Below are 144,179 nucleotides of genomic sequence, written 5' to 3' on the forward strand. Positions count from 1 at the left end.
AGAACCCACCTAGCCACGCTCTCTCCTGCTTCTTCCCCTAGATTCCCCTCTTCAGAGAGGAGAAGGCAGACAGGGCGATACATCAGGCCCCAGGCCCATCACTATCCCCCGAGGGGATGAGAGGGCTCATATAACAGCATGTCCCCAAACGCCCCCTGCCACCTGCCCCAGATTCTCAGGGGCAGGGGAAGAGCTATGGGGCCTGGTGAGCGTCTCTGTGAGGGAGGGGGTTTCTCCCCCAGAGCCCCTCAGACCCGGGTGCCCCTCACCCACCACGGTCCTCACTTTCCCACCAGCTCCTGCTCCAGCCTCAGCTTCTCAGCAAGGCTCTCTGCCACCTTGAGGGGGAGTGGGGAGAGGCGGTGAGCACGTTCGAGGGCTTCAGCCCTGTCGGAAAGGGGGCAGTGAGGGCTTGGGAGGGACGTGACTAGGGAGTCGAGGAAGGGAAAGCCAGTGGCCACAGTGTGACCAGGAGTGGGCAGGGGAGACTGTGGGTCCCTCGTTGTGCATGCAGGCCTGGCAGCGGCACAGAGGTGGAGGTGAGTTGAGCCCCTGATTCTGGGCACCCTCCAGGGCCAGCTGCTGAGCCTCCAGCTCTGAGGCTTGAGCTTTCAGCACATCCCAGGCTTTCTCGAGCTTAGGCCGCATCTGGGTCAGCTTGGAGCCCACCTCCTGCAGCGAAGTCTGCAGAAACTGGGGGTGAGGGGTCGGTCGTTGGCTCCTATCTCAATCTGGTGCTTCCCCAAGGACATCACCTCACTCCATTCTCACAGGGGGCTGCCTGGGACTACGCCTTGACCCAAAGAAGGGACAGATGCCTATCAGGTGCTGGGAGAAGCTGATGGAACAGCACTAGGGGGAAGGAGCAAGGTGGCCTCTTTCTTCCCCTCCTAATTTTTAGGTGACTAAAAATTTCCCTGAGTCCAAAAATCCTGATGGGTGAAACTCCCTCAGTGCTCCCTGTATGACTAATTTCTTCTAGCCTGAGAGCTTCCTGAGGGCAGGCCCCGGTCTCCAAATCCCCCTCTGTCTCCAGATCCTCCCCTCTCTCCCTGCACTGGGTCCCTGTGCACCAGGCTGGGCCCACAGAGCCTTGACCGTGATGCACTTGCTTTGTGTTGACTGGTGAGCCCACCCTGACAAGGAGTGAGTGCCTGGTCCCCACCCAGGGCCACCCCGAGACCTTGCAAGAGCAGGGCAGCCTGGGGTCCAGCCTGCAGTGGGTCTAGGCTCAGCTCTTGGCCCTCGGAGGAGACATCCTGATCCCGATTCACTGGTTCCAACAAGCTTTTCCCTCCCCGCCTCCGGAGTTCACCCTACCTTCACCTCTCCAGGTGGCCTCGGCCTCAGTTTCCTGGTCACAAGGACCCAGTGTGGTCTTAGAGGGCCCGGTCCACACAGCTGCATCCTCTGCCTGGGAGGCCCTGTCCCCAGCCCTGAGGGAGGGCAGCCAGGACCAACCCAGGCCAGATCTCACCTCCCAGTGGGGCTGCAGTGACCCTTCCCCTGCCTGCTCCCAAGCTTTTCCCTCTGCCACTGGGGAGTGGGGGGGCCCTGGACACTCCTTGGGTTTCTCTGCTGTCCTCGGCTCTGGCAGCACCTGGGGCAGGCCTTGCCCACATCCCATTCTGAATGTCATTAGCCCAACCAAGGACAGTGGGCCACTCCACTGGGACACAGGCCCTAAAGATCTGGAGAGTATGACCCAGGGACAGCAACCTAATGGGTAAACCAAATAGGGTCATAGTATCACTGAGGGTCAAGAACCCCTCCTGAGTCCTACCGACACCAGTCCCAGTGCACAGATGGGGACCTGAGCCCAGAGTCAGCAGAGGGTTTGTCCAAGGCCACCTGGCCACAACCCCATCTCTGTGTTCTTGGAAACCCTGCTGCCTGAGAGGCCCAGGGAGGATTCCACAGCGGCCTCCCCTGCAGACTATGGGACTGGAGGCTGAGGGGAGTGGGCTTGGCTGGTGCCCACTCAGTAAATGCCAGTCTGGTCCCCAGAGAGAAGCCAAGCTGGGCCCAGACCTCCACAGGGGGCTGGGGATGGGGTGGAGCCCACCTTGCATGCACAGACTGACTCATAGCCTGCCTGGGGCCTCTGCCAGGGCCCGCACCTGTGGGAAGAGGGAGGGTGCCTAGGACTCAGGAACACCTGGGCGGCTGGCCTTCCTTCTCAGCCGCTGGACTGTCCAGGTTCTCGTGTCCCTGTCCTGGTGTGTGGGCAAGCCCGGGCCACGCTCACCCGAGGGCACCGACCCTTGCCCCTAGTAGCTCACGCTGCAGGTTCAGGTGCCAGCTGCACCCTGAGTCCTGCTCCTACCCCCAGGCATCCAGCTCAGACTGGAGTGAGAGGCCCTTGTCCATTTGTGGACAGAAGGGCTGCCTTAGCCCAAGAGGCCCCACACCCTGGACCTGAGCCCCCAGGTACTACAGGGGCCAGGACAGGGAGTTTGGGACCCATTATACAGACAGGGAAGCTGAGGCCCCATGAGGGGAAGGGGCTAGTGCCTGTGACAGAGCCTGGGCTGCTTACTTTTTTGCACTAGATCCCTGGTTTCAGGCTTGGGGAAGACTCTAGGGTCATCAGGAAGGGCTTCTGGGGGGCCCTGACCCCAGGTGGGCCCCAACTCCCCCCACCCCAGGCAGCCCCTAGCTCCTCCCACCTTCCACCTCTGGATCCTGGCAGTCATCTGGTTGTTTTTCCTCTCCAGAGCCTGCGTCTTGCTCCTGTCACTGGCCAGGGCCAGGCAGTGAAGCACAGATTGCAGCCCCATCTGTGGGGAGCCCCACCCCCATTCTCTCATGCCCACAGACACCCCCACACAGGCTCTTGAGTCTGGGCAGGGCCCGGCCTGCAGAGAGGAGCCCGATTTCCAGCCTGGACCCCAGTCTGCCTCTCTCACCCGAGGTGCCTGGGGGCTCACTGAGCGACCCCTCCCTTGGACACTCCAGCCCCTCTGCAGCTGTGCCAGGGTCCTGGGATTAAGGGAAGGGAAAAACAAGACAAAGAACAGCTGGGTCCCCAAGATCCCAAGTCACACCCAACCCACCCAACAAGAAGGTAGCGGGAAGCAAATTGGAGGGTTGTGTGGGTTGAACTGTGTCCCCCACAAAAAAAGGTATGTTTGCATTCTAACCTCCAGTACCCCAGAATGGGACTTTATTTGGAGACAGGGTCTTTACAGAAGTAAATTTAAAATGAGCTCATTAGAGTAGGCCCTAATTCAGTGTAACTGGTGTCTTTATAAATAGGGGAAATTTGAACACAGAAACATACACACAGGGAGAGTCCTCTGTGAATATGAAGGCAGAGAATGGGGTGATGCGAATGTCCAAGACTGTCAGCAACCACCAGAAGCTGGGGGAGAGGCAGCCCTCAGAAGGAACCAACCCTGCTGACATTTTGATCTCGGACTCCAGCCTCCAGAACTTAGAGACAGTAAGTTTCTGTTGGTTAAGCCCCCCATTCTGTGGTCCTTGGTTATGGCAGCCCTAGCAAACTAACACAGACGGTGAATGAGATCAAACCGCCATGGCAGCTCTTTGGCCCCAAAGGGAGCCTGATTCGGAAGGGAGACTTTTGCCTCAAAGCGGCCAGGCCTGCAGTAGCATGAAGTGTGTAACAATAGCAGCTAACATTTCATGACTACATGCCACGTGTCCAGCATAGCACTGAGCTTCTTACATGCTTGTCCAGTTTAACCCTCACAGCCAGCTGCTGGGGGAGGAAAGCTGTTACTGTTCTTGGTTTTTACAGATGAGGGCCAGAGAAATGGAGTAATTTGGCCAAGGGCACACAGCTAGTATAATGTGGAGTCAGTGCTCAGGCTCCAGAGCCCACAGTCTTAACCACTATTTTGGGTACAGTGAAGCCCACAGAATCCTGGGATTGAAGAGGAAGACAGACTGAGGTAGAGACCCAGAGAGGGTCAGGGTGGAAGGAGCCTGAGGTGGGGGATGGGACTAGAGGTGCAGAGTGATGAAGGCCCTGGGTGCCCCTCATGTCCCCTGCAGCCAGATGTTGATGCAGCATCAGACCCTATCCGGCTGCTGCCCCTTCTCCCTGCTGTGTTTGGCCCATTGGCTGCTCTACACAGGACCCCTGCCCATGATGCAGGGCCAACTTCTAGGTCACCTTCCCTGGACAAGCACAGGGCCTGGGGCACCCATTCACTCACAGATGAGTCCTAGTCCTGGGAGGAGCTCCCAGGGACTGGAAAGAGGAAGACAGGGCAGGGCAGTCCCTGAGGGGCACGGAGCTGGGAGACCCTAGAGCTGGGGCTCACATCTGCACTGGTTACGGGCCAACTGCATGGTGTTTGCATAGGGCTCCCCTGGCACCACCTCCTGCCTTCCCGGAGCCTGAATCTGACCAGAGGGCCTGGCCCTTGGTCACTGAGCTCCCTACCTTCTCGCTGACATGATCCACTGCACACCCCATAAAGAACAGAGTCCCTTCAGGCCCCAGGGAGACAATCTCCAACCCTTAAGAATCTGGGTTGAGAAACAGACAAAAACCGAGATTTTTTTCTGTACAAATGTGCAGTTGCAGACTGTTACTGCAAATTTGCTTCCTTGAGGAAATAACGGCCCTCTCAGAGCCCAGCTCTGGACCCCAGTTTGAGGTTCACCAGTTTAGACCAACTCCACCTTCTATGAGGCCTGGGCCAGCTAAGCACTGCTGCTGAGACCCCTCTCCCTGTGCTTCCAGCCATAGCAACAGATCACCTCTGGTTGGGGTCCTGCTGCACAGCGTGGATCCCATCCAGGTCCTTACAGCTCTCCACCCCTGTGGCTCTGAGCCATCTCCTCGGTGTCTGTATCTATTTCTCTGTGTCTCTGTGTGGGCACATCTGGGAGCATGCGCACGTGTCTCTGGGTGAGTGTTTGATGTATATCTTGGTGTGTGTGTGTGTGTCCAACTGTCTGTCTGCCCGTGCACGCAGGCATTTGGCCAGGAGACTAAGGGAGGGTGCTGGCCAGCAGGAGGCCTCCTCCAGGAGGAGCTAGAGGTGAAGTTGGGTGGACAGGGCCTGGGACCCCCGAGCCCTTGCTGTGGCCCCCACACTTCACAGCAACTCCTCACCTCCTCCACTTCTCATTTGGGTCAGGGACTATTCACAACACCCCCGCCTCCATGCCTCTCTTCTCTGGGCCTTTGCATGAGCTCTTCCCTCTTGTTGAAATGCCCTTTTTTCTTTTGTTCCTTGAAGATGCCTGTTCATCCCTCAGTGAAAATTTCGAGGCTCAGAAGCCCCCTCTCTGGGGAGGACTTCGCTATCTGCCGCCCCGCCCATAGCTTTTATAGTGCCTCTCCCCTCACTAGGCACATTAAATTATAATCGCCTGCTTGATTCCCCCACCCCACCCCCAATACCAGAAGCATTTGGGGACAGGGAGTGGTCTGCTCCTACTTTGGTTCTACTGTGTACAGAAGAGGGCCAGACATGTAGTTGGTGGTTTGTAAATGCCTGCTGAATGAATGAATGAATGAATGGAGAATGACGGAGCATCATGAGGAAGAGGCAGAAGGGAAAGAAGTGGAGGACAAAGCCGGGACATCCCAAGAAGGGGGAAGATTCACTGGCATGCAGGAGGAAGGACAGGACGGTGGGGAAGAGAACGGGGAGGGAGAGGAAAGGGGTGGACAGAATGCACCGACCTGGGGAGCTCAGGCCTCATTCTGCTTCTGAAGTCTCTGTACTTCCTCTGAATTTCAGAGTAACTGCTACCTGGTGCCAGCATGCCTTCCAGTACTCAGCCACCTTCTCATGAAGCCTGGGATGTGATTCTTTCTCCTCCAGCTCTTTCCCGAGGGGCACTGGTACCTCGTGGATCTTGAATGTGCTACTAGAAATGGGGTGGTCTGGGCACAGCATGAACCTCAGATCACCCACACCTTGTTTTCATACATTTTCAGTGATTCCTTTCCAAGTTGCATGGGTGTCCTCACTATGTCCTGATGGCAGGGATGGGGACTGGGACAGAGAACGCTCCTTCATGGCTCCCTGTACACATAAAACCCTCTGTCCTGAGCACTTCCACTCCCAAGCATCCTGACTTGAGCTCAGCAGCTAAGGTTATCTCACCTCCCCTGAGCCTGACCCTGGGCCAGCAGGAGGGGCTCAGCCACGTGTAGGGGAGACAGGACGTGTTGAAGCTGACATATTTCCCACATGCTCCCATAAATGAGCCAGAATGTGACAACCAGGAGTGTTGATACCTGGGGAAGGGAGTCTGGCCTTGGCCACATGATTTAGGGATTGGGGTTCTGGGCTCCTCTCCTTTACCGGCTGTGACAGAGGCTGGCCCACCTCCTGCCCACAGGCCATCTCCCCCAGTGTGAGAATGCGACCCCCCATCCCAGCCCAGCTTGAGCACTGAGGGGTGGGCCCGAGCAGCCATTTACCAGGCCTCCTGGCCCAGGGCTGCCCTCAGCGCTGCTAGCAGCACCGACTTTTCCCCAGGCAGCCAGACACACTCTGCCTTCAGGGCCTGCACGTGGTGCTCCAACACCGTCTTTTCTCCTTGCAGCTGCTGCAGCTGCTCCAAGCAGGCCCCTAGCTGCTGGTGGCTCTGGCCCAGCTCTTCTGAGTCTCTTGTTCACCTGTGAAGACCCCGCTCCATCCTGAGCCATGGGTCCGCCTCCCCTGGCTGGGATCTGTCTGCTTGAGCTAGCCCGTGGGTCTTTACCCACGCAGCTCCCTCCTCCCGAGTTCCTGACCTCCGCATCCTCTGGGAGTCAACCCTTCCAGGAGCCCTTCTCTGACCACCCCAGCCCACAGAGGCTTCTCAGAACTCCAGGCTTCAACTCTGGACCAAATGATTTGAGGCTGGACAGTCCCTGGCTTCCCACCAGCAGAGGGTGCTGTTTTGGTGGACAAGGATGTGAACTGTGCTCACTGGAGTTGGGCTGTGTGGGGGCCCTGCTCCAAGCTGTCCCTCCTGGTCGTTCTCTTTTCCATGGTGTCCTTAGGGCCACTCAACCTCAGAATCCCCCAAGGACAGGGCCCAGGTTCCCCTGCTTCTCTGCTCCCTGGCACAGGTGGGCGTAGCCTGGCTCATTTGGTATCCTGGGTTCCCTGCAGGGCTGACCATTTCCCTGTCTTGACCCACCTGGGTGAGCATCAGCAGCCGTTCCTGCAGGAAGGTTGTATCCTGAGCCTGTTCAGGGGTCTCAGCTACCCCCATCGAGAATCCATCTGGGTCCTGAAGTGCCTGGGCCCTGTTGCCATCCCAACTCTGCTCCTGGCCTTGCAGGCCTGGCACCAGCATCTCCTGCAGGTACACTCAGTCTAGGGGGCTCCTCCTAATCTTCAGACCACACTGTTATGACCCTGAACAAGCTTTTCCCTACCATCCGGACTGTTTTCCCATCTGAACCGTGAGAGGAGTCAGCTGGATGATCGCAGGGTCTTTCCAAATGTTTGGGAGAGGGGCGTCCCTCTTGGGCGGAACAGAAGCCCCTGCACTGGCCTCCTTCCCCAGCTACTGCTCCAAGAATGAAGACCTGGGAATGAAGTATACGGAGGGCCGAATGCGCGGGAGGGCCAGTGTTCAGGGCCCTGCCATGCACCCACTTGGATGGGGGGCTCTGGTCATCCCTACCTCAGGGGGCCCCAGGCTGAGCTCTGGGCCAAGGGACTCTTGGCCCATCTGGTCCAAACACTGCTGGGCCTTTTCCACTTCTGTCTGCAGTAAGTAGCAGGATCATGGGGGCAGAAGGGACTGTCTGCCTGTCCTGTGCCACTCTGCCCCTCCCCCATCTCTGAGCACCCTCACTTGTCTTCTGCATCCTGGTCTGGCCTCCTCCACTCCGTCTGTCTCTGGGATCCCCACAGCCTCTCCTGCTCCAGGCGGGCCACAGAGCATTCCACCTGCTGGGGGGAGGGCTGAAGGCAGCACAAGCCCCTGGAGAGGGCTGGCCCAGCCCCACAACACACATCCCCCACCCCCGGCAGGGCAGCGTCTGCAGCCCCTGATAAAGCAGGCTCACTCCACAAGGCCCTGCCTGCTCCACCAGCTGTGATAAGCCCAGCTGGGGGCCCAGCATGGACCTGTGCCCTGGCTTGTACACAAGGAACTGTGCCGTGCAGCTCTGAGAGCTGCACAGCTGTTATCACTACTGGCTCCAGATGTGAAACCCTCCACCTCCAGCTAGACACAAGACACATCACCTTCTCCAGCCCAGCTCCTGATGGCTTTGGAGCTCCAGCAAGAGTACAGGGGCTGGGACTTCCCTGGTGATGCAGTGGTTAAGAATCCTCCTGCCAATGCAGGGGACACAGGTTCAAGCCCTGGTCCGGGAAGATCCCACATGCCGTGGAGTAACTAAGCCCGTGTGCCACAACTACTGAAGCCCGTGTGCCTAGAGCCCGTGCTCTGCAGCAAGAGAAGCCACCGCAGTGAGAAGTTGGCGCGCTGCAACGAAGAGTAGCCCCCACTCGCCGCAACTAGAGAAAGCCCGCCGGCAGCAACGAAGACCCAACACAGCCAAAAATAAATAAATAAATATATTTTAAAAAAACAACCAAAAAAAGAGTACAGGGGCTGCTGTTGTGGAATGCTGGAGAGTGGGCAGGCATGTCAACTGGGTTCCCAGGGTCCTCTCTGGCTGGTAGGGAGCAGTGGCTCTAGGAGGGTCAGCTGTGGGCTGAGACCACCAGGTCACATAAAGGCTTAGGTATCTAGGCCATCACGGGATAGCACTGTCCACACTCTCACATGCGACAGGGGTGCTGGGTACCTCCCCTAGAAGCCTCAGTGTGCATGACCCTCTCTCCCTCCCTGGGGACTGAAGCTTCACCAGGGGTGACTGGGCTTCTGAGGAAACTCTTCTGTCCACTGAGCTAAAACCAGCCACCTCGTTCCCTCTTATTCTACCTGGGAGGGGAAGCGCAGAGGTTCCCTGGTCCTTCCTTTGCTTCTATCCACTGCTCCCAGCCACACCAGGCAATGCACTGCACACCTCCAGGGGGTGCCATTCACAGAGATGACACTTTCAACATGGTAGCCCTGCTGGGGACTCAATTTCCCTCTGTCTCCTTTGGATGCCCCAGGCCCTGACAAGCCATCTTCCTGAGAATATGACACCAGATATGGGCATCAGCCCTGAGCTTTCTGGGGTTTTCAGTCTAGTAAGGGGAACTTGCTAGCTCAGGGGACCTCCCTGGGGCTGTGGACAAGCAAGGAAGACCACGGGGAGAGGACCAGAGCCTCACTTTCTGCTTCGGAGCCAGCAGCTCACACTGGGTCCTGCCGAGTCCCAGCCCGCGTTCCCGCTTCTGCAGCACCTGTGCTTGCTCAGACGGGGCCTCCAGTGCTGCCCGCAGGCGGCCAGCCAGCTCAGCCCGCTGCCACCTGCTCTCTGCCAGCCACACCCGCAGGCTCTTCTCTGACCACTCCCAGTCTCCCTCAGAGGCCCTGTCAGAGCACCTGCCAGGAAAAGAGCAGTCAGGCTTCGGCCCAGGCCCCAGGGACTGCCGTGACCAGCTTCCCCACACTCATCTGCATCCTTCAGTGGGGCTCAGTGGGTGAGCACAGTCCAGTAGCTAGGGGTGATGGGAGTGCCGGGAACAGCAGGCAGCACCAGGCGTCAGGCCCGTGGGGCTCTGACTCAGTGGGTCCTGACAGCAGAATAGAGGGGATACCCTGGAGCTGGGGCACGCCTGCCCTCCCAGAGCACCAGCCTCTGAGGCCTCGCCTCAGATGTGGAAACAGGCCCTGGGGCTGAATGGGCACTTAAACCCTTCAACCCCAAACTTTCGCCCAGGATTCTCCCTGGTGATTCAGATTTCAAATAAACACTAGCCTCAACCTCGCTAAATAGTTCTCAGTTCCAACAGATTCCATGATCTGTGGGTGCTATGGCCCAGCTACTTGCTGAACAAACACGGGTTCATTTGATCCTTCCGGGTTTGGGGTGGGGGGACTGAAGCTCAGAGGGGAAATCAGTTGCCCCGAGTCATGCAGGTAGTCAGTGCACTGCAAACTGGGCCCACATTCCTCCATCCTGCTGCTCTCCTTCCCATTGTGGGAGCCTAGAAATGGCCAGGGCCAGGGAACATCTGGGGAGACACTGTATTTTAGCTCTGCCATAGGGGGCCAGAAGCCCTCAAATCAAGTCACTGCTCCAGTACCTCTCCGGCTTTCAGAGCTTCAGCTGTAAGGTGGGGGCCCTGACCCGTAACTGACCTGCCTACTCCTCACATTCCCAGACCCATCCCTGCTCAGGATTGTAGCACCACCCACCAGGTCCTCTCCCTTCTGGACACCTTGACACTCTTCTCCCCTGACTCCAGGCTCAGGTTACTGTAGCTTCCTCCTGAGCTGTCTCCCTCCATTTCACCAACACACAAGGCCTCTCCAAAATGGACCATGAGGACCAGTCCCTGCCCCCCTCCTTCCACACCCTGCATAGCACCCACAACTTCACACTGGCTGGGTGCTCTGTCTTTCCCACTTAGAGGCAGGGGCTCGCTATGGGCAGCCCCCAGCCCTTACTGAGACCCTGAGCTTTCCTGGCTTGATTTGTGGGGGGCGGTCATGGTCTACTGGAGTGGGGAGTGGTACAGGTCAGGCTGTTGAGCTTGTGGAGCCAGCGCAGAGGGAAGCACAGCCACCAAGTGCTGTGGCAACAGAGAGAAGGGAGTCTGACCCTTCCTTGGGGCTCCCAGAAAGGTTTTCCAGGGTGACCCTTGGGCTAAGGCCTGAAGGTGAATTAACTGCCCCGGAAAGGGCAAAGATGGATGTGGCAGATAGAAGAGAGCAAGGGCAGGAGGACAAGGAGGGGATCAGAGGAGGTGGAGCCTGGGGGGAGAGGTGAGCTGAGACAAGAGCACAGGGGGGCAAAAGGGAGATCAAGGGGGCCATAATTGCTGTGGGGCTCAGGTGGCAGGGCACAGGGCAGAGGCATCTCCTTGGTGTCCTCAACCAGCACAGAAAAGACTTGGTGGGCACATGGGTTGAGGCCCAGAGAAAGAGCGTGGACCTGAGGGGCAGAGGATGTGGATCAAACCTTCTCTGAAGGTGGTCCAGGTCCCTGACCTCCCCAGCCACCAGTTGCCAAGGTCTCAGCCATCCAGCACTGGAGGAATGAGGGAGGTGGGGTGGGGTGAACTGGGGGTGGGGGAGTTATCCATACTTCACTTTTCCCAAGTGCCTCTCTTTCTTCAAGGTGTGAGTTCTTTTAGGAACAAAGAGACAAAAGAATGAGGCTCTAAGGTAGAATTTCAGGCAGGACAGCTGCTGGACTGAAGATTTTAGAGGGGGAGCTGGGAGATGGCGCCTATCCTACTTCTAAAAAAGAAAGCTCTGCTTCTTTACTGGGGGGCGGGGACTCCTGTGTTCTCGATGGTGGGCTAGCGGGAAGAGGGCTCGACTTACCCCCTCAGAGCCTGGCGCCCAGGTCAGGGCTAGGGACAGGAGCCTCTCTGAGCTCCTCCACCGTCAGCTGCTGACGCGATCGCGGCTTCCAGGAGCCATGGAAACTGCGGACAACACCAAGCGGTGGGAGGAAAAGATACCAGAGTCCTCCCACCTCGTCTGAGTGGATGAAACCCTTAGATGAAACTCGGCTGGTATGGCTGCGGGCCATAGGCCAAGCTTTGGGGCCCAGGAAAGAATGGCAACTCAGAAGCTCCGACCCCTGAGGCAGGAGCCTAAAGGGGCGGGATCTAGGGGCGCAGACAGCCGGGCTCTTGGTCATCAACTGCACACTAGAAGCGGCTGCTGAATTTCTATACTGGGGGGGAATGGGTGCATTTGGTTGGAGGGGGACCTGGAGCCGGTTTTGAGGCTGCAGTAGTGTAGCAAGTATCCCGTTTTTACTTAACTTCTGTTGTTTACTTCCGGTAGGGGTGGTGGAACTAACGGAGATTTTGGGGGTACCAAGCACCCGCTCAAGCCACGCCGTCAGACCCCAGTTTAAGGGGGAGCCAGAGCCTAGAGACTGGAGAGCCCTCCCTAACTCCCGAGGGGGCGGCTCCGCTCCGACAGCGCCTGGGTGGCTGGGAGGTGACGACTCGCGACAGGGGCGTGCCCATCCTCATTGGGGAGGGGCCGGGGCGGGGCCGGGGAGAGGGATGGCTGGCGGCCAGGCCCCGCGGTGCTGTCCCGGGGAGGGGTGGGGTCTGGAGGGATGCTCTGTCCCTGGCGTGGCGCGGGGGCAGTTAGAGGACGCTCCCACCCGCTTTGCTGAGCGACGCCAACTAGAGCCCGGGGGCGGGGAGTGTGGGGACCTCACAAACAGTGAAGTCTTCCAAAGGACCCAACCTCGGTTTTCGCATCTGGAAACAGGGCCTCGTTATTCCGCTCTGCCCACGCGCGGGGTAAGCAGGTGGGCGGGGCTTTGGTGAGCCCACGCTCGCGGCCCGGGCAAAGGGGTCGCCGAGTGACTCCGGGGAGAAATGGCAGCCGGGTCAGCCCGCGGCGGGGCACAGGTATTTTGTTTGGCGGAGGTTTACAAACTGAGAAACAATGCTGGTCCGCTTAGTGCCGTCCTCCAAGGATGCTCAAGGAAAAGGCGACACCCCTCCCTTTCTTCCAGACCCCATCCCTCCACAGGCCCCGCCTACGTGACTCTCCGATATCTTCTCAGAAACTGCTGTGCACCTACGGCTTGCCGCCACGTCTTAAAAAACCTCCACACAAAGAGAATAAGGTCTCATTTGCTTCTTCCACATAACTGGGAGTCGGGACAGCCTTCCCGAGCCTTCCGTGATCTTTAGCGCCCTCCTAGGCCCCGGAGCCAGGCGGGCGCTCAAGGCCCGCCTGGTTTTCACTGGGGCGACAGCGAAACAATGCCCTCCTCCCGGCACGCAGGAAGGGACAGGCAAGCACAGGCGGGGTTGGGGCTCCACCTTTTGGCTTCCGGCGCCATCGGCCGGGGACGCCCCCGTCGCGTCTTTGGGGCCTACGTGCGACGCGACACGGCGGGAGGCGGGCCGCGGCCGGGGACTTCCTCTCGGCCCTCCCGGAACCAGGCTCCGCAGCTGCCTCACCGACCGGCGCTGAGAAGGCGGGTCCTCCAGAGCCTTCGAGTCGAGGGCTAGAGCGGCCAGGCCGCCGAGCCGGGTCGAGCCCGAGCTGGCGACGGCTGCGTCACGCGAGGGGCGGGGCTGCAACGGGCGGAGGCCGGAGCCGGAAGCGGAAGAGGCGCTGGGAGCGGGGAGTGGGGCCTAGCTGCAGCCGGAGCCTAGGAGACGGTGAGTATGGGGTCCGGGCCCGCGACGGGAGCGGTTGGCGGGCGGTGAGTCGGAGGGGTGGGCGCCCTGGGTGTGGATCCCAGGGCTCCCGGTTCGGTCTTGGGCTACTCTCTTTCGTTTTCTTCTCGGTCTGTCTCAGGCCGCGGACCCGACCTCTCACCCCTGACCCGTCGCTTCTCCCCCAGAGGGCGGTCACCGCAGACCCCGACCTCTCGATCCCTCGTGTCGGAGTCCGAGCCTAAGAGGCCTCTGAGGCCCCTGCAGGGATCCTGTTTGGGCCCTGCACCTGCCCGCGGAATGGGGTCGGGGTCCTACCTGGGATAGCCTGGAGGGGTTTTCAGACCCCTCCCCTACCCCCGGCTCAAGGCTTAGTTCGCACATTTCCTCTTCCCCGCGCGGTTTGGAGTTTGATTCCTGCCCAAGCTGGCCTTCCCCTCCCCTCCCCCCTCGACCTCCCCCAGGTCTCCCCTCGCCTCCACTGGCGGCGGTTACGGGGGACGGGGCTCTGAGATCTCTGGGAACCGAGGCGTCAGGAGGGGACGCGAGCGAGGGCCTCAGACCCCCTGCGTGTTTTGTTGTGATGCTGGATCCGCTCCAGCCCGGAGGAGGGGCCCGGCCAAGCTGACAGTACAAATGCCCGGGCTGCTCCTCGGTCCGGGAATCTCTGTGCTTTGGTTCCGGGTGCGGGTGTCCTGGTGTGGAGCTGGGGTGGGAATCGCCTGAGCCAGGGCTCCGTTGAGGCGGAGTTGGCGGCCTTCCAGCTTCCCTCCTCCATGCCCTTGAAAAGGAGGAGCGTTTCACCCGGTGGTGGCGGCTTGCAAGGTGGCAGGTTTGAGGTTGCAGCGGTGGGGCAGCGTCAGCCAAAAATAACCATGGGGCGCTGGGGTGGCCGGAATCCGGGAGGGCAGCCACTGACCTGGCTGGCTGCTCTTCTTGTCAGCCCAGTTCTCTGGCCAGGACCAGCAAATGAGAAGACGACTAGGCCCGTGCTCAGAGAAAAGCTGGCATCCTCCGCCTGGTTTCCTTCACCTTACCTTTTTCTTCATTGTGCAGAGGCAGAGCCTTCCAGAGCATAGCGTAACAACCTGTTTGCTGAGGTCTCAGAGAATCAGAGATAATTGATGAGAAATGGGCCCTAGAGCCCTAGCTGGGAAGATAATGAGGAGCATCTGGTGTTCCCAATATTTCACTTGCCTAGAATGTGTTAAAGGAGAAGTTATATCCTCTATGATTGCCTTGTGTGTGATGTTTTATATAGCTTTCATACTTGTCATCTCCTTTGCCAAGTTGGCTGGGAGGTCGTGTCATCTCCATTTCCCAGGTACGGTAACCAAGGCCCAGTGTATAAGGTCACGAGGCCAGTAAGGCAGCACTGGGATTTCGTTCAGGGTTTTCTACCCGGATCTGTCTCTCCTCTGGTCCCTTGGAAGGGACTTAAAAATGTCCTTAATGCCCTTAGGGCATTTAACACAGACCCCGAGTTGTTACCTGGAACCTTTTTAATGTTGCTAATGAAAAGCTGCCTTCAGTACCTCTTGTGGGCCCAGACCTGTGCTAGGCCTTTGACCTAAAGGCATGTACTAGGCATGTTACTTAAAGGAGTGATATAATTTAATCTGCACAGAACCCTGTAAGAGATAACTATCCCCTTGTTGCAAGAGAAAGTTGAAGGTTAGACTTGTTTAATAACTTGCCTAAAGGCACAAGCTAGAAGTGGCAGTGCCAGGATTCAGATTGACATCTGAAGCTGTGCTCTTTCCACTAACATGAGCATATATAAGAATCTTCTAGGTCCCAGGAGAGAGTCTTTGGCCTGTTGTAGAATAGACCATGTCTTCCAGGTCTGGTGCTTTGCCCAGTGAGGATGGGCAGAGCCTTTGTCCTGGCCATTGGAGCATCTTCCTTGTCACTTATTGAGATGTGAGACACTGCCTTCATTCCATCACTTGGGCACCTGACCCAGCCATAATTGCAGGGAAACAGTGAAATATTAGTCAAAACAGAACAGCTCTTGAGGAGCTGTTACAGAGTATTTATCTCCAAGGGTTGCTGTGGCCTGGGCTTCCAGGTAGAGGGCAGAAGACAGCTGCCAGCGGGGAGATTGAGGGCAGTGAGTTTCTCAGGATTGCAGAGAAGCTCCCAGGGGTTTTGTCATATATGCCTCACTGACATGCTCGTTTAAGGAGAGCCATTCCATTCTGTTCTCCTCCAGACAGACCCTTCTCATAAGATGAGACAGCCTCAGTGGATTTGTCCAAAATGTGCTTGATCAGGCAAGCCCAGGACTGACCACCATTGGTTGGCTATAGCCAAGTGAAGGGTTGGGAGGAAGGCTGGCTATGGTCTCTGGCCCAGCCCTCCTGTGGAGGCAGTGTCAGGGTTTGGGGTGTGGGTGGAACAGGGAGCTGGCCTTACATAGCCATCTTTCTCAGCTGATGGCTGATCCGACCTGGCAATTTTCTGTGGTGGGTGTAAGTCCCTACTGAACCAGGAATAGTGAGGTGGGGCCCTTTTGGCCTGCCTCCCCTAGCCCAAAGCCTGCCAGACAGCCAGCCTTCTGACTTCTCCTGAGATGGGCACAGAAGAGGATACTGGAGCAGGGAATCTAGAAGAGGGCACAGTAATGGTACTGTTGGAGGTGAGGCGCTGCCTGGCATGGCACCAGTGGCAGGTGGTCTGCGGGTGCTAAATAGGCCTCGGGCAAGTGACTTGGTTGCTCTGAAGACCCTGGCATCTTTACAGATGCTAGGACTGAATGTAGACCAACAAGGGCTGGATAGACCCCCATGTCTGCTTGGCCAGACCCTCAGGTAGGCTAGGGAATGTTTGTGGGACCCTCTTGGTCCAAGGGCTGGTCTTCTTTTTTTTTTTTTTTTTTTTTGCGGTATGTGGGCCTCTCACTGTTGTGGCCTCTTCCGTTGTGGAGCACAGGCTCCGGACGCGCAGGCTCAGCGGCCATGGCTCACGGGCCCAGCCGCTCCGCGGCATGTGGGATCTTCCCAGACCAGGGCACGAACCCGTGTCCCCTGCATCGGCAGGCGGATTCTCAACCACTGCGCCACCAGGGAAGCCCCAGGGCTGGTCTTCTTGATTCTGCTTGTGGCTCCTCACACTGATTCGTGGTCCTTGAGCAGGGTACAGTTCAGGGCCTCAGCCAGGCAACTTGGCTTCTCAAACTCTAGGGCCTTCACCCCTTGCTCCTGTGTATTGGCTCCCTGCCAGCAGCCTTTTGACTCTGGCCCCTGGCTCAACAGAACAGGCACTTAATAGGACCCTACAGACAGGCAGGAGGGAATTGAGCACAGGAGGCTCCCTTTCTACTTGGCCTTGGTCTCCTGTGATGGTGCTCACCAACCCCTCCCCGCATTCTGCCTCGGCACCTGTCCTGGCTCTCCAGGTTCCCTAAGTGCTCAGGCCACCAGGCCAATGATGCTGTGCTGGGGAGGCAGCTGCTTTTTTGTTCTCTGGTGGAGAAGGGTGTTACCCATTGTCTGCTGTTTGACCAGTGTGACCTCAGAGTTCTTCACTTCATAAAGCCCTGGGAGGGGCTGCCCCCAGACAGAACAATGGGCCTCTTCTTCAGGAGCGCCTAGGCTGCCTGGGCAGCCCTGTGGCTGGCTGCGTGTTTAGCAGGGCTTTCTATTTCTCATGGCCTAGATGCATCACTGTAAGCGATACCGCTCCCCTGAGCCAGACCCGTACCTGAGCTACCGATGGAAGAGGAGGAGGTCTTACAGTCGGGAGCATGAAGGGAGACTGCGATACCCCTCTCGAAGGGAGCCTCCGCCCCGGAGATCTCGGTCTAGAAGGTGAGAGGGAACTAGGTCGGAAGAAAGGATTCCTTCCCACTTCCGGGCTAGGGAGACAGCCTGGAGGCTTGTGGCAGCCCTGGGCCTCCTTCAGATGACTGCCGCCTCTGCCCGGCTGCACACTGATCACTGCCCTGTCCTCTTCAGACTCTTCCCCTGATCTCACCTGCATTCCCTGGCCTCAGTTCGCCACCATCCATGCCACCCCTTATTTCTCTATCCTTGAGTCTTCCTTCTCCTGACACATTCCCCCGTTCTCTAGGCCAGCATCTCCCCTGCTAACCTCTGAGCCTTCCTCATTGTGGATTGGGAACATAACTTCAGCCCTTTCCAGATATTGGTCCCTGGTCTTATCTCAGTTCCCAGACCAAAATAACAGTCTCTGCAGGCCACAGAGAGCTCTGGGCTGGGGGACCCTCAGGTCCTCCACCATGCTCACCTTTCCCAGTGCTCCGCCTCCTATGGCGCTGGAGGGGTGCCGTCAGGAACTGGGGTTCTGGAGGTTGGATTTCACACACACGTGCCCCCCCTCCCCCACTTCGCCTAGTCTGGATGCCTCTGCTCCCACAGGCTACCCTTGCGAGCCCTTTGCAGAGACCCCACCACATGAGTCTTGATTAGTAGCAGGAGCCCGGTTGGTGGGAGGAAGCTCTGACCAGTGTCCCTATCCCCGTCTTGGCAGCCATGACCGCCTGCCCTACCAGAGGAGATACCGGGAGCATCGTGACAGCGACACATACCGGTGTGAAGAGCGGAGCCCATCCTTTGGAGAGGACTACTATGGATCTTCACGTTGCCATCATCGTCGGCGGTCACGGGAAAGGGAGCCATACCGGACCCGCAAGCATGCCCACCACTGCCACAAACGCCGCACCAGGTCTTGTAGCAGCGCCTCCTCGGTGAGTGGTGGCCAGAGTGTGCTGGCTGGGGCTTAAAGGCCTCGTCTCTTTCTAGCCTTCTCTCAGGCTGGCTGGTCTGGGTGAGTACTGCCAGCCCTGCGCACGTGCATTTGGTGTGCGTGCGTGTGTGTGTGTATGTGTTGTCTGGTCCAGGTGCAGGGCTGGGCAGGGGCCCGGCTCCTCTATCTTCTGGCCCATGGGCAGTGGCAACTTAGGGGCTCTGGTTCCGGCGCTGGCTGGGCCCCAGCCTATCTGTGTCTCCACACCACTCCAGGACAGGCCACATGCACAAGTAGCCAGAGACACTTCTTGAGAATCCTTAATAGGGTTGCTGGTATGTGGTCTGGGGCTGTATGGCCCGGTCCTCCCCACCCAGAGATTGCCCCCACACACAGCTGAGTGCTCCGACTGGTAGGGACTGCATCCACCTCTGCGGTCTCTTCTCCACACCCCTCACCAAAGGCCCGGAGGCTGGAGTGCCCACGGGTAGGGGAGGGCCCATCAATTAGCTTGGACTGGGACCTTCCCTCTGACCTGCAGTCAGGTCCTCTGCAGCCTAGCCTCTTCACGTGAGGGGCAGTCAAGGCAAGGGGGATGAGCTGCCTGTGTGGTGGGGCATGTGAAGAAATGGCAGAAAGGCCCGCAGCTCCAGGCCTTGTCCAGCTGCAGGCCACATGCCCAGAGCAGGGCCTGGAAACATCCTTAATGTGAAGGGTTGTACAGAAGGGTCTCTGCTGAGACCAGGAAACCACACTGCGCTCAGACCTCTGGGAAGGAAGGCCAGTTGTGTATCTCTGAAGGTATATGCTGTCTTCTCTTCTCTTCCCCAGCTCTGTTCCCTCCCTCACTCGCTCCCGGCCGTGAGGCCCCTGAGGAGTAGTGGTGCAACAGTGGAGGGGGGCCAGGCGTCTTCTCTGCCGAGCTTTCCCGTGGTTCTTTGAGTGGCCACGGGTTGAGGTTGACTGGGCAACCGGCATGGCCCGGTGGCCTCTCTGCACGCTGCCACAGGATGGTAGTGCAGGGCTGTGGCCCTGCTTCTTCTCTTTTTCGTGCCCTCTGTCGTCGTGAGGCTCAAGATGGGCCGGGCCTGGCCTGTGAGTAGCATAGGTGCCAAGGCCAGGGCAGGAGCTGGCTTGGGGCCTGTGTGGGCCATCGTGGTGGTAGGCCTTGGAGAGTCGACTGGCCCAGAGGATCCAGGGCTCCTTCCCTGCTCGATGCTGGTGGCACAAGGGCTGCTGACGGAAGGCCGTTTCTGCTGGTGATGTTAATTAAGTCTGGCCACGGATGCCGTCTAGGGACAGGTGGCAGCTGTCGGGCATGTGCAGGACTGCGTGGGCAAACAGAGGCAGGCAAGGACAGGCTGGGCATTCTGCAGCTGAAGCCAGCCAGAGTGGCCTCTGACCATTTTGGATGATCGGACCCAGGCTGGGCCAGCCATCTTCTTGCACCGTTCTCACTGCGTCTCCACCCTGGCCGAAGCCATCATGGGAGGGCCCGGGAGGGGGAGACTCAGTGGAGGAGGGAGTCAGGCCTGTGACTCTCTACACGGCAGCCCCTCAGCAGCAGAGGCTGGTTGTCTTTCTGAGCATTTGCGGCGCCCTTCTCTTAGATAATGTCCGAGTTTTCTTTACATACCTGTAGCTGTTTTTACTTTTCTGTTTTTGAAGTCAGTTTGTGTCTTGACGTGTCCCTTGCAATATCCCTATCGTTATATATGCTGTGTGCCTTATGAAATGCTGGGATCTGGAAAATCCAATCAACCAACCCACCGGCTCCTCACCGTCTCCACCTCTGCCTTTGACTGACACCTCAATCTGTCAATCGGAACCGCCTACCATGCGATTGGTCGGATGGCGTTTCGGGGGGCGGTGCATGCAGAGAAGCCAACAGAGCAGTAAGCGCAGCAGCCGGAGTGTGGAAGATGACAAGGAGGGCCACCTGGTGTGCCGGATCGGCGATTGGCTCCAAGAGCGATGTACAGCCACCTTTCGTAAAACTTTACCTCTCTACTTTCTATCCCCCTTGTTAGACGAGACCTCTCCTGCCTGGAGGGGCCTCTAGTGCGCGTGGCGCCTTAGTGGGGCCACCAGTAATTGCCTGAATGACACAGACACTAGCAACTTCCGTTTTTAAGAGTGTAGCAGTGAGAGAGAAACCTTTTGTTTTTGAGAATTTGAATGCTGTGAACTTGCAGGAGCTGCCGATCCTCTGTCCTCCGGATCCTCATGCCCTGTTTCTTTTCTCTCCTAGATGAGATCGTGGGGAACCTGGGTGAAGGCACCTTTGGCAAGGTGGTGGAGTGCTTGGACCATGCCAGGTGAGCCATCTTCCTGGGAAAAGTTGGCCTGAGGTTCTTGAAGGTGGTGGCAGAGCTTAACCTCTTTCTTTTTGAAGGGTAGCACCAAAGCAGAGTTCTGACCTGTGCATATTGGGGTTGTGCTGATCCCCTGAATTAGGGAGAAATTCTTGGGATTCCATAGGCATGTGTCATCTCTGCCCAAGAACTGCTGGTCAGTGAATGGCGCTGCCCCAGTTTCCCCACTTCCCCAGGACTGTGGTTGCGGATATCAGAACAGGGCAAGGCCCTGGCTTCTCCGTGGTCTGGATCTGCTTCCTGTGATCTCTTAGGGTCTGGGCCTGGCAGGGGCTTGACAGTACTGCTGAGCCCAACTCAAACATGAGCCCTCACCCTCTGGAGGTCTGCCTGAGAGGCCGTGCAGGCCCCCACTGAGAGAAGACGACCCTGGGCTTTCTCACCAGGCAGGCTGCTGCCTTCTCCAGTGTGGCTAGGGTTGGGCCCCTTTGAGTGTGCTGAGGTAGAGCAGGGGTGCACCCGTGTGTGTAGGGGTGCTTCTGGGGGTACCTTACTCCCTTCTAGACTGAGCAGTGAAAAACATTTCTGTCCCCTTGCCATTCCTCAAGACCAGAAGCCTTGCCTCCTCTACCTTAGGCTGGGAGGCTACCTCCTGGGAGCCCACTGCCTTCCCACCTTAATGGCCCTCTCTTTGGTTTGGCGCTTTGACCAGAAAGTGCTTGTGTCCTTGCTGTCTCATTTGAGCCACGTGCTGCCCGTATGTGACTTGCACTATTTTAGAGATGAAGAAACACGCTTGGGGTCTGACTCTATCCCCCACCTGTTGAATGGAGGAGCCGGGTACCGCTGTGCTCGGTTCAGAGGATTGCTTTGAAAGGACAGTTAGGCCCAGCAGTCCAGCCAGCCATGTGGCCCCAATTTAAGGTAGTGCTTATCACTGAGGAAGCCTCCCTGGGCGCCCAGTTCCCATTTAAACACCCCTCAGACCCCGTGTCGCCCAAGAGGTTAGGGCTGGGACCAGTGGGCATAGGGACATGTAGACTGTACAGTGACGAGAGAGAGATGTGGCAGATCTGAGAGCTGTGCCACATGGGGGCTCTCTGGGCTGTGTCACTCTGAGTAGCTAGATGGAAAGTGAGCCTTTGAAGTCACTAATGGGTAGGCACAGGGCTTAGGGGACCTATAGGGAGTCCAGAGGGAGTCGGCCAGTGGGCTTGTTGTGAGGAGGCAGAATTCAGCTCAGCAAAAGGAGGGGCCGTCCAAGCCTGGTAGTAGTTATGTGGAAGTGACGAGCTCCCTGTGTCGAGGGTCGGAATGCCCTTGAGGGATCCTGTTCTAGGAGGCTGGAGTGGTGGTTTTTCCTCTGAGGTCCTCTCCTGCCCTGAAAATCTGGGAAAATGGGATAAGGAGAGAAAAACAGGGTGTTCTCTAGAAGATGCCTCTGCCCTGGGGCCTGTAAACCTTTCCTCAGGCACCAAGGCCAGCTTCCCAGAGGCTTCAAGGCCACACCGTTGTGGGCCAACGCTTATCACTCTAGTTTCCCACTGGGCATCTGAACTCTGGCTTTTCCTTCCTGACAGCGTTGGGCCTAGCAGGCTAACCTCAGCAGATATTCTCTGCTGAGATTCTGCAAGTGGCCTACAGGGCTGGTGCTGGGGGTAAGGGTGGGAGGTGTGGAGCAGGAATTATTAAAATCCTCATGGACACTGAACAAAGGTTCCTGGCAGTCTGTGGTCTCTGATAAATGCCGTGGCTGGTAGGCAGGCAGGTGGGGCCAGGGTGGTGTGCTAAAGGGATTGGCCCTGGGGTTCCCAGGGAGAGGAGCCTGCTGCTGGGGCCCTTACCCTCTTGCCAGGCCCTCACTCCATCCTGGAATCCCAGGAGGAGAAGTTTGCCCAGACTTGTAGATGTGCTCTGGAAGGTCAGGAGGTGCCGCAGAGGGTTCTGAGTGGGACCGCCTGGCCAGGATCAACGGACTGGCCTACAGGTTGGGTTACTGAGTGAGCTCTAGGGCTGGCGCTGGTCAGCAGGATAGGGCTCTACTTCTCTGCCTACGCCCCCGGGAGCTGGCAGTGGCTGAGATCATAAAAGCCTAAGACTGGCACGGATGCCAACAGCAACTTGTTGTTATAATGGTAGAGGTCTAGTGTTACGAGGGGTAGGCTGGGCATCAAGAATCTGCTGTCTTCAGGGCAGGCCCTGTTCCTGGAGTCCTGAGTAGTGTTTGCCAGGAGTTGCTGGGTTGGGGCGGTGGGTGGGGGAAGGGCTGCACAGCTTCTCATGAGAAATTCTGCTTCCTCCCCTGGTCCAGAGGGAAGTCTCAGGTTGCCCTGAAGATCATCCGCAACGTGGGCAAGTACCGGGAGGCCGCCCGGCTAGAAATCAATGTTCTCAAGAAAATCAAGGAGAAGGACAAAGAGAACAAGTTGTGAGTGTTGGCAAGGAATAGGAGGGAAGCTTCCTAGGGGGCAGTGTCCACTCCAGCCCCAACTGCCTGGACCCACTGGGGCTGAGCAGTGCCCTTTCACCTGGTTGGCACCATGCCTTCTGCCGACAACCAGAGCCAGGGGAGTTTGGCGAGTGAGTCTTGCTGGAAGGAACCTTTGGATTTCAGTCTAGGCTCCACCACAACCAGCTCTGTGTTCTGAGGCGGGCCTCCCCACCCTGAGTTTGTGAATTGGGGGCTTCATTGGGTTGTGGTGGGCATTAGACAAGATACAAACCCCAAGCTGTTTGGGGTTCTCATGTAGTCAGAGATACCCAAAGGAGAGCCACCTTTGGCACACAGACACTGAGCATTTCCCCTCCTCCAAGCACTGTTCTGAGCCCTGCAGGATCTCAGCTGAGGGGGTGGGAAAAAGCAATGCTTGTTCTGTGGAGTGTACGGGTGTTAACTCCACCTCGTTCTCTGAGATGCAGGGATTGTGCCCATAATTTTCTTTCTCTGTGTATCTGCATCCTGCGTGGGACCCAGCGGCCTGGGAGGGAGTGGGGACTGGCATCACTTGAGGGGAGTGGGTGAGGCAGCACAGACCCTGAGCCCCATCCATCCTTCTCCTCCAGCCTATGCGTCTTGATGTCTGACTGGTTCAACTTCCATGGTCACATGTGCATCGCCTTTGAGCTCCTGGGCAAGAACACCTTTGAGTTCCTAAAGGAGAATAACTTCCAGCCTTACCCTCTACCACATGTCCGGCACATGGCCTACCAGCTCTGCCACGCCCTTAGGTGTAAGTTTCCATCCTCAAATGGAGCATGGGTCAGCCACATATCTGCAGCAGAGTCACCTGGTGATCCTGCTCTCCATCATTCGCTCTAGCACATCGTTAACTATTCTGCTGGGCCAGAGACACCAGGGCCCCTTTGGCTGAAAGGCCTTCAGGTAGGAATCTGTGAGGATGGAGAGGTTGCAGTCCTCTCTAGGGGGCTCCTGAGCTGGCCTCTGCCCCCAGGCGCTTGGGAAAAATAAAAGGAAAGAGCTGCTCTAGAATTAGCCCTGTACCACCCCGGTTCCTACCCTCCTGCATAGGATGAAGAGGTCAAAGACTGACCTGGCAGGTCCCACCCACAGGTCCTGTCAACATAGACACCCTCTGTCTCACCATCATTTCCCATCTGTCTGCCAGCCTTTGAGAGCATATTTGGTGGTGCCTGTGCTCAGCACTGCAGGATTTGCAGTGGTTGGAACAGGTTGGGAAGGCTCGTTGGAGAGGTGGATAGACCTAGAGCTAGACTACAGGGTCTGCATAGATGACGGGTCAGCGGAGAGTTTTCCAAGCCAGGTGAGCATTCAGCGACAGCCCAGAGCCTGGCATGTGCTGCAACTCATTCTGGTGAAGAGAGGGCCCATGTTGGGAGAGATGGGCCACACTGTTGTGAGGGTCTTGAGTGCCAGACGGGAAAAGTGATGAGTGGCAGGGTACCACCATCGGTGGGACAGGAGTTGGAAGGGAAAGGCAGACTTCTCCCCACTTGGGGCTGGGGATGAGGAGAGGCAGGACTGGCTTCATTGTTGTGCTTCATAGGGGGCCCTGTGCTTGGTTTAATACTCCACTGCTACCATCTTGAAATTCTTTTTTTTTTTTTTTTTTTTTTTTTGCGGTACGCGGGCCTCTCACTGTTGTGGCCTCTCCCGTTGCGGAGCACAGGCTCCGGACGTACAGGCTCAGCGGCCATGGCTCATGGGCCCAGCCGCTCTGCGGCATGTGGGATCTTCCCGGACCGGGGCACGAACCTGTGTCCCCTGCGTCGGCAGGCGGACTCTCAACCACTGCGCCACCAGGGAAGCCCATCATCTTGAGATTCTTAACTTTTTAATAAGACGACCTGCATTTTCATTTTGCCCTGGGCCTTGCAAATTACGTAGCTGGTGTTGGGGAGAGGGAACCACCCCAAGGCTGATGCTGCAGCTCTGGTGACAGACAGGTTGAGGAGGCCTGGTCCCCTGCAGACAGGTGGAGGGAGGTTTTATAAACGGAAAAAGTCTCCCCTGCCCCCTCAAGAATCAGAACCTTCCAAGGCCTTAAGCACAGAGAACTCTAGAGAGGGAAGCCAGTACAGAGGCAGTTCGGTCTGCTCCCTTGGCCCACTGCTGAGGTTAGGGGCTGTGAGGGGCTCTGGCAGGCTGGCTTTGGAAGAGGGAGCTGGCCTAGCGCTGGCAGGTGCGCCAGAGAGGAAGCCCAGGTTTTCAGTGTCTGCTTCCCTCCTCTCCTGCTTCCCCAGTTCTACATGAGAACCAACTGACCCACACAGACTTGAAGCCAGAGAACATCCTGTTTGTGAATTCTGAGTTTGAAACTCTCTACAATGAGCACAAGGTATTGGTGGGGGAAAAGATTGAGGCCCTGTTCCAGGGGTGCATTACCCACCAGGACAGACTCGACCTGGCTCACCTTCCTTGCCCTTCAGAGCTGTGAGGAGAAGTCGGTGAAGAACACCAGCATCCGAGTGGCTGACTTTGGCAGTGCTACCTTTGACCACGAGCATCACACGACCATTGTGGCCACCCGTCACTATCGCCCGCCTGAGGTGATCCTGGGTGAGTGACTTGTGTAGCTCCCAACCCTGATAAAGCGGGCAGTTGTTGGGAGGGTATAAGCAGGGAGTGAGGTGCCTGTCCACCACCTGAGGCCAGTGTGCTGAGTCACTATGGCTGTTGACTTGGCCTTACCAAGAGACTTCTACTGGGTTTTGGGCAGGAGCCTTGCCAGGCAGTGTGGTAGCTGCACTGTGACCTCTAGGCTGGGAGCACAGGGCTGAATCTCATAGCCTGTCCCTTCTTGGCTTTCAGAGCTGGGCTGGGCACAGCCCTGCGACGTCTGGAGCATTGGCTGCATTCTCTTTGAGTACTACCGGGGCTTCACACTCTTCCAGGTAAGGCCTCTCCCACATCACCCCACTACCCTAAGTGCTGCTACTCTGACAGGCTGCAGAGGCCTAGTGTGGGACCACTGCCCACCAGTCAGCACATTGTGAGATTGTCTCCTGAGGGTTGTAGATGCTCGGGAAGGAAGAGGTCAGGGTAGCTGGAACACTCAGGGACTCTTGTGGTCAGCCATCAAGGATGGAGGATTGGGGTGGGAGGAGTGAGCATTCCAGGCAAGGGGCACCGCATGAGTGAGGGCATGGAGATGGGCTGGGGCAGGGCACCTTCTGGGGAGAGAGTGAGGAACGTAGCCAGAAAGAGGTGTGTAGTTATGCAGTGCACCTGAAGGGTCAAGGAGTCTGCCCATGACCCTGAGAGAACAGGCTGGCCTCATCCCTGGTCCCAGGCTGCCACCAGGTCAGAAAGGCTGGGACTGCTATTCCGTTGGTGGGTTTGCATCTCCTGGGGCAGGAAGGGAACTTGCCCATCTTTTTTATCCTTTATTCCCTGAGGGACCCTGAGGGGGCGGAGGCTGGCACTGACCCCCACTTGCTGTGTCCCTAACCTTCCACAGACCCACGAAAACCGAGAGCATTTGGTGATGATGGAGAAGATCCTAGGGCCCATCCCATCACACATGATCCACCGTACCAGGTAAGGAGTCCTGGTTGCTCCCACAGGGCTGGCCTAGGGGCCTTTCCCATCTTGGAGTGACCTGGCAAACCTGTTGCCGAGACCTTCCTGCTGGGTCAGGCCAGGATCCCCTGCCTTGCTTTGCTGCCATTCCTCAGGCTGCCACTGTCGTTCCCATTTAAGACTTGACCCTTCCTGTCCTTTGTTTTCAGGAAGCAGAAATATTTTTACAAAGGGGGCCTGGTTTGGGATGAGAACAGCTCTGACGGCCGGTATGTGAAGGAGAACTGCAAACCTCTTAAGGTCAGTTTCTGGCTTCCCGCAGCTCAACTTATGCCAAGGAGACCCCAGGCACTGGGCAGACACACAGCAGAGAGACAGGCCAGGCAGCTACAGGCTGCCTCCTGGTTCCGGCCCTATGGGAGGCTGTGCCTAAGGCTGCTGGGTGCTGGCAGTGGGGCTTCTTGCAAACTGCCCCAGAGGGGCCCTTAGCTCCACCCCTTCCCCACAGGGTGGCTGTGCATGTAATTGGGGAACACCAGAAGAGCCAGAGGTCAGAGACCGTGCTACTTCCTGCCCCCTCTTCTCTCAATTTTGGGAAGAACTAGGCAGGGCTGAGGTGAGGGGTAGGGAAGACCTAGACATGGCCAGGAAGCCTCTGTCAACTGCATTTGGTGCTTGGACAAGTGAATTCCACAGAGGTGATTTCTACGCACCTGTCAGAACTTTGCACGTGGGGGCAGAGGCACCAAGCCAGCAAGACACCCAGTAGTAGCCTGACAAGTTCAGAGCAAACATTATTACAGGCACAAAAAGAAAAGAGCTGCTCATTGTCCAGGAGGGGAGAAGTAGTCCTCCAGGGAGGCATCCCTGCCTCCTCAGTCACGCAGCAAGGCTTCCCAGAGGCAAGGGGACCTGCTGTGGCTTCCCACGACCCTGCCATCACACTGAGACACCTTGTGTCCCTGAGCAGAGTTATATGCTCCAAGACTCCCCGGAGCACGTGCAGCTGTTTGACCTGATGAGACGGATGTTAGAATTTGACCCTGCCCAGCGCATCACATTGGCAGAGGCCCTGCTGCATCCCTTCTTTGCTGGTCTGACCCCTGAGGAGCGGTCTTTCCACACCAGCCGCAACCCAAGCAGATGACAGGTGCAGGCCACCGCACTGGGAGATGGAGAGCAGAACTGGGCTGCCCGGCCCCTTTTCTCCAAGCTCTACCACCGGCCCCAGGGCCAGAGCCACCCAATGAACAGTGCAATGTGAAGGAAGGCAGGAGCCTACAGGGGAGGAGACTCGATGCCCAGCTGCCAGAAAGCACAGATTTGACCCAAGCTATTTATATGTTGTAAAGTTATAATAAAGTGTTTCTTACTGTTTGTAACCCCTGGTACCAGTGTGTCCATCTCCAGGCTCCTTGCCTTCTCCCTTCCCTACCTTATTAATAAAGTCTTTCTTAGCGGTTCAGCTTCTGGAGAGCTAAGTGTGAACTGGGCCAGGCACAGAAGGGCTAGCCAGAAGCTCGTGTATCCCTCTGGGCCCAGAAGAGCAGTGGTAGGTCTGCTGAACAGTCCTAAAAGGGGACTGCAGGCCCCTGTACCTCTCAGCCCCAAGGAATATAAGGGAAATGGCCCACTGGTTTTACCTATCCTTCCAGCCCTGTCTTTGGCTGGGACTTTAGGCTCTTATGTGCCCGATAACGTTAATGAAGTGTGAGAAGCAACGCAGGCTCCTAGGGCTGGGGATGCAGTACTTCACTGCAGCATACCGAGCAATTTACCACAGAGCACAGGACTCCGTCATTCAGCTTTATTTTCATGCTGGTTTTTGGTTCCCCAAGAGCTGCATGAGTGATCGTCTTGGCCACCTGACGGGGGCTCCCTGGGACTGGGCATTGTGGGCAGGATGCCTCTGAAAAGAGCTGAAGAGAGAGGAATCATGCTTATCTTTACCACCACTGGGGAAGGCCCAGGCTGAGGCTGAGGGCAGGAAGATGCTCCAGTGCCACCTGGGGAGAGAACAGGGAGAGGCTTGGGCACCAACTCCCAGCAGCCCCTCAACACAAGGCCATCACCCCCAGGGTCACTGTGACTTACTGGAGCAAGCACAGTCTTCTGGGCCAGGGTTCTTCTAGCTCGTTTCTCACTGTACCCAATTAGGAGACCTCACTGCATCAACAGGCAGCCAGAACCTGTTTAATGGTTGCTTACTAAAATGCCTGTAATCCAGCACTGCTCGTCAGATTATGGCCCTGCCTCTGAAGAGAGGGCCCCATTTTGGGAGCTGCTTGGCCCTGAGAGTGAGCAGAGGCTCAGGAAGGATACACAGCACGGGATTCACAGTTGCTGGCCTTCCACTGCTGGAGACAGTTTAACATCTGAGGGAAGATGAGAGGAAAGGAGGGACCAGCCCTCTCTCCCCTGCCTCATCTGCTCCTGCCTATGCTCCTATAAGAAAAGTGATAAGTAGCCTGAAACCCATGGTACCAGGGCCTACCCTGTGTCCATGATCCTTGGCAAGCCCTTCCACTCACCCCCTTAACCAGAGTGGGTGGGCACAGAGCAGAAGGAAGCCTGAAGCCCTGAAAAAGGCTTTAAAGCACAAGCCTTTTGCAAGGGCCCCTCTCAGGAACTTCAGGGCCTGGCTCCTGTTCTACCAGCCTTCAGGGCCTGGGCCTGTGAACATCTGGGGGCTTAGTGCCTTAGGATCTGAGCAGCAGTGTGTTCCTAAGACTGAGCCCCACCAGCTAGCTCATCCAGAACTAGCCTCATTTTGGCATCTTTGAGACAGGGTGCTGGCCCTGAGCCCACTCATCTAAAGAAAACAATCATAAAGGGTTCAAGGCCCACACTGTAAAAGCTGGGGTAGAGCCCACATGGGAGGGATGTGTGCCCTGCTCTGGGATCACAGCTGCCGGGGACCATTTCAGGGGAAGGGCAGAGGGGGCAGAAGAGCGTAGGGGGTGTGTGTGCAGGCAAGGAGGTGGGGGGAGTGGTGGCTTAGGACGGAAGCACCAGGGAGCCTCTTCTGGCTCAGCACCAGGCTCCCCCAGGGGCCTCCCCAATACTGAACATTAACACTGCACCCTGAGGGGTCTGGCCCCAGACCAGGCAAAGGCTCAGCCCCCAGTTATAGAGTATGGGGTTGGGGGGCACTGCTGGCAAGATGGGCACTGTGGTTCTGCAGTAACATAACCTTATACTACCTGTGCTGAAGACAACAGAAAAACAGTAAAAAAAAAAAAAAAAAATCCCAATACAGTAACACATTCTGATGCCATTCCCCTTCCCTGCCTCCCAGAGTGATGGAGTGAAAAAAAAAAAAAAAAACCCAGCATAAAACTTGGATCAGCTCAAGAGAAAGGGTCAAAAGCCCCCAAATCAACCTGTGGCGGGGCTGAGGGGAAGGCCTCAAAGCCCAAAATGGAACAGAGACTGCAAGTCTGCCCTCTAGCGGACAACTGCAGTGCAGCCAGTTCTACCTGATCTGAGGAAGGGCCACTTAGCTGGGGTTGTGAGGGAAGCAAGGGAGACAGAGCCACAAGCTCGGCACCAGAGCCAGCTCAGGCCCCAAACAGGGCTGCCCCACCCCGCGAGGCGCTCGCCCAGGCCCAGAGGCTGTAAACGTGACACACAGTCTGTGAGCTGCCTATGTCTGTAAACAAAGCCCCACCTGATCACGCAGGGGGCCGAGTGTAGCGATGCCTGGAGCCACTGTGCACAGAGCCTGCCACTCGCCCCGCACACCCAGTGAGAAAGCTTTCCCTGGCTAAGGGCAGGTGACAGGTCTGTTTTAAATATGAGCTGTTCTCTCAAAGAAAGAAACCAAAAAGAGAAAAAACAACAAGGTCCATGAAGCTTCACATCCTTAAGGCGTTCGTTGGCAGGAGCAGCAGGGGACCGCAGGGTCCAGCCTGCCCAGAGCCCTTCTAGGCAGAGTGCAGTGGGATGACAAACTTGCAGCCAAAGGGCGAGTGGTAGCTGATGCCCACCTCCTGGAATACCTGCTGGGGAATGCCGATGTCGCACAAATAGACACGGCCTGCATGCTCCCCCAGAGGCAGAGGTAGGCCCAGAGCCAGTGACCACTTGGCATCGATGCCCTGTTCGACTTCATGCACAGGAGGGTCTATGCTGAGTACTGGTGCCCGGTTCTGGTTGGCCCAGGCCACGGCTGCTTTGTACCAGGGCTGATCCCGCAGGAAGGCATTCTCGGGACAATCCAGGCAGTTGATCACCAGGTCCACAGGGCTGGTGGGCAGATCTGTAGGTGGAAAGAGTGCCATCTGAAAACCCCTATGAAGTATCAGCCCAGGCTGGGACTAGAACCATGGTGGCCCCCAAGAGTGTCTTGTTCAGACACCACTCCAGAGGCCAGCCTTCTCAAGGCTGGGTCAGTACTCAGGCCCCGGAAGTTCCAAGGCCTGGTTAGGCTGGGTGCTAGAGACCAAGAGCGTGTCAGCCTGATGGACCACTGAGCTCCCAGGCTGAAGCACTGTCCTGCTGGGTGTGCAGAGCTTCTCAGGACACAAGGCCCTTGCCTCCTCCTCATATCTGACTAACTCCCTGGTAAATTATAAGCTCTGGGAAGGTGGGCTCTACTGCCATGTCAGCCCTCACAGGGAGACTGTGCCTAGGGCTCAGGAGGAATGGGCTGACTGCCATTTGCTGTCTGGCCCAAGTGTGAGCAGGCAAGAGCATGCTCATTCTACACCAGGATGGCCTGCTCCAGACTGCCTGGCCTTGCTGGCCCCTCTCACTATCATGGAAATAATTCCTCCATGCAGCCCAACCTTAAGAATGGGGAAGGAATCTATCACTTCTCAGGTGTTTTAAAAGGCTTCTCTGCTCTAACCAGGCCTCTGGGACAGTATAAGAACAGATGTCTCAACAAGTATATAAGTCTTGACCAGCCCGAGAGGTTAAACTGAGACTAGTGGAAATCAGACCAAACTCAAAGGTGAGCATCCTCAGACCTGCCTCCTGGGGCAGTTGGGATAGAAAGGATTGTGGGCAGCTAGAGGAAGAACCAACTGCCTGGAAAAGGGCATCATGTTATAGATCTCAAGGGGGGAACCCACATACGAGAACCCCTCCCCAGGTCTCAGCCCTAAGTAATGACATATCTCAATTCTCAATTAGAGACTGATGGCTTCCTTACTCAGAACAGGCCACTACAGATGGAGGTGGTGGTGTCCCTGTGGGCCCTGAGGCTCTCAAGAGTGGGAGCGGCATCTTATCTTCCGCATGCCCACAGGAGGAGCCTGGCCTGAGAGTAAGGCAACCTAGAATGGCTTGCTGACATAGCTTAACATACCGTTCTTTCTTTACTTGCCTTTCAGGTACCAGGCCCTCCGGGTTTTCCTTCTCCTTCACTGACCACTCTTTCCCTGTCTCCTTAGCTGGCCTCTCAAGTCCCTGACTTCTATACAAAGAACTCAGTCTAACAACTTCTCTATCTAATCTCTCTTCCTAGGAGACATCTTATCCAGGCTCATTATGGCTTTAAATACCACCCACACACTTGTAATTCCAGACCAGATCCCTTAACTCCAGACTCATCAATCAACATTTCCACCTGCATATCCAACAGGCATCTCTAACTGAGCTTCTGCTCTTCTTCCCCAAACCTCCCCCCCAGCTCTTTCCATCTCAGTGATGGGACCTCCATTCTTCCAGTTACTCAGGCCAAAAACCTTGGAGTCATTCTTAACCCTTCGCTTTCTCTCGTCCCTTACACCCAATCTGTAAACTCTTATCTTCAATATTGCTTCAGAAACTAACCACCTTTCATCACTTCCACTGTGGCTGTCTTAGCCACCAACATTTCTCTCTCCAATTATTACAATAGCCTTAATAACTCTCTTTGTAAGCCTACAGTCTGCTCTCAAACAACAGCCATAATGATCATTTGGAACCCGAGATGGATTATATCTTTCTTCTACTAATTCCTCCAGTGACTCTCCATCTCACCCAGAGTAAAATTTCAAACCCTCACAGTGATCCACAGGCCCTTTATGACTGGACCCTGAAATGTCTAAGTCTGCTACCCTCCACCCAACCCTCCAACATTCTCTGTCTTCCTTCCCTGCTTTATTTGTCTCCATAACACTTACTGCCATGTGACCCGGAAGAGATATTACTTGTCATCTGTCCTAACCAGAATGTAAGCTCCACGGAAGCATGGATTAAGAAAAAAAATCTGGGACTTCCCTGGTGGCACGGTGGTTAAGACTCCACGCTCCTAATGCAGGGGGCCTGGGTTTGATCCCTGGTCTGGGAACTAGATCCCACATGCATGCCACAACTAAGAGTTCGCATGCCACAACTAAGGAGCCAGCGAGCTGCAACTAAGGAACCCCTGAGCTGCAACTAAGGAGCCCGCCTGCCACAACTAAGACCCAATGCAACCAAATAAATAAATAAATATTTTTTTAGAAAAAAAAATCTATTGCCATATCCCCAGTGTCAAAAACAGTGCCCGTTCTGTAAATATCTGTGAAATGAATAAATAGGTCCCCACCTCTCCATCTGAGTAGTGGGAGAAGGAGGAGGGTGAAAGGGATAGGAAGTAGGCAAGTCAACACCAAAGGTATTTATTTCCTTAGACACTAAGACTACTTACGGGCAAAGCATTCTTTACACTTGTGGTGCTTTTCCACCTGTCACCACTGGGCGGCACCGCCAGACCAATGAAAGCACCGAGGACGGAGAGGGCCTCAGCCCAGCTCTGTGCAAGTGCTCACCTTTGAGGCTAGACACTTGTTGGCCCTGGGTCTTGCTGAAGAGAGACAGTTCGTTGGTAATGGATTCCAGCATCTTCACAAAGTTGGGCAGGAAGAGGATGACCTGGACATCATGGTTGGCTAGGTGCCTCCCACAGCTGATACCCTGAGCCCCCTTCACATGGGGCCCACATAGCAGGGCCACCGTAGGCCTCTGGTGAACATTTTTTGGATTCAACCTGGAACAGAAGGCAAAGAAGCATTATCAGCTGCAGACCTGCCAATCCCTTGCATCATATACCAGGCTAGTGCCTCTCGGCACCTATTGCTCTCAGAGTTCTCGCTAGTCCCAGGTTCCAGAGAGGGATGGACAAAATCCACTAAAGGCCAGGTTTACAGGGTGGCACTCCCACTGTCCCACATCCCGGTGTCACGTCATCTGCTGGGTCCTCTCATTAGGTAGTTCACCCAGATCTTGTTCCATATAACACTGTTGCCAGAACATTGCTTTCTGACCAAGAACACTTACTGTTCTCACTGTATGACCTATTAGGTCCAAACTCTTCTTAGCAAAGAGGCTTTTCTAGGGCCTCCCTGGTGGCGCAGTGGTTGAGAGTCCGCCTGCCGATGCAGGGGATACGGGTTCGTGCCCCGGTCTGGGAGGATCCCATATGCCGCGGAGCGGCTGGGCCCGTGAGCCATGGCTGCTGAGCCTGCGCATCCGGAGCCTGTGCTCCGCAACGGGAGAGGCCACAACAGTGAGAGGCCCGCGTACCACAAAAAAAAAAAAAAAAAAAGAGGCTTTTCTACCTCTGCAGCCTTCTTTGCTCTTCTTCCCCAACATGTCTGCTCCACTGCAGGAACACTGGTCTCATCATTCTCTGCTGCACTTGTAAGGTTCTTTCTTGCTTCTGCTCAAACTATTTCCCCTGCCCAGAAACCCCTTCACTTGTGAAACTGACCCACCCCTTTTACGATTACTCTGGCTCAACTCCTAAGACACTCACAGCAAGTACCAAAGACGGTAGTTCTAAATCATCCTCAATCAGTTGCCAGTCCAAGTTCTCCTTACTGAGCTGCCAGTAAGCTAGTAAGAGCAGTGGTGTAGATACTAATAGTACCTATTTCACAGGACACTGGGTGGATGAATGGATGTAAAGCACTTGTAACAGGAACCGACACACAAAATACTCAATTGATGCTGGCACTGTTACACTACTGGTCACAGAGGAGGCAGTAGGCAGGCTAGGGGCTTCCCGGCCTCCTAGGCTGGTAGCTGCCTTGGACACCCACTGCCTGATGAAGTCACTTCCAGCTTCCTGCCGTTCAAAGCTGAGACCTCTCTGGTCTCAGAGAAGCCACAAGTAAGGAGGTTTAGAGGATTAGCCCTAGAGCTGTGCCCGACTCAGTCTGCCCCCAGGGCAGGAAGGGAAGGGGAGATGAACAGAAAGAGGCTTAGGGCCCTGCTTAGGGGCGGAGCAGTGACAGTCATTTACTGTTTTTCCCCAAAGAGAGGAAGACAAATGTTGTCGAGCCAAAGAGGAAACTCCCACTCTCCAAATAAATTTGGGGGAATCTGGTAATGTACTTTACATATACACTGAGTCATTCATTTCCCTCACCACGTTTGCATCTTATGGAAATATGACGAGTACTTCTCCCTTCACACAGATACTGCGGAGTTCTGGCTTCTGACTCACCCGTGTCTGTTCCCTAAATGGACTCTCCCTCTCACAGAGGCATCCCCATCAGAGGACTCAAAACGGACCATGGCACCCACATACCCAACGGCAGGGTCAGAGTATAGGCACTGGAGACCTGGCTCCACCATGAACCAGCAATGTCACATGCGCCAAGTCTTTCTGCTCTCTGAGCCTTAGCTTTGCTCATCTTAAAACCCGGGTTACTATTTACCTTCGAGGTGAAGCTATGAGGATCAAATTAAATGCTGTTGTGAAAGCACAGTGAAAAAATGCATGGTACTTGACATACATGAAACTGATTACTGTGGTATCTTTCTCAAAGGAAAACCAGCAACTGCTGCAAACGACAGGAGATGGCCCTTCTGAGAGTTCAGACACTGAAAGAATAGACAAGCACAAGAACAGCCAACTCCAAGAAGCTGACTAGAGGAATGTGACTTGGGGAGGACATTCAGCTCCTGCCCCCAAACTGCTATTTCTGGGAAGCCACTTAATGGCCTCAAATACTCCCAGGAAGAGGTTATTCCTCAAGTTGCCCCAATGGCTGCTCTGGGAGAAGGTTCAACGGTCATCAGACCCAAGGGCAGGATACTCCTTCAGAGAGCAGCTTGCACTACTTCCTCCTTTGGGGTCTCCACTGGCTCTTTCCTGGCAGAGGAGAGGCCAGGGATCCAGGCTGGGAAGCAGGCCTAAATCGAGGGACAAGGAGGAATGAACATAGTGCTATAGGGTGAGTGGAGTGGAGAAGCCAGGAGGGGAAATCTCACAGCCAGCGTGGATCACTTTAGACACCACTCTCCCACAAGGCTACCAAAGTCCTCCTCTTTATTGACAAATCCAGCAGATACCTGTCAACTCTAATTGTGCTTGCTCTCTCAGCATCGCCATTGCTGACCGTCCCTTTATTCCTCAAACACCATTCCTTTGGTTCTTAAACACTACCCTCTTGGTTCTCTTACCTCTCTGGCTTTAAACTTTCTTAGCTAGTTTGGAAGGCTCCTCATCTCTTAACTCTGCTTTAATGCTAATGTTCCCCAGAATTCCACCCTAGGCCCTTTCCTCCCTTTACACCCTCTCCTTAGAGGAGCTTGCCTATTCTTATACCATGTACCAGATGATGACTTCCAGATCTTTATCTTCTGCTGAGACCTTTTTCTAAACTTCAGATCCAGATTGCCAGTGGTTTATCTGGATGTCGCACAGGCCTCCTAAACCCAACATATCCAAAACAAAATCCACCATCTCCCCCAAACCTGCTCCTCTGCCCACGTGTCTTATCACAGTGAATGCTACCACTATCCAACCAGATGTCCATGCTAGAACGCTTTAAGTTCAGTGATCACCGACACTTCACTTTCCATCACCATCCATATCTATTCAATACCCTGCCCTGCTGATTTTACCTTTAAAAATTCCCTCATCCACCCACTTCTCTGATCCCTACTTCCCTGCTTGGGGCCACCATCACCTGGCCCCTGGCTCAGTTTTCTAACTGGTCTCATGGCCCCAGTCTTGCCTCCATTAATCTACTTGGCCAAAGTCGCCTTTTTAAAACACAAGACTAACCATGTTACAGCACTACTGAGATCCCTTCAGCAGCTCCCTATCTCTCAGCTGTACCAAAGCCCTACTTTCCAGCCACACAAAATGACTTATGGATCCACGGTCTCCTGATCCTTTCTGCCCTCGGCACACGCTTTTTACTTTTCCCCCTTGCTGCTCGCCGCTGTGAACTCCCCCTTGCTCTGTAGGACTCAGTTTGGATGCCACTGCTCTAGGAAGGGTGAGTGTCTTCTCCAGCCTGGAGTAGAAATGTGGCTTCCTGGAGAGGCTTCTGTTTCCTCTACCACAGCACTGGACTTTCTGGAGACCTCACTAGGCTACTGGAGGACAGGAGCAGTATTTTCTTTTTCTTTGTATCCCTAGCCCTAGCACAAGGTCTGGTACATGGTATCAGTAAACATCCACAAAACTAAGCACTGCCCCTGATATAGCAGCCTAAAAGGGCAAGTGGAAAGGTACCAAAGTCTAGCTCTTACACCCAGTTGTCAGGGTTATTCTAGAAGCTCTCAGGTATGGAACTCAGGATTGATTTTTATCCCAGCCCTCTGAGTGAATGGCGAGTTCCAAAGGCTGGGTCTCTGAAGGTTCTTAGAAAGCAAGCCTCTGGTAGTCAGCAGGAGCCTGAGAGTCAGCTGTTACCACGAAGGAAGGATCAAAGGGTGGTTTGCTGGGAGAAGAATGAGGACTTCCAGGACAAGGGTGAGAGAGGCAAACAAAAACCTTGCAGCATCCAGGAAAGTGACTTCACAGAGGTACTCACGTTAGAGAAGCAGCAACGGTCTGATGAACTGTGTGTGTGATGCACTGTGGTGGTGCTGAGGCAGAGCAGCATCACCCCACACTGAGCCCCCGCCGATCTGGAGGCATTTACCTGTTGGGTCCTCCGAGTAGCGTCAGTGCCATCTGACTGGCACACACGCCTGTCATCTCCAGTCTCCGCTCCAGAGTCAAGCCATGCTTCTCAGCCACAGACAACAGCTTTTTATGCAGCTCATAGGAAATACTTGGGACAACCAGGCCAGAGTCTGCAGTTTGAAAGGAGGTGAGGAAAAAGGGAAAGTGATTACAGGAAACCAGCTCCACAAATGGGTGTAGTTGATCTGTGAAAGCCAAGACTTTAAGACTGACCCTCCCCAGTCCACCTGCCTAATCTGGGACTTAGGCATGCTATGCAGCTCTCCACAGAGCTCAAGCAGTGCATGGGGAACTGAGTAACAACCCGTTCAGGTTACCACAGAGCAGGGATGAACTTAAACTCTCTTAGAACTTTAGACCACAAAGGCCAAATCCATGAAGATGTATTTGGTACTATCAAGAAAAGGCTGCAATCTATCAACCACATTAGAAGAAAACATGCTTTTCTCAAAGTGGGGGAAATGCCATTCCTGGCAGTGAGGTTTTCCTCACAAGCAGACCCCTTATCCTTCCCCAGAGTGGAACAGACACTAGCTAACCCTCCTGACCCTCTTGGTCCCTGCTGTTCAATTTCAAGGCAGGATGACTTGTTTATCCCATCTGTTCCCCACATCTTCTTCCTCCTACTGTCCTCTACTTAGCCCTTCCTTTTGGCTGAAGAAATTCAACTAGGAAATTGTTTTCTTAAATAATTTTGTCATTTTCTCCCCATTTGGGTTGACTGTAACCCAATACTCTTACCACAGGGAAAGAGTACACGGAAAGTAACCTATGGCTTGCTTTAAGCTACTCAGAAAAATCGTTTACTCACCATAAACAAACAGAACTCTATAAAGGTTAGGGAGAAACATAGTCATTGAAAGTACACCATGGAAAGTATTGATACCTGGTTTTACAAGGTCAAAGTCTGCAGCAGCTGGGTACACTTGAAGGAGTCCATAGTATTATATGTATCAGTAGCAAGGTGCCGTTTCAGGGCCCAGAAAACCAGGACAGGAAAGAAACAGCAAAGTCAAAAATTGTGATCTTTTGCCTTGACAACGAATGCCATCTTACAAAAGCTAAAGCCACTGGGCTGGCCCCAAGGGAGCAAACCCTCTGCCAAACAGCCCCATGTGGCCTCACTGGCAGACCAAGAAACACAGATTCCAATCAGCAAGTCATCGTGGGATTGCAAGTAATTAGTTTTGTCTGGCTGGATCACATGGCTTTTTAGATCCTGTGTCCTTATCTATACTGGACTGTAAACTCCTCAAAGTAGGGAAATAAGCCTCTTACCTCCTCAGCCCCCACCTCAGTTATACTGTCCCAGCTGTAGTTATTTACCAATAGAGGCAAGTTCTCATCAGGTACTCAAACGTATAAATGATGCAAACCTACTGCTATTTCTAGTGTGGCTTACTTAACTCTAAAGCAGAAGTTTTCAGAAAGTGCATCATCATCCTGTTGGTTCCAGAGCCCTGTATAGAAAAACTTTTCTTCCTCACTGATCCTTTCAGGAGAAATTTCTTGAGGTTCTATCAGATATCCAATCCTGCCTACATGGATTCTTAAAACCACACAGAATTAGGCTGTGGCTGTACATTTTAACAACAGAAATCCAAGCAGAAAGACTGATAAAGCACCCACGTCTGTATCCTCTCAAGGGAAGGCAAAATAATAATAACTTAATGTAATAATAAAATAAAACCCATCTCCATGTCAAAATTCACACTGTCCTGTCGGTTAATTGACCCCTTCCACCTGTATGAGTCCTACTCCTGCCTGGGGCAGACAACAAACAGTGAGCTTCACCTCTCCCCTCACCCTTTGTGAAATGTCAATCATTGATATCCCGGATGCCGGATGCCGATGTTGGAGGCTGTAGCCTGACCTTGCAAGTCAACGGCTGATTAAAAGGGCCATTTCTTATGGCCTGCTCCAGACATGCACATGTTATCAGAACTAATGAGGAACCACTGATAGCAGTGTGAAAAAGCTGAATGAATTCTCAGGAGTCCTAAGCCACTAACAACCCTAAACCTGTCAGACCAGTCATGCACCTGCCTACTTCAAACACCCTCTTCACCTGCAAGTCACGCAAGGGAGAGCTTTCCCTCAAGTCTGTGCATTTCTTCACCTACGTATTCCCCTCCTGGTGAATTTGAAACAGGTCAGGGCAGTGAGTCTTGGGCCTGCCACCCCACTAATCAAACTTTCTTTCTGGGACTAGGTCTTATGCTGTGTGTATAGGCACCCCCTCTCTGGTTCTGAGGGCTCTCTGGGGGCAGGCTGAGTGTTTTCTGCTACCTTTCTCCTCAGTCTTAGGGGTACAAAACTCATGGCACAGGTGGAGAGTTTACTCCACTCTGGCTGGCTGAATGCTGCAGCTAGAAACTGTGTGTCTATTACATCTCACTGATTTGTGCTGCAGGGAAGGGGTCCTGTTGATGAACTGGCATGTTTTGTAGCCTAGGGAAAGATATGGCCAGGAATCCTTTCTGCTTAGTCTGCCGGTCTCAGGGTCTAGGACTTCACTGTATTCTACTCTGTATCTCTGAAAGGAACATGCTAGCACCACAAAATGTTCCTTTTCAAAATTTACACACAGAGTCCAAGCAGTCAGACTGGCTTATCAGAAACAGGCAGAGGGAATAAAATAAACTCCAAAGGAAGGGAACCAAGAACATAGCGTGTAAACTGCAAACAATAACATCACCAAAGCCTGAACATGGGCCAAGCCCAATTATGTTTCGGTGGAAGGTGGATCTTTATTGTTTGGGAACCAAGGCAGTAAAATTAGTTGGTAGGGCTTCTCTTAATATTAATATGTACTTTAGGGCTGTCAGTGAAACAAGAGAGAGATATCATTATAGCCAGTTTGTGACAAGCAGAGCACTTCTTAGGATCTGATTAATCTCAGGATATCAAGGAAAACGGCTTAAGCACACCCAGTACAGGCCAGGAGAGAAGATGCCTCCTCCCCGCACAGCTCATTCCACAGCGTGAAGCAGGGCCACCGAGCCTCGTGGCCCAGCACCATGTGTGCTGCCCCTTCTTCATGTCTTTGTCACTTCCGCACTGCTCCTTCCAGTACATACTATTTGGGGCCTTTCCCTCCCTTACGGTCACATATGCATGTCCTCACACCCTCCATCACACTTCCCCACCCTCAAGACACCTTCTAGCACCACGTCCAAGCCTTCCCCCGCAGCCTCTGCATGTACATTCCCTCCCAATCCATCACACCTCCCAGCCTTTCCGTTGTGTAACAGGGCTCCCACAACAAAGTGTCATCTCAAATCCAAACTCAATCCTCACACTGGCATGGACTTTTAGTTGGAAAGGCTATGTGTATCCTATGTCTTATCAGTGAGGAGCACAGCCCATTACTGGGCATGGGGATTTCTCCAGGACTATGAATTCTGATTCCATTCTGTGGTGGTCACACAACTGGGTGGCGATATCAGACGAGTTCTTTTTTGGCGTATAAAACAACTGGTAAGGGGCTTCCCTGGTGGCGCAGTGGTTGAGAGTCCGCCTGCCGATGCAGGGGACACGGGTTCGTGCCCTGGTCCGGGAGGATCCCACATGCCGCGGAGCGGCTGGGCCCGTGAGCCATGGCCGCTGAGCCTGCGCGTCTGGAGACTGTGCTCCGCAACGGGAGAGGCCGCAACAGTGAGAGACCCGCATACCGCAAAAAAAAAAAACAAAAAAAAAAACTGGTAAACTCATAACTTTAGACCCAATGTACAGACAGCCCCTGTAGACTTATATTAAGGCTGCCACAAAACGCAATTTGGTGTCAAGAGTACCTCTGAAAGAATTTGTTACGAGAAACCTAAATACACCTAGTAGTCTTTACTGGGGTCCACAAGGCATCCCGTCATCTGGCCCCTGTGTACTTCAGCCCCTTTACCTCGGGCCTCAACCTGCACCACGCCCTGGGCATCGGGGCTGCCTTCAGGTTCCTCAGTACTCCAGGTTCCCCCCAGCCTCAGGAACCACGTCCCCTCACATGCTTTCCCTCTTCCGGCACTCTCTTCTCTCTTCCAGTGCTCCCTGACACCTCACATGGCAGGTTCCTCATTCTTCAGGTCTCAGTTTAAATATCCCTCAGTCTCAGCACGCTGCTTACCTGCTTCACTGTACTTAATGCAATTTGTAAATAACTCTTTTTTCCTTTTGGACTATCTACTTCACTAAACTGTAAGTTCCCTGAGGGCAGTAACTGTGTCTGTCTTGTTCACTGCTGTATCCCCTTCCTCTCCACTGTGCCTTCAGCGCACAATGCCTAGTGGAGGGGCTACATAAATATGTGCTGAATTAAAGGATGAATGCGAAGGAAACCTGTATAACAGCCTCAGAGCATTCCTCTCTGCAGCTGGGTAACAGTCCAGCTGTAACCAAAGGCAAGTGTGGGTAAGATGTTTCTGACTCTTTCCCCACTTCTTCCTTCCCCCATTAACAACTAGAACAACCTCCTATCCACACTGGACCTCACTCCCTCAGGTTAAAGCTCTACTGGAACAAGCTTTGGACTCAAGAGGTAAAGGACTTCCTGACAAGATAATCACTAATTACAAAGGGGAAAAGTATCTTTACAAGGAAGAAATCTGTTGGACAACACCTTACCAAGTGATCAAACTAGCCTCAGTGATGGGACAAACTGACGTTGTGTACTGTATGATGTAATGCTCCAAGAGGGACAGAGTCCCAACAAAATCCTGGAAAAAATGTTTAACATGAATCACATCAAAAGGAAACAATCAATAAATCAAAACCAATGGTTATTCTGCAAATCAACTGGCCTAGACTCTTCACAAATGTCAATATCACAAAAGACACCAAAAGTTGTGGAACTGTCCTGGTTAAAGGAAATGAAAGAGATCTGACAACTATATGTAATATGCAATGGTTGATTAAAAATACAACTACAGGGACTTCCCTAGTGGCACAGTGGTTAAGAATCCACCTGCCAATGCAGGGGACATGGGTTCAAGCCCTAGTCCGGGAAGATCCCACATGCTGCAGAGCAACTAAGCCCGTGCCTGTGCACCACAACTACCGAGCCTGCACTCCAGAGCCCATGAGCCACAACTACTGAGCCCACGTGCCACAACTACTGAAGCCCGTGCACCTAGAGCCCGTGCTCTGCAACAAGAGAAGCCACTGCAATGAGAAGCCTGCGCACCGCAACAAAGAGTAGAGAAAGCCTGCGCACAGCAAAGAAGACCCAACACAGCAAAAAAATAAATGAGTTAAAAAAAAAATACAACTATAAAGGCCATGATTGGGACAACTGGAAAGCTCTGCATATGGAATTAGATAATACTTTTGTATTAATTTTAAATTTCCTGAGAGCAATCTTGTAGTGTGCCTGTAGAGAGCAACATCCTACTGAATACATATGGAAGTATTCAGGGGTGAAACGTAATGAGTGCAACTAAATCTCAAATTGTTCAAGGGTGTGTGTGTGTGCATTTATATAAAGTAAATGTGGCAAAATGTTAACTGGTGAATCTAAATGAAGGACATATGGTTGTTCATTATACTATTCTAGCACCTTTTCTGTAAGTTTGAAATTTTTTTCAACATAAAAAGTTGGAGAGAAAAAAGAGTAAAGTGCCTCCAAATATGATCAACAAATGTTTGCAGAGTAATAATACATCAAGCCAGTGGTGGTGGCGGGGGGAATGGCAGGAAACAGAATAAATAAAAAGAATACGGGTGCTTCCCTGATGGCGCAGTGGTTGAGAGTCCGCCTGCTGATGCAGGGGACGCGGGCTCGTGCCCTGGTCCGGGAAGATCCCACATGCCGTGGAGCGGCTGGGCCCGTAAGCCATGGCCGCTGAGCCTGCGCGTCCGGAGCCTGTGCTCCGCAACGGGAGAGGCCACGACAGTGAGAGGCCCACGTACCGCAAAAAAAAAAAAAAGAATATGAAAACAAACCACATTCCCAGTCTTACAATCTAGTTGGAAACAAAAAATATATATGTGCAAATATCAGAGAAAAACAACTGCGTTATCCTGAGCACAAGTGTAAAATAGGAATTTCAAACCAGGAGCTGCAGATAGTGTCAAATCCTCAATCTGAACCATGCCTCGCATGACAAGACAATTATAGTCACAATGATAGAAAAGGGAGCGCACTTGAGGTGGCGGAGGAACCATGAACAAAGTTACAGAGGCTGGAAAGGGTGTGACATGAGCAGATGAAAACTACCCTGCTTGGAGCCCAGAGACTGACGTGAAGGAGAGTTTAGAGTAGTGGGCAGGGCCAGACTTCGGAAGGCATTAAAAGCCAAGTTGTTTTATACAGGATGAAGTTGACAGGGCTAGAAAATGAGGGCAGAAGGCCATGTAGAATTGATTTCAAGGGACAAAGGGAACCTGTGGGGTAGCATAAAAAAGTAAAAGGTCGGGCTTCCCTGGTGGTGCAGTGGTTAAGAATCCTCCTGCCAATGCAGGGGACATGGGTTTGAGTCCTGGTCCGGGAGGATCCCGTGTGCCACAGAGCAACTAAGCCCGTGTGCCACAACTACTGAGCCTGCACTCTAGAGCCCACAAGCCACAACTATTGAAGCCTGTGTGCCTAGAGCCTGTGCTCCGCAACAGGGGAGGCCACTACAGTGGGAGGCCCGTGCACCACAACGAGGAGTGGCCCCGGCTTGCCACAGCTAGAGGGAGACTGCGCACAGCAACAAAGACCCAACGCAGCCAAAAATAAAATTAATTAATTAATTTTAAAAAAACAGTAAAAGGTCATGACAATTCCAAGGACCACTGAGGAAGAGGAGAATCTACAGTCAGAATGAATACTGAGGATAAAGGAAAACTCCTTGTCAAAAGGAATCACTGTGTTATTAAATTAGAAAAAGTGGCCTCCAGGGTTCTTTCTAGTCATCAATATTTTTCTTTTGGCTGCGTTGGGTCTCCATTGCTGCACGTGGACTTTCTCTAGTTGTGGCAAGCGGGGGCTACTCTTTGTTGCGGCGTGCGGGCTTCTCATTACAGTGGCTTCTCTTGTTGTGGAGCACGGGCTCTAGGTATGCGGGCTTCAGTAGTTGTGGCACATGGGCTCAGTAGTTGTGGCTTGCGGGCTCTAGAGCACAGGCTCAGTAGTTGTGGCGCACGGGCTTAGTTGCTCCGCAGCACGTGGGATCTTCCTGGACCAGAGCTCAAACCCGTGTCCCCCACATTGGCAGGCGGATTCTTAACCACTGAGCCACCAGGGAAGCCCTCTAGTCATGAATTTTTATGAGAAGTAAGAGGCAAAGATGGCCACAAAGTTTCATGCTGGACACTTTAAAAATGGTGATTCCACTGAAAGAAATGGGAATGCTAAGGAGTCAAAGATATGGGAGGGGGTGAATGACTGACTTAGCTTTGATATGCTGAATTTAAGGAGGATGATGGATACATTGAAATCAAACCCCTTCTTTGTTCTGGCCAGACACCTGTGGCTGTGAAATGGCAAAGGGCACATAATAGCAAAAAAGTCACATTTGCAAAGACCAACTCAAGTTTCTAAAATGACCAGTTGGTACCTTCATCAAAACTCAGGTGTCAGGCCATAATGTGCTGGCTCCAGATGCCCCAGCCCTTAGTTTGAGCTTAAATTCTTAAATTAAAAAACTCTGGCAGCAAGTTGCCATGAGACCTTTTCCAGTAGGACTGTAGGAAGCACAAGTGTTCGTTACTGGGGGAAGAGTCTAAGCCAAGAAACCTGTCTTAACAGTAGTGCTCTAAAACCTCATGAGTGCCAAGGACTACAACCAAGCCCTTCAGGCTGATGACAAGTGTCCACCTGATTATCCAAGCCCAGAAACTCTGAAGGATTCCACATTAAAAGAACTAACTACTCCCTCCACTCCTGGCACTGGAGGATCTGCTAGAACCTGAGGTTCCCCAAAATCAACAAAGTCACTGTCAAGGAAGTCTGCCTGCAGAGACACAATTTCAGAAACTAGGCTCATCAGCTCTGCTCAATGAAAACCTGTGGCGGCACTTGGTGCAGGAGCACAGGTATTGTTAATGCAGGTTTTCTGGTCCAGAACACCTCCTAGAATTTACCTCCTCATGTCTCCCCTGTGGCTCTCTTAGGATAAGAAATGTAAAAGAGGTGCCTCCCTGGGAATGGCATCCCTGTAGCACATGGTCTAATCTGTAAACCCAGGAAGGGGAATGAGGGTTGAAGGGAGATCAAGGAAGAACCCATGTGGGTTGGGTCAATGGTTTGAAAAAGCAATGAGATCATGACCAGTTCCACTGCAGCAGACACTCGAGTCTCCGTGTGAGAAGGATCCTCCTCATGAGCACAATAGCCACTGAAGGCAGTCTTCACTATTCTCAGGGTAAAATTCTTCAATGGCCACTTCTAAGCTCAAAGATTTCTTTCTTTCTGAATTCCTTTTGAACACATAAACAAACCCAAAACAGATTTCCTGATTACCTGTTCTTCAGGAGGTAAAAAACACTGCTCGTCTTGAAAGCATTAGGACACATCTTGAGGGACTCTGGGGACAAGAAGCAGAGGAAGGCAGACAGGGCTCAGAGGCAGAAATGGAATGCCAGCTGTGGAAAACAACTGACAGCCTGGAATGGTGAAAGCAGAGCTTGTCCTGAGAGCAAGATACATCGCTACTGAAGCTCAAAGAGAAGAATAAAGAGGCAAGCCAGAAGCAGCAGAAAGAAACCAACTGTGGCTTCACCAGCTACTTCCCTTCAGAATAGAACTAGAACTGCTTTTACTGAGAAAAATGAGTATGGGTAAGTGGTGCTGAACTAAGGGAGCTCAAACCAGAGTGCCTCACTCAAACTCTGACTTGATCCTTTTGCAAGACAGTGAGCAGTAACTCTACTTCAGGTCATCTTCATACACTCGCTACTCCCCAAACTTCAGCAGACACATGGTGTGGAGGCTGAGGAACATCCTTCAGGCAAAGCCGATGGGACAACTGTGGAGATTCAGTGCCTGTACCAATAGCACCCTGTTGCCTCCCATCCGGCTTCTATATACTTGAAGACAAAAGAAGGCTACACAGTGGAAAACAAATGGCAGAAATTAAATCAGAATTCTACTAAAATGAAGGGGTCTTGAATAAATGAACCTGAGAAGAATTTTTGAGAACCCAGGGAATGAAGAATTCTAGACACTTTAAAGTCATTCCTGGTGAAAGATTTAATGGAACACTTAACTCCAACAAAATGAGGATAATAACAAAAAGGGGATAACAATGCAACCTCATAGAGATGCCATGAAAATTAACTGTGATAAGCATGTGAAGTGCTTAGAATGGTGCCCAGGACATAGTAAATACCCAATGAACATCCACTATTATGACGGTGATCATAATGCTGTTTCTCCTGAACCAGGCACTTACCCTTCCTTTTCTGCCACCTCTAAATCTTGTACACACTTCCACTATTTGTTTGTTTACACATCTGGTTACCCTATGTAAGGCCCCTGAGGTGATGGACAATGACTTACCCAGAGCATCTGGAACGGTGCCTGGCACACAGTAAAAATTTTACAAATGTTGATGCTTTGAAGTAACTTTACTGAGACAGCCTTTGCACTTCACATTAAAGTCAAATATTGACTGAATAATAATTATAAGCCAGGCATTGCACTGCTTTCCACACTATCTCATTTAATTGCCAAATATTATCCCACTTTACAGACAAGGAAACAGGCTCAGTAGTCCCCACGTGGCTACATCACTCAATTCTCTGACCCTACAGAAGCCCCCTCATTTGAAGCCTTTAACACTGAATAATTAGTAAGTCCCTCAGTGTGGCAACTCTACTAATTGCTTTCTCTGGGCTCAGCCACAAAGCAATGCAAGAAGAAAATCACAAGAACTTGGCCCATAAACCTCATGCAATCTAACTACAACTGGACTCGCTGCCGTTCTTCACACTCCACAGATTCAATGCCTTTGAATTCTGTTGTTCAACCTGTCTTCAACCTGTCTTCCTCTTCAACCTGTTCAACCTCTTCAACCTGTCTTCAATCATCAAATCCTATCAAATTCCCCTTTGTCACTTCTCTCACATCTCTGTCTTCCTTTCCATTCAGAGGTCCAAACCCCTGGCATATTAGTTATGTCATCAGTCTAATTTATCTTCCTGCTCTGGTCTCTCTCCTCAAATTCTACCCTGAATTCTATCATGAGACCAGTCTTCCTAAAGACTAACAAATCTTCCTAAGAGATTTTGGATCATGTCTTTTTCAGAATCCTTCAGTTGCTCCTGATGGCCACAGAACAAGGGACAGCATTAGCACATAGGCTCTCTGTGCTCTGGTCTAAAGCTATTTTTAATTCCTGCTATTCCCCCACACAAAAATCTCTGCCCTGGCCAAACCAGCCAATAGCCAATCTCCCACACAGCGCTTTATCACACTACACAGCACCTGCCCAGCCTACCCATAAGTATCTTCCTCTTCCTCTCTGGTGAAATCCTGCCCATGCTTCAAGGCTTCTGTCCTGCGCCCTTTGTGAAGCCTTCCCTGATCAGCCCAGCCTGATCAGCCCAGCCTTCAGGACCTCTCATGCCCCTCAACACCCAATGCATTTAATGTCCACACTCTCACTGGACTCCAGGCATATATGGTATCTTTCCATTTCCTAGTACGTCTTAATTACTTGGATGCAAGGACTGTCTTAGAGTGACTTACATGCAGTAAGCACAGTGTTCCGACTGGCCCACACTGTCTTAAAAATTACTTTTAGAATATTATGAATGTTGGGCAAAGATTCTTCTCTGAAGCCTTACCACTCTCCTAACCGGTGTTCTTTGGGGACCTCTCACCTCTGAACACAGAGTGCTCACATGCATCTAGCATTTTATAGGCAAACTTAACCAACATGTATGCAACCACAGGATACAATTATTTAGCAGCATAGGTCCAAGCTGGAGGAATGTCTGACAATCTTTTGGAGATAGCAGCACTGTTAAAGGACCCAAAGGGGCCTTCCAGAGAGAAAAAATTTGGGTTAAACAAAGAGCTAAATTTAGCTGCTTCCTGAATGTGTTTTCCCAATCAATAGACCTTTTATAACACTGCCCCCCCTCCACACACACAGTTGGCAAAGAGTATTGCCAAGAGGAATATGAGCAATTAGAGAATAACAGCTTAGAAACTGTTGACACCACTCAGCATGCAGTCAATGTGTAGGATACCAGCAGCAAGCTGCCAGAATCCTGAAACCCAAGCCATTACCAAATGAGTGGTAAACGTGCTGTTCTTTTGCTACTCTGGGAATTAGCAGAAAATAAGTATTTGGGGTTCTAGGACATAAATGTCACAAGGCTAGATTGGGGAGCTAGCCAAACCACTCTCTACAACTGCAGATCTAAGTTGGTCTATTCCTGAGGGAATACTAAAGAGAAAAGACTATATAGTCTAATTGCCATTAAACTGCCCTTCTCTTCTTATATCCTTCTCTTTAACATATCTGTATTCAGAAAAGGAAAGGAAATGTGATAGGTAAGGTTTATAGAGAGCCTTTACCTCTCTGGACCTCAATGTCCTCAATCTGTTAAATGAGAAAATTATACTAGGTGATCAAGTAACCTAACACTAACATTTTTTTTTGTCCTAGCTTGTTTCCCCACATATTGCAGATAGCTTGCCTCATTCCGATACTAACATTTGGATAGTAAATCCAACTGGAAACGTGTCCCCAGCCAGGCGCTACGTGAATAACATTGAATAAAAACCTGCTTTAAGACTTGTGCCTTGGAGTTGGAGCAGAGACAAAATCACCTGTAGAAGCTGCTCAGCAAGATAACTGCTTGATTGCTCTATTTCCAGCATAGATCCTGCTTGGCAAAAGGACTTCATTTCCACTCTTTATCACTGCTGAGAACAAAGAGAAAAACCAGATGCCATGAGGCTATAGGGCCTCTTGTACCCTCACTGTCATGCTCCAGTGAAATGCAACTGGTTGCTACACACCACAAGCCGCCATACCCGAGTTCTTGGCCAATGCCTAGCACATGTGGTTTGTAGTATGTCTGTTAATGGCAATTCTGGAAAAATACGAGAGGAGGGAACTTTCACTTCTGTCATTAAACAAAGTGTGAACATTAAGCTGGGGAGACAGAGTATGTAGGAAGAAAAACTTCCCACCTCTCCTGTTGTCTACTTTGGCAAATGTTTTCTTAGGCTCTTTTAGATCTGAGAATCTTTCCTGATTCTTATTGCTATTCTCTCCCTGTTAGCCACTTCACTCCAAGGCAGGCTATAATCTCCCCAAGCTCAGGAATTTCAGGGAAATCACATACGGCACGACCCAACCACCTCAGCTTCCAGAGAGTGACCAGTAAAGGCAGCTTATTTTGTCACTGAGGGCAGTAAAAAGGAGAGCAGTCAAAAGTGGATGGACGGGCTTCCCTGGTGGCACAGTGGTTGAGAGTCCACCTGCCGATACAGGGGACGCGGGTTCATGCCCCGGTCCAGGAAGATCCCACGTGCCGCGGAGCGGCTGGGCCCGTGAGCCATGGCCGCTGAGCCTGCGTGTCCAGAGCCTGCGCGTCCGGAGCCTGTGCTCCGCAACGGGAGAGGCCACAACAGTGAGAGGCCCGCGTACTGCAAAAAAAAAAAAAAAAAAAAGTGGATGGACAGTGTATGTATAGTTGATTCACTTCGTTATACAGCAAAAACACACCACTGTAAAGCAATTATACTCCAATAGAGATGTTAAAAAAAAAAAAGTGGATGGACAGCAGGATCTGAGTATACGACCAGACCTGCTGGATGATAGCTGCCTTTGAAAAGCTTAAAACCTGGCAATTTAAATTAAGCCTGATTCTTAAGCTAGGTTGTTTGCCTTAACATAGGTGATAAAAATCAAAGGAGTTCAGCAACTCACACTGTCAGTGTCACTTAAGGAAACTACCTTAGTAAAGAGGCGTGCCTGCCAGAGTCTGATAGTGAAAGACAGAAATTAGTAGTCTTTCTTAACCTGACAATCTGCTTATTTCTTTTTTTTCACATGGAAGCTTTTACACTCAGCAAAACCAAATACAACAGAGCCCTACTGACGTTCACAAAAATGCCGTGCCATATCTCTGATTTTCCCCCATATGTAACTAAGCTGTCTCCATAGATCTCCCTGTAACTGCTACTAGCATTCAAGGTTTATATTCCCTATATTCAAGACTCCAAGACTTCAGGTGATTATTATACTTATTAAAATGATTGATTCCTCCTTTAGCTCCTAAGATCATTTAACAACAATAGTTTCAATCTGTAATCTAAGAAGCCCAGTTAATAATGTTTGGAGGGAAGGGACAGAGACAGGGATGAGGTAGACCACCTGTCCTACAGCTGCCTCAAATGCCATGTTTGAAGAAAAGATCCAGATGCTAAAAGAAAAAACAAAACCACAAAATTAAAAATCACTGAGTTAACAGATTAGGCTATCATACACAGTGACCTACCTAATTACCAAGGCACTACACTGTCACATAAGCATTATGACTAGCCAACCCTCAATGACCAGGGCTAGCAGGAGATGAGGACAGTGTAGTAAACAAATGTTATTTATTGAAACCCTAATTTTAGCCAATGGTTTCCACTACTCAGCTCTATTTCTTACCCCAGCAAACAACCAGTGAAACAGAGTTGAACTTCTGATAAAATCTATAGGCAGTAACAGGGAAGCCAAAGTGAAAACAGAGCTGACTATGTCAATCTAGATAGTCAGCCTCTATGCCTTTAGTTGTTAATCATAACGTACTTAACAGCAGACCAGATCCTGCCAGGTATAGGATATAAATGGACATGTAGAGAAATCAGCCCCCACCCCAACCTAGTGGTAGGTAGGATAGCCACAGTCTCTAAAAGACAATATAATGGGCCAACCACCATGCCCCTTGAGTTAATTCCTACTACAAGACTCTGACTCAGAATCTGGGTCATTCTGTTTCAAGTATTAAAAAAAAAAAAGAAGAGCAGCCAGTGGGATGTGGGGTTAACTTACCTGTGCAGAACTCCTTGCTCATGTTGTGGGGCACTGTGATCCGACGATAGACAATGGGCTCTGACTCCAGGATGTTCTCATCATGGCGGTACCGAGTAGGCCTCTCATTTGGGATGCCCCGGGAACGGCTACCACTTCTCCTCTCGTAAGTATCAATCTCCTCAAACACAGCTGCTTTGTCAAAAAGGGCCAGGTTCCCTTCAAAATCAAAATCTGTATCTGGGATCTCCTCAATATCATCCCCAAAGCACTCGTCATCTTTATTCTTCATCTGGCCATTCTTTAAGCCACTTTTCTTTGGAGTTGCCTGATTTGGGTGCCTGCTACTAGACGACCCTGCAGAAAAAAACAGGGACTAAAGTCAGTGTGCCCACAGAAAGTGCTCAGTATAAGTGGAAAATACATTAGTCCTTTGTGGACAGTGTTACAGGAATCAATGTGAAAATGGTATAAGGTAAAGCTATTCCTAAATCACATTAAGTAGAAAAAATTACCACAAATCTCATGGAATAATAGATTTCGTATATTACCCAACAGTGAATATGAAATAAGCAGTACTCCTGGAAATCTTAAGCTTTGCTCTTCATAAGGGAATTGGTAATGACCGAGGTTTTTTTGACAACTGAATATATCAAAAAAGTGGAAAGGCAAGAATATAGCAGTCTCTTCCCACAGGTCTGGGTGGTTTGATTCTGAATGTCCAGCAGTTAATTAAGAGAGAAATACCCCCAGAGAAAAAGAAGGCCAAGTTCTCATAACCTGAAGCTCATAGGAAGATCTTACTCAAGTGGCTCTGAATTCCATGCTTACCAAGCAAGCAATCTTTTGATTTTTTTTTTTTTTTTTATTTTTATTTTGCTTTATAACAAATTTAATCAGTTATACATATACATATGTTCCCATATCCCCTCCCTTTTGCGTCTCCCTCCCACCCTCCCTATCCCACCCCTCCAGGCGGTCACAAAGCACCGAGCTGATCTCCCTGTGCTATGCGGCTGCTTCCCACTAGCTATCTACCTTACGTTTGGTAGTGTATATATGTCCATGCCGCTCTTTCACTTTGTCAGAGCTTACCCTTCCCCCTCCCCATATCCTCAAGTCCATTCTCTAGTAGGTCTGTGTCTTTATTCCTGTCTTACCCCTATGTTCTTCATGACATTTTTTTTTCTTAAATTCCATATATATGTGTCAGCATACAGTATTTGTCTTTCTCTTTCTGACTTACTTCACTCTGTATGACAGACTCTAGGTCCATCCACCTCATTACAAATAGCTCAATTTCATTTCTTTTTATGGCTGAGTAATATTCCATTGTATATATGTGCCACATCTTCTTTACCCATTCATCCGATGATGGACACTTAGGTTGTTTCCATCTCTGGGCGATTGTAAATAGGGCTGCTATGAACATTTTGGTACATGTCTCTTTTTGAATTATGGTTTTCTCAGGGTATATGCCCAGTAGTGGGATTGCTGGGTCATATGGTAGTTCTATTTGTAGTTTTTTAAGGAACCTCCATACCGTTCTCTATAGTGGCTGTACCAATTCACATTCCCACCAGCAGTGCAAGAGTGTTCCCTTTTTTCCACACCCTCTCCAGCATTTATTGTTTCTAGATTTTTTGATGATGGCCATTCTGACTGGTGTGAGATGATATCTCATTGTAGTTTTGATTTGCATTTCTCTAATGAGTAAAGATGTTGAGCATCCTTTCATGTGTTTGTTGGCAGTCTGTATATCTTCTGTGGAGAAATGTCTATTTAGGTCTTCTGCCCATTTTTGGATTGGGCTGTTTGTTTTTTTGTTATTGAGCTGCATGAGCTGCTTATAAATTTTGGAGATTAATCCTTTGTCAGTTGCTTCATTGGCAAATATTTTCTCCCATTCTGAGGGTTGTCTTTTGGTCTTGTTTATGGTTTCCTTTGCTGTGCAAAAGCTTTTAAGTTTCATTAGGTCCCATGTGTTTATTTTTGTCTTTATTTCCATTTCTCTAGGAGGTGGGTCCAAAAGGATCTTGCTGTGATTTATGTCATAGAGTGTTCTGCCTATGTTTTCCTCTAAGAGTTTGATAGTGTCTGGCCTTACATTTAGGTCTTTAATCCATTTTGAGCTTATTTTTGTGTATGGTGTTAGGGAGTGATCTAATCTCATACTTTTACATGTCCCTGTCCAGTTTTCCCAGCACCACTTATTGAAGAGACTGTCCTTTCTCCACTGTACATTCCTGCCTCCTTTATCAAAGATAAGGTGACCATATGTCCGTGGGTTTATCTCTGGGCTTTCTATCCTGTTCCATTGATCTATCTTTCTGTTTTTGTGCCAGTACCATACTGTCTTGATTACTGTAGCTTTGTAGTATAGTCTGAAGTCAGGGAGCCTGATTCCTCCAGCTCCATTTTTCGTTCTCAAGATTGCTTTGGCTATTCGGGGTCTTTTGTGTTTCCATACAAATTGTGAAATTTTTTGCTCTAGTTCTGTGAAAAATGCCAGTGGTAGTTTGATAGGGATTGCATTGAATCTGTAGATTGCTTTGGGTAGTAGAGTCATTTTCACAATGTTGATTCTTCCAATCCAAGAACATGGTACATCTCTCCATCTATTTGTATCATCTTTAATTTCTTTCATCAGTGTCTTATAATTTTCTGCATACAGGTCTTTTGTCTCCTTAGGTAGGTTTATTCCTAGATACTTTATTCTTTTTGTTGCAATGGTAAATGGGAGTGTTTCCTTGATTTCACTTTCAGATTTTTCATCATTAGTATATAGGAATGCCAGAGATTTCTGTGCATTAATTTTGTATCCTGCAACTTTACCAAATTCATTGATTAGCTCTAGTAGTTTTCTGGTAGCATCTTTAGGATTCTCTATGTATAGTATCATGTCATCTGCAAACAGTGACAGCTTTACTTCTTCTTTTCCGATTTGGATTCCTTTTATTTCCTTTTCTTCTCTGATTGCTGCGGCTAAAACTTCCAAAACTATGTTGAATAAGAGTGGTGAGAGTGGGCAACCTTGTCTTGTTCCTGATCTTAGTGGAAATGGTTTCAGTTTTTCACCATTGAGGACGATGCTGGCCATGGGTTTGTCATATATGGCCTTTATTATGTTGAGGAAAGTTCCCTCTATGCCTACTTTCTGCAGGGTTTTTATCATAAATGGGTGTTGAATTTTGTCGAAAGCTTTCTCTGCATCTATTGAGATGATCATATGGTTTTTCTCCTTCAATTTGTTAATATGGTGTATCACGTTGATTGATTTGCATATATTGAAGAATCCTTGCATTCCTGGAATAAACCCCCCTTGATCATGGTGTATGATCCTTTTAATGTGCTGTTGGATTCTGTTTGCTAGTATTTTGTTGAGGATTTTTGCATCTATGTTCATCAGTGATATTGGCCTGTAGTTTTCTTTCTTTGTGACATCCTTGTCTGGTTTTGGTATCAAGGTGATGGTGGCCTCGTAGAATGAGTTTGGGAGTGTTCCTCCCTCTGCTATATTTTGGAAGAGTTTGAGAAGGATAGGTGTTAGCTCTTCTCTAAATGCTTGATAGAATTCGCCTGTGAAGCCATCTGGTCCTGGGCTTTTGTTTGTTGGAAGATTTTTTATCACAGTTTCAATTTCAGTGCTTGTGATTGGTCTGCTCATATTTTCTATTTCTTCCTGATTCAGTCTTGGCAGGTTGTGCATTTCTAAGAATTTGTCCATTTCTTCCAGGTTGTCCATTTTATTGGCATAGAGTTGCTTATAGTAATCTCTCATGATCTTTTGTATTTCTGCAGTGTCAGTTTTTACTTCTCCTTTTTCATTTCTAATTCTATTGATTTGAGTCTTCTCCCTTTTTTTCTTGATGAGTCTGGCTAATGGTTTATCAATTTTGTTTATCTTCTCAAAGAACCAGCTTTTAGTTTTATTGATCTTTGCTATCGTTTCCTTCATTTCTTTTTCATTTATTTCTGATCTGATTTTTATGATTTCTTTCCTTCTGCTAACTTTGGGATGTTTTTGTTCTTCTTTCTCTAATTGCTTTAGGTGCAAGGTTAGGTTGTTTATTCGAGATGTTTCCTGTTTCTTAAGGTGGGATTGTATTGCTACAAACTTCCCTCTTAGAACTGCTTTTGCTGCATCCCATAGGTTTTGGGTCGTCGTGTCTCCATTGTCATTTGTTTCTAGGTATTTTTTAATTTCCTCTTTGATTTCTTCAGTGATCACTGTGTTATTAAGTAGTGTATTGTTTAGCCTCCATGTGTTTGTATTTTTTACAGCTCTTTTCCTGTAATTGATATCTAGTCTCATAGCATTGTGGTCGGAAAAGATACTTGATACAATTTCAATTTTCTTAAATTTACCAAGGCTTGATTTGTGACCTAAGATATGATCTATCCTGGAGAATGTTCCATGAGCACTTGAGAAAAATGTGTATTCTGTTGTTTTTGGATGGAATGTCCTATAAATATCAATTAAGTCCATCTTGTTTAATGTATCATTTAAAGCTTGTGTTTCCTTATTTATTTTCATTTTGGATGATCTGTCCATTGGTGAAAGTGGGGTGTTAAAGTCCCCTACTATGATTGTGTTACTGTCGATTTCTCCTTTTATGGCTGTTAGTATTTGCCTTATGTATTGAGGTGCTCCTATGTTTGGTGCATAAATATTTACAATTGTTATATCTTCTTCTTGGATCGACCCCTTGATCATTATGTAGTGTCCTTCTTTGTCTCTTCTAGTAGTCTTTATTTTAAAGTCTATTTTGTCTGATATGAGAATTGCTACTCCAGCTTTCTTTTGGTTTCCATTTGCATGGAATATCTTTTTCCATCCCCTTACTTTCAGTCTGTATGTGTCTCTAGGTCTGAAGTGGGTCTCTTGTAGACAGCATATATATGGGTCTTGTTTTTGTATCCATTCAGCCAATCTGTGTCTTTTGGTGGGAGCATTTAGTCCATTTACATTTAAGGTAATTATCGATATGTATGTTCCTATTCCCATTTTCTTAATTGTTTTGGGTTCGTTATTGTAGGTCTTTTCCTTCTGTTGTGTTTCTTGCCTAGAAAAGTTCCTTTAGCATTTGTTGTAAAGCTGGTTTGGTGGTGCTGAACTCTCTCAGCTTTTGCTTGTCTGTAAACGTTTTAATTTCTCCATCAAATCTGAATGAGATCCTTGCTGGGTAGAGTAGTCTTGGTTGCAGGTTTTTCTCCTTCATCACTTTAATTATGTCCTGCCACTCCCTTCTGGCTTGTAGAGTTTCTGCTGAGAGATCAGCTGTTATCCTGATGGGGATTCCCTTGTGTGTTACTTGTTGTTTTTCCCTTGCTGCTTTTAATATGATTTCTTTGTGTTTAATTTTTGACAGTTTGATTAATATGTGTCTTGGTGTATTTCTCCTTGGATTTATTCTGTATGGGACTCTCTGTGCCTCCTGGACTTGATTAACTATTTCCTTTCCCATATTAGGGAAGTTTTCAACTATAATCTCTTCAAATATTTTCTCAGTCCCTTTCTTTTTCTCTTCTTCTTCTGGAACCCCTATAATTCGAATGTTGGTGCGTTTAATGTTGTCCCAGAGGTCTCTGAGACTGTCCTCTGTTCTTTTCATTCTTTTTTCTTTATTTTGCTCTGCAGCAGTTATTGCCACTATTTTATCTTCCACCTCACTTATCCGTTCTTCTGCCTCAGTTATTCTGCTATTGATCCCGTCTACAGTATTTTTTATTTCATTTATTGTGTTTTTAATCAATGCTTGGTTCATCTTTAGTTCTTCTAGGTCCTTGTTAACTGTTTCTTGCATTTTGTCTATTCTATTTCCAAGATTTTGGATCTGGGAAATAGAATCTTGGATCATTTTTACCATCATTATTCTGAATTCTTTTTCAGGTAGACTGCCTAGTACCTCTTCATTTGTTAGGTCTGGTGGGTTTTTATCTTGCTCCTTCTCCTGCCGTGTGTTTTTCTGTCTTCTCATTTTGCTTATGTTACTGTGTTTGGGGTCTCCTTTTTGCAGGCTGCAGGTTCGTGGTTCCCGTTGTTTTTGGTGTCTGTCCCCAGTGGCTAAGGTTGGTTTAGTGGGTTGTGTAGGCTTCCTGGTGGAGGGTACTAGTGCCTGTGTTCTGGTGGATGAGGCTGGATCTTGTCTTTCTGGTGGGCAGGTCCACGTCTGGTGGTGTGTTTTGGGGTGTCTGCGGACTTTTTATGATTTTAGGCCACCTCTCTGCTAATGGGTGGCGTTGTGTTCCTGTCTTGCTAGTTGTTTGGCATAGGGTGTCCAGCACTGTAGCTTGCTGGTCGTTGAGTGAAGCTGGGTGCTGGTGTTGAGATGGAGATCTCTGGAAGATTTTCGCCGTTTGATATTATGTGGAGCTGGGAGGTCTCTTGTGGACCAGTGTCCTGAGGTTGGCTCTCCCACCTCAGAGGCACAGCACTGACTCCTGGCTCCTCAATTTGGGATGATTTGTTGTCTATTCATGTATTCCACAGATGCAGGGTACATCAAGTTGATTATGGAGCTTTAATCCGCTGCTTCTGAGGCTGCTGGGAGAGGTTTCCCTTTCTCTTCTTTGTTCCCACAGCTCCTGGGTCTCAGCTTTGGATTTGGCCCCGCCTCTGCGTGTAGGTCGCCGGAGGGCGTCTGTTCTTCGCTCAGACAGGACAGGGTTAAAGGAGCAGCCTCTTCGGGGACTCTGGCTCACTCAGGCCGGGCGGGAGGGAGGGGCACGGAGTGCGGGGCGAGCCTGCAGTGGCAGAGGTCGGCGTGACGTTGCACCAGCTCGAGGCGCGCCGTGCGTTCTCCCAGGGAAGCCGTCCCTGGATCCCGGGACCCCGGCAGTGGCAGGCTGCACAGGCTTCCGGAAGGGCGGTGTGGACAGTGACCTGCGCTCGCACACAGGTTTCTTGGCGGCGGCAGCAGCAGCCCCAGCGTCCCACGCCCGTCACTGGGCTCCGCGCTTTCAGTCGTGACTCGCGCCCGTCTGTGGAGCCCCTTTAAGCAGCGCTCTTAATCCCCTCTCCTCGCGCACCAGGAAACCAAGAGGGAAGAAAAAGTCTCTTGCCTCTTCGGCAGCTCCAGAGTTTTCCCGGACTCCCTCCCGGCTAGCTGTGGCGCATTAGCCCCCTTCAGGCTGAGTTCTCGCCGCCAGCCCCAGTCCTCTCCCTGTGCTCTGACCGAAGCCCGAGCCTCAGCTTCCAGCGCCGCCCGCCCCGGCGGGCGAGCAGACAAGCCTCTCGGGCTGGTGAGTGCCGCTCGGCACCGATCCTCTGTGCGGGAATCTCTCCGCTTTGCCCTACCCAGGTATGTGGGGAGTTTCTTGCCTTTTGGGAGGTCTGGGGTCTTCTGCCAGCGTTCAGTAGGTGTTCTGTAGGAGTTGTTCCACGTGTAGCTGTATTTCTGGTGTATCCGTGGGGAGGAAGGTGATCTCCGCCAATCTTTTGATTTTTTAACTCAGTCTCAGGCTAGACCCCAGTAGGAGGGAATCCCTGGGTTTAGACAGATTCCAGACCTTGAGCCAGATATACATCTACCACTATAAGTTGATATATTTTGATTTACAGGCCTGTTTTTAGATCTTTTGGTTAATGGGATCTCTTTTCTCAAAATTTTACCACTTCTGGGTAAGCAATTTCTGAACCATCAAATGATGACAAGGACCATATTGACCTGATCCTGTAGAGGGCACACCAAGATGCATATCAACACCACAGCAGTCAGTCACTCTGTCTCTGAAACTCTATTTGGCCACCACATATCAGTCAACTACTCCTCTAGCAGCCAAGGCAGAAGACCCCACAGAATTCTCCAAACCATCCCTTCCCAGAGAATCCTGAACTGAGTTTATAGTTTGATCCCCATCTGATCACCCTGAAAGGATGGACCAGGTGACTGGTATGGTAAATGGAACTGCCAACATAGTCTGGATAAACATAATGTACTTCCTTTTGCGAGAACAAGCTCCTCAATTATTGAAAATACTCAAGAAGAGGTTAGGATGATCATGAGCAAACCCCCTCACACATATCATCCCAACTATACTGCTCTAACTTTACTCACAGCAACTCCCTTCTATCCAATGGACCATGAGTCACGAGACCTAGGATCTATTTGCATGCTGTATAATCTTATACCTATCACCCAACTTCTTAATTTCCTTCTGTGTAAAATGATCACTGTGGTACCCCCAGCAGGGTTTCTAGTACATAGCAGTCAGTCAATAGATATTTTTTTAATGTTATCAATCAACATCAGCAAGATCAATTACAACAATTATTCTGAAAGATGTATACTATGCAAATTATAACTCATGTCTAAGTCTTCCTAATGCCAAATATTGGTATGGAAAAGGGCTATGCTGGCAGTTAGGATGAGATTTAGGCCTCTGAAAAAAACCTAAGGCTGACCAAAATTATGAAGTGGAGGAAGAGTTGGCTGAGTCACCATAAATAGCTGAGATTACGAACCACTGAGAAGCTTGTCAAAGTCTGGGTTAAGCTCTAGTTCCGATAATTTGATAAAAACATTTAGTGAGAGCATGCTGTGTGCCATAGCCAGGTACCAGGAATATAGTACATAACCAAGACATGCTACCCAAAAAGGAAGGAGGAGAGATATATAAGCAAATAACTAAAATACAATATAATGAGAATTATAATAGAAGTTTATATAAAGTGCTACAGAAGTATGGATGAGAAACAGAGCTGGATTAGGAATGGGAGAGCAAGAATGAAAATACAAGGTCAGGATAACACCATTAGCAATGTATGTAGGCGAGGGAAGAACTAGAGAAAAAAGCCCAGTTTGCAGGATTATCAATGTACTGCCTCAATAGTAAATCAATAGGGACTTCCCTGGTGGCGCAGTGGTTAAGAATCCACCTGCCAAAGCAGGGAACACGGGTTCAAGCCCTGGTCTGGGAAGATCCCACATACTGCGAAGCAACCAAGCCCGTACACCAGAACTACTGAGCCTGTGCTCTAGAGCCCATGTGCCACAACTAATGAAGCCCATGCACCTAGAGCCCATGCTCCACAAGAGAAGCCACTGCAATGAGAAGCCTGTGCATCGCAACGAAGAGTAGCCCCCGCTTGCCACAACTAGAGAAAGCCCACGCGCAGCAATGAAGACCCAACTCAGCCAAATAAAGAAATTTATTTTAAAAAATAAAAAATATTAAATCAAGATTATTAGGAAATAGGTCTCTGGCCCAGTGGTCTCTCTCCAGTGGTTGTGTGCATAGCCAGGAGTGCAAGGGATGATCCGCTATGATGCAGGGAGAAGATATTGAATATTTTACTTACTCTTTCTTTTAACTAAAAACAGGAAGAAATTAAGCCTTATGAACTTAATGTACAGATGGAAATCGGCACCCTTATGAGGTTTCATGCCACCCAGTCACTGCCAGTATTTGAACTATCTGAGGAATGAATGATGTTCCATAACAAGTGTGTCCATGCAAGTGGATTTACATCAAAATTTTTAAACTGTGGTAAAATATACATAACATACAATTTACCATTTAAACCATTTTTAAGTGTACCGTTCGATGACATTAAGTACATTCACACTGAGCAACTATATACATTTTTAACTACTAAAGCATACAAAAATGAGTAAGTGGCTTTAAAGGATCCCTATAAAAAAGCTATGTATTGGAACTTCGCTGGCGGTCCAGTGGTTAAGACTCTATGCTTCTAATGTAGGGGGTGCGGGTTCAATCCCCGGTTGGGAAACTAAGATCCCACATGCCGTGCAGTGCAACCAAAAAAAAAAAAAAAAAGCAGCTGTGTATTAAAGATAATACTAATAATGCAATTATAAGTGAACAAGAGAATGGCAGACATAACACTTCCTCTGTTTCTCTTACAGGCTTTTTATTTTTTGGTACGCGGGCCTCTCATTGTTGTGGCCTCTCCCGTTGCGGAGCACAGGCTCCGGACGCGCAGGCTCAGCGGCCATGGCTCACGGGCCCAGCTGCTCCATGTGGGATCCTCCCGGACTAGGGCACGAACCCACGTCCCCTGCATCGGCAGGTGGACTCTCAACCACTGCGCCACCAGGGAAGCCCTCTTATAGGCTTCTTTAACCAGACTTTTTAAAAAAAATTAATCTAATCAGATCTAAGAAGACAGCCTCCCAAATTAAAAAGTAATCAAGGTTATTCCAAACATGAATCCATATGGACTACCACTGATTAACTTCACCCTAAGTGTATACTCTACATCATAGCCCTGGGGCCAAATCTAGCCCAAACACTGCCTGTTTCTGTAAATAAAGTTTTACTGGAACACAGTTACATACATTTGTTTACATATTGTCTAAGGCTCCTTATGTGCTACAAAGACAAAGTTAAATGTTTGAAACAGAGACCTTATGGCTTGCAAGGCCTGAACTATTTAATATCTGATCCTTTACAGAAAAAGTTTGCTCAGTCTGCTCTACATCATGCCTCTCACAGGTATTCTCTCCAACTATGACTGCCATTAAAATAAAAAAAATTTTTTTTTAATTAACTGAATGTAACCAGAATTCTTTGAATCTGTGTTCTATTCAAGGAGTTAAGTGTGTCACTTGTCATTCAGACCTGTCAGCCAATACTATGCCTGGTCCACCATAAGTAAGCAAGAAACTCTGCTGAATTATGAAATCAAAACAGCCATACCAAAAAACAAAACAAAAAACCCCCAAACAACAAAAGCCTCTAAAGAGGTTATAAAAAAAAGACAACTTGAGACTATGAGAAAGAAAGGGAACCATCAAAAACTATGCCAAGTGTGTTGCGTGACTGAAAAGGACAGGAAGATGAAGTCAACAATGAAACAAGAGGGAGTATGAGTCAAGGGCTTCACAGGAAAGCAGTTCAGTCATGTCCATTATGAACTGACAATGAACTATCCTGGACCTATCAAAATGACAGATGAAGACAAGCAGTTAATCAATGGTAGAGAAGACAGAGTAAAAGAAGCAAAACGGGAAATCATTTTTGGCTTGGCCACAGACTGTACAAACATAACTTACAAACCCACAGTTCTGACTTTAGAAAGTATCTAGTATTTTCTCATGCTCCCTATGACTAAGGATTTTCCATTCATTCATTTGACAAAGACACACTAAGGATCAGCTATGTTCCAAATACTGTCAGGAAAGCAGACAGTGAAAAAAATTTCCAAGAGAAAATACTGACACCATAGGTCAGCAAGAAAAAGGTAAGAGAATATAAAGTGAAAGGCAGGCTAAAATTCTCAGTTGTCTCTTATTCTTCCCTTTCCTCATACTTTAAAACAAATATTGGGAAGTCCTGGGTGAATAAGCTGTCTCAATACTTGGCTTATTCAGCCCAAAGGGCCTGGCTCTGTATTAAACTGGCCTTTGGCCACTAGGAGAGAAAAGCACTTCCTCTGGAAAAGATAAACAATGCTTCCCAGATTTCTTTACCTTTCAATTACAAGGGCCAAGTATGTGTTAAGATTAGAGGCTGGCTGCCTTCCTGTGCCATTTTGCTGCCAGCCTTTGGCACAGAGGCCCTTTGGCCAGGACAACTTATAACAAACCCATTGTTGTGTAACACTCAGTGCCACTTATTTATTGGTTTTTGTCACACACATATTGTAAAGGGGAACTTTGTCCTGCACTTACAGCACGCTAAAGGGCACCTGAAGGTCAAATTACAAATGTTTTAGTGCCAGACTCAATGGGCTTTGTGAGCAGGTTCCTGAGAGTATCTGGTACCTTCTTTTCAACTCCCAAATTCCAGGCCCTGGTAATCAGTCAACTTCTTGGGCTCCAGCAGCAGCACCAGGGCTTTCAAGTCTGGTGGATATATGAAGCACATCCAAGAAGGTTAAGAAGTCACATTAGAACCTCAAAAGGATCATGAAAACTTAGCAAAAAATAACTTTAGGGCCTCAGATGGTGGGATCACTGTTACACTAACAGAACATATAACAGGCCTCAGAAGGTTTCCCTCTGCTCCCTGGGACTGATGCTCCATTCATCCACTTGACAAATATTCTAAGTGGTCAGTTCAACAACCAAGGTCACAGGAACTATTCTTTATAACCACCCTCCCACCCCCCTTCTTTTACAACCTAAAAGAAGAGATTAAAATCTGCTTGTGCTAAAGCTCTCATCAGTGTTGGATTAGGTAACTAGAACCAACAAATCCGTCAACAACTTATTACTAACTTTGAAAGAACAATTAAAAGCCAGAATCAACGAGAGATTATATTCCTATAGCTTTATCAATCTACTAGTCTCAACATCAATGTACATATACCAGAGAAAATGTGATTTACAGATCTCTAATAAGAAAAATACTTAATCTCCATTTCCCACTCATCCATGAGACAAACATTAATAATCTACATTACAGGTGTGGTGGGAAGGAACCAATCTACTTCCTTGGAATCCTTAAAATGCTACATAAATGCTAAGTCAGTCAATCTCCGGCAGACCTTTCTACTTATCTTACAGGGTTCATGGATCAGATAAATAAATGTAACTCTATTTTCTAACACAAACCAATTCTGAGCCACATCACATCATCAAATTCCCAGGCCACAGACATCTTCCACACAAATCTGGATTCAAAAGAAATTCTCGAAAAGAGAGTCTAACAGTTTACTGCCCATGACCTAATTTACATGCACTTAATAATCTAGGAAAGGGGAATGGATCAAACAGCAAAAGCAGAAGAAGCATCAACCAGAGTACACTTTTTTTTAATTAAAAAAATTTTTTTTAGTTTAATTTTATTTTTTTGGCCACGTTGGGTCTTCGTTGCTGCGCGCGGGCTTTCTCTAGTTGCGGCGAGCGGGGGCTACTCTTTGTTACGGTGCACAGGCTTCTCATTGCAGTGGCTTTCCTTGTTGTGGAGCATGGGCTCTACGCGCGTGGGCTTAAGTAGTTGTGGCGCATGGGCTTAGTTGCTCCGCGGCATGTCGGATCTTCCCGGACCAGGGCTCGAACCCGTGTCCCCTGCATTGGCAGGTGGATACTTAACTACTGCACCACCAGGGAAGCCCAACCAGAGTATACTTTTGAGAGTGACCCCACTTTTTACTATATCAGAGTGACTTGTTAAAGATCAAATAAATTACTTGTTTTGAAGTTAACTGTACTCTTTCAAGAGAGTTGCTATAATCATTAGTAACGGGGAAAGAAAAGAAACAGAAACAAACTGACAGTCTCACCATAACACCCAGCAATCACACCCCCTAGGTATTTACCCAACTCACCTAAAAACTTATGTCCACATAAAACCTGCACACAAATATTTACAGCAGCTTTATTCATAATCACCAAAAGCTGGAAGCCACCAAGATGTCCTGATATATCCATACAATGGAATATTATTCAGCAATAAAAGGAAATGGGCTACCAAGCCACAAAAAGACATGGATGAATCTAAATACATATCAAGTGAAAGAAGCTAGTCTGAAAAGGCTACATACTATGTGATTTTTTTTTTTTTTTTTTTTTTTTTTGTGGTACGCGGGCCTCTCACTGTTGTGGCCTCTCCCGTTGCGGAGCACAGGCTCCGGGTGCGCAGGCTCAGCAGCCATGGCTCACGGGCCCAGCCGCTCCGCGGCATATGGGATCCTCCCAGACCGGGGCATGAACCCGCGTCCCCTGCATCGGCAGGCGGACTCTCAACCACTGCGCCACCAGGGAGGCCCACTATGTGATTTTAATTATGTGATATTCTGGAAAATGCAAAACTACAGAGGTGGAGGGTAAAAAGATCAGTAGTTACTGGGGGAGGGGGGCGGCGGGCGGTCCCTGAGGGAAAAGGGGAAGGACTGAATAGGTGAAACACAGGGGATTCTGCAGAATATTGTAATGAGAGATACAAGATACTATGTACTTGTTAAAACCCACAGAACTTTAGAGCACAAAGAGTGAGCATTAATGCATACAAATTTTTTAAAAAATCACTGAGGAGGTTGGAGGGTCCAAGGATGAAATGCTGAATGCAAGGAAACAATCTGTTACAAATACATGAAACAAGTCAATGAAGGGGGTGGGAATATGGATTAGGGTAATTCTGATACTGTATATTGGAATTGAATAATTTAAGTCAATGGATGGCAGATGGTATAGGTTTCTCACAGTTGGAGGGAGAGGTTACAGATAAGGAGGAGGCTAGAATGATCCATGTGGTAATGGATTAGACTTGGACACATCAGTATGAATTTACATTTAGCTTAATATTATAGTTGTGAAGGTTACATATAGAAGTATTTACAGATATGTGTACATACAGTGGTTGAGTATACACATATATATTTTCCTGCTCTGTCAGCTGAAGGGCGATACCCAGTAGCAATGAGCACATCTAGTGGCTAGACTGTGGTTTGTAATACCATTCTCCAGTAAAAGGAAACAGGGCTCCTTGGAGACATGGCTGATTCTAGGGCTGGGGCAGGAAATATAAAAGATAAACCTGGAGCACCTTGTAGTGCCAGAAAGTAAGGTAGTACTGGGGGAAAAAAAAACCCACCCACAATGATGGGAGCATGTCAAAGGTACACAGTAGCCAACTGGAAAAGCTCTCAGAGTCCAAAGCTGAAACAATCTGAGTACCAGAATAAAGTGGTATTGAATTATAAGCCAAAGTATAAAATAAATACTTATAAGTCCATACTGATAAAAATAAATGATAAAAACAAATGAGAGAGAAGAGACAAATCTCTGGTGCAGAAGAATTCCAAGTAACTTATGTAGATACTCTGCATAAGTCTCCACTCCTTAGGTGTGGGTCATACAGAGTGACTTCAGAGGAGAACTCTGACACACACTACCTCAGCCAGGCAATCAAGGTCAACATCAAAAGTCATAAACCATGGTGACAGTACGTACTCTTGATATGATGTGATGAAAATGACACTTTCTCTCTGTGGTCTTCCTCCCAAAAGCATATAACCCCAGTCTAATCATGAGAAAAACATCAAATACCAATTGAGGAATACTGTACAAAATAGCTGACCAGTGCTCATCAAAACTGTCTAGGTTATCAAAAACAATGAAAGTCTGAGAAACCGTCAGAGCCAATAGAAGACATGACTACTAAATGTAACGTGGTATGCTGGATGAGAGCCTGTAACAAGGACATGAGGTAAAAACTATGGCAATCTGAATAAAATATAGACTTTGGTTAATTAAATGTAACATTAAATGTAATTAAATTAAATGTAACTGGTTCATTAAATGTAACAAATGTATCATAGTAATGTTAAGATGTTAATAAAGGGGAAAATATGTGTGAAAAAAGTAATTTACAAATTGCTAATGAAGATTATCTGTAAGTACATGAGAGATTATAAACTGCTTGAACATTCGAACTTAACAAAGAGTCAATATTTTGGTAAAGAAAAAATGTGTTTGTTGTTTTTTTCTATTTATTTAGAAAAAAGTTTTTTTTTTTCTTAAAGAGAAAATAAAGCAAAGTATAGAAGGTTGAAGTCTAAATGGAAAAAGTCATTTTGTATCCAATAATTCTACAGTTTTTCAAAGGATACAGAAGAACTAACAACTCAATTTCAGTCTCAGATCTTCAATCATTGTCAATTCAGATAGTTATTTAAGAAGCACTGAAGGAGAAGTGCCTTGAAATACCTTTTTTTTCCTCAAAATTCCAATAGTTTAGTCACAGAATCAGGCATTTTCAAAACTTAAAAATGTTGGCTTCTGAAGGGCCACACAGATTCTAGTGAATCTTCTATAATTCACTATTATAACATTATTCTAGTAAATATTCAATATGTTAAAGAGCATACCTGATTCTAGTGAATTAACTACGGTTCTATAATGAGCAAATGACATTCAACAATTTGTCAGTACCAAACAAAACTGGGCATTAACACACACCAGTGTATGCCCTCCTTGGTGTGCCGGCAGGGACAGTGAACACAACAAATTTAAAACTGTCAGTCTGTCAGAAACTGTAAGATCACAGAGATGTCGAGGCCCGTCCCTTCCTCTCCTCTAACTGAGGATGGGAGTCAAATCACAAAAAGAGAAGTTATTCAAGAATCCCCAAGACAGCTTTAGTGCAGGTTCAACCCAGACATCACTACTACCACCAGTCATCAGATTAAAAACAACAACACTTTTGTCTATGTGAACTCTAGGCAGATCACTGACTTTCTGAAGGAAGGGAAGTGGTGAGAGAGGGCAGGGAGCTGGTGTGAGTCTCTAACAGCTCATTTCCTTTCCCTTTAATATCTTGAGGAACTATCTCGGGAAGAAAAGAAACATGCTATATATATATATATATATATATATTTTTTTTTTTTTTTTGCGGTATGCGGGCCTCTCACTGCTGTGGCCTCTCCCGTCATGGAGCACAGGCTCCAGACGCACAGGCCCAGCGGCCATGGCTCACGGACCCAGCTGCTCCACGGCACGTGGGATCCTCCCAGACCGGGGCACGAACCCGCGTCCCCTCCATCGGCAGGCAGACTCCCAACCACTGCGCCACCAGGGAAGCCCAACATGCTATATTTTTGCGAAGCTCTGCCAGCATCCTTTTTTTATTAGGGTAATAAATGACTTATTTAAAGAACAGAAGTGGATAAGTGGACAGGAAACATCAGGTTAAGAAGAAATATTAACTTGATCCAACTTACAAGAGTTGTGCCGACGACGGAAACTTTTGGACTGACTCAAGGATTCCATGTGCCTGTCCACATAGCTCTTTGAGCACTGCTGCTGGGGAGAGACGGCAACATCTTGGCTCTTCACATCTGTCCTCTTAGGGATGTTCTGAGGGGCGCTGCTGGAAGAGGCTGGCTTCTTGACCAACTTGCCCGTGCCATTCTGATTGATACCTACTTGGCACCCAACACCAGAGGGGCCTAATTCTGTCTGATGAAGGTCTCCAAAATGTTGGTTTTCTCCAGGACCTGGTATCTCCAGAATTTTTAATTCCGTTATGTCACCTGCCCTGAAATATACAAAAGAGTCCAAGTCTCAAAACTATAATAGTGATAACAGAGATGAAACTGGGATCAATAGCAACCAGCTACACATTTGCAGGGCTGCATTTCAATAAGTCATCAGAGGCAAAACCTAGAAAAGGTAGTAGAGCACTTAAAGACAAGGCTCAGCCACTGACATTCAACTGACACAGCACTGGCCTCTAAAGAGACCTATTGTTAAGGGGGAGTTGGGGAGGGGGAGGGATGGACTGGGAGTTTGGGGTTAGGAGATACAAACTATTAGAAGGTATGGACAAGGTCCTACTGTAAAGCACAGGGAACTATATTCAGTGTCCCGGGATAGACCATAATGGAAAAGAATATAAAAGAGAATATATACATATGTATAACCGAGTCACTCTGCTGTACAGCAGAAATTAGCACAACATTGTAAATCAACTATACTTCAGTAAAAAATAAAGAGACCTATTGTTAATCACAAAACTATCATTAACATCTTAGATTTCTAGACTGCTTAATAGTTTTTTTTCATTTATTCACTCACCTGCTCATTCGATAGGTATACACAGAGTACTTACTATATGGTAAGCCCTGTACTAGGAGTGGGGTATATAGATATGAAAAGCATTACATGCCCACAAGGAACTCACAGTCTGGTCAGCAGAAAATTCAAGTAGGTAATCAAAAGTGTTAAATACTATGACAGAGGTGTGTACAGGGGACTAGAGCTCCCCAAAGCAAAATACATGTGAGTCTGGCAGAGATGGATGAAGCACTTAAGCGAAGTCTGGTGGGGGAAGGAAAATAAGAGTTGGCCAAGCAGAGTATGGTAGGGAGAGGGGCATCTTAGACCAAGGCTCAGAGATTGAGAAAATGTGGGCCATTTGAGGACCTGCAAATGTCACAGTGTTACTAAAGAGTAGAATGCTTATGGAGGGCCATTAGGAGCTACGGCTGTGGAGGAAATTAGGGATCAGATCATAATCACACTGGATTTTCCTGATGGCTGTAAGAAAGGTGGAGAAACTAGACGCAGGGTCACCAGTCAGGAGATGAGGCAAGAAATAAGAGGGGATGAATAGGGCAAGTGACAATGCAAAGAGAGAGGGGAGGACAGAACCAAATAACATTTGGAATCCACAGAATTTGGTAACTAACTGAACATGAGGATCAAGAGAAAGAATTTATTATGACTCTTGAGCTTCTAACTTGGGTGAAAGGTGTCGTTAGTCACTAATTAAGGGTACACCTTGGGAGGAAGAAATCTGCAGATAACATAATGAGCTCAGCTTTGAAAATCTTAAATTTAGGATATTCTGTGGGATATTCACCTGGAAATGACCAGTAGACAATTAAATTAAAGTGTATGGAACTCAGATAATGGGTCTAAATTAAAGATTTGGGATCTCACTAATGTGTAAGAAGGTACCCATGAGACTGTCTAGAGAGAATACAGACTCAGAAAAGAACCAAAGATAGAACTTTGACTAACCCCATCTTAAAAAGTGAGAAGAAAAGCAATCTGGTGGGGCGGGGCGGGGGGGGAGGTGTATAAAGGAATGGAGGAATACATGGCAAGAAAACCCAAAGGGTGACAAAGGAACTAAAAGAAGAGGCCATTCCAACAGTCAGGGCACATTTGAATAAGATTAGAGTTGAGATACTCCACTGAATTTGGCACTTGGCAAAAGCTACTTCAGCAAGATGGTAAAGTTGGAAAAAAGACAATGGTGGAGTAGGGAAGGCCTAGAGGGACTAGGCCACAAAGGGAATGAAAGCAGACTACAGGTGACCCTTGAACAACACAGTTTGAACTGTGCAGGTCCACTTACACATGGATTTATTTTTTCCCACTAAACACATTCTACAGTACCACATGATCCATGGTTGGTTGAATCTGCAGAGACAGAACCATGGATACTGAGGGTCAAATGTAAAGTTATACACAGATTGTCGATGGCACAGGCGGTTGGTGCCCTAACTTCCTCATTTTTCAAGGGTCAACTGTATTTTGCTCTGAAAAGAATTGTGAGTACAAAGAGAAGGGAAATGACAGGGCAATACCTAGTGGCAAATACAAGGTGTGGGGGGTGGGCAGGGGGGAGTGTTTTTACTATGGGGGAGGCCTGGGAATGTTAGAAAGCAGAGAAAAGAGACAGTATAAAGGTTGCAAGCGAGGACACAAAAGAAAAGGAGTAGGGCCTCAAAGGAGATAGAAAAGGATAGCACATAAAGCATACGCACGATAAGGTTAGCCCTGAACACAAAGGATATTTCTTCCATGAAGACTTCAGAGGAGATAAGCAATAAGAATGGATACACCTACAGAAAAGGTTACATGTGGGTGTTGTTTAGGAAGTCAAGGAAGCTCTTGCCAGACAGTCTCTTTAAAAAAAAAAAAAAAAAATATATATATATATATATATATATATATATATATATATAAAAGAAAGGGAGGTTTCTGTCAAACTTGTGAAAAGAGGGATGTGGAGACATCTAAGGTTGAGATCTGTTAACAAACACTAAGAAAAATACATTCCTGTAGCTAAGAACTTCAGCTACTGGCTACAGTGTGCCTCTGGAGATAAATCATAATATAAATCTACAAAGAGAGATAGTTACATGGTGGGGCGGGGAGATCAATAAAGACCTTAGATATAAGAAAGCACAAATAATACAAAACTGAGAAAGGAAATCTGAAACCAGAAAACAGAAATATTATTCTGAATTTGACACATTTAAATATAATATTGCATGTTTGACAGAGATAAGAAAAACGTTTCACAAACCCTGAATCATTAGCTGAACGCTAATTACAACACAAAGTCTCTGCTGAAACAGTAGAACTATAAGATCTAAGATTGCAAAATCTCACCCCTGATAAGACTCTACTCAAAAGTAGCCCTATGCAAGAGAATATTGGCAATGAGACCTAGGTCAAGCTCCACAGATCACCAGACTGGATTTGGAAGAATCAGGATACTCACCTGAAAGTGACTTCTGGCACAAGGCACTTCACTCCATTGTGGAAAGGCCGGGTGAGAGAAATGGTCTGGCTGACCTGATCCACTGCTGATACTCTTCCCTGATAGACACCCAAGCTATCTCCACAGTTGATGGACACAATACTGCCCAGCCAATCCGTAGCCATGTTTCAGATGTGAGACCACTGTGGAGAGAAGGAACAATGCAGTGTACCTTGAGAAACAGATAAATCTTTAATAAAATTCACCAAACATTATATCAGGTCTGTACCAGGTGTTGCTTAATAATATATATTCTATCATATCCTTAATTGAGGTAATAAAGCATAAAAAATAAAGTTTTTTTAGTAGGAGTAAGCATACTAATGAATAAGCAATACCATTATATATACAGATCTTATAACTGCTTTAAACCACATGCACTGGATATTTACCTGGACATCAAATCACAAAAACTATCACCTGTTTATAACATTATATTTTAATATATCTGCCAGCAGAATATTTTCAAAGAGAATAAATAAGAAAGAATATATAAAAAAAATAATGTTGGTAACGTCACAGTAGCTCACATCAGACTAACCCCTAACCCTCTTGCTGATGACAATGAAAAATTGTGGACAAAATTTTTTTTTAAAAAAGCTGACTGAAGGCATTAGAGAACACTACACCTAACTACAGAATAACATTCTTTTCAAGTTCACCAACACATGCTGGGCCTTAAACTAGTATCAATTCATTTCAAAGGACTGAAATCAGGCAGAGTATGCTCTTTGCCCATAACAGAATTAAATTTGAAGTTGATAATAAGATATTTCAAATATCCCAAAATATCTGGAAATTAAGCAAGACATTTCTAAATAGCCTACGGGTCAAAGAAGAAATCAAAAGGGCAGTTAGAAAATAGTTCAAATTCGGGACTTCCCTGGCAGTCCAGTGGTTAAGACTCCGCACTTCCACTGCAGGGGGCGCGGGTTCGATCCCTGGTCGGGGAACTAAGATCCTGTACGCCATGCCACGTGGCCAAAAAACAGAAAACAGTTCAAACTCAATGAAAATGAAAATAGAACATATCAACATTTATGGGATGCACTTAAAATAGTGTTTGAAGGGAAATTTATGTATTTATCTATTTCTAATATAAATGCTTATATTAGAAAAGATGAAAGGTTTAAAACCAATGATTGGGCTTCCCTGGTGGCGCGGTGGTTAAGAATCCGCCTGCCAATGAAGGGGACACGGGTTTGAGCCCTGGTCTGGGAAGATACCACATGCCGCAGAGCAACTGAGCCCATGCACCACAACTACTGAGCCTGCGCTCTAGAGCCCATTAGCCACAACTACTGAAGTCCACGTGCCTAGAGCCCATACTCCGCAACAAGAGACGCCACCGCAGTGAGAAGCCTGTGCACCACAATGAAGAGTAGCCCCCGCTTGCTGCAACTGAGAAAGCCCACGTGCAGCAACGAAGACCCAACGCGGCCAAAAAAAAAAAGAAACAAAAGGGTTGCAACAGAAATGTCAGATAAAAAATTAAGGCCAGGGCTTCCCTGGTGGCGCAGTGGTTGAGGGTCTGCCTGCCGATGGAGGGGACGCGGGTTCGTGCCCCGGTCTGGGAGTATCCCGCATGCCACGGAGCAGCTGGGCCCGTGAGCTATGGCCGTTGAGCCTGCGCGTCCGGAGCCTGTGCTCCGCGGCGGGAGAGGCCACAGCAGTGAGAGGCCTGCGTACTGCAAAAAAAAAAAAAAAAAAAAAAAAAAATTAAGGCCAAAACACAGAAAGAGATTTATTTAATTCATGTCCATACAGGGTACAACTCACTAATAATATATGTTACTATAATTCCCCATAGAAGTAATTTTATTATATCAAAATATAATATAGACTATAAAACAAGTATATAAAATATTCAAGAACAGGGACTTCCCTGGTGGTGGAGTGGTTATGAATCCACCTGCCAATGCAGGGGACACGGGTTCAATCCCTGGGCTGGGAAGATCTCACATGACACGGGGGAAGGTCCCACAGCTGGCGGAGCAACTAAGCCCGTGCACCACAACTACTGAGCCTGAGCTCTAGAGCCCGTGAGCCACAACTACTGAGCCCACGCACCGCAACTACTGAAGGCTGTGAGCCCTAGAGCCCAGACGCTGCAACTACTGAGCCCACGTGCCACAACTACTGAAGCCGGCATGCTACAACTACTGAGCTCACGCACCTAGACCCCATGCTCCGCAACAAGAGAAGCCACCACAACGAGAAGCTCACAGATTGCAACGAAGAGTAGCCCCCACTCGCCACAACTAGAGAAAGCCCACGCACAGCAAAGACCCAACGCAGCCAAAAAATTTAGAAAAAAAAAATTCAAGAATAATTTTTTAAGTCAGCAGAAGAGATTTAAGACAATCTTCTTTGATGACTCAAGCAGCAGAACATAAATATTTTTTAAAATAAAATAGCACAGATACTTAGTTTAATAACTGTATCAGGCTTCGTATCCTCCAGTGAAAGAATACAATTATACCTTGCTTTTGTTGTTAAAACAAACAAACAAACAAACGGTGATGGAATAAATGGATATCCATCCCTAGAAAATGAACACTGACCTAAATCTCATAATTTATATATACATTTACTCAAAATGGGTCATGGACTTAAATGTAAAATGTCAAACTATAAAACTTTTAGGAAAAGCATGAGAGAAGCCTTCAGGATCTAGGGTGAGGCAAAAAGTTCTTAGACTTGATCCATTAAAAGAGAAACTGATCAGATGGACTTCTTGAAAATTAAAAACTTTTGCTCTGCAAGAGGATCCTTGTTAGGAGGATAGAAAAGACAAGTTACAGACTGGCAGAAAATATTTGCAAACTGCATTATCTGACAAGGACAAATGACTAGTATACAGAATATATAAAGAACTCTCGGGACTTCCCTGGTGGTCCAGTGGCTAAGACTCCGTGTTCCCAATGCAAGGGGCCCAGTTTCGATCCCTAGTCAGGGAACTAGATCCCGAATGCCACAACTAAGAGTTCGCATGCCGCAACTAAAGATCCCGCATGTCACAACTAAAGATCCCACATGCCACAACTAAAAATCCTGCATGCTGCAACTAAAGATCCCGCGTGCTGCAACTAAAGATCCCGCGTGCCACAACTAAGACCCAGCACAGCCAAATAAATAAATATTTTTAAAAAAAAATTTTAAAAAAGAACTCTCAAAACTCAATGGTAGGGGATTCCCTGGTGGCACAGTGGTTGAGAGTCTACCTGCTGATGCAGGGGACACGGGTTCGGGCCCCGGTCCAGGAAGATCCCACATGCCGCGGAGCGGTTGGGCCCGTGAGCCATGGCCGTTGAGCCTGCGTGTCCGGAGCCTGTGCTCCGCAACAGGAGAGGCCACAACAGTGAGAGGCCTGCGTACCGCAAAAAAAAAAAAAAGAAAAAAAAAAAAACCTCAATGGTAAAAAAAAAAAACCCAAACAATCCAATCCATAATGGGCAAAAGACACAAAAAGACGTTTCAACAAAGAAGATATACAGATGGTAAATAAGTACATGAAAAGATATTCAACATCATTAACCATTAGGGAAATGCAAACTAAAACCACAATGAGGTATCACTACATATCCACCAGAATGGCTAAAATGAAAAACAGTAACACCGAGTGCGAGCAAGGATGTGGAAAAACTGGTTTACTCATATACTCACACATTGCTGACAGGACTACTAAATGGTGCAGCCATTCTGGAAAACAATTTGGCAATTTATAAAAAATCTAAACATGCAACTCCTACATGACCCAGCAACTGCACGACTGGTCATTTATCTCAGAGAAAGGAAGACTTAAGTTCACATGAAAACCTGTACATGAATGTTCATATCAGGTTTACTCCTAATAGCCTCAAACTGGAACAGCCTAGATGACCTTCCATGTGTGAATAGTGAAACAAACTGTGGTATATTCATGCCAGGGAGAAAAAGTGAAAAAAAGCCAACCCCAAAAGATTACATTCTGTATGATTCCATTTGTGTAATATTCTTGAAAGGACAAACTATGGAGAAGAGATTAGTGGTTCCCAGGGGTGAGGGAAGTGTTGGGAGGCAGGAAGAAAACAGGGATGACTATAAATGAGCAACATGAGGGATCCTTGTAGTAATGGAAACATTCTATATTTGACCATATCAATATCAATATCCTGGTAGTGATATTGTACTATAGTTTTACAAGACGTCACCAATGGGGAAAACCAGGTAGGGTATATGGAATCTCTATTATTTCTTACAAGTGCATATGAATCTACAGTTATCTCAAATAAAAAGGTTAATTTTTAAAAAAAATCAACGTCTTCTACCACATTAACAAAGTAAACGGGAAATCATGAATGGTCATGTCAATAAATGTAGAAAGATAATCTGATAAAATTCAACATCCATCCATGATATAAAAAAGGGGCAGTGGCATCTGCAAAACAATTAAAGCTAACATCATACTAATGGTGAAACAATGAATTCTTTCCCCCGCAAGACTGGGACAAGGCAAGAATGTCCACTCTCGCCACTTCTGCTTCTTATTCAACACTATATTTAGGTCTTAACCACTGAAATAAAAAAAGAAAAAGAAATAAAAAGCATAAATATTGGAAAGGAAGATGTAAAGTTATCTTTATTTGTGAGCTGTATTATTGACTGTGCATGTAGAAAACCCTAAGGAATGTACCCCCCAAAATCCTACTAGTATGACTTTAGCAAGATCACAGGATACATGCTCAATATAAAATAAACAATGGTATTTTATATAATAGCAACAAACAACTGAAAATGAAATTTTAAAATACTATTTATAATAGTATTAAAAAACAAAATACTTAGGAATAAATCTAATGAAAAATGGGCAGGACCTCTATGATAAAAACTGCAAGACTGCTGAGAAAAATTAAAAGAAGATCTAAATAAATGGAGAGATGTACCACATTCACAGACTGAAGAGCTTAAAGTTGTCAGTTCTCCCCAAATTGATCTGTGGATCAAATACAAATATTAATAAAAATCCCAGCTGGCCTTTTTGGAAAAACTGAAAAACTGGTCCTAAAATCTATATGGAAATGCAAAATACTTAGAGTAGCCAAAATAATCATATAAAAGAAAAACAGAGGTAGTTGTTTTACACTATCTTCTTTCAAGTTTTACTATAAAGCTATACAAAATCAGTGTGGTATTGGTGCGAGGATAGACAACTAGATCAACAGAACAGAGTCCAGAAATAGACCTACACACATATGGTCAACTGACTTCTGATCAAGGTACCAAGATAAATCAATGGAAAAATCAAAAAGTATTTTTCAAGAAACGGTGCTAGAACAACTGGATATATATGAGAAAAAAATAACGTTCTAGTCCTATCCCACATAGATACAAAAAAATTAATTTGAAATACACTATCTAAACATAAAAGCTAAAACTAAAGCTACTGGGAAAACAAAAAAAAAAAAAAATAGAATATTTTAGTGCCCTTAGGGCAGAGAAAGATTTCTTAGCCAAAACACAAATAAGTACTAATCATAAAAGAAAAAATCTGATGAATTAGATTTCATCAAAATTTTAAAGTTTTGCTTATCAAAAGTCATCATTAAAGAATACAAATTGGGGCTTCCCTGGTGGCGCAGTGGTTGAGAGTCCACCTGCCGATGCAGGGGACACGGGTTCGTTCCCCGGTCCGGGAAGATCCCACATGCCGCGGAGCGACTGGGCCCGTGAGCCATGGCCGCTGGGCCAGCGCATCCGGAGCCTGTGCTCCACAACGGGAGAGGCCACAACAGTGAGAGGCCCGCGTACAGAAAAAAAAAAAAAAAAAAAGAATACAAATTGGAAGAGGTATAAAAAAGATGCAGGAGACCAGCTGGGAGGCAACTAGAGCAGCCCATTTAAGAGATGGTGGTAAGCTGGCATAGGCAGAAGCAATGAAGATGGAAAGAAGATGACAGATTCAAAACCTATATAGGTGATGGTTTAAATTCGGTGATGATTTAATATAGTAGGTAACAGAAAGGGGGGGAAAATCACCATTAAGGAAACAAAAGGTGAATGGAACACACATAATCCCACAGCCTTTACACACATACCATCATATTGTGTAACAGCAGCAGCAGCTAGCATTTATTGCACACTTACTATGTCTCAGGAACGAGCTAAAACTTTAGAGGCATTCTTTCCTTCAATCATCATGACAACCCTATGAGGTAGCTACTTTACTATCCCATTTTACAGATGGGGAATTTACAACAGAGAGATTATAATGGATATTTTACATACTTGTAACCAGAGCATAAAGGCAGCTTCTTAGTACAATGGCATATTTTCCATGCTGTACATATTCCACTGCACTGACATATCACAGTTTTTTTCTCAATGGGCATTTAGATAATTCCATTTTTCACAATTATATAGCTAGTGCAGCAATGATCAATTTCATTCAGTGCTTGTCTTAAATAATTTTCTCAGGATAGAGCCTCAGTCAGTCAAAAGGTAAAGCCACCTAGCTTTCATTACAATACTCCAGAGCAGAAAACTCTTTTTTTCAAACCAAATTATTTTCCATTTTTTTCCAAACGAAATCATTCTCTGGATGGGTTAAGACAGTCATAAATTTAAAACAAAGGTACTGTAATAAAATATTTAGGAAGGTATTCTATATAATCTAGCCCCATCTCAAAATCATTCTAGTGAAGGCTACCTCCCAGGCAGCCAAGCATTTCAAGAAAACTCTCAAATTTATGATGGCAAAAAGATGTTTCTGCCCTCTTCTATTACAATCACCCCAAAACAAGAAAAGAAAAAAAGAAAAGGTAAGTCACAGTCAAGGAGAAAATATTCACAATAGATATATCTGATAAAGGACTTGTATCCAGAATATATAAGGAATGCTTACAAATCAGGAATAAAAAGGAAACACCACATTTTTTTAAAAGCAGGCAAAAGAAGTTACATGAATAGCCAATAAACATATGAAAAGCTGTTCAATTATCATTAATTATCAGAGAAATGTAAATTAAAATACAATGAGGGACTTCCCTGGTCCAGTGGTTAAGATTCCATGTTCCCAATGCAGGGGGCCTGGGTTCGATCCCTGGTCAGGAAACTAGATCTCCCGCACACCGCAACTAAAGATTCCGTAAGCCACAACTAAAGATCCCGCACGTGGCAATGAAGATCCCGCGTGCCACAACTAAGACCTGGTGCAGCCAAATAAATAAGTATTAAAAAAAAACACACACGAGGCAACCTAAACGTCCATGATGGACGAATGGATAAACAAAACACGCTATATACGTAAAATGGAATATCATTCAGTCTTAAAAAAGAAGTTAGTTCTGATGTATGTCACAACACAGATAAACCCTGAAGACATCATACTAAGTGAAATAAGACACAAAACGACAAATCTTGTATGATTCCACTTATATGAAGAATTTAGAATAGCCAAACTCACAGAGACAGAAAGTAGAACAGTGTTTGCCAGGGGTTGGGGGAGCAGGAAACGGGGTGTTACTATTTAATGGGAACAGAGTTTCAGTTAGGTATGATGAAAAAGTTCTAGAGACAGATGATGGTGATGGTTGCATAACAATGTGAGTGCACTCAATGTCACTGAACTGTACACTTAAAAATGGTTAAAATAATAAATTTTATGTATACTTCACCACAATAAAAAAAATACTAAATTTGGAAAAAAACAACAGAGGATACTACACCCACTAGTATGGATCAAAATTGAAAGCACCAAATGTGTATGACAATGTGAAGCAACTGGAACTCTCTTTAACTGTTGATCATGTAAAATGATACAAGCACTTTGGAAAAGAGTTTGGCAGTTTTTTACAATATTAAACACACACCTATGACCCAAAACTTCATTCCTAGGATTTACGCAGGAGAAATAAAAACATATATTCACAAAAAGACTTGTACACACATGTACAAAGTACATTATCACAATATCCAAAAACTGGAAACAAGGAGAAGAGAGGAAACAAATTATGGTGTAATTATACAACAGAACACTACTGGACAATAAAAAGGAACAAACTACTTATGCTACAACGTAGTTGATTCTCAAAAACTGAAAGAAGTCATACAGATACATTTATATGAGTCTATTTATAAGAATTTCTACAAGAGGCACTACTTTATAGTGAGAAAAATCAGAAGTGTGCCTATAGGGTGAAAAACTGACTAGAAGGAGGCACAGAGGCCTCTTTCTGTGCCTCTTGAAATGAAAATGTTCTATGTTTTTACTGATGCAGTAGTTAAAAGGATGTACACATCTATCAAAACTCACTGAATTGGGCATTTAACGTCTGTGCATTTTTATTGTACGTAAACCATATCTCAATAAAAAAGGAGGAAAAGTATATGTAGCCAACATAACCACTATATAATGCCACAGAATATTTAGCCATTCCTCCAATAAGATTAACTTCCTAGCAAGGTTTTCCATAAACATAAAGATGAAAACTCAAAACAAAAAGAACTGAAAACAGTTCCTACAAAGGTGTCTGTCAGGCATCTCATAAATGCCCAAAATCAATTCTTGATTTCTTTAGCCCCACACTCAACATCCCCCAATTTGTTCCTTCCCAAGCTTTTCCCATCTCAATAAATGGCACCAATATCCACTACGCTGCTTAGGCAAAAAAAGAAAAAAAAAGAGTCAGGAGTCATCCTTGATTCCTTTCCTGTCCTTCATCCCATACTTTCAATTCATCAACAAATCCTATTGTCACCACCTCAAAGATAGGTCTATTTCTCTCCATCTCCACTACCACCTTCCTAGTCCAGGTCACCATCATCTCATAATTACAGGATACCTCTAACTGGTATCTCTGCTTCCACTTCTGCCCCTCCAATTCTTTCTCTACAAAGCAGCCAGAGCAAATTTTAAAATGTAAATCACTTGTCATGATTCTGCTTAATAACTTCCTTTCCATGGACTGTAGGCCCTACATGATCTATTTCTGCTAACCTCTAGAGACAGCTTCATCTCTCACCACTCCCTTCCCCCTGGTCTCCAGACACACTAACCTTCTTACTCTTCCTCAAACATATCAAATTTGTTCCCTCCAAAACTTTGCACCAGGTATTCTCAGAACACTCTTGCCCCAGCTCTATGAATGGCTAGTTCTATCTTTTCTTTCTGGTATCTGCTAAAATGTCACCACCCCAAAGAGGCCTTCTGGCTATCCAATTTAATGCAGCTACTCCCCATCACTCTCCAACACTTTCTGTTATGATTTCAAAATGACTCACCATATGAATTATCTTATTTGTTTATGTTGCATGTGTTACCCCACTATAATGTAAGCTCCATCAGGGCAAGGGACCTTGTCTGTTTTGTTCTGCCTAGAATGGAAGAGGAACTCAATAAATATTAATCCAATCAATGAATAAATTAGATATAATAAATCTGACAGAAGTTAATCACTCAAAATCTAGAGTATCTAAATATTTATATCTAAATGCCTTGGCTCTCCTTGGAAAAGGTTCTAAAAATACAATATCCCTAAGCATATTCTATGCAAAATCCTATGTAAGATATGAAATCTAACACTGCCCTACACACAGAAGGAAGTCGGCAAACAGCCGATGAGTATATAGACATAACATACAATACTAAGTATAAAATGAAACACTGGCTTAGTGTTTCCCATGAAAAATAGAAAAGAAATAGAATAGCGTTTTAAACAGTTTTCAAAATTTTTTTTTTTTCGGTACGCGGGCCTCTCACTGTTGTGGCCTCTCCCGTTGCGGAGCACAGGCTCCGGACACGCAGGCTCAGCAGCCATGGCTCACGGGCCCAGCTGCTCCGCGGCATGTGGGATCTTCCAGGACCGGGGCACGAACCTGTGTCCCCTGCATCGGCAGGCGGACTCTCAACCACTGCGCCACCGGGGAAGCCCTCAAATATTAATTTCAGAAATATACCTATATAAAATAGAGTCTAAAAAAGGAAAAATAGCTATATATATATATATATATATATGTATGTATTTAAAGGAGCAAAAAAGGCACTCCTGTAGTTAAAAAAAAAAGTATGTCTCATTAGAAACACAAAAACCTAAAGACAAACTCAGGTAGTTCTCTAGTATTTAACTGAGCAAGTATCACAAAACTGTGCCGACAGAACAGAAAATAAAAGAAACAATGCATTAGCAGGCTCATCCATAAATTTTTTTTACATTTTATTATAGAAAATTTCAAACATATCCAAACATAGACAGAACAGCATAATGAACCCCACATACCCATCACTGAGCTGCAACATTTACCAATATATCTCAAAGAATTTAAGAGATCAGGTGAACTTCCAATGCAACACAACTTCCACAACACTGATGATGGTAAAAGGCACATAAAACACGTTTTATGCTTATTTTCCCTTTCCTGATTGGCCTTTGTCTACTTAATGTCACAAAAGTATGGAGTTCCTTTCTTATCATTTTATACTCCATCATAACCCTACTCTGATGCTTATTTTATTTTTGCCTTTTTCTTTTTTTTGGCCGCAGCTCACAGCATGCCAGATCTTAGCTCCCCCACCAGGGATCAAACCCGTGCCCCCTGCAGTGGAAGTGCGGATTCTTAACCACTGGACCGCCAGGGAAGTCCCTGATGCTTATTTTAGATAGATGCAGAATGAAGAGCTGTAATAAGAATTTTAGAAATACCAGAAATTAATCAGATGTGAAAAAACTTTTTACTTCTTCATTCAACATATATCCTTAAGACACTGATGTTAAACATTCAAGTTTATATTATGTTAATAATAACTAAATAGAATTTTAATAGTTTTAAAGAAAATTCCTTTATTAATTGAAAACAGTAAATCTAAAACAAGTGGAGGGGCTTCCCTGGTGGTGCAGTGGTTGGGAATCCGCCTGCCAACACAGTGAACACAGGTTTGAGCCCTGGTCTGGGAAGATCCCACGTGCCATGGAGCTACTAGGCCCCTGTGCCACAACTACTGAGCCCGCGTGCCTAGAGCCCACGCTCCGCAACGGGAGAGGCCACCGCAATGAGAAGCTCGCACACTGCAGCAAAGAGTGGCCCCCGCTTGCCACAGCTAGAGAAGGCCCGCATTCAGCAGTGAAGACCCAAAAATTAATTGAATAAATAAACAAACAAATAAATAAAACAAGTGGAATGCCAACATCTGGGTTTCTAACCAGATGAACGCACTAAGCGAGGAGGCTTCATCAATTACAGGGCTAACACCTTCATGTCAAAAGAAGAGCTACCACTGAAGATGATCTAGGAGCTACAAACAGACCAATCTTTTTCTTTTTTTGGACACACTGCGTGGCTTGCAGATTTTTAGTTCCCGGACCAGTGATAGAATCCTCGCCCTCAGCAGTTAAAGTGCAGAGTCCTAAACACTGGACCACCAGGGAATTCCCAAGCAGACCAATCTTTGTCTTTTATCTTCTACTTTTCTCTCATGGTATTACATAGACAGTAAGTCTACATATTTTAAGTTTACAGCTCAATGAATGTTTACATATTAATTTACCCAAATAACCACCACTCAATCAAGACACAATATTTTGAATACTCCAGAAGGTTCCACTGTGTTCCCACAAAGGCAGCCATTATTCTGACAACTACCACAAAAGATTCACTTAGCCTGTTTTTGAACTTCATACAAATGGAATCATAAAGGTTCTCTTTTAAAGTGTCTGGATTCTTTTGCTCAATATTACATCTGTGAGATTCATCACTATGTAGTATTCTATGATATAACTATGCCTCAGTGTATTTATCCATTCTACTGCTGATAGACAGTTGGATTATTTCCAGTTTGGGGGCTATTATGAATAAAAAATTAAACATTTTTGTATATGTCTTTGTGGTGGACAAATGTACCCATTTATGCTGGGAATACCACACACAGAAGTAGATATGGGATGATTTTGCTCAAATGCTATCAGGATTTCCAGACTACCGAATGTCACACTATGAGACTTTACTGAATCATTTCTCTTGTAAGAAGCCTTTAGATAACAAAGTCAGGTAGACCTAAATGGTCTTCCACCCATCATGCAACTGAGGTAGTTGCCAAAATGATTCAAAGACAACTTGCCAATAACAGACCTACAAACTTCCATCTCATCTGCCACATCATACAGAACTCACAGCATTCAGATCCAAGAAGCAATCCCTTGGTCTGCTAAGGACAATTAAATCAACAGTTATAGATGAGTGGTTAGTTATGGATTTCTGAAAAACTAGGTATTTTTCCACACATCTATGTAGAAAGGTGTTTGTAGAATCAAAAGCTTGGGAATGGCAGAGATCTTAAAAGAAAACATCTAGTACAACCCTAGTACTAGGTCCCTATCTTCCACAAAAGGCAACATAGTGAAAAGGGCATGGACTTCTGAAGTCAGACATTACAGGCCAGAATTACGAGCAAATTATCCTAATCTGAGTCTCAATCGTCTCAACTATAAAATGGGAATTACAGTTGACCCTTGAACAACATGGGCTTGAATGGCACAGGTCTACTTAAACACCAATTTTCTTTACTAAATACTACAGTACTACACGATGGGCGGCTGGTTGAATCTGAGATGCAGAACCACAGATACAGAAGAACCAGGTATATGGAGGGCCAACTACAGACTATACTCGAATTTTCAACTTTGCAGAGGGTTGGTGGCCCAACAGTTCAAGAGTCAACTGTAAGCCAATTATACCACCACCTCACAGAACCATTGTGAAGATTAAATGAGATAATCTATACAGTTTCTACAATACAGCAAATTTTATTTCAAATGTCTCTTTTTTTTGGGGGGGGGGGCGCAGCTTGCAGGATCTTAGTTCCCTGACCAGGGATCAAACCTGTGCCCCCTGCAGTGGAAGCACAGAGTCTTAACAACTGGACCACCAGAGAAGTCCCTCAGATATCTCCTTTTCACAGAAAGAATACTGGCCAGATAGGGGATTAGAGTTATGGTCCTAGAAAATCATGCTGTGAGGGCCCCTCCCATCACACCTGAACAAAACCACGAATTGGAATACACATATCCGTAGGGGTACACAAAGATATGCAAGCAAGGGAATCAATTTCCACCGTACTCTTTCATAAACCTGATCTGCCTAGATAACTGGATTATCAAATAAGGTTTTCAAGCATAAAATTTATTATTTTAAAACAGGGGTCAGAAAAAAAAAATACAGGGGTCAGAAAACTACGGTCCATGTACGAAATCTGGCCCACTACCAATAAAGTTGTATTGGAACACAACCACGCACAGCTGTTTGCTTATTGTCTGTGGCTGTTTTTGCACTACAATGGGAGAACTGAGTAGTACTGACAGAGACTACATGGTCCACAATGCCTACCACCAGGTCCTCTGCACAAAAAGTTTGCTGACTCCTGTTTTAGGATAAAATTCTGTGGTTAAAGTAGAATGGATACAAGTTCAAAAAGGAAAAGGAAAAATATGAAATGGACAAATTTCCAGAAGGATACAATTACCAAAACTGACTCAAAAAGTAATAGAAAATCCGGATAGACCTATACCAAGTAAAGACACTGATTTAGTAATTTCAAATCTTCCTACAAAGAAAAGCCCAGGCCCATAGGACTTCACTGGTAAACTCTATAATATAAACACATAGAAAGAAATAATTAACAATTCTACATAAACTCTTTCAGAAAATAGAAGAAGAGGAACACTGCCCAACTCACTTTATGAGGGTAATTTTACTCTATACTAAGGCCAGCCAAAGATATCATAAGAAAAGGAAACCTCAGACCAATATCCCTCATGAACATAGAGATGTTCACAAAAATTCTTAATATTAGCAAATTGAATTCAGCAACATATAAAAAAGTATTATACACCACGACTCAATGGGATTCATTCCAGGAACACAAGATTGGCTTAACATCTGAAAATCAAGTAATGTAATACACCATTTATACATATCCATATCCTAGAGGGCTTTTTTAATATAAAAAAAGGTTATCTGAGGACTTCCCTGGTGGTCCAGTGGTTAAGACTCCACGCTCCCAATGCAGGGGGCTCAGGTTCAATCCCTAGTCAGGGAACTAGATCCCGCATGCCAAAACTAAAGATCATGCATGCCTCAATGAAGATCCTGCGTGCCGCAACTAAGACCCAGCGCAGCCAAATAAATAAATATTAAAAAAATAAATATATCTGTATTTTTAAAAACATCAAATTGCTATTACATTTAGAAACTTTGTATTTATTTTTTTATTATTTTTATTTATTTATTTATTTATTTTTGCGGTACGCGGGCCTCTCACTGCCGCGGCCTCTCCCACCGCAGAGCACAAGCTCCGGACGCGCAGGCTCAGCAGCCACGGCTCAAGGGCTCAGCCGCTCCGCGGCATGTGGGATCCTCCCGGACCGGGGCACGAACCCGCGTCCTCTGCATCGGCAGGCGGACTCCGAACCACTGCGCCACAAGCCCAAAACTTTGTATTTATTTTTAAAAAGTCAATATTTACAACCTTTCAGAAATTACATCCTAGGGACTTCCCTGGTGGCGCAGTGGTTAAGAATCTGCCTGCCAATACAGCAGACATGGGTTCGATCCCTGGTCCGGGAAGATCCCACGTGCCGCAGAGCACTAAGCCCGTGCGCCACAACTACTGAGCCTGCACTCCAGAGCCCGCAGCCACAACTACTGGGCCCATGTGTCATAACTACTGAAGCCCGCGTGCCTAGAGCCCATGCTCCACAACAAGAGAAGCCACCACAATGAGAAGCCCACACACCACAACGAAGAGTAGCCCCCACTCGCCACAACTAGAGAAAGCCCGCGCACAGCAACAAAGACCCAATGCAGCCATAAATAAATAAATTTTAAAAAGAAAAAAAAAGAAATTACATCCTAAACTATTTAAAATTAAATATTTAAACTACTTAAATTTCTGATGACCCTTCCATTTCATTAGACTGCACTGGGCAAATCTTGAGATTACCCAGATGATACTTTCTCTCTTCACTTCATAAAGTCAACAAACTGATAAGCACACTCTCTAGATAAGCCTTCAAATACACACTATGTATAAAGAAAGTGACAGAGCCTCAACACTGATCACCAAAATCCCAGCTGTAAGTTGTGCCCACAAATCAAATCCCTACAGACATAGATGCTCAAAGTCATGACGTCATCTAATTTTACCACTATATGGCAAATCCCCCCCATCTCACTCACCAGGTCATCGGAAAAGACTCAAACACGTTGCCAAAATTCGGACACATTATCACTATGGATACTGCACTCCTTTGAGATACTGATATGGGTGTCCTGTCCTGTTGTTCTGGTGAAGAACTCTAGTAACCCTGCTCCTCTGGTTGATCAGAAGAGAAAAATTACATATTTTCCACCTTGCATTACTTACAGAATCTCAGGAATCTCAAGAATCTTAATTAAACATATTCTAGTCCAATGTTTTTCAAACTACAGGTCTTTAGCAGTCAGACCCATTACAGGTCAGAGTCAATTTAGTGAGTTGCAATCAACTTATTTTTTCTTTTAATGAAATAGAAAATGTCAGAGGGCATCATATATAGAAAGGGTAAACTTTTGTTTCCTGTGTGTGTACACACTCTGTGCATGAAGGGGTCACACACGGTCAGCATGTAAAATACATTAACTGTGGGTCACAGGTCAAAAAGTTTGCGAGACACTCTGCTAGTCCCACAGCCCTGACCCCTCAAGAAAGCCCCACCAAAAAATTCTTAGCAATCAAAAAGTTATGTTATGGGGGGGATGAACTGGGAGATTGGGATTGACATACATACACTAATATGTATAAAACAGATAACTAATAAGAACCTGGTGTATAAAAAAATAAAATAAAATTCAAAAAGAAAAATTTTTGTTATGTTATTTGTAACCATCTCCGTTTCATACAGAGAAACCAAAAAATAGGAATTCTGTGTTCAGTACCCTTTATCTGCCGTTCATAAAAAAAAGCCTAGGGCTTCCCTGGTGGTGCAGTGGTTGAGAGTCCGCCTGCCGATGCTGGGGACACGGGTTCGTGCCCCGGTCCGGGAAGACCCCACATGCCGCGGAGCGGCTGGGCCCGTGAGCCATGGCCACTGAGCCTGCGCGTCCGGAGCCTGTGCTCCACAACGGGAGAGGCCACGACAGTGAGAGGCCCGCGTACCACAAAAAAAAAAAAAAAGCCTAGAATCCATCTGAGGTTTCCAGTTGAAACAGTGACCTGCTCAGGGACAGTCACTTACGTTTTGATGGGATTGAGACAGACCGCAGACTGAAATCAGTTTAGCCTGTGGCTAGGAAAGAGAACAAAAACCATTCTGGGTCTCGAGTTCCTCACCTGTAACCACAGGAGAGGACTGTTAGGACTCCTAGCTCCGGAATTGGGAGGTTTACTGACAACCAACTGGCCAAGCAGGTGAAGACTATGCCTCCCACACACCAAAACACTTGAACTTGAACCATTCAACAAGTCAATTACTGATCAAGTCAACTAATATCGTACAAAGACTACTGATAATAAGAAGCTAAGACTTACACGAACTGCAGTAAACAATCAAGGGGAAGTCCCCAGGATTCAGCAGAAGCTGCACCCTAGCAGGTATCATTATTTCTCATTCACCCTTCCCTCTCAGAGTCCAGTTCACCTCTGTCCTCCAGCTATCAGTCATGAATGTGGCACTCGCGCTCTTCCCTGCCACCGTACTTCATTGTGCAAAAGGAAACTGAAGCAGGGAGCAATGAGTGGGCGGGCTGCAGGAGCCATCAACAAGGCTAAACTAAGAGCCTAGGCGGCTAATGCCTCACACCTCCCACAATTCCTCAACTATTTAGAATCCCGCTCCCCTCGGCCTCCCACCTCAAACCATGCCCCGGAGGCAAGCCCTAGTAATGGGCCCCCTGCGCACCCGAAGCGGCCCCCAGCTCATGCCAGCCTCTAAAAAGGTCTGCAAGGCCTGGAACCACGAAGCCTAAAAGCAAACCCTCCTGCAACCCCGGAAGCCCCCTCCCACGAGCGCCCACTAGCCACCCGCCTCCCCCTCGCTCCCACCTCCACGCCGCCGGGCCTGCGCCTCCTGCGTACACCACACCAACACGGCCCTGAAACACCGCAGGACCCAGAGACCACGGGGCTTCTCCACATCCACCCAGACAGCCGCGGCCGCCGCCGGAAGCGCCCGCGACTCCCCGCCGCCGCCGTGAGGTCACTTCCGGCGCGACGCCTCGGAAACCGGAAGGCCGGCCGCTGAGGGGCGGGGCGCCCGAGAAATTTGAGAGTTTGGGAAGAACACTGCTAGGGTCAGCTCTGTGGCCTTCCAGAACCGCACCTGCTATCCATTTTGCAATCCCCGCCTTATTATATCGAGTGGAGTCTGGGTTCGAGCTGGAGTCCTGTCCGCACTCCCCGCCTCAGATGCCTGGGGAGCTCCCCTCTCTCGCGTAGTCTTGATAAAAAGCTCCGGCTTTCCCGCCAGTCCCTCTTGGGCTAATAGCCGAGCCAGAGCGGAAGACTTCGGCGTGGAGGGCGCCTGGTCACGTGGCCCCATCCTTGATCAGTTGCAGCTGTGGGTGCAATTAGTAGGCCCCCGTGATGGATTAAAGGAAACAAAAAATTCCCTTCATGGTTGATCTTCAAAGTTTATCAGCTTCAGCTCGTTATTGGCCTAGTGTCAGCCAGTCTGTGCTTGACTGCATTCCACCACCCCCACCTCCAGTACTCGGTACACAGGAAAGTGCCACTCTCCTTTCCGTGGCATTTTAGAGTCTTGGTAGTCTTGATTTTGAAAAGAGCAGGTGTTTAGGGCCAAGACTGAGCGTAATGAGGAATTTTGGAGTTTGAGTTTACAAGGTTATCTTGAGGCAAGTTTGCAAGGTTATCTTGAAGGCTGACACCTGGTTTAGGAACCACGGCTTGGTCAGGCAGCATAGAGTAGGGCCGTGGTTCCAAATCTGGCTCTGCAAAATCAGTTTAAGAACTTAAAATTTTTTTTCTTTTCAGGAGCTCTCCCTTCCCTTCCTCCATCACTAGAGATCCCATTTTAGTAGGTCTGGGGGGGCCATGGCATCTATTATTTTAAAGGTTCCTTCCAGTCAATTCTTAGCACACCCCAGGTTTGGGAACCATTGGTGTATCAGACTCAGAGTTGAATCCTTGCCCTACCTTTTCTTTTTAGTTATTATTATTTTACAAACGAGCTGTGCAACTCTGGAGATAATAGCTAACAAAGTTGCTGTGAAAGTAAATGAGATAGGGCTTCCCTGGTGGCGCAGTGGTTGGGAGTCCGCCTGCCGATGCAGGGGACACGGGTTCGTGCCCCGGTCCGGGAGGATCCCGCATGCTGCGGAGCGGCTGGGCCCGTGAGCCATGGCCGCTGGGCCTGCGCGTCCGGAGCCTGTGCTCCGCAATGGGAGAGGCCACGGCAGTGAGAGGCCCACCTACCGCAAAAAAAAAAAAAAAAAAAGTAAATGAGATAATGTGCGTCTGAGCATGATTGATAGTCCAAAAAAAAGGTGGTTAATTCTCTTATGCCTCCCTTTGGTTCTATGGTTCTGTAGTCCACTGCAAATGATTTTTTAAACTCACAGGAGAGATTGGAGACCTTCAAGATGGCAGAGGAGTAAGACGTGGAGATGACCTTCCTCCCCACAAATACATCAGAAATATACCTACATGTGGAACAACTCCTACAGAACACCTACTGAACGCTGGTGGAAGACCTCAGACTTCCCAAAAGATATATATATATTTTGCCTTTTTCTCTTTTTCTGAATGTGTATGTGTATGCTTCTTTGTGTGATTTTGTCTGTATAGCTTTGCTTTTACCATTTGTCCTAGGGTTCTGTCTGTCCTTTTTTTTTTTTTAGTACAGTTTTTAACGCTTGTTATCATTGGTGGATTTGTTTTTTGCTTTGGTTGCCCTCTTCTTTTTTATTACTTTTTAATTTTTTAATTTTAATAACTTTATTTTCTCTTTCTTTTCTTTCTTTCTCCCTTTTCTTGTGAGCCATGCGGCTGACAAGGTCTTGGTGCTCTGGCCGGGTATCAGGCCTGTGCCTCTGAGGTGGGAGAGCTGAGTTCAGGACATTGGTCCACCAGAGACCTCCTGGCTCCAAGTAATATCAAAAGGCAAAAGCTCTCCCAGAGATCACCATCTCAACGCTAAGACTCAGCTCCACTCAAGGACCAGCAAGCTACAGTGCAGGACACCCTATGCCAAACAACTAGCAAGACAGGAACACAACCCCACCCATTAGCAGAGAGGCTGCCTAAAATCATAATAAGGTCACAGACACCCCAAAACACACCACCGGATGCAGTCCTGACCACCAGAAAGACAAGATCCAGCCTCATCCATCAGAACACAGGCACTAGTCCCCTCCACCAGGAAGCCTACACAACCCACTGAACCAACCTTAGCCACTGGGCACAGACACCAAAAACAACGGGAACTACAAACCTGCAGCTTGCAAAAAGGAGACCCCCAAACACAGTAAGTTAAGCAAAATGAGAAGACAGAGAAACACAGCAGATGAAAGAGCAAGGTAAAAATCCACCAGACCAAACAAATGAAGAGGAAATAGGCAGTCTACCTGAAAAACAATTCAGACTAATGATAGTAAAGATGATCCAAAATCTTGGAAATAGAATGGAGAAAATTCAAGAAAAGTTTAACAAGGACCTAGAAGAACCAAAGAGCAAACAAACAGTGATGAACAACACAATAAATGAAATTAAAAGTTCTCTAAAAGGAATCAATAGCATAACTGAGGCAGAAGAACAGATAAGTGACCTGGAAGATAAAATAGTGGAAATAACTACTGCAGAGCAGAATAAAGAAAAAAGAATGAAAAGAATTGAGGACAGTCTCAGAGACCTCTGGGACAACATTAAATGCACCAACATTCGAATTGTAGGGATCCCAGAAGAAGAGGAGAAAAAGAAAGGGACTGAGAAAATATTTGAAGAGATTATAGTTGAAAACTTTGCTAATATGGGAAAGGAAATAGTCAATCGAGTCCGGGAAGCGCAGAGAGTCCCATACAGGCTAAATCCAAGGAGAAACACGGCAAGACATATTAATCAAACTATCAAAAATTAAATAATACAAAGAAAAAATATTAAAAGCAGCAAGGAAGAAGCAACAAGTAACACACAAGGGAATCCCCATTAGGTTAATAACTGATCTTTCAGCAGAAACTCTGCAAGCTAGAAGGGAGTGGCAGGACATATTTAAAGTGATAAAAGGGAAAAACCTACAACCAAGATTACTCTACCCAGCAAGGATCTCATTCAGATTCAACAGAGAAATTAAAACCTTTACAGACAAGCAAAAGCTAAGAGAATTCAGCACCACCAAACCAGCTTTACAACAAAGGCTAAAGGAACTTCTCTAGGCAGGAAACACAAGAGAAGGAAAAGACCTACAATAACAAACCCAAAACAATTCAGAAAATGGTAATAGGAACATACATATCAATAATTAACCTAAATGTAAATGGATTAAATGCTCCAACCAAAAGACATAGACTGGCTGAATGGATACAAAAATAAGACCCGTATATATGCTGTCTACAAGAGACCCACTTCAGACCTAGGGACACATACAGACTGAAAGTGAGGGGATGGGAAAAGATATTCCATGCAAATGGAAATCAAAAGAAAGCTGGAGTAGCAATTCTCATATCAGACAAAATAGACTTTAAAATAGAGACTATTACAATAGACAAAGAAGGACACTACATAATGATCCAAGAAGACGATATAACCATTGTAAATATGCACCCAACATAGGAGCACCTCAATACATAAGGCAAATGCTAACAGCCATAAAAGGAGAAATCGACAGTAACACAATCATATTAGGGGACTTTAACACCCCACTTTCACCAATGGACAGATCATCCAAAATGAAAATAAATAAGGAAACACAAGCTTTAAATGATACATTCAACAAGATGGACTTAATTGATATTTATAGGATATTCCATCTAAAAACAACAAAATACACTTTCTTCTCAAGTGCTCATGGAATATTCTCCAGGATAGATCATATCTTGGGTCACAAATCAAGCCTTGGTAAATTTAAGAAAATTGAAATCGTATCAAGTATCTTTTCTGACCACAACGCTATGAGACTAGATATCAATTACAGAAAAAAATCTGTAAAAAATGCAAACACATGGAGGCTAAACAATACACTACTAAATAACCAAGAGGTCACTGAAGAAATCAAAGAGGAAATTTAAGAATACCTAGTAACAAATGACAATGAAAACACGACAACCCAAAACCTATGGGATGCAGCAAAAGCAGTTCTAAGAGGGAAGTTTATAACAATACAATCCTACCTCAAGAAACAAGAAACATCTCAAATAAATAACCTAAAGCAATTACACCTAAAGCAACTAGAGAAAGAACAAAAAAACTCCAAAGTTAGCAGAAGGAAAGAAATCATATAGATCGGATCAGAAATAAATGAAAAAGAAGGAAACAATAGCAAAGATCAATACAACTAAAAACTGGTTCTTTGAGAAGATAAAGTTGATAAACCATTAGCCAGACTCATTAAGAAAAAAAGGGAGAAGACTCAAATCAATAGAATTAGAAATGAAAAAGGAGAAGTAACAACTGACACTGCAGAAATGCAAAGGATCATGAGAGATTACTACAAGCAACTATATGCCAATAAAATGGACAACCTGGAAGAAATGGACAAATTCTTAGAAAAGCACAACCTTCTGAGACTTAACCAGGAAGAAATAAAAAATATAAACAGACCAGTCACAAGCACTGAAATTGCGACTGTGATTAAAAATCTTCCAACAAACAAAAACCCAGGACCGGATGGCTTCACAGGAAAATTCTATCAAACATTTAGAGAAGACCTAACACATATCCTTCTCAAACTCTTCCAAAATATAGCAGAGGGAGGAACACTCCCAAATTCATTCTACGAGGCCACCATCACCCTGATACCAAAACCAGAGAAAAATGTCACAAAAAAGAAAACTACAGGCCAATATCACTTATGAACATAGATGCAAAAACCCCCAACAAAATACTAACAAACAGAATCCAAGAGCACATTAAAAGGATCAGATAACATGATCAATTGGGGTTTATCCAAGGAATGCAAGGATTCTTCAGTATACGCAAATCAATCAATGTGATAAACCATATTAACAAACTGAAGGAGAAAAACCATATGATCATCTCAATAGATGCAGAAAAAGCTTTCGACAAAATTCAACACCCATTTATGATAAAAACGCTACAGAAAGTAGGCATAGAGGGAACTTACCTCAACATAATAAAGGCCATATATGACAAACCCACAGCCAACATCGTTCTCAATGGTGAAAAACTGAAACCATTTCCTCTAAGGTCAGGAACAAGACAAGGTTGTCCACTCTCACGACTATTATTCAATATAGTTTTGGAAGTTTTAGCCACAGCAATCAGAGAAGGAAAAGAAATGAAAGGAATCCAAATCAGAAAAGAATAAGTAAAGTTGTCACTGTTTGCAGATGGCATGATACTATACATAGAGAATCCTAAAAATGCCACCAGAAAACTACTGGAGCTAATCAATGAATTTGGTAAAGTTGCAGGATACAAAATTAATGCACAGAAGTCTCTTGCATTCCTATACACTACTGATGAAAAATCTGAAAGAGAAATTAAGGGAAGACTCCCATTTACCACTGCAACAAAAAGAATAAAATACCTAGGAATAAACCTACCTAGGGAGACAAAAGACCTGTGTGCAGAAAACTGTAAGATACTGATGAAAGAAATTAATGATGATACCAACAGATGGAGAGATATACCATGTTCTTGGATTGGAAGAATCAATATTGTGAAAATGACTCTACTACCCAAAGCAAAGTACAGGTTCAATGCAATCCCTTTCAAATTACCAATGGCATTTTTTATGAAACTAGAACAAATAATCATAAAATTTGTATGGAGACAAAAAAGACCCTGAATAGCCAAAGCAGTCTTGAGGGAAAAAAACGGAGCTGGAGGAAACAGACTCCCTGACTTCAGACTATACCACAAAGCTACAGTAATCAAGACTGGTACTGGCACAAAAACAGAAACATAGATCAATGGAACAGGATAGAAAGCCCAGAGATAAACCCATGCACATATGGTCAACTGATCTATGACAAAGGAGGCAAGGATATACAATGGAGAAAAGACAGTCTCTTCAATAAGTGGTGCTGGGAAAACTGGACAGCTACATGTAAAAGAGTGAAATTAGAACACTCCCTAACACCATACACAAAAATGAACTCAAAATGGATTAGAGACCTAAATGTAAGACTGGACACTATAAAACTCTTAGAGGAAAATATAGGAAGAACACTCTTTGACATAAATCACAGCAAGATCTTTTTTGATCCACCTCCTAGAGTAATGGAAATAAAAACAAAAATAAACAAATGGGACCTAATGAAACTTCAAAGCTTTTGCACAGCAAAGGAAACCATAAACAAGACCAAAAGACAACCCTCAGAATGGGAGAAAATATTTGCAAACGAATCAACGGACAAAAGATTAATCTCCAAAATATATAAACAGCTCATGCAGCTCAATATTAAAGAAACAAACAACCCAATCCAAAAATGGGCAGAAGACCTAAATAGACATTTCTCCAAAGAAGACATACAGATGGGCAAGAAGCACATGAAAAGCTGCTCAACATTACTAATTATTAGAGAAATGCAAATCAAAACTACAGTGAGGTATCACCTCACGCTGGTTAGAATGGACATTATCAGAAAATCTACAAACAACAAATGCTGGAGAGGGTGTGGAGGAAAAGGAACCCTCTTGCACTGTTGGTGGGAATGTAAATTGATACAGCCACTGTGGAGAACAGTGTGGAGGTTCCTTAAAAAGCTAAAACTAGAATTACCATATGATCCAGCAATCCCACTACTGGGCATATACCCAGAGAAAACCATAATTCAAAAAGACACATGCACCCCAATGTTCATTGCAGCATTATTTACAACAGCCAGGTCATGGAAGCAACCTAAATGCCCATCGACAGATGAATGGATAAAGAAGTTGTGGTACATATATACAATGGAATATTCCTCAGCCATAAAAAGGAACGAAATTGAGTCATTTGTTGAGGCATGGATGGATCTAGAGACTGTCATACAGAGTGAGGTAAGTCAGAAAGAGAAAAACAAATATCGTATATTAACGCGTGTATGTGGAACCTAGAAAAATGCTACAGATGAACCGGTTTGCAGGGCAGAAGTTGAGACACAGATGTAGAGAACAAACTTATGGACACCAAGGGGGGAAAGCTGCGGGGGGTCAGGATGGATGGTGGTGTGATGAATTGGGTGATTGGGATTGACATGTATACACTGATGTGTATAAAATTGATGACTAATAAGAACCTGCTGTATAAAAAAATAACTAAAATAAAATTTAAAAATTAAAAAAAAGAAATTATGTACTTCACATCCCATTGTAAGGGTGACGGCTTAGCAAATTAATGGTGGATTCAACACTGGGACTCAGGTCTCCATTACTTATATGTAGAGAGAACATATGTCCCAGTTTGCCTAAAACACTCCCAGTTCACACCTGTTACTCATAGTAATTATTATCACCTGCTTTTATTCTCAAATGTGTTCTGGTTTAGACAATAAATTCCATAGTCACCCTACTTATACAGCATAAGTTTTGGGGCCAGGCAACCATTACTATTTACTTATAAGATTATTTTTCTTTTATGTGATCTCAAAGGTTTATGTGTCTTAAACTTTTACATGTCATTTTATGAGAGGTAACGTACATGAAAGCAGGTCCCAGACTATAAAATGCTAAACAAAGGTCAGGATTAAAAATAATAATAACCTTGGATTAGGCAAGAGTTTCTTAAATATGACACGAAAAACACAAACAACAAAAGAAAAAATAAGTTGTACTTCATCAAAATGAAAAATTTGGGACCTTCAACAGACATATCAAGAAAGTAAAAAGACGACCCATAGAATGGGAGAAAATATTTGCAAATCATATATCTGATAAGGATCTAGTATCCAGAATAAAGAACTCTCACACCTCAACAACAAGAAGATGAACAACTCAATTAAAAAATGGGCAAAGTACTTGATAGACACCATCAATTTTATCATGGAAGTTAATGGGGAAATGGGTTTATCTCATAGAACCTTGCCTTGCCATCAAACTTGTTGCAGTTTTCTCATCCCATTAAACAAGAAGTTTCCAAAGAAACGAACCCAGGTTTGTCAAGGGATAGCTTTGCATTTTTGACTGAAATCATCTGAGAATTGCCTTCCCTTTGTATGTCATTTTGGTGAAATCAACTTAGGCATGAAACAGTAGTCTGTGCAGTAAGCAGGGCTCCTGAATCACTGCAGATGAGGTTGGACTTGAAGGGTCATCCCAAGGAGTCTGTGGTCCACCCAGCCACAGCAACAAACCTCTCTCCCTCAATGCAATGTTCTCTCTTCTCTTATACCGCTTCCACCACACTCTGTAATCTTTACCACGTCCTTGGTTTTCTCTTTCAAGCTTCTTTCCCAGTGTCTAAACTAGAGAGAATTATCTTAATTTTTAAAATGGGGCAGGGATAGATATTGAGCAAAGAACAAAGGGCACCTAGAACTGTGCTGGGTAATAGGGGAGGGTGTGTTGCCTGTCTGAAAAGATGTTCAAGGAGAGAACAGACGACAACTCTCACTGGCGTGGCAGCAGCCTTGCCTCAGGTGTGAGGCCTCTCCCAGATCCAGCCGCTCAGCCTTGGTGTCCTCCCTCTCCTTCCCCTCGGATACTCAGAGAGAAACCGGTTCAGCAACAATTAGGCTTTTCAGATGCTGCCGCTGAGTTGCCACTTCTTACTCCAGTCCTGGGACTTTAGTTTCAGGAACGTCACCTTCACAACTCTCAGGTTCCCAGGCAAGCCTTAAGGGTTGCGTGCAGACACAGAAGCTCCTGATTTTCCTCAGCTGGACCTGCAAGCTAGCTATTAAAATGTTCAGGAGTGGTGATCTCACTGTGCAGACACATAGGTGGACCAAATAAAAGCCCCGATGTTGGTGGGGAGAGGATTGGATGGGAAAGCCTCCTAGCTCGCCATGGCTAACAGCCCAGAGCCTGGGCTCCCTTCCAGGTGCAGTGTGCTCCTGGGGACTTAGAAACTAGGTGTCCTCCCCAAGCATATCTCAAGGGTCAGACTACTGTGCAAAATGTTTAGGAGTTTAGGACACTTGTGCAGGTTCCCCACGGCCCAATTAAGTGAATACTGCAAGCTGGATCTCTCCTTGCTCCCTTGCTCTCCTCCTCCACTACCACTCACCTTAGAGCCACATCCTGACATATCTGATGTTCCCCCTGCAAGAGAAGTGCTGAGGGCTTCCCTGGTGGTGCAGTGGTTAAGAATCCGACTGCCAATGCAGGGGATGCAGGTTTGAGCCCTGGTCTCGGAAGATCTCACATGCCGCGGAGCAACTAAGCCCATGACCCACAACTACTGAGCCTGCGTGCCACAACTACTGAAGCCCACGCGCCTAGAGCCCGTGCTCTGCAACAAGAGAAGCCACCGCAATGAGAAGCCCGCGACCACAACAAAGAGTAGCCCCCGCTTGCCACAACTAGAGAAAGCCCGTGCGCAGCAACAAAGACCTAATGCAGCCAAAAATAAAAACAAATAAACAAATAAATTTATTTTTAAAAAAAAGAGAAGTGCTGGGAAAAGTGGGAAGTAAATGAATAATTTCACATACAGTGTAAAAACATTTAAACAAAGTGATAAACCCAAGAATGCTCTGGGCTGTTTTGCAAGTGTGCATTTTCTTCTTCTTCTCCTTCTTCTTCTTCTCCTTCTTCTTCTTCTTCTTCTTCTTCTTCTTCTTCTTCTTCTTCTTCTTCTTCTTCTTCTTCTTCTTCTTCTTCTTCTCCTTCTCCTCCTCCTCCTTCTTCCTCTCCTCCTCCTCCTCCTCCTCCTCCTCCTCCTCCTTCTTCTCCTTCTTCTTCTTCTTCTTCTTCTCCTTCTTCTTCTTCTTCTTCTTCTTCTTCTTCTTCTTCTTCTTCTTCTTCTTCTTCTTCTTCTTCTTCTTATTATTATTATTATTATTATTATTATTATTATTATTATTATTATTATTATTATTATTATTATTATAGATTCAGAGTACTCTATGGAGGACCCACTAAGAGATGTTCAGGAAAAGTCTGAATGGGGAAACATATCTTTATTTACTAATCATCAAATCCTTTGGAAAGATCAGACAGAGGTGTGAACAAGAGAAAAGTAAGCCCAGAGAGGCAAACGAGATGCTCCAAGTAACCCATAAAGTTATTAGGGAAGGCCTGATTAATCAACAAGTATTTATGGTATGCCAACCATGTGCTCAGCCCCAGTGCTAGAAGACGGGATGGAGGCAACAAAGAAATAGTCCTGCCCTTACTGTTCAGCCAGGGAAACCAAATTAACACAGTGTATCAATTTTTTTATTGCTGTATAACAAACTCTCCCAAAATTTAGTGACTTAAAATAACAAGCACTTATTTAGCTCATTACTCTTTGGATTAGTTGGATTGTTCTGCTAGTTGGGCTAGTCCTGGCTGATCTTGGCTGGACTCACTCAAGGAAGGTTGACTAGGGTCTGGCTGCTTTAAGGTGACCTTGATTTTGTTAACTGCTTTCTGTTTCATATGGTCTTTTATCCTCCAGCAGGCTAACCCGGATTTGTTCTCATGGTGGTGGCAGGATTCCAAGAGAGGACAGAAGTGTGCAAGGTTTCTCGAGGCCTGGGTATCACTTCCAATGCATTCTGTTGACCAGAGCTGGTCACAGACCAGCTTAGATTCAAGGGCTGGAGAAATAGACGATATCTCTTTACAGGAGGAGATGTATAAAGTCACTTTGTAAGGGAAATAGATATAGGAAGAAAAGAAAAATTGGACCACTGTTAACTGACCACTCATAAGAAGTAAAAAGCAAAACAAAACAGTAAATGGCTAAGGGCTACTCTGTGCTGGGGGAAGTTTACCAGGTCCCAGGCCTAGACCTGGACATGGCTTCTAGTCAGAAGTCAAAGTAGCAAATCTCTCATGTGTAGCTTCACACTATTATGCTGATAGGGTCTTATTGCTATTGTCTGGGTGCTTTTATTGATTTATAACCCAGACGCCCAAAACAGCCAAATAAGCCAAATTTGTTAAAATGCTAAGACCTACTTTTCACTTTCCACTTGGAAAGGATACTCCAAGTTCTACACCCCAGACAACATGGCTCTGGCTCGAGAGCTCACTGCTGGAGGTGACATTGCCCCAGTCCAAGACCTCAAAGTTGGAGATGTCTTCACCTCCTGTGCCAGAGACAACTTCACTCCAGACACTAAAACCTCCACCCCAGCAAAGCTTATGGACTGCTTCTCCTAAAATTCATAATAGACACAGGACATTTCTGGTTTTCTTCCTTTGATATTAGAGATGCTATTATATTCCCAAGCTTTCTGTCTGCTTAGCCCATGATCCTGGTATATTCCTTGCCAAAACATACACCCCTACAACTCTCAAGCTGAAGGAGAAATCTGGTAGAAGTTAATACTATCTGTGCCATTCTAAAACTTAGTGGACATTATGGAGGCATCTGCCTTCGGTCAGTCAACCCCATGACCTCCCTGGGAAGAGGACTACTCCCTCTGCAGTGCCTTCTCCTACTACTCTCCTTCAGCTTTTGACCACAACCTTTCCACCACAGCCATCACAACTACTCCATCCCCTGGTTACACACAATACCACTAATTTTTATGTTTCCTTTCTAATTTATCAGTTCATATCCTCCAACAACATAACTGCCAGACCTACCACCTTGAACTGAGCATAGTTCTAACACACTCTATAATTCCACCAAGATATTGTTAGAAACTCCAAAAATTTCAGATCTATTTTCTTGGCTAATGCCATGCAAATGGGAAACTTAGTTATGGCCAGCCTACAAGGATTCCTAACACTTCTACTTGTGTTCCTCCTTTCTTATCCCCATAATAAAAGGCTTTCTATGCTGCTTAGGGCAACTCATGCCCTGCTCTCTAAAAGTCTCTATTATCATTACTGAAAAGTTCCCTTAAAATGATGCCGAATAGCCACAGAGTCAATTGTTCTGTGTTTTCTTAGATTCTGTATCTTTCTATTTGGCATCCATTGGTTAATTACATTAACTATATTTTCTTATTTTTTCGTATTCTTTATGCTATGGCATTTATGAGCCTTACAGACCCTGGGAAATACTGCCCCTCCCAGGGCTAGTCAATTCTTACAGATAGCAAAGGGCTTGACCAAAGCACACTTTTTATACACAAACCAACAAATCCAGAGTCTATATCCCACAACCAACTCCTTATCTAACTCTCACACACCAAGCAAGTATCTCTCCAGCCTTAAAGCATCCCAGGACCAGGTACTAGGCGATTGGAGAACACTCTATGCCTCAGAGCCTGCCAGAATTATTCAAACTAGCCATTCCTAAGATGTTTACCTTGTCCTGACTTGTCTTTTCCCTGGAAACAAAAATAAAGCCTCTGGCCTAGGCTTTTCTCTTGTTTCTGTCTTCTGCACCTGACCAAAACCTGGCACTTCCCCTGTGGCCCTGCATGTCATGCAGTGACCCACTCTCTGGGACCCATGGGGGAAAAAACTTATTTCTTTCAAGCCTTATTCTTGATTCCTCCTGTGGCCTCACCAACTTTACCATACTATATCCAGTATGTACATTCTTAGATTAGGTAAGAAGAATTACCTCATTTTATAGTTAAGAAAATGTGAACTGAAGGAGCTTAAGTCACTTACTGAGGATCATATAGTAAATGAAGGAGTTGAGGTTTGAACACAATTCTCACGGTTAGGTCTTGGAAAAACCTTAAATTATGGTTTAGAGGTGCTTTTCACACCCTCCTTATAGTTCTAATTCGTATTTTTACCTCAGGGTCTTAAAAGCTACTGTACAGCCACTATTTTGAAAACTGATTCATCAAATGACATTGCAGAGAAAGCAAATGGATCAGTTATGGCAGCAAGTCAATTTAAACACCTGATGATCACCGGGACAGAAAGAAGGAATATACAGTGCTGTGAAGATCTGGGAACATGAATCAGAATATTGTGTCCTCTGGTGGTGCAGTGGTTAAGAATCCACCTGCCAATGCAGGGGATACAGGTTTGATCCCTGGTCAGGGAAGATCCCACATGCCGTGGAGTAACTAAGCCTGTGTGCCACAACTACTGAGCCTGTGCTCTAGAGCCCACAAGCCACAACTACTGAGCCCACACACCACAACTACTGAAGCCCATGCACCTAGAGCCCGTGATCTGCAACAAGAGAAGCCACCACAATGAGAAGCCCGCGCACCGCAACCAAGAGTAGCCCCTGCTCGCCACAACTAGAGAAAGCCTGTGTGCAACAATGAAGACCCAACGCAGCCATAAAGAAAGAAAGAAAGAAAGAAAGAAAGAAAGAAAGAAAGAAAGAAAAGAAAAAAACTTATGTAAAAAAAGAATATTGTGTTCTTTTCTTATGTTAGATTTAAAAAGGTCAAAAGGGAGATTTTAAGGGAATTCCCTGGCAGTCCAGTGGTTAGGACTCTGAGCTTCCATTGCCAGAGGCCCGGGTTTGATTCCTGGTCGGGGAACTAAGATCCCACAAGCCACATGTGGCCAAAAAAAAGTGTGTGGGGGGGGGAGATTTTAAAAAGGACAAACAGAGTTCTTCTTCTGTTACGTGTATCAAGGGCATAATATTAGGAATCATGTTCATTGAAATCATATCCACATCAAGGACAGCGCTAAGGAATATTGTTCTTTTAAATAGTAAAGCCCTGAGAAACTTGCTGTTTAAAATCATATCGGGGAAAAAGAAGAATAAAGTTGGAGGAATTACACTTTCCAATTTCAGCACTTACTACAAAACCACAATAATCAAAACAGTGTGGGGGCTTCCCTGGTGGTGCAGTGGTTGGGAGTCCGCCTGCCGATGCAGGGGACACGAGTTCATGCCCCGGTCCGGGAAGATCCCACATGCCGCAGAGCGGCTGGGCCCGTGAGCCATGGCCGCTGAGCCTGCGCGTCCGGAGCCTGTGCTCCACAACGGGAGAGGCCACAGCAGTGAGAGGCCCACGTACAGCAAAAAAAAAAAAACAAACAGTGTGGTGCTGCCATAAAGACAGACATATAGGTCAATGGAATATAATTGAGAGTCCAGAAATAAGTCCATATATCTATAGTCAATTGATTTTCAACAAGGAATGGGGAGTGACTGCTTAATACAAGCAATGTATCTAAAATATTTGTCGAACTATTATAACTAGTTTTATTTCCTCAATTTAATCAACCTGTATGATGTACTTCTTTTTACATTAAAGTTATTAATTGTGCACTAATCTGAAACAAATTAATTTCAATGAATGAACTTAATCATAATTGCAGCTGGTGGCAACTTTAGTAGAATACACTAACAGAAGAGATCTTACCAGTATTCTTGGATACCCAAATGGGAAATCCAACAGTAAGTTAAATTTCCTGAGCTAGCTAGTATTGAATCTAAAAAGTGAGATGTTTCTATATAAAAAGTTAGGCCTAGAATCAGGATGGTCAGAAAAATTAAGAATAGTTAAAAGAATTAAAATGTAGATCAGTAGACCTACTCATAGGCATGATCTTGATTGAAAAGTCTTGGAGTTGAGCTGTCCACTTCCATGAAGTCCCTGCCTCTGGACTACATTGCAGGGGGCGCGGGTTTGGTCCCTGGTTCGGGAACTAAGATCCCGCATGCCTCACAGCAAGACTGAATGACTTTGGTTAATTTATTTTAATAATAACAAAACTAGTAATACAATACAATGAGGAAAGTGGAATCTCTGTTGAGAATAATACACATCAATCTATAAAGCTTTCATCAGTCATTTATAGCATCAAGTGTTTTTATGATTGTTCCCATTAGAAACAGGTATTTAAACTTAGAAACAAAAATTGTTCATTAATTTGTGTACAGTTATTGTTTCAGTTGTTGTAGGTGAACATGAAAATGCCTATTCTCAAACTAAAAAGTACATAGTCCGTGGAACATATTTATATTAATATCAAAACTGAACTTCTGATGTGTCAGATTTTAATTTCTTTTCATCATGGGTATGGAAAACAAAAGAATTTTCTCACTATGTTGAATTAAATAAAATATGGAAATTAGCAACAACCTAAAAAACCTATTATTCCTCCTTCCACGAGAAAAAGCAAATCTCTGTGGTTCCCCAGTGACCATCTGGGAAACCTCAAAGTCAGTTTAGATAGGAAAGACTCTTGTTCTTTTTTTAATTGTGGTAAAATATATATAACATGAAGTCTACCATTTTAGCCTTTCTTAAGGGTTCAATTAAATGGCGTTAAGTGCATTCACAATGTCTTATAACCATCAACCACTGTCCCAAAGACTTAATATTTCATTATCTTGAATTTTGGAAAGGCAATCTGAAAAAAGTTGTTAGAACAGATTAGCCACAAGAGCAAAGAATAAGTTGTTATCTTGGTTACCTCATTAATCAGAATGATAATAATGATATTTAAAACAAACACAATAAAAGTTTACATGATAATCATTAAGAATTTTAGTCCTTCCTGAAGTAAAGAATCCTTGTTGCTTTATTTAAAAAATCCCTAGGAGCAGAGTAAGAGGCAGCATAGAAACACACAAAAAAAGTAGATTTTTGAGAATTGAGAGTATGCACATAGGTGAGACAAAATAAAATTTTGTTGTCTGAGTAGAGTATGCAGAGGACAAAGATTATTATTTATTTCTTCATATCTGTATATTCCAGGCCATAATATATCTATAGCTATACCCTTTTCTTATCATATTTAATTTTTTTCTTACTAACATTATTATATGAATACACTTAAAGATTTAGTCATACCCTACAATGTTGGATGACAATATTATTTAAAGTTTAAATTTTCAAGTTAAAAATATAATTAATTTAATTAAATGTTGTTAGATAGTATATATCACATTGGCTTTGCTATTTTATATTAAGCCCTATGTGAGATAAAGACTTTCCAAAACAAACAAAAGCTAGGGGAGTTCATCATCACTAGTCTTGCCTTACAAGAAATGTTAAAAGAATTCTTCAAGCTAAAACAAAAAGATGTTAATTAGTAACATGAAAACATATGGAAATATAAAACACACTGGTAAAGGGAAGCATATAGTAAAATGCAGAATACTCTAATACTGTAGTATGGTGGTGTGTTAAGAAAATTAACCGTAGTATAAAGGTTAAAGGACAAACAGATTAAAATAGCTAAAGAGTACACAATATAAAGAGATGTAAATTGTGACGTCAAAAACACAAACGGGGGGGGGAGTAAAAGGGTAGAGTTTTTGTATTTGATCAAAGTTAAATTGTTATCAGCATAAAATAGACTGTTATAACTGCTTTGGGAGAGATCCCAGGTGTTCTCCTTACATGGTAAGGAGATGGTAACCATGGTACATGGTTAAGCTGCATGGTAAACACTAAGTGAAAACCTACAGTAGATTCAGAGAAGATAAAGAGAAGGGAATCAAAGCATACCACTATGGAAAATCATCAGTTCACAAAGGAAGGCAGCAAAAGAGGAAGAAAGGAACAAGAGAAAAGCAAAATAGCCAGAAAACAATGAGCAAGATGGCATTAGCAAGTCCCCACCCTTCGACAATTATTCTAAATGCAAATGAATTGAATTCTCTAACCCAAAGACATAAAGTGGGTGGATGGTTAAAAACAAGACCCAACTACAAGAGACTTACTTCAGCTTTAAGGATACACATAGGCTCAAAGTGAAGGGATGGAAAAAGATATTCCATGGGTAGTTATCCTTATATCAGACAAATAGATTTTAAGCCAAAAACACTAACAAGAGACAAAGACAATCATTATATAATGATAAGTGGGTCAGTTCATCAAGGAGATACAATGATTATAAATATATATGCTCCCAACATCAGGGCACTTTAATATATTAAGCAAATACTAACAGATTTGAAGGGAGAAATAGACAGCAATACAATAACAATCAAGGTTTCCAATACTCTCCTTTCAACAATGGATAGACCATCCAGAGAGAAAATCAACAAAGAAATATTGGACTTGAACCATACTTTAAACCAAATAGACCTAACAGACGTATACAGAACCTTCCACCCAACAACAGCAGAATACACATTCTTCTCAAGTGCACATGGAACATTCTCCAAGATAGATAGATCATATGATAAGTCACAAAACAAATCATGGTAAATTTAAGAATATTGAAATAATACCAAGTATCTTTTCCAACCACAATGCAATAAAACTGGAAATAATTAAAAACAGGGAAGATGGAATATTCACAAATATGTGGCAATTAAACAACACACTCCTGAACAACCAATAGGTCAAAGAAGAAATCAAAAGGGAAATTTAAAAAAAAATCTTGAAAGAAACAAAAATGGAACTACAACATGTCAAAACCTATATGATGCTGCAAAAGCAGTTTTAAGAGGGACATTCACAGCAATAAACACCTACATCAAGAAAAAAGAAAGATCTCAAATAAACAACGTAACCTTATACCACAAGGAACTAGAAAAAAAGAACAAAATAAACCCAAAGTTAGCAGAAGGAAATAAGAAAAATCAGAGCAGAAATAAATGAAACCAAGACCAGAGACACAATAGAAAAGATTAATGAAACTAAGAGCTGGGGTTTTTTTTAAGATAAAATGGACAAAGTCTTAGCTAGACTAAGAAAAAAAAGAGAGAAGACTCAAATAAATAAAATCTGAAATGAAATAGGAGACAGGGAATTCCCTGGTGGTCCAGTAGTTAGGACTTGGCATTTTCACTGCTGGGGCCCAGGTTCCATCCCTGGTCAGGGAACTAAGATCCCACAAGCTGCATGGCACAGCCAAAAAAAAAAAAAAAAAAAACAGGAGACATTACAACTGATACCACAGAAATACAAAGGACCATAAGACACTACTGTGAAAAATAAGATGCCAAAAAGTTGGATACCTAGAAGAAATGGGTAAATTCCTAGAAACATACAAACCACCGTGACTGAATCATGAAGAAATAGAAAATCTGAACAAATAATGACCAATAATGAGTAAAGAGATAGAATCAGTAAACAAAAACCTCCCAACAAATTAAAGCCCAGAACCAGAAGGATTCACAACTACCAAACATTTAAAGAAGAATTAATGCCAATCCTTCTCAAACTCTTCCAAAAAACTGAAGAGGAAAGAGCACTCCCAAACTCATTTCACATGGCCAACATTACCCTGATACCTAAACGCAGATGAGGACACTATAAGAAAAGCAAATAACAGACCAATATCCCTGCTGAACATGGATACAAACATTCTGAACAAAATACTAGCAAACTGGATTCAACAGTATATTAAAAGTAACATAGGGAATTCCCGGGTGGTCCAGTGGTTAGGACACGGCACTTTCACTGTCATGGGCCCAGGTTCGATCCCTGGTCAGGGAACAAAGATCCCAAAAGCTGCATGCGATCAAAAAAAAAGAAAAACAAAAACAAAACACAACAACAAAGTAACATACACCATAGTCAAGTGGGATTTATCCTTGGGATTCAAGAATGGTTCAACATACACAAATCAAAAATATCCAGTTAGGGTTAGGGTTAGGGTTAACAAAACGAAGGATAAAAATCATATAATCATTTCAATAGATGCAGAAAAAGTATATGACAAAATACAACATCCTTTCATGATAAAAATGCTCAACAAATTGGGTATAGAAGGAACATGACTCAACTTAATAAAGGCCGTATATGAAAAGCCCATAGCTAACATCAAACTCAGTGGTGAAAGGTGAAAAACTTTTCATCTAAGATCAGGAGCAAGACAAGATGTCCACTCTCACCACTCCTACTCAACATCATACTGGAAGTCCTAAGCCAGAACAATCAGGAAAAAAAAAAAGAAGAAGAAGAAAGAAATAAAAGGCATTCAAATAGGAAAGGAAGAAGTAAAACTGTCTTTGTTTGCAGATGATATGATCTCATATATAGGCATAACTTGGAGATAAGTGGATTCAGTTCCAGATTCACAATAAATCAAGTCACATGAATATTTTTGTATCCCAGTGCATATAAAAGTTATGTTTACACTATATTGTAGTCTGTTAAGTGTACTGTAACATTATGCCTAAAAAAGCAATATACATACCTTAATTTTAAAATACTTTATTCCTAAAAAATGCTAACCATCGAGTCTTCAGGTCATAGTAGTAACATCAAAGATCACTGACCACAGATCACCATAACACATATAATAATAATTTAAAAGTTTGAAATACTGCAAGAATTACCAAAATGGGACACAGAGACACAAAATGAGCAAATGCTGTTGGAAAAATGGCGCCAACAGACTTGCTGAAAGCAGGGTTGCCACAAACCCTTAATTTGTAAAAAACATAATATCTGTGAAGCTCAATAAAGAGAAGGACAATGGGCTTCCCTGGTGGCGCAGTGGTTGAGAGTCCACCTGCCAATGCAGGGGACACGGGTTCGTGCCCCGGTCCAGGAAGACGTGGAGCGGCTAGGCCCGTGAGCCATGGCCGCTGAGCCTGTGCATCCGGAACCTGTGCTCCGTAATGGGAGAGGCCACAACAGTGAGAGGCCCGCGTACCGCAAAAAAAAAAAAAAAAAAAAAAAAAAGAGAAGCACAATAAAACCAAGTATGACTGTACAGAATATTCTGAAGATTCCACCAAAAAACTGTTAGAACTTATAAACAAAGTCAGTAAAGTTGCAGGATGCAAAATCAACCTACAGAAATCAGTTGCTTTTCTACACACTAACATCAAACAATCTGAGAAGAAAATAAGGAACACAATCCCATTCACAATAGCATCAAAAACAATAGAATACCTAGGAATAAATGTAACCAAGGAGATGAAAGAGCTTTACACTGAAAACTCTAAGACTTTGATGAAAGAAATTGAAGAAGACACAAACAAATTGAAAGATATCCCATGTACATGGATCAGAAGAGTTAATATTTTTTAATGTCCATGCTACCGAAAGCCACCTATAGATTTAGTGCAATCTTTATCAAAATTCCAGTGGCATTTTCCATAGAAATAAACAATCCTGGGACTTCCCTGATGGTCCAGTGGTAAAGAATCCACCTTCCAATGCAGGGGACACGGGTTTGAAGCCTGGTTGGGGAACTAAGATCCCACATGCCACGGGGCAACTAAGCCTGCACACCACAACTACTGAGCTTGCCCGCCTCAACAAGAGAGCCCGCAAACTACAGAACCCATGCACCCTGGAACCTGCGTGCCACAACTAGAGAGAGAAAACCCACACACCACAACTAGAGAGAAGCCCACATGCCACAACTAGAGAAAAGCCCGTGGACTGTAATGAAGAACCCACACGCCACAACAAAAAAGATCCCACATGCTGCAACTAAGACCCAGTGCAGCCAAAAAAAAAATCCTAAAAATCCTAAAACACACACACACACACACACACACACACACACACACACACACAAAACACAAAAAAGCCAAAGCAATCTCGAGAAAGATGAACAAAGCTGGAGGCATCACACTTCCTGGTTTCAAACTATATCACAAATCTATAATAATCAAAACAGTATGGTACCGGCATAAAAGCAGACATGTAGACCAATGGAACAGAATTAAGAGTCCAGAAATAAACCCTCACATATCTGGTCAACTAATATTTGACAAAGGAGCCAAGAATTCTCAATGGGGAAATGATAGTCTCTTCAATAAATAGTGTTGGGAAAACTGGATAACTACATACAGGGGAATGAAATTGGACCCCTATTTACACCATTCACAAAAATTAACTCAATACTGGTTTAAAATGTAAACATAAGAACTGAAACCATAAAACTTCTGGAAGAAAACAGGGAGAATGCTCCTTGACATTTGAGACTACTGCACAGTGAAAGAAACAATGGACGAAAAGACAACCTACAGAATGCAAGAAAATATTTGCAAATCATATAACTGATATTTTCGTTAAAATCCAAAAATACAAAGAACTCATACAACTCAATATCCAAAAAACGAACAATATGATTTTAAAATGGGCAGAGAAACTGAATAGACATTTTTCCAAAGAAGACATACAAGTGGCCGACAGGTCATGAAAAGTTGCTTGACATCAATAATCATCAGGGAAATGTAAATCAAAACCACAATGAGCTATCACCTCACACCTGTTAGAATGTCTATCACTAAAAATACAAGAGATAACAAGCATTGACTAGCTTGTGGAGAAAAGAAAACAACTGTGCACTGTTGGTGAGAATGTAAATTGGTGCAGCCACTAAGGGAAACAGTATGGAGGTTCCTCAAAAAATTAAAAATTGAGCTACTATATGATACAGTAATCCCACTTCTGGGTATATACCCAAAGGAAATTAAAACTGGATCTTGAAGAGATATCTGCATTCCTATGTTCATTGCAGCATTATTCACAATAGCCAAGATGTGGGAGCAAGCTGTGTCTGTCAAACAGATGAATGGATAAAGATGTGGTATATACATACAATGGAATATTATTTAGCCATGAGAAATAAGGAAATCCTGCATTTGTGACAACATGAAGTGGTCCTTGAGGGCATTATGCTAAGTGAAATAAGTCAAACAAGGAAACACAAATACTGAAATATATCACATATATGAGGAATTTTAAAAAGCTAAACTCATAGAAACAGAGAGTAGAGTGGTGCTTACCAGGGGGTTGAGGGTGAGGGAAATGGGGAGATGTTGATCAAGGGTACAAATTTTCAGTTATAAGATGAATAAGTTCTGGGGATCTACTGTAGAGCATGGTGATTATAGTTAATAATACTGTATTATATACTTGAAAGTTGCTAAGAGAGTAGATCTTAAATGTTCTTACCAGAAGAAACAAATGTTGATTATGTGATGTGATGGAAATGTTAGCTAATGCTATGTGGTAATGATTTTACAAAATATAAGTGTATTAAATCAACACATTGTACATCTTAAACTTATACTATAGGTCAGTTATATCTCAAGAAACCTGGAGAAAAAGGTTAAGCTTTATAAAGGATAACTGTATTTGTATGTAGCCAAAGGATAAGAAAAAGCTATTATCTTAACTCCGTACATTTGTTCTCACTGTCTTATAAGTTCTAATTTCCTTAGGTTATTTTATACTTAAAAATTAATAATTAATAAATTTCAAGAGCTCAAAGTCAGAGATCTTAAAAACTAAATTTTAGTTTAATTTAAAAACAATCAATATTAATATAAAAAATTAACAGAAAAAAAGACATTTTAGCATTTACATAGAAAGCACAAGTTTAGATTTAAACAATTTACAGTACTGTCTGAAGTTACAAAAGTCTATCTTTTTATGAAAACATTAGTTATCATCATTTAATTTAGTTGAACACATAGGTTTACAATTTTATTTTATTTTTAACATCTTTATTGGAGTATAATTGCTTTACAATGGTGTGTTAGTTTCTGCTTTATAACAAAGTGAATCAGCTATACATATACATATATCCCCATATCTCCTCCCTCTTGCATCTCCCTCCCACCCTCCCTATCCCACCCCTTTAGGTGGTCACAAAGTACCGAGCTGATCTCCCTGTGCCATGCGGCTACTTCCCACTAGCTATCTATTTTACATTTGGTAGTGTATATATGTCCATGCCATTCTCTCACTTGGTCTACAATTTTATAAATAATAATGAAAGCAATATTAGCTTATCTGACCAGTAAATCTAGTATAGGAAACTTAAGAGATTCAAACTACAGTTGTTGGGCTTTCTCTGAGAAATTAAAACCTTTGCATCACCTAGAATAGTGCTAGAGTTTCTAAAATTGTGATAAAATCAGGGTTAAGTCATATTATCAAACCAGACTAATTTCCGAGGATTCATTTTAACTAGAAATACTGCTTTATTTTTTCCTTTTATGGTAATATTCCAATTATTAAATTACTTAAGTTGGTTAAAAGCTCTGAGTGACCTATATTGGTTTTTACCTTTCAACTTAGTAACCAAGGCCATTAACTTAATTCAATTATTCCTTTTTGTTCCTTTAGGAGTTCAGCTTCAGCTAGACACACACACACAAACACACGCACACACACACACACACCAAAAAAAGTCTTTAAAGAATCAGCATATTTAAAACACTGTAAGTTAAAATCATCTCTTTCTTTGAGAAATTCTTGAGTTTCCTTATTTTAAATTCACACAAGTCCTTAGCAGATAGCACAGAGGTCTTACAGATTCTAAGGAACCTTACAATAACGTGATTTAGTAGTTTTCTCTTTTTTTAATGTTAGATTTGTCTAAATGGATATTCCTAAAGTGTACAAAAAATGAAAGCCTTTATCACCGACAAAAAGACTGACTATTGTAGACTGAGTTTTTGTTTTCCTTTTTGTTCTAAAACATTGGGGAGGGGCTTCCCTGGTGGCGCAGTGGTTGAGAGTCCGCCTGCCAATGCAGGGGACACGTGTTCATGCCCCGGTCTGGGAAGATCCCACATGCCGCAGAGCAGCTGGGCCCGTGAGCCATGGCCGCTGAGCCTGCGCGTCCGGAGCCTGTGCTCCGCAACGGGAGAGGCCACAACAGTGAGAGGCCCGCGTACCGCAAATAAATAAATAAATAAATAAAACATTGGGGAGGTATAAACTCATAAAATTTTAAAATTCCCCAAAGTTCCCTGAAATGGCGACTGTAACTCAAACTTTTTTAAATAAAAAACTGCTATTTTACCAAATGGGCTCAGGAATTAGGGTTACAAACAGAGAAACAATAGGAAGCAAGAATTCAATGAGGAGGAGTTTGAGGTTAGATGCTGACACACCCAAATAGATAAGAGAACAAAACACCATGATTATAACAAGGTATGGAGGTTTGAACCAAGCACACAGCTGGGCTGTACAGCACTGATGCAGAGACCTCTGACTACACTTCCAGCAGCCACCATGGTATCCCACAGCAAGGCTGTGGAGGAGGAAATACCACACTCTTGCTACCAAGGCATTCCTTTCCTCCAGACAAGACATGGAATGCCCCACACTATATGTCCACAAGTCTGATGGATTGCTAGATTTAGCAAATAAAAATATAGGATGCCCAGTCAACTTTAGATTGCAGATAAACAATAAATTTTTTAAAATATAAGTATGACCCCAATGTTATTAGAGCTCTCAAGGGCCAGCTTGGAAAGAGGCTTATTATGTCTGTGCCTCTATCTGTTCCCTAAAAAAATGCTCCCTTGTAACAATCAGAACAAAAATTACCAAGGAATGGGGAAAAAATCATTTGACAAGTCAATTAAAAGTAATAGAAGAGGGACTTCCCTGGTGGCACAGTGGTTAAGAATCTGCCTGCCAATGCAGGGGACACAGGTTCGAGCCCTGGTCCAGGAAGATCCCACATGCCACAGAGCAGCTAAGCCCGTGAGCCACAACTACTGAGCCCTCGAGCCACAACTACTGAAGCCCACGCACCTAGAGCCCATGCTCCACAACAGAGAAGCCACTGGAATAAGAAGCCTGAGCACCAAAATGAAAGTAGCCCAATCCCGCACGCAGCGACAAAGACCCAACGCGGCGAAAAATAAATAAATTAAATAAATAAATAATTTTTTTAAAATAATAAAAGACAAACAGGTTTAGTAAAGGATTGCCTAATGCTCTCCAAAGTATTAACCAAGAGAGGAACCATGGATATCCTAGGATATCCTAGGATAACAAAATACAGCAATGAGAACTCAACAGAAATACCTGAAGTTCAATATTGTCCTTGAGACATACCCAGCGGCAAACCGGAAGAAGGCCACACAACAGTTCAGAATTGAGCGCTTAAGATTTGAGGGTCTTGTGGGGTTGCCATGATGTGGGGTCTTTATTTTGACGAAACTTCCAAACTATTAAAAATAAGGAGACCAGCTAAAAGAGAAAGCTGAGTTTATTAAACCTGCCGAGCAATAGAGACATGCATTCATTTGGAAATACAATCTTTCCCAAATAATTCTTCAGCCGGGCTTCTATCTATTACACTGAATATGCAGAGAGAATTCTGATTGGCTCTAACAGAAGGGGGAAAGATTCTGATTGGCTCTTACACCGAATAGGAACAGCTTCAACAGTCTGTAAGACTGGTTTATTCTGGCCTCCTGGTCCCTGATGTGATTTGTTAAATTGAGATATATGTAATATGTATACCAGAATATTCACCCTTTAAAGTGGGCAATTCAGTGGCTTTTACTATATTCACAAAGTTGTGCAGCCATCACTGCTAATTCCAGAGTGTTTTCCTCACCCAAAAAGAAACCCTGTAGCCATTGACAGTCACTCCCCATTCCTCCCTCTCCTTAACCCCAGGCAAACACTAATCTGCCTTCTGTCTCCATGGATTTGCCTACTCTGGATATTTCATATAAATTGTATCATTTAATATGTGACCTGCATATAATGTGTGGTCTGGCTTCTTTCACTTAGCCTAATGTTTTCAAGGCACATTCATGTTACAGCATGCATTAGTGCTTCATTCCTTTTTTATGGCTGAATAATATGGATATATCACATTTTGTTATCCTTTCATAAATGATTAACATGTGGATTGTTTCCACTTTTTTGGCTACTATGTATAACACTGTTACAAACATTCATGTGCAAGTTTTTGTGTGATATTTTGTGTAATATTTTCACAACATTCATGTGAAAAATTTTGAGAATGTTAGGCATAACTAAGAATGGAATTTCTGGGTCATAACTATGTTTAACCTTTTGAAGAACTGTTTTCCAAAGCAGCCACATCATTGTACATTTCCACAGCAATATATGAGTGTTTTCTTTTTATGGACACTAAAGTATATCATGTTTCCTTAAAAAGACACTCAGAAGCCTCCAAAATGAGGCAAGCACAGATTATTCAGGAGAACTTCCAAGAGGAATAACTGAATTCCTCTTCATGCGTACTCTGCCAACTACAATTCCTACAGTGGGAACAGTACAGCTAAAAAACATTTAAAGCTTGACTCTGACCTACCAGAAGTCATACAGGACCCCACTGCTCTGAAAGCCCACAAAGTACTCTAAATCCATTAACAAGAGTTGTCATGGACAATCATATAGCCTGTGATTTCCTCTAGTCCACCAAGTCAACATTGCTACAACTATGTAAATACTACAGGGCAAATAGAAAAAGCAACCTGACTCTATAAAATAGGCCCAGTTGGATTCTGGGACATGTTTTGATTGCATGTATTTAATAATCTAGGTCCTTGGCTTCCAGACCTATCAAAAGACTAATAGTCACTTTGATCCTGATAATTACCTATGTTACAATACATACCAATACAGCCTATCCAGAATCTAAGTACCATTGGGGCACTACTATTAGGGCAGCCATTGTCACAACAGATGGTCCAATAACTCATCCTACAACAGAAACATAAAAGATTAATCCTGGTTCAATTATAGACTACATTCAGTGGATGGCCTTCTTAATCAGCAAACTGATCTTAATCAGCAAAACCTTAGCAATGATGAAAATCTGGATATAATGTATGAATGTCCTGAGACTTAACTTTGTTCTTTTTTTTATTATTTTATTTTATTTTATTTTATTTTTTTGGCTGCATTGTCTTCGTTGCTGCATGTGAGCTTTTCTCTGGTTGCGGTGAGTGGGGGCTACTCTTTGTTGTGGTGCGCGGGCTTCTCATTGTTGTGGCTTCTCTTGTCGCAGAGCACAGGTTCTAGGCTCACTTGTTATAAAACAAGTTCAGTGGTTGTGGCACGTGGGCTCAGTAGTTGTGGCTCTTGGGCTCTAGAGCGCAGGCTCAGTAGTTATGGTGCACAGGCTTAGTTGCTCTGCGGCATGTGCAATCTTCCTGGACCAGGGCTCAAACCCGTGTCCCCTGCATTGGCAGACGGATTCTTATCCACTGTGCCACCAGGGAAGCCCTAACTTTGCCTGTTCTTGATGAAAAAGGAGGATGGAGAAAGAGCAGCTCCTGACAGCTGGAACTGATCTGGTGCTCACAGCTGGACCACAGTATTATCACAGGCTGCTCTGACACTCATAGGCCATTTTGTTCTCCCCTTCTCTGGTTCTTTTCTCACAGAACACCAGCCCCACACAGGTTATTCTGAGAACATGATAAAAATGAAACTCTTCATAGAGACAGAAGTAGAATGGCTGCAGGAAGGAGAAAATAGGGAGTTATTGCTTAATGAGTATAGGGTTTCAGTGTTCCAGTGCTATGGATATGGATGATGGTGATGATTGCCTAACATTATGAATGAATTTAATACCACTGAACTGTACACTTAAAATGGTTAAGATGGTAAATTTTATATTACGTATATTTTACCAACATTTTTATTTATTTATTTTTAATATTTATTTATTTGGTTGCACCAGGTCTTAGTTGTGGCAGGCGGACTCCTTAGTTGCGGCATGCATGTGGGATCTACTTCCCTGACCAGGGATCAAACCCAGGTCCCCTGCATTGGGAGCGCAGAGTCTTACCCACTGTGCCACCAGGGAGGTCCCTTATCAATGTTTTTGTTTTAATTTTATTTATTTATTTATTTATTTATTTATTTATTTAGGCTGCTGTTGGGTTTTCGTTGCTGCACGCAGGCTTTCTCTAGTTGCAGCAAGCAGGGGTTACTCTTTGTTGCAGTGCTCAGGCTTCTCATTGTGGTGGCTTCTCTTGTTGTGGAGCACGGGCTCTAGACGCGTGGGCTTCATTAGTTGCAGCACGCAGGGTCAGTAATTGTGGCACACGGGCTTTGTTGCTTCGTGGCATGTGGGATCTTCCCAGACCAGGGCTCGAACCCATGTCCCCTGCATTGGCAGGTGGATTCTTAACCACTGTGCCACCAGGGAAGCCCTCAATGGTTTTTTGTTTTTGTTTTTTTTTGCTGTACATGGGTCTCTCACTGTCATGGCCTCTCCCGTTGCGGGGCACAGGCTCTGGACACGCAGTCTCAGCAGCCATGGCTCACGGGCCCAGCCGCTCCGCAGCATGTGGGATCTTCCCAGGCCGGAGCACGAACCCCTGTCCCCTGCATCGGCAGGCGGACTCTCAACCACTGCGCCACCAGGGAAGCCCTCAATGGTTTTTAAATGGAAAAAAACAAGGCTAGTTTATAATTTTGTCTGAGCACAAATAAAAGCAAGGTCTTAATCCTACCCACCAAATACCTTATCATAGAATTGTCCCCACCTTCTGACAGTGTCCAACCTAGAGCTAACCCTCCCCTGTATCACTCAACCAAAGCCCAAATCATTTAAGTTCTTTCTAACCTCCTCTTATTGAGACCCCTACAGTTCCCCATGGTGTGTGTTTTCCCTTACTGTGATGAATAAGAAACCTAGCTTGTTTAACTACAGGTGTGTTCTTGGTGGTCTCTGACTGAAGGGCATTGACAACATATATAAATTATATTTCTAAAAAGCAATGAGCAATACAAGTTATTTCTGTTATTCCCTTCATTTTTATAAAACAAGCTTTCTTGAACCACACCCAGGTTAAGAAATAGAACTTTAGGCTCCCTGACTTCAGACTATACTACAAAGCTACAGTAATCAAGACAGTATGGTACTGGCACAAAAACAGAAATATAGATCAATGGAACAGGATAGAAAGCCCAGAGATAAACCCACACACATATGGTCACCTTATCTTTGATAAAGGAGGCAAGAATATACAGTGGAGAAAAGACAGCCTCTTCAATAAGTGGTGCTGGAAAACTGGACAGGTACATGTAAAAGTACGAAATTAGAACACTCCCTAACACCATACACAAAAATAAACTCCAAATGGATTAAAGACCTAAATGTAAGGTCAGACACTATCAAACCCTTAGAGGAAAACATAGGCAGAACGCTCTATGACATAAATCACAGCAAGATCCTTTTTGACCCACCTCTTAGAGAAATGGAAATAAAAACAAAAATTAAAAAGTGGGACCTAATGAAACTTAAAAGCTTTTGCACAGCAAAGGAAACCATAAACAAGACCAAAAGACAACCCTCAGAATGGGAGAAAATATTTGCAAATGAAGCAACTGACAAAGCATTAATCTCCAAAATTTACAAGCAGCTCATGCAGCTCTATAACAAAAACCAAACAACCCAATCCAAAAATGGGCAGAAGACCTAAATAGACATTTCTCCAGAGAAGATATACAGATTGCCAACAAACACATGAAAGAATGCTCAACATCATTAATCATTAGAGAAATGCAAATCAAAATTACAATGAGATACCATCTCACACCGGTCAGAATGGCCATCATCAAAAAGTCTAGAAACGGGGCTTCCCTGGTGGCGCAGTGGTTAAGAATCCACCTGCCAATGCAAGGGACATGGGTCCAAGCCCTGGTCCGGGAAGATCCCACATGCTGCGGAGCAACTAAGCCCGTGCGCCACAGTTACTGAGCCTGAGCTCTAGATCCTGTGAGCCATAACTACTGAGTTCGTGTGCCACAACTACTGAAGCCCACATGCCTAGAGCCCATTCTCTGCAACAAGAGAAGCCACCACAATGAGAAGCCCACACACCACAATGAAGAGTAGCCCCCGCTTGCCACAAAAAGAGGAAGCCCACAGGCAGCAATAAAGACCCAATGCAGCCAAAAATAAATAAATAAATAAATTTTTTAAAATCTAGAAACAATAAATGCTGGAGAGGGTGTGGAGAAAAGGGAACCCTCTTGCACTGTTGGTGGGAATGTAAATTGATACAGCCACTATGGAGAACAATATGGAGGTTCCTTAAAAAACTCAAATAGAGCTACCATACGACCCAGCAATCCCACTACTGGGCATATACCCTGAGAAAACCATAATTCAAAAAGAGTCATATACCAAAATGTTCATTGCAGCTCTGTTTACAATAGCCAAGACATGGAAGGAACATAAGTGTCCATCAACAGATGAATGGATAAAGAAGATGTGGCACATATATACAATGGAATATTACTCAGCCATAAAAAGAAACGAAGTTGAGTTATTTGTAGTGAGGTGGATGGACTTAGACTCTGTCATACAGAGTGAAGTAAGTCAGAAAGAGAAAAACAAATACCATATGCTAACACATATATATGGAATCTAAGAAAAAAAAAAAAGGTCATGAAGTACCTAGGGGTAAGATGGGAATAAAGACACAGACCTACTAGAGCATGGACTTGGGGATATGGGGAGGGGGAAGGGTAAGCTGTGACAAAGTGAGAGAGTGGCATGGACATATATACACTACCAAACGTAAAATAGATAGCTAGTGAGAAGCAGCCGCCTAACACAGGGAGATCAGCTGGGTGGTTTGTGACCACCTAAAGGGGTGGGATAGGGAGGGTGTGAGGGAGGGAGATGCAAGAGGTAAGAGATATGGGAACATATGTATATGTATAACTGATTCACTTTGTTATAAAGCAGAAACTAACACACCACTGTAAAGCAGTTATACTCCAATAAAGATGTTTTTTTTTAAAAAAGAGGTAGTACTTTATCTACCATCCTAGAAGCCCTCCGCATGTCCCATTTCAATTATAACCCACTCCCTCCCTGAAAAAGTAACCACTTTCCAGACTCTTATAGTATTCATTTCCTCGTTCTTACCAAGGTTTATTACCAAGTGTGTATTCCTAGACACCATGTTTTAGTATTGTTCATTTCTTAAAATTTGATACGTCTTTTAAGTCTACAAGTTTCCACTCTATCTCTTTCTCTTTCTTACAGTTTTTCTGTTGAAGACCCCAGGGCTTTTGACCTGTAGATTTTCCCAAAGTCTGGATTTTATTGATTGCTCTCTGATATTTCCATTCAGCATGTTTCTTCATCCGCTCTATTACTGCAAATTGACAGCTGGATCCAGAGGCTCGACCAGACTCTGGTTCAGTCCCTTTGGCAATACCGTGGACAGTGTTGGCTTCTTTTATCATGAGGCACATATCTGTTTTTCTCCCTTTTTATGATGCTGGCGTTTGTTGGATGCAATGCCCAGGTCCATTCATTTAGTGGTGGATACAAAATAGTGACATTCCAATTCTATTATTTCTTTTTCATTTATTAATTGGAATACTTTCATTAAGAGATGACTCTTCTTATGTACTATTTGGTTATCTGTAAGTATAGTTCACATAGGGAAGGTAGAATGAATGTTTGCTTCTTTGCCTTTGTTTTTCATTTTTTAAGGTAGTGAATTGGTTTTTCTGAAGATGAACAACTAATTTAAACATATGTGTGTGTATATATATGTATATTACATATATATAAACTGATGGATTCAAAGATATTTGATAGGTTTTAATCAATGGCAATTATTATTATTAACAGTCAAAGTTGTCCTGTATTTGGCGTCTTGGATCCTCTTCAGTTGGGCTCCTGAATGGCTTGATCCACTCCTGGTGGTGTTTGTGGCTTCTTTGCTATCTTGTATGAGCAACTGTTCCAGGCTCTTCTTTTACATTTTCTGCCCCAGTTCTGTAACCAGCATTTCTCCAACAAGCCCTGGATGGTAATCTAGGCATTAGGAATGCTCTTTGCTATGAGTTGGTCATTGTTTCTAACATTTAGAAAAATATATACATAATATATATTATATATAATATAATAATATACAATACATATCATATATATATATATATATATATATATACACAACATATTTTTTAACTCAAACTTTTATATGTTACATGTGTACCTCCTTTTTTCCATGCCAAAGATCCTGTTTCTCAAGGATAGAGGGGATGATGAATTAGAATATTCTCATTATTAGTTGCTCTTTGTTTTAACCCACATTACTCTATATTCTCAAAATAAAAATACTAATATTACCATTACCAATATGATTAGTGAGAACAGTTCCATAAATTCTTTTGCATATGCTGTCCCCATTCCTCCCTTTTTTTTTAGAGTAAAGATTGGCATACTTTTTTTGTTTTTTACTGTTTTAACTATTTTAAACTGCATAATTCAGCGGGTTTTAGTATATTCACAAATTTATATAACTATCACCACGATCTTATTCCAGAATATTTCCACCACCCCTAAAAGAAGCCCTGCACCTTCCATTCTCCCTGCCCATATCCTCTGTCATCCACTAATCTACTTTCTGTCTCTCCGGATTTGCATGTTCTAGACATTTCATATAAATGGAAGCATGTAGCATTTTGTGTCTGGCTTCTTTCACTTAGCATGATGTTTTCAAGGCTCATCTATGTTATGGCATATAATACAAGTTATTTTTTAAGTCAGTACAGGAAAGATTGGATGCCAAATTCCTCATCTTCCTATATAAACAGGGTTGCTCCAGCTGACTTCAGCTCCTTCCTTGCAGTAGCCTGAAACTCTTGGTGAGTGGGAGCTATCCACTCCTGCCAGAAAGCATGAATGGCAATTCCTGGCCACTGCACAATGCTTCAGGAGGAAAGGTGGGCTGTGGTCACAGTGCATCTCTCCTCAGTCCCTTAGCCAGAATAGCTCCTGGCTATGTGGGTCCAGCCTCTGCCCCAACTTGGCACCACTACTCTGCCATCCCAGATGGAGAGGGATGGTCTCAATGTTGAAATCTGGGCAACAGTCAGCCTATGGGACCTGATAATCAAACATTTTGTTCTCCACCTGTGACCAGTTCTGGGTTCTAATAGGGGTGCAGGACCTGAACCGGGCATGGCTAGTGAGGAGTAGACCATGACTTCTGAGCTGAGAACCTTTCCCCTCCCCCACACCATGACCAGAGTCCACCTGTTGGACCTGAGCATCTAACGCTGTGAGATCCAAGTGAGTCCGCCTCCCATCCTCCAAGGAGGGCCCCACGCAGATGTCCCCAAGACCTAGTAACGTTTCCCAGCACCCACTTCCCCGCCCCCCCACCCAGCCCCCTCTGGCTCTGGGCTTCACCCTCCTGTATGTATCTGTCTGGTAGAGACCTCATCACAATGAATTGGGTGATGTTTTAATGAGTTAGTTCCCCCAACTAGCTTGGGAAGCTCTTGAAGGAACCGTGTTTTATTCACTTTATCTCCCCCCGTGCCTGGTCCAGAGAATGTTCTTCATCAATGTGTGATCAGTTAGAGAAGGAGGAAGGCAGTGAAGTGATAGAGCCTTGTGTCCCAGCCAGACCGTGAGCTGCCTGAGAGCAGCAGCTTCACCTCTCCACGGCCTCCTCCTCCCCTTCGTCCTCCCACAGTAAAACCCAACATGAGATTGGGCTCAGAGTGGGCACATAGATGAGTGATGGCTTCACTCAAGACTTTAAAACTCTCCACCTATACGACTTTTGGATAATATCTTTATTTAGCTCAGGTAGATGCTTCCCACACATTTCTGGATACTTGTGTTAGAATTTTCTCCATAGCACTCAATAAACTGTTCTTAAGCTCTCATATATGGTAAATGCAAACATACAAGTACAATACAGGCTAAGATAAAAAGGCCCTTGCATACAAACATTTTTGAAAGACGTTTTAACACAGGGCATAGGGAAAGGAGACCCCGTAGAAGGTGATTGAATTACTACCCCTTCCCTCCTGACCTGGTCCTGGTGCCTGGATTTGGGCACTCCCTCTGTTCTCTGCTCCCCTTAGACACAAGTCCCCAGCCCATCCTGGACAGGAACAGGGACTTTGCAAGGCCAGGAGGCAGACCTGTTCCTGCCTGCAGAGAGGAAGGTGATCTCCCAGGCACAGTGTCCCAGACCCTAGTGGTCAGATTGCTCAGCCTTGTATAAGTGGGGAGACCACCCCTGTGTCAGTATCCTGGACTGCCTCTCCCTTTCACTCTTTTTTTTTCCCCTAATAAATTTATTTATTTATTTTTGGCTACATTGGGTCTTCGTTGCTGCGCACAGGCTTTCTTTAGTTATGGCGAGTGGGGGCTACTCTTCGTTGCGGTGCGCGGGCTTCTCACTGCAGTGGCTTCTCTTGTTGCGGAGCACAGGCTCTAGGCATGGGGGCTTCAGTAGTTGCAGCATGTGGGCTCAGTAGTTGTGGCTCATGGGCTCTAGAGTGCAGGCTCAGTAGTTGTGGTGCACGGGGTTAGTTGCTCTGTGGTATGTGGGATCTTCCTGGACCAGGTATCGAACCCATGTCCCCTGCATTGGCAGGCAGATTCTTAACCACTGCACCACCAGGGAAATCCCTCCCCTTCACTCTTGACAGCTCCCAATTGTCAAAGAGATTGGACAGGCCCTGGTGTTGCCTGCTCTAAATGTTTCTCAAGCCAGTCAGCCTGAACAGAGAGCCAGCCAGCTGGTGAGCCCAGGGGCTTCCAGAGAGCTCTTTAGAGGTTTCCAGAGGCCTGAGGACCCCCTATCCCTTCCAGGCCTCCTAGCTTAAGCACAACTTCGGAAGGGCTCCATCAGCTCCTGTGTGACCCCTGCTGTGTCCACTGTCTGTGGTCAGTGCGCAGAAGGACAAGTCCAGGGTAGGGGGCAGGTATAATCTCTCAGGTTTGCCCACAGCTCGGACAGCAAAAAATCAGCCAGACAATATCTGTGCGTTTAGGCCAAAGTTTAGACTCCCTGGGTCAGCCCCCTGGCCTGGCTGCCCAGACAGGCCAGTAGAGAGTCTAGGCTGCAGGGTTCTCCGTCCCATAAGAGCGCATGTGCACCTGGAAGTGCTCACAGTGGGCATGCTTCATGGTCAGCCCGTATATGGGGGTCATGTCCACCTTCACACCCGGGGTCACACGGAATTCCACCTGCTGCAGGAGGATGGCCAGGAAGAGAAAGACCTCCCAGCGGGCAATGGTCTCACCGATGCACTTCCGCTTGCCCAAACCGAAAAGAATCACCTTCTCACTGAGTGCTTTGTTGATGGTGCCACCAGCGGTGAGAAACCGTTCTGGCCAGAAGGCAGATGGATCATCCCACAGCTTCCTGTAATTGAAGAGAGGCAGCTGAAGTAGTAGCCTGGGGGCTCAGAACCATCAGGTGGGTTGAGCCCCAGCTCAAAAGAATAGGGTTTAGGCAAGTAGCCCAGGGACAGGAGAGTCTGAAGCTCAGGAGATAGTGAAGCTTCCCCTGCCCCCTCTCAACTTACTGGTCATGGTTGATCTGCCACTGGTTTACAAAGACACAACGCCCCTTGGGGATGTAAAAGCCATTCAGACTTGTGTCTCTTGTGGTACTGGGGAGGGGGGAAGCTCAGTTAGACTCAGGGCCACAAGGAGGTCCCCCTGCCTCCCATACCGTGTCCCTCCCACCACCCTGATCAGGTACATGAACTGGAGTAAGGCCCAACATCAGACAGCAATGGACCCGTGGAGCCTCACCTGTGGGGGATGGTGAAGGGGATGAAAGAGGAATGTCGGAAGGTCTCCAGAATGAACGCCTCCAAATAGGGCAGCTGGGGTCTGTCAGAGAGCCGGGGCTGCCGTGCGCTGCCAATCACTGTGTCTGCAGAACACAAAGGACCAGACAGATGAAGGGGCCACTCAGACCTTGGTTGGACCTCCTGCCTTGAGCAGGAAGCCACCACCTACCCAGTTCCTCCTGAATCTTTTTCTGTACGCTGGGGCTTGTCACCAGGTACATGAGGCTCCAGGAGATGGCAGTTGTGACTGTGTCAAACCCTGGCCAGGGGAGAATAGAGGGCAAAGTTAGGTGGTTGGTGGGTCCGGACAGCTGGGAAGAGGAAGGGCACAATGGGGTAGCTCATACCAGCTCCAAAGAGGTCCATGACGACATTAACGATCTTCTCATCTGACAGCTGGATATTGGCATTCTCATCCAGTCTCTTGTCCTGACAGTGCTCAATCAGGCTGTCTGTGATGTCCCGAATGCGGCCCTGGGTAGGGAAGGCCCACGGGTGAGCAAGATCCCAAACCCAGACTTGCCTCTCATCCAGGCCTGGTCCCTTCCCATCCCTAGCGTCTTTCTTCAGGAGGTGACTGCCCCACGCCCGAGGCTACCACTGCAGCTTCTCTTGCCTCTCCAAGGCTGTCTCCTGACTCAGGATACTTGCAGCCCCAACTCTGAGGGACACCTGACACAGAGTCCAGTACCATTATCATCTGGACATGCTTTTTACCCTTTTCTCTCCCATGAGGCCAGAAGACCAACTCTTTAACTCTTTCTGGTCCCCACAATAACTGGCCTAGGGTCCTGCATGGACTGGCTATTCAGTAAATATTGCTGTCTGATGGAAAGATAGAAGGGCTGGTCAAGAAAAAGTTCTATCTCCCTGCCAAGGATGGACTCCCCTCCACTACTGGCTTCAAAATCCCAGGGTGAAGGCCCGCGAGAGCCTGCCAAACCCTATGCTGCTCCAGTTATCTCTGACCTCCTGACCCCTGACCCTACCCACTCCCTACCACTCATCTGCCCCTCCCCAGCCTGTACCTTCTCAAACGTTTTGTAGTGTTCCGTGAGCATCTTCTGCATGAAAATGTAGAACCTCTGATTCAAGTCCTTGAAGGCATCCAGGGCAGTGTTGGGCAGGTAACGGAGGATAGGGATGAAGTCGGCTGGGTGCCCAGAGGCAGCCACCTCCCCGAACTCATTACTCAGGCTGACTATGCTAAGCAGCTCTTGGCTGTCATGGTCATAGCGTCGGCCAAAGCACATGGCACAGATGACATTGGCCACTGACACCACTACATACCTATAGGGCTCAAAGCGCCCAGGTCCTGCCATCAGCTCCTGGAACTTGTCGATGAGGTACTTGGCCTCCTTGCTCACGTGCTCTTCCAGGTAACAGGAGGACGAGGAAGCCGGGTCTGAGGCAACGGAGAAGGAGTTGAGAGCATTCTGGGCCAGGCGTCGCCGGGCAGCCCACACTGGTCCAGAGTCTGGGTTGAAGGTCATACTCTGGCCATCAGCGACTAAGGTGAAGCTGTAGAGGTCAGGCCGGCCCTTGAAGTCATCACCCTGCCGCACCAGGGCCTGCCGGATGGTGTCCAGGCCGCTGAGCACCAGCACGGGTGTGCAGCCAATGCGGATCTGCAGCACGTCTCCATAGCGCTGGCTCAGCCGCGACAGGGCCAAGTGTGGGCTCTTCCCCAAGGTCAGCACATGCCCGATCAGGGGCCAGCTCCAGGGCCCTGGTGGACTCTTCAGGCCTTTAGGGACCCGAGGCTGCCAGGCCCTGACCGCCCAGAATACCAGGCAGAAGGTGGCAGAGGCCAGGAGAAGCTCTGTGGCCGAGATGGGGATGGAGAGTCCAAACACAGAGAACATGATCAGTGTAGAGATTCCAAGGGGGCCGCTGAGAGGTGGGATAGGAGGGAAAGATCAAGACATCAGTTGGGGAGCTGGGAGGAGCCAGTGTCCTAAAGTGTCAGCACACTGGTCAAAGAAAAGGAAAATCTTATCCAGAACTGTTCACTGGACACGAAGGGGAAGAGGAGGTAGGAGAAGTTGGTTGTTGAGCTGCCACTATATGCCAAGAATTTTAGTTATTCTTCGTTCAGTCCTGGCCACAGCCTATGTGGTAGGCTGCAGTGAGGCTCAGAGAAGGTGTGTAACTTGCCCAAGGTCACACAGCCAGGAAGTATAGGATCCAAATCCCAATCCAAATTTGCCTAATTCCAGAACACTTTCTCTTAACTGCTGCACCAATCTAAACATCAGCCTGTGATTTCCATAGAGCACCTATACTATTATTTACTTCATATTTTTCTAAAATCAACTTTAAATCCACCCACTTAGCATCATTCCAAACCATAATATCTGTGTGAAAGTACTGGGGTTTTTTTCCCTAACATATATTAAATAAACACATAATCGATGTGTATCACCCAATTCCCCTTGAGTACTACCCACCCAACTAGGGAAAACGCTATCAGAGAGCAACGGATCATCCACTCCTTCAGCCTTGTTTCACGTTTGGGGAAACTCACCTCCAGAGGAGGCACTGACTTGGCTAAAGCCACCCAGCACTCAGACAGAGCCAGGACTCAGACCTCTTAGGGAAAGTTCCCTGGGAAGTTTCCAGCTCCTGTCATAGGTACCTCCCTTGGAAGAGTGGTCAGATCAATCCATGAAAAGGGATTTTCCCAGAACCTTCAGTTCTCTATTGCTCAAACCCAGGGTCTAGGGAATCCTGCCAGACTCTGGGACAGGGTGGGGCGGGGACGGAAGACTGCCCCCTTACTGTCTAAGCCACTCTGCCCTCATCCCCAGCTCTCTGAGTTCAACTGACACACGGTTTAAAAGCAGCTGGAGGCCAGCTAGATTGAGGCTCCCGGCCACAGAATTCCAGGCCAGGGTTTTCATTGGGCTCAATTCTCAATGAATGAATAGTCTGGGCCTCCCCCATTTGCCAGTCACTAGAGAGCTGTGAATAAATGGAAGGCTCCCACCAGGCAAAGGCTGCAAGAAGACTCCAGACTGGAATCTGGGAAACTAGGAATGGAGCTGAGTTTAACAGAGGCTGAGACAATACTTTCTCTCTAGGTTCGGTCTAGAAAGGGTGTGCAAATTCATGGACTACTCTCTTCGAGGCATGGGGCTCTGACTGGGACATCTTACTGGTGCCCTGGACTGGTGGTCAGGGCACCCAGTGTTCCAGGCTCTATGATGCTGCCTTGGATTAGTCAGTTCATTTTACCCTTCTCGGCTCCAGTCACATCACCTGAGAGAGGGAGTGCGACATGATCTCTGATTCAGGGTGCCCAGCTGATCTCAGAGAAGAGAAAACCCAGATCTGACCTGGGGAAACTCACAGTCTGACTAGTGAGGTTTCCCCACAGAAGAGCCAGCCAAGATAAGGAGGTTGTATGGTTCCTACCTCAACTACTATAGCCATCTGTCTAGGGAGGCTTCCTGGAGGAGCTGAATCCCAAAGCACACTTTAGTCCCAATTCCTTGAGTGAACTGGGGACACTGCTATGCCTTGGTGTGCCATGGTTTTCCCTTCTGCACACTGGGTGCCCCAAAGACCTCTAGCCTTGGTAAGATGGTAGGAGGCCAATCTTCTAGATCAATTCTCCTTTGATTTGGATATGTTGAAGTTTTGTTGAGAAGGAGGTTGGAGAGTAGATTAGCAAAGTTCCAAGGGCAAAATTAGTGTGTTAAAGTGTGGGGGGAAAATTAGTCTTATTTTTTCCCTACGTGGGATACAACACTGTGAAATTCAATCTTCAACTGAAGGCCCGGCAATTTTCCTAAAACACAGTTCTTTGTTTCTTTCCTTAACAAAGTTTAAGCTAGTGTTAATAAATTAAAAAGAGAAATTGCTTGTCTGTCCACTTCAGCTTTGTTTTATGCCCATTTCATATTGTTGCCTGTGTTGTAATTCATACTTTTATACCATTTCTGATGTGTAAAATTGGTCGTCTTGTAAATATCTTATAAAGAGTTCAGTGGTAGGGCTTCCCTGGTGGCGCAGTGGTTGCGAGTCCGCCTGCCGATGCAGGGGACACGGGTTCGTGCCCCGGTCCGGGAAGATCCCACATGCCGCGGAGCGGCTGGGCCCGTGAGCCATGGCCGCTGAGACTGTGCGTCCAGAGCCTGTGCCCCGCAACGGGAGAGGCCACGACAGTGAAAGACCCACGTACCACAAAAAAAAAAAAAAAAAAAAAAAAAGAGTTCAGTGGTAAATAAACTATTGTGGCTGTTAATTTAAAAAAAAAAAAAAAAAAGATGGTAGGAGGCCAAGAGAAGTGTGACTGCTGAGTTTTCAGGGTCAAACTTTCTGCAGCGGGCGGTCTCTCACATTGACTGCCCCCAGCAGAGGACAGAGAAGACAGTCAATGGAACAGGGTAGGCCCCTCGGCAGTGCCCAGGACTCCCACTCAGATCAGCCTCCCATGTCGGGCCAGCACACCTCAGCACTGACAAGCTATGCCTTGGGAGGGTGGCACCAGCCAGGGGTAGCTTTTAGATAAGTCAGGGTACAGCTAGTAAGAACCCAACCTGCCCCCTCCATCCACCCTGACCACCCAGGAGAAGCCCCCCTCACACAACCTGAAGGAGGGCTGCACTGGCTCACCTGTGTCCTTATTCCAGCCTCCCAGCTGACCCTCATGGGGAAGCCCCAAGGCATTCATGGAGTCAGTGGGAGATGGAGCTGGAGCCTGGGTCCTGGAGTCCTGAGAGGGGAGCACCTGCGTCTAGAGTTCTGGTACTAGTCATGGGACCTTGGGCAAGTCCTGCCCTTCCTCAGCCTTCAGTTTCCCCACTTAGTGAGGGAGCTGGACTGCCTCCTCACTAGGGATACTCTTAGTCTCCTTTTTTTGAGGTGCTAGACCAGGAAGACCTTGATGTATCAAAATTTTCCTTTGGGGGGAGGGAAGGGACAACCCAGAAGCCCCCAGCACTCACCTGCGTCTGTGGGGGGGGGGGTGCAGAGCTGAGCTGGGAAGAGTGATCTCTGGAGCCAGGGACCCCCAAAGAAGATCAGGGAAGGCTCCAAGGAGCTGTCACCTTCAGGGTGAGCGTGAAGGCACTGCCACCTTTATAGGCGGCTTTCGCGTGTGGCCACGCCTCCTGGAGCGCTGGGATGGGGCGGGGGGGGGGGGGGGGGCGGGTGCGGGGTTGGGGGGGTGCGGCTGGCGAATGGTTGCTTTAGGATGGAGAGAGGAGCGGGGAGACAGGACGCAGGGGTTAGGTGAGAACCCACTATGGGATGCCTCAACCAAGTGCCGGCACTTAAAGGGGTGAGAGTTAGGGACACCTGGGACCCCCAGTTCCGAGGTACCCCATGGATAGGGCAGAGCCCAGCTGAGAAGGTTTTGGGGGAGTAGTCCCATGATAGCTCGAAAGAGGTTATGGGGGTGCTCTATCCCCGGGCACGGGGACCCCTCTCCCTCATTTTTGCACCCACTGAACTTTGGGCGTGCAATTGCTTCCTCCTCACTACTAGCGGATGGGGGCCAGGCAGGCAGGGAGGGGCGGAGCTGCCGGGTGATGACCTCCTAACCCGGGTTATTGAGTCCAGGCTCGCGTGAGAAGCACGACGACCCCAGCCCCGAGGTCACCGGGGCGGGAAGGCCAGAGGCGCCGATGGGCTGGCCCCTTCCCCCAGAGCCCTCGGCCCCCCCACCCCAGAGCCCGGACGACTAGCAGAAGTCAGCGTTCCCTGACGGAGGGGCGGGAAGAGATGGGGAAAGTGCAGTATCGCCGAGCGCGCACTAGCGGGGACACGTTGAGGCGCCGGGGCCACTTTGGAATGTTGCAAACCAAGGGTACTTCCAGCCAGGACCCACGGGCCCTCGAGGTTCCCAGGGTTGCTAGCGCTTGGGCATGGCAGAGAAATCGGGCGGCGAGTGGATCTCCTGGTGGCCGAGAAAAGGGTTAGAGGGAGGCCCTTGGGCGGGCAAGAGAGGGGGCCCAGGGAATAAAGAGGGGGGCGCCCGGCGCACATGCCTCCCCAGGCTAGCGTGTATGTGTCTGGCACATCCCTCCAGGGGGCAGAGGTCACGCGGTCCATCCCGGCCCCACCTGGCTAGGGGCGCGGTGCCCAGAAGTTGCGTGAGAAGGACCCAGAGGCCCGCGCAGCCACCCAGCCGCCAACTCCCGGGACCGGCTCGGTCCCCCGGCACAGTCACGCGAGCGCAGGCGGAGGGGTGAGGGTGGGGGTGGGGTGAGGGGTGGGGGGGAGGAGTCGGGAGCGGGGCTCTTAAAGGGCCAGTCTCTAGTGGAGCGTTGGGGTAGAGGTGGAGGGAGAGGAGCCGCAGAACCCTCGTAGGTGCGTGATTGGATGGGGCGGGGGGGTGGGGGGCAGTGCAAAGGGCCTAGGTTTGCGTGCAGAGCTGGGCTTTTGCAAGCAAGCGGGCTCCTGAGTGTGTCCTTATTTTTGGTCCACGCCTGTGGCGGGACATGCAGCCCCAGCACAGCCCGGGTCGCCTGGCCGGCTGCCTCCGACACTGTCCTCGACCCTGCCGAGGCTTCCCGATGTAGGGTGTCCAGGCGTATTTGCATGTTTAGCTCAACGTGTCCCCAGCTAACCACATCACCCGCCCTCGCCGCCGCGCTCCCCAACCCTACAAATAGCACTGCCATCCACTGGCCCAGACCAGAAAACGGAGCCTCATCCTGCCCCATCACCTCCCACTGCAGTTGGATGCCACCTCGTGCACTGCACAAATAAATATTTACCAAATGCCTACTATGTGCCAGACACAGCTCTGGACGCTGGCGATTGATATAGAGGTGAACAAAACTGACAACCTCCTGCTTTCCTGTAGCTTACATTGTGAGGCAAGGATGGTGGGAGGTGGAGACAGAAAACGTAGAGAGTCTCAGAGGGTGAAAAGTGCTATAGAGAAAAATAAGGCAGAGAAGGGGTAGGAATCATGTGGGGTCAGACTGCAATTCAAAAAAGGCTGGTTGGGGAAGGCCTCACTGAGAAAATGACACCCAGCCCAGGCAGGAGGGTGAAATCAAGAATCAAGGCGGATATCTGGAAGAAGAGTGCACCCGGCAGGAGGAACAGCAAGTTCAAAAGCCCTGCACAGCTGTCCTTGGGAGAGGGAGCAGTACCAGGGGCACTGGAAATATGCAGTGTCTTGTGACTGGGGAGTTCTCCTGGAATTTAGTACCCCCAGCGGGTGGGATGCTGGGGCGGGGGTGGGGGTGGGGCGGGAAGCCCTGCCCCAGGTGCAAGGAGCATCTTGCTGAGAAACATGGGACTTCCTTTGTGTGAGTTAGAGACTTTGTGGGCTCTGAGTCAAGGAAGATCACTGGCTACTGTGCTGAGAACAGACTGAAGGGGTAAAGGACATATTTCTCCACTCTGGTATCTGTCCAACCCCACTGCCACAACCTCATCCAGGCCCCCTTCATTGCTCCCTAGAGTACAGCCTCGAAGCCTGGGTACCATCTGCCTTTCACTCTCTCCAATTCCTTCTCCACCCTGTGGCATCCAAAGTGGTCTTTTCAAAAATGCAAAATCTCATTCCAACACCACCTTGCCCCTTCAGTAGCTTCCATCTGAATAGAAACCAGAATCTTTAGCAGAACCTACCAGGAATGCCCACCTCTACTTCTAATCTCCCCTACTTAAAGTCTCAGCTAAAACATCACTTCCTCTGAGAAGACTTCCTGGATCCTTTCCACAGCAAGTCAGATTTCTCCTGGTCTGTTTCCAGCACTATTCCATGGTAATTCTCAGGACATTTGACTCTTGCTAGTACCCCAGCCCAACCTGTCACTCCATCCCCCATGCTCTAACACAGAAAACCAGCCTGTGGGAAATTGATCTGATAAGCCAAGTCCTTGCAAGATAAAGGACTTGGTAAAGGAGTTAAACCCAGCTGTATTACGAATGGGGCACGTGACCAGGGTGTTGAGCCCAAAGTACTGATGATATAATGGTGGAATTTAGGTAACAGAACAAGCAGGAGGCAAGGGAGGTATTGCTGAGCTTCCATTCTGTCCAGCATCCTTCCATTCATTTCACCTTTGCATCTCTGGCTCAGCCTGAGAAACTCCACGGTACCCAAGAGAGGTCTGTCCTTTAGTCCCAGCTGGGGCTAGAGCCACAGAGAGTGGAAAAAACTTGTGTAGAAGCCATGGCAAGGAAGTGGGAAGCAAGGTACTCCCAAATCCATCACTCTGCTCTGCAGCCCAATCTCTCCCTTGGCACTCAGAGTCCCCACCAATGCCCTAGCTCTAGAGAATCATGGCAGCCTGCTCATCATGGCTGGAAGACCATCTGCTGGGGTTCCTGACCAGGACACAGAAAACCACTTCTCTCGATAGAAGATACACTGCTTTTCTCACATTCTCCAAGGGGCTCTTAATCCCAAAGAAATTCATTAGCTAATTAAGCCAATTCCTCTCCCACTTCTCAGCTGGAGAGACCGATGTCAGAAAGAAGAAGGCCCGAGGACAAATGACAGATCAAAACAGAGCCCAGAACTCTAGCCCCTTTCTTCCAGGCCAGGGCTCTTCCCACCATGATTTATTGTCCCAGACTACCAGCAAAGCCCCAGGGGGGCAAAGGTAGACAGGCTCAGCCTCTAGGTCAAGACCCCCCATCTCCCCATCTTCCTGGACAAGAGTCTGGGGCACTGGGGTTATGGGAGGCCCTGCACTTCTCATCACCAAGCCCTGTCTTGGGGAACAGCTCACAAGATAGGAGGGGGCCCTCAGGAGCATGGGGCAGAGAAAGAGGGAAACAGGCAGGAGGTTAGAGGACCTTGACCTGGAGCTGAACAGCCAATCCTGGGTCAAAGTTTGTATACCTTTGCGTGAGAAGCCCTTTGGCTAGGATTCCCTAGCGATCGATACCAGGAACACAGGGGAAGGGGTGGGCAGTGCAGAAAGGAGAGGGCTCTGGGCTGGAGGGAGAGAGACAGCTGAGGGTTTTGGCCCAGCAGAGTGACCCAGCTTAGAGTCTTCAGTCAGCACTGCTGAGGGCTACGTGGCAAGGGGATGAGGAGACAACAAGACCCGGAATAAAACCCCTACCCCACAGTGGAAGCAGGAAGCACGCTGAACAGAGCCTATGCTAAATCTGGAAATGCTACAGGAGCTGTGAGAAGGCTGAGGTCCCTGGGGGAGAGCAGAGGACTAGAGAAGGGTCCTGGCATATGAGGAGTACAGGAAGGGCACACCTGGCATAGGAGGGGGCATAACTTGAACAAGTGGGAGGTGGAGGTGAGGCAGTTTGAGAAGAGTGGAGTTTGAGCGGATGTGGAGAACTGGGACTTGTCTTCCAATGTGTCCTCACCCAACCAAGCCACCCTCCACCCCACCTGAGATCTGAGCCCTGAGCACCTTCTCCTCTCCTGCCTGTGCCCAGAGAGCCAGAGAGATTCGGTTTGCAGGATCCAAGGCTCAGATAGGGCAACCCCTGGCTCTCTGGCTCTTGGCTGCTATAGATAGGGTGACAATACTTTCCCAGGATAGTCTTGGACTAAGCCTGTTGTCTTGTCTATTAAAAGTGCCCTCGTTCCTTCTCAAAAGAGTCCTGGCTTGGACAATAAACTATATGGTCACACCAGTGATAGTCGACATGTGAGTGGTTTCGTGTGCCCAGGATCCATCCTCTCTTCTTCTTGAAATACCACTTCAATTGTCCTTTGGGGACCACCCCACCCTTACTCTTAGCCCATAGGCTTGGTGGAACTAACCCTACCCCAGGCTACCAGGCTGACACATGACTCAGACCAAGCCACTGAGAGCCCTGTGGGGTTTTAATGAAATTGTTGGAAAGAAATGTTCTTTCTGCCAGTGGTGGCTAAGCTGGTTAGAAAATAATTCTGGACCTACCAGTGGCCATTTTTTAAGAAGCCCATTAGAAGAAAGAAGAACTGGGAGATGAGGGGAGGGAGGGAAAGAATTGATGACATTGAGCACCTAGATCCAGTTATTCCTGAAGCCAATGAAGTTCACCATAAAACATCTCTGTTATGTGAGTCAATAACATCACCACCTCCGCCATCTCCTCCTTTCCCCCTTTTTCCTTCTTCTTTACGGTTGCCTCTTTCTCTTCTTCTTTCTCCTCCTTCTCCTCCTCCTCATCTTTCTCTTCTAGTAGGAGTGGGTTTGGGGGTTTGCAACTGGAAGAATTATAACCCAAACCTGCAGGCCAGAGAGGCTTACCCAACAGTGTTCTCTGAGTGATTAAACCTTGGAACTTGAGACAGATCTAAAAAAGGCCTGGGCAGGTTGGACAGAATCCTAAGAAGTTACTCCTATCTAATAACTTCCCACTGGTTTGTCTCTGTGCCAACAATGCCTCCATCAGCACCACTGCGAGCGGCTAGTTTTATCTCCAGAAGACCCCATGATGGAGGTGAGGAGTTGTTGGCTGGGAAGTGCCTGGAGAGAATCCACACTCGAGGCAGAGATCATCAGATGAGTCTGTGCCATCTCACTGCTCTGGGAGCAGAGTTCACACCCTGCTGGCTGGGATGCCCTGGGAAGGAAGGTGCCCCATTTGCACTCCCAGCTCCTAGCTGAGGAAGTGACCCCATCCTTTCCCCAAGTTGAAGTTTTCAGAAGGAAGTTTTTGAAGAATCTCAGAGGAAACAGTCCTTACAATGGCCTGCAGGTCCCTTCCAGATGTGGCTCCCTTTATCCCTCTGACCTCCTCACCTGTTACTCCTGCTTCCCCGGCTCAGTCCTCTCCAGGCACAAGAGTAGCCTGAGGTTCCTAAGACACACCAGGCAAGTCCCTCCCTGCATCTGTCAGGGTCAGTCCCTGCAGGAAACAGAGAGCCCCCTCAAACTAAGTCATTGAGGAGAATTTAATAAAGGGACCATTCACAAAGGTTCAATGTTTAGGGAAATCAATAGGGACAATGCAGCGGTCCAGGGCTAGCAGCAGCAAGGCCAGAGGTGATGAGGGGAAAGAGCTGAACAGAACCCAGAGGAGGTGGCTGTGGAGAGGCTATAGAGAGGAGCTCTGGCCTTCAGTAGAGAGTTGCTGCTAGCATGCAAAGACCCTACAGGGAGAGAGCCTAATACTCTGATCTGGGACTTCCCTGGTAGTGCAGTTGTTAAGAATCCACCTGCCAATGCAGGGGACACGGGTTCGAGCCCTGGTCCAGGAAGATCCCACATGCCGTGGAGCAACTAAGCCCGCGTGCCACAACTACTGAGCCCACACACCACAGCTACAGAAGCCCGTGCACCTACAGCCCGTGCTCTGCAATAAGAGAAGCCACCGCAATGAGAAGTCCATGCAACATAACGAAGAGTAGCCCCTGCTCACCACAACTAGAGAAAGCCCACACACAACAACGAAGACCCAACACAGCCAATTAATTAATTAATTAATTAATTATTTTAAAAAGGGATGCATAACAAGAGATGCGCTCTTGTCCCTCTGGCCCTTGTCATGTCTGGATGTGTTGGCCGGAACTGTAGCAGCCATCTTGTGACCTTGGGGAAAGGCTGATATTCCAAGGATGGTGGAGCAGAAATTTGCAAAGAACCAGTTTATTATTCACGGTCCTTGCAAGAACAGAATCCATTCAAAACTGGATCATTGAGAAGAGTTTAATAAGGGGACTATTTACAAAGGTGTTGACAGGTTATAGAGAAACTAACACAGGATAGTGTGGTACCATATGACTAGTAACAGAGAGGAGCCCTTACTATCTTGAGCCTGAAGGGGCAAGAGGAAGGATCTGTTTCTGGAGCCCAGAGAGAGAGAACTGTGAGGAGAAGAGCGCTGCCTGGCAGGAGCTGTGGCCTAGCATGGTGACTTTGCAGGGAGGGTCTGGAGAAAAAATACCCCAGACTCACTCTCCTCCCACCCTCCCATCTCATGCCCATGCCTCCCATTGACTGAACCCAACAAGTCGCCAGAGGGTGGGGAGCCCACTGACACAGTCTGCTGAGGTCAGCCTCTCGGTGCATAGAGCAGAGTGGAGAAGTGGGGGAGTGGATGTGGAGGACAAAGAGGATTTTCAGCACAACCTGGGTCTGCAATGATCTCATTCATCTGTTTGCTTGCTTGTTGTCAGTCTCCTCCACAAAGGCAAGGTCTGTGTTATTCACTGCTCTAAGTTTCCTCTGAGAACAGTGGCTGGCAACATAATTTATGCTCAAAGAATATGGCTGAACATCCACTATGTGACAGGTACTGCACTAAAAACTGAGTAAATAAGAACATAGTTTGCTTCAAGTTGTTCATGGTCTAGAGAGGGCAAAGGAAACCAAAGCAATATGCCACTGTGGTGTTTGTGCCACGGGAGAGCTATGCCCAAAGGAGGAGGATCTAAACCAGAGTAGGGGGTCAGTACACACCCCAGAGGAGGTGGACCTGGAGCAAAGTTTTGGAGGCTTTGCTTTAATGGAGAGATGAGAATGCTTTGTCACATATGCATCATAGTACTGCAATATAAGTAAGCATCTCTAACCTGGAAGCAATGCATTTCCATGAGAGTGTTTGTTGGATGGGGAAGAGGTGGTTGAGAGGAGGTTAGGGTGTTCCAGGCAGAGGGAACAACATGTTTGAATGCACAGAGGCAGAAAACTAGAAGAATTCTAAGAGTTCCTTCTGACTGGTGGACGTATGAGAGGGAGGGAGTCGTGGGAAACAAGGTGAGAGAAGTGAGTAGGAACTGGCTCACATGCTGAGCTAAGGAGTATGGTTTGGTTTTTGAATGTCTTATGATATTAGTACTAAGGGGTTTTACAAAGGGATATGGATTGCTCAGATTTGCAATTTCAGGAAGTTCACTGGGGTGGCAGTGTGGAGCCCGGATTGGAGGGATGGGATGGAGGGAGCCTAGAACTGTGCCATCCAATACAGTAGCCACTAGCCACATGCAGCTAATTACATTTAAAATTAAATAGAATTTAAAATTCAGTATTTCTAGGGCTTCCCTGGTGGCGCAGTGGTTGAGAGTCCGCCTGCCGATGCAGGGGACACGGGTTTGTGCCCCGGTCCGGGAGGATCCCACATGCCGCGGAGCGGCTAGGCCCGTGAGACATGGCCGCTGAGCCTGCGCCTCCGGAGCCTGTGCTCCGCCACGGGAGAGGCCACAGCAGTGAGAGGCCCGCATACCACAAAAAAAAAAAAAAAAAAATCAGTATTTCTGTTGTACCAGCCATTTCAAATGCTCGCTAGCCACATGTGACTGGTGGCTACCTTATTGGATAGCACAGACTTAGAATATTTCCATCATCACAGAAAGTTCTACTGGGCAACACTGCCTTGGGGACAGTGAAACCAGATAGGAGTTTCCTGCAAAAGTCCAGGTGGGAAGCGGCACTGAGAGTCTTCTCTGGGCAGTGCCACAGTGTTGGAGAAAGTGGGCAGACTCAAGAGGTATTGAGATGGTAGAATCTTGAGAGTTTGGTGGGAGGTGAATAAGAGAAGGAGTCTTTGCCGATTCCCAGGTTTCTAGCTAGGGTGATGACCCAGTAGGAAGGTGTTTGGGCAGGGAGGTGACATCATCCATTTGGACATGTTGAGGAGGCAGGGGCAGGGGCCCTCTGGGTGGACACATGCAGTAGCGGGTGATTGGATGTCCAGGACTGAATCTCCCGGTCCTTATATAATAGACTGTGAGACACACACCCGCCCCAGCTTTAATTATTTGCCTGTGCTTCCCACAGCACCTGTGTCCACCATGGTCCTTCCTCTCTGCCAGGTCTGGGCACAAAGATGAATGGGACTCAGCCTCTGTCTTAGAGGGGCCCACAGTCTGATTTAGGGTTTGGTTTAGATGATGATCCAGCCCCAAACTACAGCTCTTTGTGGCTAGATCCACAACAGAGGTGAGAATGGAATGATGAGGGGCACAGAGGAGGACTTGCTCCACAGGAAGCAGGGAAAAGGCTGCCATTTACTGTGTTCTGACCACTGGCCAGGCTGGTGAATGTGCACTGAATAAACTTGTTGAGTGACCCTCACCCTAACCTTAGCCACACCCTGCCTCTCCCTGGGCTCCCCTCTGGATAGTCAACTCTGAATGTGCCTTCTCTCATGATAGCTTCCTGATTTGCCCTCTCCCCTGCCCCGTGCCCACTGAACTGCTTTTCCCCCATATTCCGGCTCTGGGGAAAATTACTTAACATCTTTAGGCTTTCATTTCATCAACTGTAAAATGAGGCCAATAATAGTACCAATTTCATAGTGCTGCTATGAAGCTCAAAGAGACAGCCAATGTTAAACATACAGCACAGATCTTGGGGCATAGTGGGTACTCAATAAATTTCAACTGTAAGGATTATTACTTGTAATTTCTATAAAACCAATGCAGGGAAATGCTGACAGCAGTCTTCACGAAACTCTTAACACAGGATAGCACTCTCACTTGTGAACACTAATTGATTCAACAAATCTTTTTCTAAATACATGCTGTGTGTCAGTCCCCATGCTAGAGACTAGAGATCTGAAGAAAAGCAGAGGTTGCCTTGACCTTCAAGGATCTCACAGTCCATGGGAGAAACAGCATGATGGGGGCTGTCGAGGAGGGCACTTTGGGGCCTGTGGGATCTCAGAGGAGGGGCTCAGACCCAGCCAGCATGGTGACAGCTGAGCAGCGTATAAAATGCTGAGCAGGAGTTGGCCAGGGAACACAGGATGGGGTGCAGGTTTCCAGTAAAGGGATCAATAAATGGAGAAAGACAATGGAGGCGGGGGCAAGTGGGACATGGTGGCAAACAAGGCCAGAGAGGTTAAGCAAGAGCTGCCGCTGAAGCCTTTGCATGCCAAGCAAAGGAGTTCAGTTTTTATCTTGAAATCTATGGGGAGCATTGAGGGGTTTTAAAAAGGGAAGTAGTCGGGCTTCCTTGGTGGTGCAGTGGTTGAGAGCCCGCCTGCCGATGCAGGGGACACGGGTTCGTGCCCCGGTCCAGGAAGATCCCACGTGCTGCGGAGCGGCTGGGCCCATGAACCATGGCCGCTGAGCCTGCGCGTCTGGAGCCTGTGCTCCACAACGGGAGAGGCCACAGCAGTGAGAGGCCCGCGTACTGCAAAAAAAAAAGGGAAGTAGTCAACAGACACTCCAGGATGGTTGAAATCAGAAGATTAAAAACAATCCAATGGTGGTGAACATGAGAAGCAAATTGAACCCTCAGTCACAGCCAGCAGGAGTAAAACTGGTTCAACTACTTTGGAAAATTGTTCAATGCTAGATTTATTAACACTGAGCTATGCCTAGCCTATGACCTAGCATTTCCACTCATAGGTCTATACACAGCAGAAATGCATACAGAAACATGTGCAAGAATGTTCACAGCAGCAGGGCTCATCACAGCCCAATACAGAAAGCAACCCAAATGTCAATCAACAGTTGAATGGATAATACATTGCTGTGTATTTGTATTTTAACGGAACACCATACAGCAATGGGGATGAGCTACAACTATACCCAGCACTGTGGACAAATCTCCTAAAAAAGAATAAGTGACAGAAACCAGATACAAAAGAGTACACGCTGCCCACTGAATCATACACTTTAAAAATGTTTGAAACAGGGGCTTCCCTGATGGCGCAGTGGTTGAGAGTCTGCCTGCTGATGCAGGGGACACGGGTTCGTGCCCCCGTCCGGGAAGATCCCACATGCCGTGGAGCAGCTGGGCCCGTTGAGCCGTGGCTGCTGAGCCTGCGTGTCTGGAACCTGTGCTCCGCAATGGGAGAGGCCACAACAGTGAGAGGCCCGCGTACTGCAGAAAAAAAAAAAAAAAAATGTGTGAAACAGTAGATTTTATGTTTTATATTTTACCACAATTTTTTAAAGTGAAAGAAAATTCATAGAACTGCATAACACAAAGAGTTCATCTTAATGTAAACTATGGACTTTAGTTGATAATATTGTATTAATATTCATTCACCAATTGTAACAAATGTATCACACTAATGTAAGATGTTAATAACAGGGGAAATTGATTGGGGTAGGAGGCATATGGGAGCTCTCTGTACTTTCATTCCATTTTTCTGTAAACCTAAAACTGCTATAAAAATGAAATCTATTAAATTTTTAAAGTTCCATGCCAAAAAAAGTACACAGCATGATTTAATTTACATGAAAACCAAAAACTAACAAAACTAATTTATGCTGTTAGAAGTTAGAGTCATTGTTATCCTTAGGGAGAGAGCACGAGGGGTTTCTAGGGTGCTGGTATCATTCTGTCTTTTGATCTGAGGACTGGTTACAAGACTTGTTAAGTCTGTAAAAAATTCATTGAGCTGTACAGATTATCTGCACTTTTTTGTATGCATCTTGTAATTTAATAAAAAGTTTTAAGAAAATATTTAAAATAAAAAGATAAATCATCTCTTATGCAGAAGTCCAAATAATTTACACAGAGACTGTCCTCAGGGAGGGGAGCAGAACTCTCCACTTGTTGGTGTGGGCTGTGCACATGACTCCCTTCCAAAGAGTACAGTACAGAAAGGGGAAAGGAGTAATGTTCCCATGGAGAAACCTGAAAAACACTACTGCAGCCAGCTGACCAACACCAACATCAACCTTCCTGTCAAGTTGATAGTATGTACCCTTGATACGATATGATGAAAAATGGCACTTTACTCCTATGGTTTTCCTACCAATAACCCATAACCCCAGTCTTACCATGAGAAAAACATGAGGCAAATCACAGTAGTGGGACATTCTACAAAATACCTGACCAGTTCTCCTGAAGAAAGAGTCTGAGAAATGTCTCAACCAAGGGGAGCCTAAAGGGATATGGTGACTCAATGTAACGTGGTGTCCTCCTTGATGGGATCCTGGAACAAGAAAGGACAAAAGGACGTTAGGCAAAAACTAAGAAAATCTGAATAAAGTATGACTTTAGATAATTAGAGAGAGAGAGAGAGAGAGAGAGAGAGAGAGAGAAAGGAAAAGACAGGAGGAGAGAGAGACAGAGAGAAATAGTCAGTTTTCTACAAAACCTACTCTAACTTCAAACCTTGACCTTTTTTATAGAGTGAGCTGAACCCAATGAAGGTACAGAGAGAAAACATCTTTCCTTTCCTCTCAGCCACAGTCTTCAAACAGGCCCTGTGGCTTTTTCACATTCCCCAGCCTTGCCCTTTGTTTTTTTTTTGGTTTTTTTTTTTAAGTATTTTAGAATTTTATTTATTTATTTTTGGCTGTGTTGAGTCTTCATTGCTGCGCGCGGGCTTTCTCTAGTTGCGTCGAGCAGGGGCTACTTTTCATTGTGGTGTGCGGGTTTCTCATTGCGGTGGCTTCTCTTGTTGCAGAGCACGGCCTCTAGACGCGCGGGCTTCAGTAGTTGTGGCACGTGGGCTTCAGTAGCTGTGGCTCGTGGGCTGTAGAGTGCAGGCTCAGTAGTTGTGGTGCACAGGCTTAGTTGCTCCACGGCATGTGGGATCTTCTTGGACCAGGGCTCGAACCCATGTCCCCTGCATTGGCAGGTGGATTCTTAACCACTGTACCACCAGGGAAGTCCCAAAGATAGCTTTATCTGCTTTAATTTTCTGTTGACTGGGGGCAAGGTCTCACTGTGGACTGCCACCATCATTGGGGTAAAGCATCCAGGCCACGACCGCTGTTTCCAGACTCTCTCCATTGTTTCTTTGTTTGATGGTTGGTTGTTGTTTTTTTCTGGGAATCCCCAGCAACACCCCAACTATTGTTCCAGTTTCTCAAGTTCATCAAGGTGTTTTTGTACCTCTTCTTTTACAGTTTAACTCCCACTTTCCCTCTCTCTGTCTCTGTCTCTCCCTCTCATTATCTGAATTGTGGGCAAACACTTTCCTCCTGGCCCCAAGCCCTTTGTTTGGATGTCTCAGACTCAGTGCTAAAACCCAAATGCTTGGATTCTTAACCACTGTGCCACCAGGGAAGTTCCAGGAACCAATCTCTTTATTTGGCTGGTGCTGTTTATCTTCTCTCTTAGCTCCGAATGCCCTTGTATGTAGCAGACGTTCCACTGCCAGCTTTTCATCGAGTACCTTTGAGCCCCAATGTGCCCTCCACATCACACAGTTCCTAACATAGCTGCTGGACTCTGGCTGACCTCTTGCCCACCCCTCATCTAGTTCCCGCAGGGTACCCCCTATAACCTGTCATTGCAGGGTTTCCCACCCCTCTGTAGCCAGGTCTTATCCATGCAGTTCAAGTCCAGTTCCCTTCAGCATGTCCATTGGCCCTTCAGAGACTCACATCCTAGTAAGGCACCCAACTTGGGCTGTGCAGGCTGCCCTCTGCTGCCCCTGCCATGACAGGCTACTCTGCTCTGCCTCCATATGTCCACACATTTCCCCCAGATCCAGGGACACGTGTCAAGCAGGTGCACATAGTGGTCTGGAGCACAATCTTCTGAAGGTTTGAGCCCAACTCTAACACATTGCTATGTGACCTACAACAAATTACATAACTTTTTGTGCCTCCGTTACCCCTCATATTGTAATATGAGAATAGTATTAATTTCCATCCCATAGGATTACTGAGAATGTTTTTTGTTGATAGATATAAAGCTCTTATAACAACGCCGACCCATAAGCATGGGGCGTTGTAAAGTTTGTGATAAATACACGAATGCCACAGTCTCCCTCACCATGGTCCAACCCATCTGGACTCACAGCTGAGGAGTTCCCTTCTTGAAGATATCCCACTCTTAAGGTTTGGGTCTCCTGGAGCTCCTTCACTTGGCTTTGTGAGATGAGGGAGGAGAGAAGCATCATGGGACTCCTTACCAAACAACAGCCAGCCCTCCACTTCAAAGCTCCCTTTCATACAATGGACACCCACGTACCTTCACGTAGGTTCTTATATAGCTGACGTCTGTCATATCTACTCTCTCTCTCCTCTCTATAGAGATACGCAGATAGACGTACATTTTTTCAAACAGAATCATTTAAAAATAAGTTGCAGAAATCATGATACTTCATCCCCTAAGCACTACAGCATTCATCTCCTAAGAACATTAATCTCCTAAGAATATTTCCTGAAATATTCTCCCACATAATCATGATGTTAGGCTCATATCTAAAAAAATTAACATTGATTCCATAATATCATCTAATCTCCAGTCCTTGTTCATGTATCTCCAGTTGTCTCAAAAATGTCTTTTGTAGCTTTAAAAAAAGTTTTTTAAATCCAGGGCCCAATCAACGTTCACACATTTTTGGCATTTGGTTGTCTCTTTAGTCTCTTTGCTCTAGGAAAGACCCTTGTCTTTCTTTTTTTTCTTCTTTCTTAATGACATTGACCACTTTGAAGATTCCAAGCCAGTTGCCATGCCCCCACAGCATGAATTTTCTTCATTCACTTTTACCATCTCTCACCAAGAGGGAGGAGGCTGAGGGAGCCTCTCTTTAGAATATAGGATCCTCATCATTTCTTGTTTTCAGATTAAGAACCTGGGCTGAAATTCAGAGGTGGTCAGAACATACCTATTTCTTATCTGGTTTCACAGGTTGTTGGAGGGGTATTACAGGACACCTTTCTGGAGAGGAGCAGTGAGTCTCCCCCACTGATTAGCCTGGACTGAGTGCCCCCAGGCAGGGTCCCTCCTCGTGGGTACAATGGGAAAGTAGGTTGGACTAGCCCAGAGAACTTTCACTCCCAGCACCCTGCATTGCCCTTGAGAGAAATAAGCATTACCTCCCGACTCTGGACCCTGAAAGGAGCTGGACATTCCTCCCCAGGGACATAGCACCTATCCCCAGAAGAGCTGCCCCTGGGCCCTGGGAAGTAGGTGGAGCTGAGGGATCATGGCTCAAGGCCAAGAGCTGATCCTTTCAACTTTTTTTGGTGACTTTGATATCAAGTGACCAGGACAGCAAGGCCAACCTGATTAGGGTGGTAGTTACAAAAGGCCACTCACCCGGAGCCAGAAGCTCTGTATCAGCTCCCGCAATCCTGCTGATCTCAAGCACCTGCCTCTACAGGTACCTTTCTTGGGCTCATTTCTTAGCCCTTGGGATCCCCCATCATATATCCTGGGAACCAGTGGAGATGGAAGGATATGGGGGAACACTGGGTTAGGTGTGGGAGGCCTGAGTTCTGGTTCTTCTTTTTTTTTTTTTTTTGGTTGCATTGGGTCTTCATTGCTGAACATGGGTTTTCTCTAGTTGCGGCGAGCGGGGGCTTATCTTGTTGTGGAGCACAGGCTCTAGGCACTCGGGCTTCAGTAGTTGTTGCACGTGGGCTCAGTAGTTATGGCTCACGGGCTCTAGAGCGCAGGCTCAGTAGTTGTGGTGCATGGGCTTAGTTGCTCTGCGGCATGTGAGACCTTTCTGGACGAGGGCTCAAACCTGTGTCCCCTGAAATGGCAGGTGGATTCTTAACCACTGTGCCACCAGAGAAGTCCTGAGTTCTAGTTCTTGCTGCCCAGCTCCAGACTTCGGTTTCCTCATTTTTAAATGAGAAGCTTGGACTGGGCCACCTCTAAGGACCCTTAGTGTGACTGGATTGAAGAGGTGGGTAGGGCCCCCCACCTGGCATGAGGGCAGCCCTGGCCCTGGCTGCAGCCCAACCTCAGCCTTCCAGACTGTGAGAGGATGGGGCAGGGGGGTGAACTTCCCTGGTGGTCCAGTGGTTAGGACTCCACACCTCCACTGCAGGGGGCACGGGTTTGATCCCTGGTTTGGGAACTAAGATTCCCACATGCTGTGCCGTGCAGCCAAAAAAAAAAAAAAGACTCTGAGAGAATGGGGACTTGTCCTTGGAGGAGGTGTCCTGGTTGGTCT

At 46.4% G+C, this 144,179-nt stretch overlaps 3 protein-coding genes across 3 annotated transcripts; 1 reads left to right on the top strand and 2 right to left on the bottom strand.

Moving 5' to 3' along the window:
* Positions 1-16,868: 16,868 nt before the first annotated feature.
* Positions 16,869-27,616, top strand: CLK3 (CDC like kinase 3; the record flags this gene model as incomplete). The annotated part of the gene is made up of 12 exons (XM_079700365.1): positions 16,869-17,020; positions 17,703-17,919; positions 19,798-19,894; positions 20,170-20,236; positions 22,545-22,661; positions 23,297-23,463; positions 24,956-25,050; positions 25,142-25,271; positions 25,524-25,606; positions 26,173-26,252; positions 26,444-26,534; positions 27,205-27,616. 12 exons carry the CDS (start codon positions 16,869-16,871, stop codon positions 27,379-27,381), a joined length of 1,473 nt encoding a protein of 490 aa, XP_079556491.1. The 3' UTR covers positions 27,382-27,616.
* A 2,503-nt stretch (positions 27,617-30,119) lies between these two features.
* EDC3 (enhancer of mRNA decapping 3) lies at positions 30,120-71,188 on the bottom strand (the record flags this gene model as incomplete). The annotated part of the gene is made up of 6 exons (XM_079701032.1): positions 30,120-30,495; positions 32,978-33,195; positions 37,094-37,247; positions 51,114-51,449; positions 67,726-68,042; positions 71,025-71,188. 6 exons carry the CDS (start codon positions 71,186-71,188, stop codon positions 30,161-30,163), a joined length of 1,524 nt encoding a protein of 507 aa, XP_079557158.1. The 3' UTR covers positions 30,120-30,160.
* Positions 71,189-122,730: 51,542 nt separating this feature from the next.
* CYP1A1 (cytochrome P450 family 1 subfamily A member 1) lies at positions 122,731-125,341 on the bottom strand (the record flags this gene model as incomplete). Its single annotated transcript, XM_079699788.1, has 6 exons — positions 122,731-123,040; positions 123,204-123,290; positions 123,436-123,559; positions 123,646-123,735; positions 123,824-123,950; positions 124,505-125,341. The coding sequence occupies 6 exons, from the start codon at positions 125,339-125,341 to the stop codon at positions 122,731-122,733; spliced, it is 1,575 nt and encodes a 524-aa protein (XP_079555914.1).
* Between the last annotated feature and the right edge of the window lie 18,838 nt (positions 125,342-144,179).

Source organism: Hyperoodon ampullatus (genome assembly GCF_949752795.1).
Source record: "Hyperoodon ampullatus genome assembly, chromosome: 3".
Taxonomy (NCBI): domain Eukaryota; kingdom Metazoa; phylum Chordata; class Mammalia; order Artiodactyla; family Ziphiidae; genus Hyperoodon; species Hyperoodon ampullatus.